Source organism: Haemaphysalis longicornis, unplaced genomic scaffold (genome assembly GCF_048455015.1).
Source record: "Haemaphysalis longicornis isolate Haplotype H1 unplaced genomic scaffold, Haemaphysalis longicornis Haplotype H1 scaffold_6, whole genome shotgun sequence".
In the NCBI taxonomy this organism is placed as follows: domain Eukaryota; kingdom Metazoa; phylum Arthropoda; class Arachnida; order Ixodida; family Ixodidae; genus Haemaphysalis; species Haemaphysalis longicornis.
Window position 1 is genome coordinate 196,051,420 of NW_027526407.1, and position 144,179 is coordinate 196,195,598.

Below are 144,179 nucleotides of genomic sequence, written 5' to 3' on the forward strand. Positions count from 1 at the left end.
GCACTCGAAGAAAGTACTTCCATCTGTGGCGCGTCGCGCCCCTTGGCCCCTCTAGGCCGGCTAGTTGACACTCAGTCCGAGCCTTTACGAAAATGAAAGAAAAAAAAAACCAGTGCAAGCAACCCGGCCAATCAGCGGCCCGGTGTGTGTTAGTTGGCCTTCGTATACTGTTGTGACACGCATTTGGAGGCGTGGTTTCTGTGCCATAAAACTGAAGTGTTTGGTGTTTTGGGACCAAGGAAACTAAAAATTGGCAGTTGGAGACGAGGGCCGGTCGACCGAACAACGTAGCGGGCCGGACAGAAGCAGTCGCTACACGTGATTGGCAAGAGTATAGAACCATCCGTCCACCCGTTTTGTTTGGCGGGAAGCGTGCCGTGTGAAAGTGGCTGTGCTGGGCTGCGCGATCGAGTGGACTGGACACCCATGCAAAGAAACAAGGCAAAGGTATGTGTGGCATCAGTTCTATATATTCAGCTGTTCGTTCAGACCGTAGTTTAGAATTTCTCGCTACCGGCAGTCGGTGGAGAATTGTTTGTCAAGTCGGGACACTTAACAAATTTATTTAGTGTAGTCGTTTGTGTTCTAAGCAGAGGCTTGTTTAAATTCATTCATTTTACCTTTTCTAAGCGTTCTCCGTTCCGGTGGCAATGCAACCCCGTGGGTAAGCAGGGATCCCGACATTTCGGTGTAGGACATTTCGGTGTAGTTCATTTCGGTGTCGGAGGTTTCGGTGCACGGCATCTCCCAGGCATTGTTTCAACATTTTAGCTTTAATATTTTAATTTCGTCAGTTGATATGATTTTACGTCCGAGAGTTGTATTTGCGTCTCCGTTCGCGGAAACGAACGCTAAAACGAGGAGGAGCATCGGCGCGTAAAACACGATTTCGGTAGATGTTAAAAATTAAAGTTGTTACTTTATTTCCGTTCAAACTTTTTTGTTTTAACATTCATGTGAACAACCCTAATACTTTAGTGTTACCGAAGCGCTTGATTTCACTTCACCCAACGCTACAGGGCGCTGCCGCTTGTAGTTCCACGGCCGCTGGATGCGCTTTGATCCAGCGGCCGTGGTAGTTCATTCCTATCTCTCCTTCCCCCCTTCCCCCCTCCCCGCCAAACCGCCGCGAAAAATAGAGAAACGAAACCAGCTAGCTTCAGCGCGTGTGCTCCCTTTCAATTATTTTCTCTGTCAATCTGGTCTTCGTTGCATTCGGTGTCTGGGGAACTGAGCACCGCCGGCTACCACGAGCCCCCTTGGTAGAGAGAGGGGGGGTGTCACTTGTGCATCTCCGCTGTGTAAACTGGACGTGGGAAAATTGAAGTCGACTCTCCAAACCAGCCAATTTTTTCCTTGCCGATGGGGTGGTGACCGAAGGCGAAGCCTGGAGAGGGGGCGCCGTGGGTGTGACCGCGACGCGCGGAAGGGTGTAGCCAGCGATGCTTGTTCCTCGATGGTGGCGACAGACGCCAACGATACTGGTCATTATGTTCTCAGCGCCTTTTCGGCTGGCCTTTTGTTGCGCATTAGAGTTAGAGAGGTTTTATGAGCTCATGGTGAATGCGTAGCTTTTGCATCGATGCGGTGACCGGGTGACACTTCGGAGGCCTGTGAGGTTTCCAGGGGAAACCGAAAATATGACTGCAAACAAAATCTGTGGGAGACTGAAACCTCAAGACAGGGGCGGGGAGGGCGTCGGTGGAGTCCGGGACAAAGAATTAAAATCAAATGAAAGTGCGCGTGCAAACATAAAATGAAGGTTGGTTTGCCCGAATACGGGAATGAGTGATATTTGTACACACAGCCCGTATGAGCGTTATCTGCATTGAGAAAATAAGAAGCTGCAGCTATTTTCAAAAAGGCGCGTTCTTCCTCCGCGACAATATCCTATAGACTTGCCTGTAAAAAAGATAGCTACAACAGTGTTTGCAAACTCCTTTTAGCGTGACAGAGCAGCTTACATAAAGCTTGAAATAATCATTATATTTTCTGGGTTTTTTGGGGCAAATGAATGTTTGTAAAGCTGCTTTCTTTGAATAGGGAGAGTTTCCCTTTCATTTAAAGAAATTACATAAAAAATGCATTACACCACCGTACACACCGGCTAATTGGCTAATCTGATTTGCGTGCCGCAAAAACGAGCAAATATAGATTAACGGCTTGTAGTAAATTCAAAAAGAAAACGTGTGCAAAAGAGTTCAGTCACTTGGCTGCATAACAGGTGTTCTCTTAACAAGGTAGTAAATGAAAAAAATATACTAATGTTCAATTTCTAGAACAACTGGCAAGAAACAAACACAGCATTAATCTAAAGATGCAATCACTGCGTTAGATTATGGTCAATCACTCACGTTATGCGGAAATAAAAATATAACGGCTGTTTCAAACAAGCAAGCACCGATATTTCGGTCACCGATATGTCCGTGCACAGAATGTCCGCCCCAAAATGTCCGCACCGAAACTTCTCAGACCCGGGTGAGCAGCCGGTGCTTTTCTCTGGCCGACTGCCACTCGCCAAGGCACCGGGGTGCTGCCGCGTAGTTGTAATTATCCCTGGCGGAACCTACCCGCCATTGAATTAACGGCCTTTTTTATACACTGACTTCTATAGAACTTTGCCGGACGAAATCATGCTGTTCCAATATTTAAAGTTGTTTTTCTGGGAGGTTACCTGCTCGATTCGACTCAGAAGTTTCCCTATTTCAAGCTCATGTTGTCTTCGCTATGCGGTTCCATAGAATCATTAGAAAATTTGCGTCTGTGTCTTCACATTCTGTCTATATCCCTAAAGAAGGCCCTTTTCTCATGTGCAGGGAGACGTACTAAATGGATAAGTACGTTATTAAAACGCGCAGAGTTGAGGTTGGAGATGACCACCCTGCTGTATCGAGCTCTGTGGCCGCATCGCCTCGAGTCAGCCAAAGCTCTACATCAGAGTCGTCAAGTGCCGTGAGTGAAGCGCTGGCGCGGAAACGACCCTTCAGTGAGACAATGGTGGCTGGCCGTCAAGACAAGCATGGACGTCACTATAAGCCTGCATGGAAGCTGGCTCTCGTACGATGAGGTTACAGATAAGGTGTTTTGTGAAACTTGTCGGACTGCTTCAGGAATGACTTTGCCACTTCCAAGAACCTCCAGAGAAAAGGACTCCCACTTGACTTTTGTAAAAAAACGGGTATAACAACTGGAAGAAAGGTCTGGAGAGGTTTCAGATTCATGAAAGTTCGCAGTACCATCGCGCAGCTGTCGCTGCACTGGCAGCTGCGAAAGGAGGTGTGAGTGTGCTTTGCATGTGCGCAAAGGGTAAAGAGAAGGAAATGAAGGATGCCCGGAAGGCGCTTCTCGCCACGTTATCTTCTTTGCAGTACCTTGCATGCCAGGGGCTAGCAGTCCGTGGCCATGATGAGAATGAAAGTAATTTAAGACAACTTCTTGAACTTCGCGCCAATGATATCCCAGAGGTGCAGTCTTGGCTACGCAGATCAAAGTACAAATGGCTTTCCCTGGAAATCGTAAATGAAATGTTGGACATGATGGCCAGTAGCCTTCTTAGGTCTATCACTCAAGAGGTCCGTGACGCCGGTCACTACGCAGTGATAATGGACGAGACGACAGATTTATCCGTCAAGGAGCAGGTGTCCATTTGCTTTCGTATTGTAAACCAAAGTTTCGAGGTGCAGGAACTGTTCTGCGGTTTCTTCCACACAACGGACACGAAAGCAGCAACACTGCTGAAAATACTCAAGGACATTCTCCATAGGTTTAACATACCCATTGAAAAGTGTCGCGGACAGTGCTATGACGGCGCGGCAAACATGAGAGGGCAGCACAGTGGGCTGCAAGCTCTCATACGAGAGGAGGAGCCTAGAGCTATATATGTGCATTGTCTCGCCCATGTTTTAAACCTTGTTTTGAACGACGTGATGCAAACAGTTGACAGATGCCGTGACATTCTGAGTGTGATAACGGAGCTGATAAGTTTTGTCACAGGCTCCCCAAAGTGCCTTCATTGGTTCAAAACATTTCAGGAAGAGGAAGAAAGCGTCAGTTTGGTAAAGTTTTGCCCCACCAGGTGGACTCTTAAAGCTTCTTCCCTAAGTTCTGTTTTGAAGAACTACAGACCGCTGATCTTATTTTTGCAAGAAGTGGCCTCGGAACGCAGTGAGAGCAGCGCAAAGGCTTCTGGGCTCACGATGGCGCTTTCAAAGTTTCAGACTTACTTCATGCTCAAGTTAATGGAACTAGTATTCTCACGCTTAGAAACGGTGAGCTCCGGTCTACAGAAACGGTCTTTAATGCTTGACGAAGCTAAAAGGATGATTAAGGCTGCTAGGGAGAGCATTAGTGAGCTCCTTCACAGCTTTCCCCGCTTTTGGGCTGAGAGCCTGGCCGAAGCTAGTGAACTCGAGATTGAAGAGCCATCGATCCCAGCTTCAAAAAAAAAACTCCATGCCGCTACGACGATGGATCTGGGGGTCATGTGTTCCACTCTACTGAAGACCTGTACCGCCAGTTGTACTACAACGTAGTGGGTACGGTGCTTTCTTCCTTAGATGACCGTTATCCCGCCGATACGTGGCAGCACATCATCAATATTGAGCAGTTCCTCGCTGGAAGGGCCGACGCCACATACTTTTCCCAGTTTTATGGCTCAGATTTTCAAACTGAGCTCCTAAAGCTGCACCGAGACATGCTGCTTGACATTGCAAGGCAGCGCAATGAACCGCCGGTCAGAACAATTGAAGACGTTGTTCAGATGTTCAGGGGGGGGGAGAAAGGAGAGCAGCTGAGAGGGTTGCTTCCTGAAATAGCCACGCTAGTCAAAATTGCACTGACTGTGCCAGTCACGTCGTGCACGTCAGAGCGATCATTCTCATGCCTCCGCCGAGTCAAAACATATTTGAGGTCGACGATGGGACAGACAAGGCTGAATCATGTTGCTCTTCTCCATGGGCACAAAGAGCTTAGCCGAAAGATAAACTTAGACCTCATTGCTGACGAATTTATCGGCAGATCGGCTGTACGCAGAAATACATTTCTGACTTTGAATGAGTGACCTGCGTACTGGACACCATTCCATGGAAGTATTTGTAAAATGTCATGTATGTGCATGTCCTTTAGTTTTTTTGTGTGTTGATGTATACATGTATAAAAACTCTGATTCGTGATTTTATTTGTTGTGCTTGCACTTATACATGTCTCCATATACTTTGTGTGTGTGGGAGGGGGGGGGGAAGGGTATGGATGCTTTAGGTGTAATTTTTGTAGATATTTCATTTTTCATGCTTTTGTAGATATCCCATTTTTTGTTTATTGCACTATAGCCCCTAATGTCTTGTTTACAAAAAAATAAATGATGACACCATGTACCAGTTTTCTCAATTTTTTGTACTACCGTTTCAGCGAACATGTAAAACTTTCTGAGCTCACGCGGGGCACCGATGCCTTCCACCCCCGTCACACTCTGACAGATTTGAAAATTGTACGCCTATGCAGTGTGTGCCACGCCAATTCAGCAGTAGCCGCGATCAGAAAAGCCCGCCGGAAAAGGGGATGTAGACAGCTAGAAGGTTAAAAATAAAACAACTAAAATAACTAAAATAAAAAAATTATGCATATATATATATATATATATATATATATATATATATATATATATATATATATATATATATATATATATATATATATATATATATATATATATATATATATATATATATACAGGGTGTCCCAGCTATCATGCACCAAGATTTAAAAAACGAGTAAAGGGGTAACTCGAAAGAAACCAGGTGCATAATGTTTGCAGTACTGTGAAGAAGCGGACAGTATTTTTTTCTTTAATGACACTTAATTAACTAATTGTAATTAATTATCTAACTCGAGAAATACTCTCCTAATCACTAAAGTGTCAATGAGGCACTTGAAGGTAACCACGAGGGGCATCTAACTGCGGTATTTTCAGCGATGAACTAATCGCGTACACATTTATTATGACTGATAAAGGAAACCCGCGAAATATGAAAAATACCACGTGACGGCGCCACCGCGCGCACCGTAAAGCAACGCCCTCAAACAGGCTGCCTCTGAGTTAGCCAGAATGAAATAAACAAAAGAAAGAAAGAAGAAATCGGGACCGAGTTTGTTCCTTATCTGCACACGCGTCCCGGGAATCTTGCTGTTGCTGCTCCTTCCATGCATGCTATTATCAAGGTGATGCGCTGTCTTTTCGGGCGGATAACACGCGAAGCAGTTGCTTTCAATCAGCTTTGTTTGGGGACGCTGCTTTACAATGCGCGCGTAAGCGTCGTCACGTGGTATTTTTCATATTTCGCGGGTTTCCTTTATCAGTCAAAATAAATGAGTACGCAATTAGTTCGTCGCTGAAAATAGCGCAGTTAGATGCCCCACGTGGTTACCTACAAGCGCCTCATTGACACTTTAGTGATTAGGGCAGTATTTCTAGAGTTAGATAATTAATTACAATTAATTAATTAAGTCTCCTTAACGAAAAAATTACTCTCCGCAACTTCACAGTACTGCAAACACTATGCACTAGGTTTTCTTCGAGTTACGCAATTTCTCTTTTTTTAAATCTTGGTGCATGATAGCTGGGACACCCTGTATATATATATATATATATATATATATATATATATATATATATATATATATATATATATATATATATATATATATATACTTGTGTATTTGCCCCCACCGGGAAATTGAAAACTCTACGCCTATGCATAAAATGCTGCAAAACGGCAGTTGTGGGCACCGTGTTTTTCTTAAATTGCGTTAACGACAAATCACACAATACAGGACGAAGATGCCATGGGGCTATAGAATCAATGAGAGATGTTGTAAAAGTGTCTAAAAACGAGACAGAAATTTCAAAGGCTTTCTCCCTCGCCCTGAGCGAGAAAGACGCAGAAATAGATGGACGATTTAAAAACAGTTGGGATGTAGATGTATCGTTCATTATAGACTTAATGGGATGGTGAGACATTGATGAAACTTTAAAAGCATATCGCAAATCGACATACTCACGCTGGTACCCCAGACACCATCTGTCACACTCGACGTACAGACGTTTCACGGGCCTATTCCGGAAAGCACAAGACGCAAGTCGAAGGCCCAAGTGCTGCACTGGGTCGAGCATTTTCAAAGCAGTTTCCCTTCCTGAACCATACAAAACAAACTTACTTATAAAACAGCGCTAGAAACAGGACTACAGAAAGGGCACACAGACAGGGCGCTGACTAACAACTGAGTTTATTGTCACTGAACGGGCAATAAATACGGAAAGAAAGTGACACGTGAGGAAAGAAATAACAACTGAAGGTACAGTGATCTTCAATTCTAACACAATCGTAGCAACTAGCACGCCTTATCTACAGTATCACCAAGAAAGTGAAATTCTTTCACCGAAAGAGCAACAGACGGAGCGCTGACGCAATCATGTTTCCGGGTATGGATTTCCCAGGCCTCTCTAATCTCCCGTCGCATCCGGTCGCGGTATCGCGCCAGCACGTGGCTTTTCTCAAACAGAGGCGAACAGCCTGGGCATTTGGCAACGTGAGTAGCGAGTGTGCTACCAGTGGCGTTTCTTACGTCGCACGCGTGCTCCCGAAGACGATCGTTGAGGCATCGCCCCGTTTGTCCCACGTACGACCGCTTGCAAAACAGTGGTATCTCGTAGATAACCTCCCCCTGGCACTGGACGTAGGGCTTCGTATGATTCTTCGCGCATTTTTTCTTCGCTGGTCTCTCACTGTTTACCTTGCGGCAAAGGCTACTTAACTTGTCAGGAGCAGAAAACACGAGATCAACACCGGACCGCCCTACTATTTTCTTAAGCCTGTGGCTCACCCCGTGGATGTAAGGGATCACGGCTACCTTCCTTCGCTCTCTGGATGGAGGTTCCTGTTCCTGGGGTGGTTTTCTCAGTCCTTGCCCTTTCTGTAGTCCTGTTTCTAGCGCTGTTTTATAAGTTAGTTATGTACCAACTGGCCCGCCTTCAATCTGTGTTGCATACAAAACACTTTCATAGTCTAACCTCGAGCCTACCAGGCTGGTAAACACTCGCAGCAGAAGTTGTTGGTCAGCACCGTACGAGTGATGCGACAAGACCTTTATAATATTCAGTGTTTTAATGCATTTTTGTTTTAGTTGTTTGATATGAGGGATAAAGGAAAGTTTTTCATCAAGGAGTATACCTAGGAACTTGTGTTCTGTTTTGACCGGTATCGAGACACCATTCAGTTTAATGTTTGGATCTGGCCTGATCCCACGCCTTTTGGAGAACACAACACAAGTGCTCTTAACTGGGTTTAGCTTAAAACCGTTTTGATCAGCCCAGCCAGCTAGCTTATTAACACCAAGCTGGACTTGGCGTTCGCAAATTGACATATTACACGACATAAAAGATATTTGGACATCATCTACATATATTGTACAGGAAATGGTTCGCGGCAACGCCTTTCGAAGTGAGTTCATCTTGACTATGAACAACGTACAACTCAAAACGCCACCTTGAGGCACACCATTTTCCTGCACAAAAACATTTGAAAGCGCAGTACCAACTCTTACACGAAAGGTTCGTTCTGCCAGGTAGCTATAAAGAGTGTTAAACATATTGCCCGAAACACCGAATCATTTCAGGTCGCTAAGTATCCCGTATAGCCAAGCGGTGTCGTAGGCTTTCTCAAGATCAAAAAAGACCGTAGCACAAAACTGTTTGTGGACAAAGGCATCCTTTACATACGACTCAAGGGCGACGAGTTGGTCGTTTGTGGATCGCCCCACCCTGAAGCCGGCCTGGCAGCTCTCGAGAAGACCATTGTATTCTAAGAAGTACACGAGTCTCCTCTTAATCATCTTCTCGAGAAGCTTGCACAGGCAGCTGGTGAGAGCGATTGGTCGGTAACTGGCGGGAGAAGACGGGTCATTACCCTCCTTCAGGAACGCCACTGCAATAGCCTCCCTCCAAGATTTCGGAATGTGCCCCGAAAGCCATATGTTGTTGTATAAGTGTAGGAGTGTTTCAAGAGTATCTGGGTGTAGGTGTTGTATCATTCTGTATGTAATCTGGTCTGCGCCTGGAGTGGAAGGTTTACATGTGCTCAGGGCAGCCTTCAGCTCATAGAGAGTAAATTCAGAGTTGTAACCAGAATTTGACCTGTTATTATCACTTAAGGACTTCTTTTCACAAGCGGTTTTATGTCTCAGGAAAGTGTTTGTGTAGTGTGCAGAGCTGGAAACGTGTTGAAAGTGTTGTGCAAGTGTGTTAGCCTGGTCTTCCAGTGTGTCCCCTTTTGTAACTAACCAGGGGCAGGCTGTGTGTCTGTTTTCCTTTTAGTTTTCGTATTCGTGTCCATACCTTGCGTGCGTCTGTGTATGAGTTTATAGATGTAAGGAAGGTGCGCCAACTCTCTCGTTTTGCCTCACGGCGCGCACGTTTTCCTAACGCCTTGGCCCGTTTGAACAAAATGAGGTTACCCGACGTGGGATACCGACGGAGGATACCCCACGCCTTGTTCTGGGCCTCCCGCGCCCGCCTACAGTCCTCATTCCACCACGGCCTCCGCTGGTTGCGTGGGGCACCAGAGGCGTGGGGAATAGACTTTTCGGAGGCGTCGAGGATGTGCGCCGTGAAGAGTTGGGTAGCTTCTTCAACGTGTAGGTGTCCTATGGATGTGTGGTGTAGTTTTGTTGTCTCTGTAAATGTATTCCAGTTAGCTCGTGCTTCATTGAACCTATTATGGGAAGATGGACTGCTCGGGCCTGTACCCATATACGTTAATGAAGTGGGGAAATGGTCACTGCCATATGGTTCAGGTCCGACACCCCACTCGAGAACAGGAAAGAGAACTGCGGAGCCAATAGCCAAGTCAAGACATGAGTATGTGTTGTGTCCTATGTTATGGTATGTAGGCTGTTTATTGTTGTAAAGGCATGCTCCAGAGGATTTAAGAAAGCTCTCTATCAGGCGACCTCGGGCATCCGTACGAGAAGAGCCCCAAAGAGAATTGTGAGCATTAAGGTCGCCTGTCAGAATGTAAGGTTCGGGCAGCTGGTCAACCAGCGCCTCGAAGTCAGAGCTCAAAAGTGTAACATCAGGAGGAATGAATATGGAGCATACCGTTATCAACCTATTAAATATTATTAAGCGGATTGCTACAGCCTCAAGGATAGTGTTTAAAGTGACAGGGTGGCATGCTAAGGATTTCCGGACGATTATGGCCACACCGCCAGAAGACTTTGTGCAGCCATCCCTGTCTTTCCTGTATACCAGGTAACTATTCAAGAAATTTGTGTGCTTAGAATTCAAATGTGTTTCCTGAACACACATTACACTTGGCTCATTGGTATGCAGGATCTCATACACGTCGTTAAGATTATTCAGAAGGCCTCTGCAGTTTCATTGTACTATGTTCTCTCTTCTCATTATGAAGTGTTCGGAGCTACTGGACTGTGTTGTTTATGTGTCGTCTTTCGGGGCTGTGACTCTCGTCTTTTTTGGCTTGTCAGGAGGCTTTGGCGTCGCGACGCGTTCCTTGCGGTGCACCGCAGACAAGAACGGACCGACGTCCATTTCATCCTTGGATGTCCTCAGAGCGCCTGACGGATCAGGCTTCTTGGACCGCGAACCCTTTGGGGCGCGCTTTTCCTTGCCCGCAACCACCGAGGGATTCAGGAACTCCTCGGATGGCGCAGGCGGTGCGGCGGGGGTGGGAGCTGCCGCTAGTTCCTCCGTCTCCATCTCGTCTGCGCCCTCGCTTGTGGTTTGGGACGCTGGAGTGGAAGTGGAAGATGCAGCATCGCTTCCACCAGACGTGGTTGCCCCCACAGCCGCTGCTGGCTCAGCGAGCGGTGCGGAGGCGGGTTGGGCTGCCCGAGGCAACCCAGGGGGGGCGGAGCGGGACAAAGTCCGACTCGTGGTACTGGGTCCCCGCAGAAACCAGACGCCGCTCCGCCCCCCGGCGAGCTGCGGCGGCGTACCTCCCCAGAGGGAAAGAGGCGAACCTCTTCCGCGCCTGTGGGAAGGTGATGTTTGCAGTGACCTTGATGTTAATGATTTTCTTTTCTAATTGAAACTTTTCACAGCTGCGGGACCATGCTGCGTGCGGCCCCTGACAGTTTGCACAGGTGAAGGTAGTAGAGTCACAGTTTTCAGTAGGGTGGTCATGTGCGGCGCATTTCGCGCAGGTCGTTTTGCCGCGACAAGAAGTTGTAGCGTGACCGAATCGCTGGCACTTGTAGCAGCGGTGCGGGTTAGGTATGTACGGACGTATACCACACCTAATGAAGCTAGCATTGGTGTGCTCAGGAAGTTTTGATTTGTTTAATGTCAAGATTATATGCTTTGTGGGGATTTCCTTATTGTCTCGTCTGATGGTGATACGCCTCACTGCAGTTACACCCTGATCTTTCAGGCCTTCCAACAGATCAGCTTCGGTCTCATTCAACAAATCGATCTCCGAGATCACACCCTGAGAGCTGTTGAGGCTACGATAGGGAGTGACTCTGATGGCCAGATCTTCCATGCAGGTTTGCGACAGGAGGTTAGTGGCTTGTTGCTGCGTCTTGACATTGACTAGGACTTCACCGGTACGGAGTTTCTTAGCATCAAACGATTTTCCGAGGATGCCTTCCAGGAACTTAGTGATCAAGAGTACGGACATACAAGAAACAGGGTTTGTTTTGTCAACTGCCTCGATAACCAAGAATCGAGGATAGATGTCAGGTTTCGGAATGTGGATTGTTGGAAGGGATGGAAAGGAAACTTCGGTGCGGCCCCTTTTCGGGGGCCGATCACGTCTGGGGGGGGGGGGTTTGATTTATACATATGGCATAGAAAAAAGCAGGGAGACGGGGGTACTTTCTTCTTTGGCCTTACCCTGGTAGCCAAAGAGGTTCCGGAGCTCCCTGCCTGGTGAACAGACAGGGAGCCCATCCGCCGGAACTTGACCTGGGCTCCGACGGCCACCGTTCGTGGTTTCTAACCCTCCACCTATAAACACATCGCCACGTTTGGATCCAGCTTATGTGTGGGGGCTCGGGGTCCGCGGTATCACCAGTACCGTCACCAAGATTGCTCAAGGTGCCCCGTGCGGGGTACTTTCTAAAGTTACGGGTCCATCAATAGAATCGGGTCCAGGGTTCACTTCAACGTCACCCGACATAATTAAAAGTAGGTTGATGAGGTGGCTGGTGACACAGTATTCGAAGAGTGACTTAAACAATGATCTGCGACAGCAATCAAGCAGTTCGGTGGGGCGCGACACCGCTATTAAAAAGGGATCGTTGGATCGTATACAAAACGCGTAGGGTACGCCACCAACCTGCACGAGGAGCTTAACTTTTGAGGCCATGCTCGCTGTGGTAGCGTGCCCCAACTGGCTCTGGAGAGGGGAGGGCTTTTGTAGTCGGTCCGCTAAATCGCCGGCGCTAATTGTGGCATGTGGTTGCCAGACCAGGAAGCGGGGAATGTCCGGAACTGGTGGGCAGGGAAGGTAGCTGCGGATTTCCGCGTTGACGGGAAGGGGTGGCAGGGGAGTGAGCCTTGTCGTTTGAACGACGCGGCGGACCGGGCATCCGTCAGGGTTGAGGATGCCAAGGGCCGGAGTTGCAGACCATGACAGGAAGGCCTGCACGAGGAGCGAAAATTTTGAGGCCATGCTCGCTGCGGTAGCGTTCTTTGAAAATTTGAAAGTAGGTAGGTACTTGTACTAGTAGGTACTAGTAGGTACTAGTAGGTACTTTGAAAATTTGAAAACTTTTATCCAACTACGACCGCATGGTACGTTCTACGATTACCAAAAAAATCCCAACGTGCGTGCTCTGGACAACCCTAGCTCGAGGCGCAATCAGCAGACGCCGAGCAGCCATCGGGCCACCTGGGTGACTGTGTGGGCTTTCCCGCAGTGCTGGGCTAACTGAATTCACTTGGTAACTTGGAAGCCTAAGGCTAACCTCGCATGTGTACGACGTACCAACTTTCGAAGCGCTAAACTTGGAAAACATCCTGGCGGAATCACGCCGTGTGGCATTGCCGGCGTTGGACTAAGGCTCCGAGAAAAATGGAGGCGTCTCCGGCCGCGACATGTACTCAGGCCGTAGTTGGCTTAAAGCAGTGCAGTGTAACCTTCGCGCCAAAGACAATTGCACTGTGGATAAAAGTTTGAAATGTTTAAAAAAGAGCGCCGGAATGTGCCAGGAGCCTTTGACAGACAAATAGGAAAAAAGGTCGATAAATAGACATGTTCGTCTCTGGATTGCTTTTTCACGGCCTGCGATCTATCAACGACGTTCTGCTGTATATAAAGCATTCGTTCGCTCAAAACTCGAATACGCATTTTGTATAACCGAACCATGAGACAAATTACTTTGAAATGCTGCTGAAGCAATTTAGTACCGAGCAGTACATTTCATCATTCACGATTGCGGCCGTTCATGAAAATACTACATTGTCACTCGCCCCACTTTCACTAATAGCCGAAGATATAGCACATGCGTCCTTTGTTTCATATGTGCGAAGTGTACCCCTCTTGAAAAAACTTCTGGTCCCTCACAGTAGTGCCGCAAAAATTGTAAACAGAGATAACCTGGCGGCCCTCCTAGCCTATTCTTGTTCTATGTATGGAGTCTTGCTAAACTTTTCTGCATCATTAGGCTTAAAGACACGGTCAAGTTTCCTGTGTTCGGTTTCTGAGGTCTCTCGTGTGGGACGCTAATTAGGAAGTTGATTACCGTTATCGCTCCTTGGCCTTTGTGCTTTTTCATTTTGAGTATATTTCTTTCTTTGCACCATCAAAACTGCACCGATGTTAAGACGGAGCCATAACGCCCATACGAAAACGCCCGTACCAATAACACCCATACAAAAAGGAACTGAAAATCGCTCAATGATAACGTCATACCGACCCATTTCTTTACTCAGCGCATGCGTAAAAGCACTTGAGCACGTGATATTCAAACATATTTCCCAATTCGTCGACCAGAACAATATTATAGAGAATCGGCACCACGGGTTGCGTCAGGGGCTGTCAACTATCACGCAGTTAGTAGAGACGGTTCACGATTTCGGTACAATACTAGATGAACAAGTTCAAGTCGATGTAATCTTTTTAGACTTCGAAAAGGCATTCGATCGTGCGTCAAACCCAAAGTTACTTATCAAGCTCAGAGCAATACTCAAAAACGAAACTTTGCTAGCCTGGATTAAATCTTATCTTTCCTTGCGGCGTCAGACTGTAACCGTGGATGACGTAGCGTCACGCACTGCCACAGTAGAGTCAGGCATTCCACAAGGTTCCGCTCTCAGGCCCCTTTTCTTTTTACTTATTATTATTATTATAGCTCGCGATATCCCTGTTAAGATAAAACTGTTTGCAGACGACTGCATTATATATCACGCAATCCGTAGCCATAGCGATCAGGCCCTCCTCAATAAAACTCTAGGTAAAATACAAAATTGGAGCACCACCTGGCAGATGATTCTTGACCCAAAGAAAACGGTAGCCTTGACAGTCACGCGCAAGAAAACGCCGCTGTCATTCACATATAGCATAAACAACCATCTGGTCTCAGTAGTTACAAGCTCTAAATACTTAGGTATCATGATAACTTCGGATCTCAAATGGAATCAACACATTACTCACATTCAGAAAAAAGGCAATGCAGAAGCTAGGTTATTTAGAAGAACTATAGAAAAATCCACTTATGATATAAAACTTCTAGCTTTTAAAACTTACATCAGGCCTCTACTTGAGTACGCCTCGGTCTTATGGGACCCGCACAGTGTAACCAACATTTCGAAACTAGAGAAAGTTCAAAGAAAGGCTGCAAGATTTATTTTTATTCCTAGAGTAGACTTGCGTCCCCTACAGTGCTTTTGCATACCGCGAATTTAGAATTTTATTCGCCGGCAGACACGCTCGCACCACCCGAAAAAAGTCAGCGATTACGCATGCAAAACTAAATCTTAGCAAAATTCATTTTTCCCCCGAACAGCACATGAATGGAACCTGTTGCCTGCAGATGTTGTACAAGGCCCGGATGTTTTATCATTTATGCTTAGAGCTCCCAAACCCACCGAAATGTTGATTTGCGCTTGAATGATCTGCCTTTTTTTCTTTCTTTGTTGTGCTGTTTCTTTTTGTTGTCCCGCCCACTCCTGCCTAAAGCCTTGCCCCAAGGCTAGCAGTACCCAAATAAATAAATACTATATAAATAAATAGAGCGAGTCGCCCCGCAACCAGTTTGCTAAGTCGTGCTTGTACCTATTGTATCGCCTTCCAAAATGTTTCGGCACGAGTCCCGCCTTAGCACGGCATGGCAAAGCTACAGTGGTGCCCATGTGCGCAAGAAAGCCATCTCTCGGTGATGATTTTTATTCAGCGCACGTGCGGATGCCCGACCTCTACCTAAAACAGCTTCGCTGTTAAAATTCCATTATCTCACCCCACACTCATCTTTAGTACGCGTAGCTTTCTCATGCAAAGTTGTTCTCCCAAATGATGCACTGTAACCTAAATATTTGTTAAATGAATTCAGCAACATCCCCGATAAAGGCTTTCATTAACGTCATTGCTATAGCCAGCACGGAGCGGTAATGCGTGCATTGATCGTCGCAACACGTCCTCCGTAAAATTCTACTTCGTTTTTTTTGGTTTTATAAGTGATGTAGAATATGCGGGGCTCATGGGGGAAACCTATCCAGCTCGCCGGCGTAGGCCACCACGCTAGCAGCAGGCGCATTACCCACGTTGGTCGACGCATCCACGGCAACCCCACGAGGTACCTCGATACGACAACTAAGTAGACAATTGTGCCGCAGCCCAGCCGTTTTTTCATCATCATCAGCCTGTGTACACCCAATGCAGGGGGGCAAGTGCCAATCCCATAGATCCCCAATTATCCCGGTCGTGTGCTATCTGTGACGAATTAATCCCCGAAAACTGCGTGATCTAATCTTCTGATCTACACTCTGCCACGACCTGCCTCACTTGCCTTCTATAGGGATCTACACTCTTACTATTGATTACCGACGGTTATTTTGTTTCCTTGTTACGTGCCATACCCACAGCCATTCATTCTTTTAATTTCTACTAATGTGTCAACACGCGTTTGCTGTCTTAGCCGCAACGCTTTCTTTTTGTCCCTTGATGTTGCACATATAATCTTCCGTTCCATTACACACAGAGTCGTCCTCAATTTAAGCTAAACCCTGTTAGTGAGCCAAAAACTTTCTTCCGTCTAGGTGGTTACCGGTAAGATGCAGCTGCCGTACACTTTTTTCTTCAAGGCAATCTACGTGTCCGTTCATTAAAAATACCTGCCGGTTGCACGCAATCCCATTCTTCTGAGTTTAATTATCTCTGCTTCATGGTTGGTATCAGGGATCACTACTCGGCTCAAGTAGATGTATTCGCTTACCGCTTCCACTGCCTCGCCACCTATATCAAACCGCTTTGCTTTCCCGACATTGATAAGCATTACTTTAGTTTTCTTCAAAGTAATTTTCAGGCCCACGATTATGCTCTGCTTGTCTAATGCTTTAACATGCTTAGCAATTCGTCGCCCTACTTACTAAACAGGGCAACGTATCAGCAAATCTGAGGTTATCGGGGTTTTCTCTATTAACACTTACGCCAACCTATTCCCAATCCCATGTTCTGAATACTTCTTGAAAACATGCTGTGAATAACATTAGGAGAAATTGGTTCTCCTTGTCTGACGTGTTGTCGTATTGGTATTTTACTGCTTCCCTTATGTAGGATGATCGTAGCTGTGAACCCATCGAAGATATCGTCCAGGAGATGTCCTCAAGGCGTGTATTTTTGGGATCTCCCAAAGCATACGAGCACGACGCTCGACGGCGTTCACTAATCACGCCATCCGGTCCTGATCGTGAAAGGAAGGCAGTCAAGGCGCGCGACCAGTCCCCACATGAGACACATGTCCACCGCGGCCACCCTGTTCCGACGAGATCACACATACGGGATCTTCCATCGCACTGTCTTCTGCGCGCACATGTTCGTGAAGTATCAAGGCAGAGGGTTGGTGCAATACCTTGGGCCACCGCTGAAATAACGGCGAGTCGGACAGTTTTCAGCGGGTCCCGCCTCTCCGCGAAGCGCGCCCCGGCTCGTGATCTTTGGGCGGGGGTCTCCACTATTTCCACACCCATCCCACCTAAAGCTTGGACGGCCCTTGAACTCAACGGACGCCACATTACACAACACACGTGATAACGCCTGAAGCCATGAAAACCTGCACCAGACACCACTTATATACCAGTCCACGCCTAGTTTCGCCACAGGACACCGCGTCGCGATCCACACCTCACAAGCGCGCTAAACATTGCGCAAGTTCCGAGTCGCTTTCATTTGGGTAGCTGAGCAGGCTGGCGCACACGAGGGTAGCCTGCAGCCGCAGCCGACGAACGCCGGGGTCGAGTCATGATGTGACGCCACCTCTAATTTCGAGGTGGTATCTTGGTACGGCCGCTCCCACAGCTGATGCCCAAGTTCTCGCGCCGCTCGCGTATGCGGCAGATCCCGCCGCCTCCTCAATTCCGTGCCGCTCGACCGCAGGTTCTCCACAATGGTTGGCTGCCTGAGAGTCGTTGGCTTAGAGCGCCGGAGCAGCAACTAGTGTTGGCTCCGCGGGCCGCGATCGACCCCGCCGGTGGTTCAGCAGCGTATCGTTGCTGTCCGTGGTGGTTGTGACTGATGTGGTCGCTGTTGGTGTACTTGTGTGCACGAAAATGCCACGCTGACCACTTCCGGCGTTGCAGTGACAAGTGGTTCGCCACAGTCGGCGCTGTTCGCTGAAGAGACGGTGGTGCCATACGACGGCCGCCCAGTGCCTTTCTTTTGCCGATTTCAGCCCATCGCACAGCTCCGAATATGATATCATAGGTTTTGTTACGCGAAATGAGGAAGTTAGTCGCTTGGCTATTTCCCTTTTTCCTAATTATACATATTGTTTGAACTAACTCTGCCTTAAAAGTGGGGTCAGTATGATTTTAGGAATGCAGTCTTTCGAATGAATGTAACTTGTGTTTTCTCTGCGTCGCAACTTTAGGCTTTTTTTTTTGAAGAGCCTATAAAAAGTTTTCAATGACCGCAATGTACTACTAATCCCCAAGCCAGATTTAAGATAGCATTATCAACTGTTTCGCACCTAACAGGAAAACTGCAAAGATTTCCCGGTGTGCATGGTTTCTGAGGAAAAATGTTTCATTTTGTATATGTTTGGAATGTATAGATGAACTTCTCGGTTGGAAGTTTTTATGCGAACAACAATGTTTGGAGTCATTCGGGTGGCTTCTAATAATGAACTGCACTATATGACCGGTATAATGATAGTACTTATGACCTCCCATTATACCCCGATGATCACATGACACGAATAAATTGGTATGCTATTCCTAATCCCACACACAAGTAGTTTCTAATCAGTATAAGAACTTTTTTAGTGTATAGAATGATTGGTAGACTGTTTGTTTCTCCGGATATGCAAGCAGATCTTTACGGCGATGGAGGATGGGGTTCACACAAAATCCGTCGCCGAAGGAATATGAGCAATTGACCCTAGAACCTATTGCTATCGATGAATGGTGTTTGATGTAAAGCCGTACACAGCAACATTAAAACCAGGTTGTAGAGTGTATTACTTGAACGGAACAATTGTAATAATTTTATCCTGTTTGCTAAAATGCTGTTAGAAAAATGTGAAAAACATAACTTCGTATCACCAGAAAAATACATACAAGTCAATTTCATTGGTCCAAAAGAAATATTTTGGGGAAGAACTAAAACAAACCTACGAATTTTCTCTTTTCATATGTAAAGCAATTAGTCCGGGATGTAGTGCTACATGCAGTCTTCACAGTCGTACCGGTGGAATGCCGTTACAAGTGCAAAACAAGTTGAAATTTACTTCTTTGGAAGCTACAATTTGTGTTCTAAAGCACAGATATGCTGACCTTATTTGCCGTCCTAATGCGAATAAACGACATTTGTACGTTAGAAGCCCTAAGGGAATTCAGTCTTCGTACGCGTCGCTGGAATTTTTTTGTGCAAAGGCACTCTACAAATATTTTCCTGGGTTCATAGATTTTTACTAAACTCAGCTTTTCTCGGTGAAACATTTTCGATATTGTCATTTTTAGCAGAAAAGCCATATATCACAGCTCAACCACGTATGACTTTTCCGGCAGTACTACTAATATTGACAGTTTTTTAAGACACCACGTTCGTTATGAAATGTTGGGCTTGAGGATTGCAGCGGTCTGTTGCTTATTGATATAGTACATTTGATGCACCCAAGCACGATTGGCTATGGCCCTGGCCAGAGGAAGCTAAAGCAAAAAAGCATGCCGAAAAGGGAAAACGGTGGAAAAGTTAGTCTTGTAGGTTATATGAGGCAGTGTATGCTGCACAATAGAAAGGCGGTTGCAGCAAGGAATATGCTTATATCTCCTGGACGACAGGTAGTCTAAGTAATCCTCATCCTCACTACATTTCGGGCCGAATTAGGAAGCTGGAACGAAACCATGGAGCCCTACAGGTCTTGCCAGCGCGAAGAAAGCTGGCAGCAGTAACGCAAGCATCAATGGAGAAAAAACAGTTCATAGAAAAAATTACACCAGCTTCCCGTGGGGAACCATGAGGATAATGCGAAACATCATAGAGGTTCCGTGATGGTTCCATTGTGTTGCCGTTATGTGGTTTTCTTTAACGGAGCACGAGTGGGAACGTAGTGTGAACCCCGTATAGAGACAGAGAAATGTAGAGAAATGTAGAGACAGCGAAGAGACCGACACCGGCGTTACCTGATCGAACACCTCCTGGTTCTTGTCTTTCTTTATTGCGTGCTCACGCTCCTACCCGCTGCCCGCCCTCTTCGTCCTCTTCTCTGGTTGAGCTGCAAGGGGCGTGGCGGTTCCAGCCACAGCTTTCCCACGGGAAATTCAACATCTTCCTCTAAAGTTTTCAGCTCGTCGTTTCCGTTGACGTTCAGCTTCGTGTGCCTTCGTTGTATCAGTAGCTTCTTGACGCAGTTTGAATGAGTCAAGGGCATAAGGCGCGTTTGTGGCACTTGCTCCTGTCTCGGTTTTGTAGCGCAGTGGGAAGAGCGCCACGTACCTCCTGTTGCGGCCAGAGACTCGGGGGATCGAAACCGGGCGCCGCTAACTATTTGTTTTTTTAGAGGTGCGGACTTATGTACGATGGACGACGGATGACGGAGCCTAAAGCAAGAGATGCTTCGCATCTAAAAATCGCGCCAAACTCTACTAAAACACTGTTTTAGTTGGCGCGGATTGCGGTGGTCTTTAGGGGGACCGGCAGTGGTCCTTTGGGAAGTGTGACAATTGATCACAAGGAGTTTCAATTCCGTTGCTACACACAACAAAGTTTGCAACCACCTTTACAAATAGTGGTGCACTGGTGTGTTGCAAATTCACCTTAACAACTCGATGCTGAAAAAGTGTGCCACTTCTGCGAAAAATTCCAAAAGCGTGTCTGAAGAAACCACTTTCTGCAAGGACTCTTCGCCAATACTGTTTGTCGCATAGCTGTGCTTGAAACATGAAGCGCCAAATTGGTGGAGCTAGAATCGGCGTGTTTAACAAAAAACATCGATGCAGACATGAAAAGTGGGAAAATGGAGACAATTTCTGCTACATACCATTAACACATGGTGCACCATCACCAAGCCATTGTTTTTGTTTTGATTTAATTAAAATATGCAAGCGTACTATAGCATTGAAAAGATGCATACACGCGTTAAAGCCCCAGAGCACGGCATACCTACTGTGTAATCGACCAGATAATTCAAACAGCGAATCGCTAAAGAATTCAAGCTGTGTTGTTCAAGTTGGGAGTAATGGTCTTTGTAGTCAAAGCGCTCAAAAAACAGAGACGAACAAAGACGGCGCCGCGCTAACTTAAACCTACTAGTTTGCAGAAACAAGATAAAAAAATACTAGACCTCACAACACTGAGTTCGCATCGTCCAAGGAAACACAGCCAAAAAAAACTTTTCAGAGCTGATATCCACCATTACAGTTCTATGGGGCAAACAAAACATGCCAAATGCGGTAACAAAAAAAACTGCATGATAATACATATCGCTATTGTAGTTCCGGAAAGAGTTGCACCAGTAGCAGCATTGCTTGTCAGGTATAAAATTGAGGGGTGCGCCAACACTACGATCGACGCAACTCCATTGTGAAAGGCATGAATTGACTTTCTAAGGGTTTTTACCCGAAGGCTTGAACAACTGACTCATCACAAAAAAGGATGAATACCCACACGTGTTACAGCGTTTTGATAAGTTCGAGCCCTGTTTCGACCTCACGGAGTTTGGTATTCCTGCAAAGGTATTTTTAGGCGTTGCCCAGTTTGGCCTACTCATGAGCAGCCCTCGCTCTAGTTTTGCAAGAGCCTTGACCACCGAATTGAGCAAATGACAGAATCAAATACCGTGAGTGCTATCGGCTTCAAACAAGACAGCTCAAAACTTTCCTGGATAATTGCGCGTATATTTCGACATGAGCTCCAAAGCGGCAAAATTTCTCGGATGTCCTCACCGGGATAAAACACGCCTGGGAAATTTAGGACCAGCGACGCCCACGAGTGGTCACCCCAAACCGTCTTCAAAAAATTCCTGAATTAGCGGCTTTCAATTGTTAGTACAACAGTTAGGACAACAGTGGACTTGAGAAGACCGGAAGGATAGAGTAAAGTTAATCCCGTCCGGCTGCCGTTCGGGCGGTTTTTGCGACGTTCATAACGTGCATGGACGACTATTAGGCAAACAAAAAGGTGTGCGGCCAGCTTTATTGACTTTTTTCGTGGTAGGAATCTCTGCCCATTCTACAGCAATTGAGAGAGCTACGAAGTGGTTCAACTTTTAGTGGAAATAAAATGTTACCAACTGTTTAGACTCTTTTCAGGCTACACCACAGGCATGTTTTTCTACAGATGGGCAGTACACATCAGACCAACCTTGAGTTTTTTTAGGCGTTCGTTCTTGAGCCAACCAAGTGTGTCTGGGTTATAGCGCGTCGTCAATAATTGCGTGCACAACTCAAGTTTCCTGCATCACAAAGCCTGTCTGATGTGACAGCGACAGAAGCATCGTCAACACCTATGTGTATTTATTTATCGCATACTATACGGCCTTCACCAGATGGTTTTGCTGTTCAAAACTACTAGTTTAGAAATGCTGCGCTATAATATATATGAAGCCTGAGCTACAGAAAAAAACGGCCAGTAGAAAGAGAGCTATGGTTACAATTTCACCTTGGTGTGTCAGGGACTAGAGAATTGTGGGGTAGCGCATTTCAATCGGAAAAAGTTAAAAAAAAGCAATGCTTGTATACCGGGTGTTTCTAGGAAGAATGAGTAATTAAAAAAATAGGCTCTCGTGATAAAATTGTTTTTCTGGCGCAAAGTTGTCAGGTACAGTGCCGGACGCAATAAAACGAGTTGCAATTTCTATTTAGGAAAGAAATTAACCCTTTTCCACTAATTACACATTAATTATACCATTGGACATTTGATTGTAATGCGGAAATTGTTGAGGATTATCATCCAACCACACATGCAGCGTTAGTATTGCGAAAATGTAATTGCCCGGAGACGCAAGGGCTGAGTAGTTTCAGTCCTACGGACGCGCGAATTGGCAGCGCGACCGCTGTAACATGCAGCGAAGCCACGCCCACTGTTGGCGTCACTCACAGGTGCACTTACCACGCACACCGCGCTTATCACGACGGGCTAGAGCAAGCGAGCGCATCCGCTCTAGTCTGGCAGCGCCTTCATTTTGCCTTAAGCGGAAAGCATGTAGGTGTTCCCTAAGTGACGTGAACACGCGGACGTGGCTGTGTGGCGCTTTTCTACCACCAAGCTCCAGGTGATCGCGTCCGGAGGGCTGAAGTACTCGGCTGTCAGTTACATTTTCGCAAATAGAACACTGGATATCGGGAGGACTGGCAATCCTCTAAAATTTTCGCGTTAAAATAAACAGCCTAACTACAGTACTTAAAAGGCGAATGATGAAATTATAGGTAAATATTTCCCTCTTTAACAAAAAGAACTTTTCGTGCAAGAAAAGCAATTTCACCCCTGCAAGGGAATTTTATAAATTTACTTGAAATCTTTTTGCAAACAACCTGTATAATATTACGTGCAAATATAGTTGTAAGGCTGCCCTTATACGAACGTAAGGTCGTACTAGAATTCAGCGCAAAAGTGTTGTTAATATACAAGCAGATATCCCCTAAAGCTGCTTCACTGCTCAAACATTGTCGGTTAGCCATTAGCACAGTACTTTTCGGTCTGCAATTGTAGGTGGTCCAATGCAAAAACTGTAATAAAGCAGCAATCTGGATACCATTTAACGTTAATCTTCGCGCTTTAGCCCTACCGAGCCGTACCTGCAGAAGAGTGTACAACCAGGTAGACCTTCCTCTGCACGCAGTGAGACTATACATATGCGCCACGTAACCTGAAACCAGAATTTAGGCGGGCATATGCCCTTAGTTTTGAAAACGCAAATACGATGAAGGAGACTCGCAAAAACCGTATAATTGGGGTGAGTTGGTGCTCCTAGCCACTACATGCACTGCTTTTACGAATGAACATAGGTATAAACGCACAAAAGACTACGGGTTACAAAGGCTTCAACCGCTTATTTGCCCCTAAATATGTACAATGGGGCGTAACAATCATGAGCGGGGTGGTTTTAATTCACATAAGTAACTTAGAAATTAGAAAAACATCTGCAAATAACTAAAACAACATTCATCTCAGCCCAACTGCACTAGCGCGGTCATCTGGGATTTGGTGGTGTAAGGGCAACCACAAAATGTCTATTCTGAATTGCATTACAGTAAGGGACCCCAAAAACCTCTTTTTATTTTCTAAGTTGGACTGTTAATCCTTATCTTGTCGAAGTCACAGGCTGTCTACATTAAATTGAAAAGCTTCATTTTACGTGCTTGTTCCCAGAAAAGCTGCCCAATTAGTTTTGATAAATTAATTAGGATACTTGAAGGTCTACCCACACGTGCAACATGCTCCAATTTTGTTAACACAGTCTTGGCGTGTGGCTCAAATGTTGGTGCATTACACAATAAAATGAACACAAAGTACAGGAAATCCCCTGGAACCATTCACATGCTAATATGAATAACGCTGCAGGAGCTTCGCCAGCGGCAGTTCCTGAAAAAAAATTGTGGAAAAGATGAACGAAGTTCTATATGGGGAGCCGAAGTAATAGAGGACGGTCGTTGTGCAAGTAAGTTTCGAATTAAGGACGTTGCGTCAAAATAATCGGTCGCAGACCAAATCCACCAGTGATATTAAAAATCCAAAGGCAGTGATCGGTGTATTCAAAATGAGGAATGACGCCTCATTATATATTCGACTGCTCGAAAACATACAAAATAAGTTAGTTAGTGAAAAAACAATCTGCATTGTACCAGTATCATACGCATTGCTTACTTCGGGAACACGAGCACATGCTTGAAAAGGAGTCTCCAAGAGTACAGATATAACTACTGATTGAATACAAAGTCAAGAAAGTAAGTTTAATATTGTAATTTCTGCGCCTCCATCATAACAGGAAAAATAGGCATTTCCTATGGGAAGGAAAAGATCACAGACGTTGGCATTTATAAAAGGTGCAGATTATATCACCATCCAGAAATATCCTTTTTTAGAAAGGGACGGTGGTAGTCGCAAGCAACCTTGACGTGATGATGATGATCGTTGGATGTTTATGGCGCAAGGCCAACTGGGGCAAAGAGCGCCAAAACAATAGTCGATGATAGGGGTTGAAGCTTAAACACTAAGTAAAATCAGCAAAAACAAAAGTAAAATCACAACACGACAATGAGCATGGCTGGTGTATAGGGTCAGATTTCATGATGCGTGATAGGAAATGAGGTTTAAAAACTTGACGTCGGACAAATACTCAAACACACGTTTCACGGAAACAATGGCATCATCACCTAGGAAAAACGATGGATGTAGGGGAATATGTTGTCTGTAGAGTTCTCTGAAGTGTTTGTGTCGTGTTGTGTGAAGTGCCTTGCATGTGATTAGTATGTGCACTACGGATAGGGCCTCTCCGCACCTGCTGCACTGGAGTCTAGAAGATCCCGTCAGCAGATACGAGTGCGTCGCATGGGTGTGCCCTATCCCCAGCCTACCGAAGGCGACTTCAGTGTGTCTGTTGTGTGAGTCAGATGTGTACCGTCCCAAGTGTGGCTTTATTACATGTAGTTTGTTGTCTGTCTGTTCGTCCCAGTGTGTTTGCCATGTTCTACGCAGGTGTTGTCTTATGTGTGGCTTGGGGTCTGTGTAGGGTACCGTTGTAATGTCCACAGTGTTCCTGAGTGCAGCAGCACCGGCATTCTCGTCTGCCAACTCGTTCCCAGCGATCCGTGCATGTCCTGGGACCCAGCAGAGGACCAGCTCATGCTTTTGTGCATACACGGACATGATAGTGCTGAATACAAGATTAACTATGTGGTTTTTAGGGGGCTTGTGCGATGCCAGTGCGCGAACAACACTCAAAGAATCTGTATAGATGATGGAATTGGGAATTTGAGTTTCAAGAATGTGTCGTACAATCAGAAATATCTCATACGCTTCTGCTGAAAAAATTGATGTGTGCACGCTCATGGTTCTCGCTGCATTGAAATTAGGACCATGAGCAGCGCATGACACCATACTGGAGGATTTAGAAGCGTCACTATAAAATTCTGCACATGTGTATTTAAACTGCAAAGACAGAAAGTGCTGCAGTACTGCAGCTCGTGGTACACGATTTTTGTCAAGTCTCATAAAAGAAAGGTCGCACGACACCGGGCGAACTTGCCAAGGCGGTAAACTGTTAGAAAAGGAGGACCTGTACACATCTAAAAACGAAGCACTTAGATCCGAGGCTCGTTCTCTCACTCTAAGTGAAAAGGGCAGAGGAACGGATGGGCGATTTTCAAAGAGCAGAGATGTTGATGTATCGTTAAAGACAGGATAAAAAGGATGATTATTCAGTGATGAAATTTTAAAAGCATATAGCAAGCCCATGTACGTTCGTTGGTTCTCAAGGCTCCACTTATCACACTCGACATACAGACTCTCGACAGGGCTAGTGCGAAAAGCACCCGAGGCGAGACGAAGCCCCAAGTGTAGCACTGGGTCAAGCATTCGCAACGCTGTTTTAGTCGCCGACCCATATACCACACTGCCATAGTCTAAACGAGACCCAATCAATGCAGTATACAAGCGAAGCAGGAGTTCTTTGTCGGAACCGTAGGATTGGTGGGAGAGAACCTTAAGTATATTCATTGTTTTGAGACATTTATTTTTAAGTTCTTTGATGTAGGGAAGGAATGTGAGTTTGTGATCAAACACAACACCTAAGAACTTGTGCTCCTTGTTCACAGGCAGCGACACGCCATTAAGATGAATGTCTGGGTCCGGATGGACACCGCGCTTCCTGGAGAACACAACGCAGGAGCTTTTTACCGGATTCAATTTAAAACCATTCTTGTCTGCCCAGCCGGCAAGTTTCTTTACACCAAGCTGGACTTGACGTTCGCAGATTGACATATTGCATGATTTATAGGATATCTGGACGTCATCTACATACATGGAATAAGAGATTGTAGGTTGCAGTGCCTTACCAAGAGAGTTCATTTTTACTATGAAGAGAGTGCAGCTCAACACGCCACCCTGTGCCACGCCATTTTCTTGCACGTGAACCTTTGAGAGTGCACCACCGACTCTTACTCGGAACGTCCTGTCCGAGAAGTAACTGACAAGAGCGTTCAACGTGTTACCCGAAACACCGAATGACTTGAGGTCCCTAAGGATCCCATAACGCCAAGCGGTGTCGTATGCCTTCTCAAGGTCGAAAAACACAGTTAAACAATACTGCTTGTGCGCGAAGACATCCTTGATGTACGAGTCAAGAGCTAACAGTTGATCGTTCGTCGATCGCCCCACCCTGAAGCCTGCCTGGCAGCTCTCGAGAAGACCGTTGTACTCAAGGAAGTACACGAGCCTGCGATTTATCATCTTCTCGAAGAGCTTGCACAGGCAGCTCGTCAGGGCAATAGGACGGTAACTTGAGGGGGATGACGGGTCCTTTCCCTCCTTCAGGAAAGCTACAACTATAGCCTCCTTCCAAGAGTTTGGAATGTGCCCCGAAAGCCATATCTTGTTATATAGGTGTAAGAGTGTTAGAAGAGTGTCTGCGTGCAGGTGTTGTATCATTGTGTATGTGATGTTGTCTGGGCCTGGAGCTGAGGGTTTACACGTGCTCAAAGCAGCCCTCAGCTAATGCAATGAAAACTCTGAGTTATAAGAAGATGTTGACCTATTGTTATCTAGTATAGGCTTCTTTTCAGCCGTTTGTTTGTGTTTCATGAAAGTGTTTGTGTAGTGTGCGGAACTGGACACGTGTTGGAAGTGTTGTGCGAGGGTGTCAGCCTGGTCTTCGAGTGTGTCCCCTGTTGTGCTGACCAGAGGCAGGCTGTGTGTTTGTTGTCCTTTGAGTTTGCGTATTCTTGTCCATACTTTCCGTGTGTCTGTGTATGAGTTTATTGAGGTTATGAAGGAACGCCAACTCTCTCGTTTTGCCTCACGGCGCACACGTTTTCCTAACGCCTTGGCCCGTTTGAACAAAATGAGGTTACCCGACGTGGGGTACCGACGAAGGACACCCCACGCCTTGTTCTGGGCCTCTCGCGCCCGCCTACAGTCCTCATTCCACCACGGCCTCCGCTGGTTGCGCGGGGCACCAGAGGCGTGGGGAATGGACTTTTCGGCGGCGTCGAGGATGTGCGCCGTGAGGAGTTGGGTAGCTTCTTCGACGTGTAAGTGTGTTATGGATGTGTGGTGTAGTTTGGATGTCTCTGTAAATGTATTCCAGTTAGCTCGTGCTTCATTGAACCTATTATGGGAAGATGGACTGCTTGGGCCTTTACCTATGTATGTGAGCGAGGTGGGGAAGTGGTCACTCACATATGGGTCAGTTCCGACTCCCCACTCGACAAGAGGAAAGAGAACTGCGGAGCCAATAGCCAAGTCAAGACATGAGTATGTGTTGTGACCTATGTTATGGTATGTAGGCTGTTTATTGTTGAAAAGGCATGCTCCAGAAGATGTAAGGAATTTTTCTATCAGGCGACCTCGGGCATCCGTTCTTGAAGAGCCCCAAAGAGAGTTGTGAGCATTAAGGTAGCCTGTAAGGATGTATGGTTCGGGCAGCTGGTGAACCAGCGCTTCGAAGTCGGAGCTCGTAAGTGAAACATCAAGAGGAATGTATATAGAGCATACCGTTATCAACTTATTAAATATTATTAAGCGTATTGCTACAGCCTCAAGGATAGTGTTCAAGGTGACAGGTTGGCATGCTAAGGATTTCCGGACGATTATGGCCACACCGCCAGAAGAGTGTGTGCAGCCATCTCTGTCTTTCCTGTATACCAGGTAACTATTAAAGAAATTTTAAGTGTTTAGAATTCACATGTGTTTCCTGAACACACATTACACTTGGCTGGTTGGTATGCAGAATCTCATTCACGTCTTCAAGATTATTCAGAAGGCCTCTGCAGTTCCATTGAACAATATTTTCTCTTCCCATTATTTATTTTGAGAGCTACTGGAGTGCGTATGTTTAATTGTCGTCTTTCAGGGCTGTGACTCTTGGATTGGGCTTTTAAGTGCGAATGCACTTTATAAGCGACCCCAAACCATCCACCGCCGGCGGCGGCGGCGTCGGCGTCCGCAGTGCTCCTCTATATTTAAAAAAGAAACAGCATCCGGCGCCAGGTTTCTATCCGAGGATTTTGCGGCCGCAGCGCGACGCTCTACCGACCAAGCCACGGACACGACGCTGATATCAGTGTTAGTGACGCGCCTCATATCTTTAACGCATTCAAACTACGTCGTCAGCGGCGTGCGTTGGCGACTCAGCGGCGTTATAGCGGCTTGATAACTGCGTGGTGTACACGTGATACTACAAACCCGATGGAAGAGATGGAAGAGAAGGCGGCGAGGCGGTGGGCTGCGGGGGCCGAGCGCAAGCGCCGCAAGCGGGCCGACAACCGTGCATTCGCACTTTCACATTCTCCCCCTCGGGGAAATGCGGGGGAATTTTTTTTGGGCGGCCTATCTGAAGGCTTGGACGTCGGAGGCCGCTCCTTGCGCTGCGTTGCAGGCAAGAACGGCACGACGTCCATCTCGTCGTCTGATGTCCTGGGTGTGCCCGTTGAACCGGGCCCGCCGGACTTGGCCCCCCTTCGGGGGCCCTTCGTTTGAGCCGCCACCGCCGGTGGTGTCGGAGGCACCAGAAGTGGCGCGGGCGGTGTGGTGGCGGTGGGAGCCGGTGCGGGGCTCGTGGTGTCCATGGCACCCTCCAACGCACTGGACGATGGGGAGGCACGGACGGGAGCGGCACCGGTCCCGACGGAAGAGGTTGCCACCACAACCGCTGCTGGCTCAGCGAGCGGTGCGGAGGCGGGTTGAGCTGCCAGAGGCAACCCAGGGGTTGGGGGTTGGGGGCGGGACCAAGTCCGACTCGCGGTACTGGGTCCCCGCCGAAACCAGACGCCGCTCCGCCCCCCGGCGAGCTGCGTCGGCGTACCTGCCCAGAGGGAAGGAGGCGAACCTCTTCCGCGCCTCTGAGAAGGTGATGTTTTCGGTTACCTTGATGTTTATGATTTTCTTTTCGAGTTGAAATTTTTCACATGTCCTGGAGTATTCCGCGTGTGGACCCTGGCAGTTTATGCAAAGAGACTGTTGCGCGTTACAATTTTCGGACGCGTGGTCGTGCTGGGCGCATTTCGCGCAGGTAAGTCGGCCGCGACAGGAGTTCGTGCCGTGCCCGAACCGTTGGCACTTGAAACAGCGCCGCGGGTTCGGGATGTAAGGGCGGACTGGACATCGCATGAAACCTGCATTGATATATTCCGGAAGGCTCGACCTGTCAAACGTTAGGATGAGGTGCTTTGTTGGTATGTGTTTATCATCTCTTCGTATAGTTATTCGGCTGACCGCTGTTACGCCCTGGCCACGAAGGCCCTCCAGCAAGTCGGCTTCAGTTTCATTCAGTAGGTCATAGTCGGAAATCACGCCCTGGGAGCTGTTTAGGCTGCGGTGGGGCGTGACTCTGATTGGCAGATCGGCAATGCTGGTTTGAGCAAGACGTTTTTTGGCCTGATCCTGGCTACTAACCTCGACAAGAATTTCACCGGTTCGATGTTTTTTGGCCTTATACGACCCTCCTACAATACCGTCAAGAAACTTTGAAATGAGAAATACCGACTGTGAAGCAAGAGGTTTTGATTGGTCTACAGATTCCATCACGATGAAGCGAGGATAGTGATTCGGTTTCGGAGGACTCAAGTCAGGAGGTGGTGGAAAGGAAACTTCAGTGCGGCCCCTTTTCGGGGGCCGATCACGTCTGTGGGGGGGGGGGGGGTTTTGGAAAATGCCATATGATACATTGGAAAGCGGGGAGACGGGGGTACTTTCTCCTTTGACCTTACCCTGGTAGTCAAAGAGGTCCCGGAGCTCCCTGCCTGGTAGACAGGCAGGGAGCCCATCGGCCGGAGCTTGACCAAGGCTCCGACGGCCACCGTTTACGGCTTCTACCCTTCACCTTTAAACACATCGCCACGGTTGGACACGGCTTATGTTGGGAGCTCGGGGTCCGCGGTGTCACTGCTCACCGTCACCATAAATACTCAAGGTGCCCCGTGCGGGGGCAACCTTGACGTGATGAGCAGAGATTTTTTCTTGGTATAGGATCCGTGTTTATATTTCTTGTAATTCGAGTTCTTGATATTTATAATCCCAGAGCAAATAACTTTCCTCAGGCGTAAAAATAGCATTTTTCAGAAACAAAGAAATCTTTTGATGGAGTATTTTGAAGTATCTGTTCGCTTTTGTCTATCTCTGTAATCGTTGTATCAAGTTATAAACAAAGACGCAAAGGAAACTGGTGATGGTAGTTTATAACAGGGCATATCCCGACCGCGGACCGCTCCAAGGCTAACGTGCCAGTCCACGCAAAGCATAAAATTTTGGAATTCGTTACACACACGGGTAACCTCAGTAACCTTAGATTTGCTGCCACGAGAAGAACGATGAATGTCCGGACAGCCCAAAACGCGGCTTACAAGGTACAGGGCCCTAGTGCAAAACGAGAACCGATGAGTCGCAGTCGAGCTGATCCAGCGAAACGCCAACGACATGAACAAATTCCGGAGTTACGAACGCCGGTAAATTGAATATATTAATATTTATCTCATTTATTTTTGGGCTAATGACGACATCACGCAGAAAACTTGACCGTGCCTCCAAGCACAACGGCGAAGGAAATGTGCCCGGGTCTCCAAGCATAACCACCCATAAACTTAGAAGAACCAAAAATAGGCTTGTGTGTCCACCATCTTCGTTGTTTTCCCAATCTTCCCCCAACTAGTCAGAAGCAACACAAACCGCCTTTTCAGACGCATTAACACTTTTTGTTAAGAGCAGAAGCGTGTGCGTGTATGGTGAACGCAAGGCGCTTGGTAAGGCTTCTGCCATGGCTGTTACTGTTCTCACATGTAGTACGCCCACAACAATACCCGTGCAGGTCTGTAACCGCTCACTTGTCGATAGAACGTTAGGTGGCAATGCTCTGAGTAACAGTAGCTCCTGGCGTGCTGCTTAGTCTGGCTATTTTGTGCAATTTGGTTACCGTGTGTCACGTGTACTTAGCGCTACTGCAGATATGGGGAGCTTCCATAAATTGGGAAGATGACTTACCAGAAATGCTCGAACGTAAAGGTTGGCTACACTGCACATATATCGTGAGCAAACGCCGCTTATGTTTTTATCTGGAAACGAACCTGGCGATCTGGTATTGTCAGGTTCATGGAGTTTTCGCTACGCAACAAATTGTTGTCGTTTAGCCCCGGAGTGCATAAGGTAACAGTAACTATTTTGGCGTGCTGGAAACCTAACATGAGTTTTTTGTTCTTGCCGTGAACTTCCCTCAAAGAGGCAGCTTGCTAAGAAATGCTAACGTGGCCGCGCAGTTTCTAGTGCAAATATTTTTGTAACCCTGTTTGAATTCGCCGTTTTTCACGGCGCTTTCGAATAATATTACGGGCACTTTCGGTATTCCCAGAAATGATTTTCTCCAAGTATTCTGGAGATCACTTGCAGCCGAGACCAAATGAATGAGCAGCGCTTCGCATTCAGCGGCAAGAATAGCGTCAACGTGTAAGGCGCTATTTACAAACATTTGTTGAGGTGGCTGAACGGCGTCCAGGGCGCCCTGACAGCGGCAACGGTCTGCCGCATCCTGAACACGGTCGTCGTTCCATACACCGTTGTCCTCTTCCCCGACGAAGGCTTTATGTTTCAACAGCATCTGGCCCCCATCCATACGGCCTGCACGGTGCAGGCCCACCTGCAGCAGAGCTACACCGAAAAGCTGGTGTGGGTGCAGAGGTGAGCCAATCTGAGCATCCTTGAGAATGATTTGGGTAACATGAAACTGTCACTGAATCGAAGTGTCAGGGCTTCCTCCCCTAAGGACGAGCAGTGGGTAGCACTTCTCGCTGATTGGTGGCGTCTGGCAATCGGCACCACACTCGGGGCCACCGTCTACTAATTTCTGGAGTCGATAAAATCTGTTGTCAGACACGTTAAAGGCGACATGACGTGCTACTGAGGACATTTATTCTGCCTTCTTCTTATATGTTATTTTTTATTTTAGATGCCCCGGCCACCGTGTTGAATCACGCAAGCTGAAAATGTGTATTTCTATCAGCCCATGATTGCAAAGAGGTCACAACCGTTAACAACAATGAACGAACGTGTGTCCTTCGATACGTGCAGCGCAGCCTGCTGAGAGCCACTGGAGTGACCTGCGAAATTTACGCAACGCCACTGCGGCGGGTTAGAATGTGAAAGCTACTGCCGATGCATCCATGTTTTGTGGGGCAAGGTTCGACGCCCAAAGTCCCTCACCACGATCGCCGCCAAAGCCTATAATAAACATTACCGCGAAAGTTGCCCGTACATTGGCTCTTATAAATTGGTCCCAGTACATTCCTAAGGTGTTCCCAAGGTGAACACTGTGAAAAAGCTTGAAGTATTGTGGGAATCTTCCGGTCGTCGAATCAACAAGCCACTTGTTGCTGAAGCGGCGCGCTTTCCCAGGTCATTGCATGAACCCAGGCTACAAGTAAGAGGAATATTTCATAGATGATATTCTTATTTATTTATTTCAGGCCCTTCAGGGCGCATGCAGGAGTTGTTACAATGAATTCAAGTTTTCACCGTAAGGATAACATAGGTATTCAAAAGGCAAGAAACACGAACAATATAGAATACACATGGACAGAAGCATGCTATACAGTGTAAACGTTTAGTTCACAAAAGGAAGTTATATAAACACTAAATATGCAATTTTTCCTTTTATCAAGCGTTAAAATTCTAGATCATTTATGGCTCTTAGAAAACACTCTACAGATGTGCTGTTGACGGCGTCCGCCGGTAATCTGTTCCACAGTCCGATGGCTGATGGAAATAGCGAGTACTCATGTGTGTTTATGTTGCTATGAGGTTGCCTGATAGTGCTATCATGATTTGTGCGCGGAGAATGCCTGAAGGGAGCTTGGAGGTAGTTAGTTCGGGGTATTTTGTAATGATCGTGGAACAAAAGATAAAGGAACTTTATTCTAGATATCATTCTGCAGTCTGAGAGAGTTCGGAGGTCTGCCCGTTTTCGTCGATCGGAAACGCTACATCGGAAACGTAGATCGGATTCTTGTTTTGGCTACGGAAAACCGAAAATCATCTATGTGTCTTTGTGTCTGAATGAATATCTGCCGGTTTGTCCGAGTGTCCGTCTCTCCCCCGATACAGCCGCCACATGAACAATTATAATTATTTCTTGAATAAAAGGTTTATATAACCCTAAGAATTACAACCGAATATATATTTTAATATTCTTCATACAAGCCAAAATTGTTCAACACAAAGATAAATTTAGCGCAAGATGATATCAATAACGAGACTTCATGGCTGGCATTTCCAGAGACATTATAAATAAAATTATTTCTTTGCTTGTTTTTGCAGACAAAACCTAAAAAATGGGTTGAAAATAAACCTTTTGCATACAATCATAACATACAAATATGGCTGCCCCCCACCACCCCCCCGCCCCTTGACCCGCGGCTCGAGGCTCGAGCGCCCATTACAAACCATCACAATCGGTGGCGCAGAAGTTCTTAGACTTACTGTCATGACAGTATATATCTCCATGGCGACTGGCCGTACGGGCGGATTACGTATTTCAGGAAGGCTCAACAAAGCAATAAATTGAACAATAAAAATTGAACGAAACGTTACATGAGTCGTATCTGCTTACAAGATTCAATATTTGTATGTTTTTAGCGCTGGAAATGGCCCAACGCTAAGATATACTGTGAATGTTTCCAGCTCTGTCATAGCTTAAAGTTTTAAAGAGTCTTACGAGAGACTTTTTTTATAAAAATTTTTTCCAGTGCAGCATTGTCCATGAAATTGCCAAAGTGAATGTTGCTGTAGCTCGGTGATCTTCGCAGGACTGATATTCGGACTCATACAAGGGACCACCGCTTTGCGGGGCTTATGCAGCTCAGAATATTTCCACAATGCATGGGGATTCCCTCAATGCCATGTACACTTGCAGGTGCACACTCAACAGGTTCGGCATGTCGGCGATGTATGGCCAGGAATTCATATTAACGAAGGTTTGTGAGACTCCTGGTCTCGTTTTCCAAAATAAAAGCGCTCGTCCCCTCTATCAGGCTTCCCTCGGATGCAGTTGGTGCAGCTCAAACTTCTTGCTTGCACCCAGCGAGCCAATCACGGGAAAACACGGAATGCTCATTTCAGTCTTTAATAATTTTGTGAGCAAAATACGTACTCAGAGGCGAAAACTTTCTATTTCCGCCGTCGAAGCTATTCCCATGATAGAAAAGCGGAGCGCCCGCTCTTCCGTGCCTAATAGGGTAAATAATGTTTCGTCGGGGGGACGCGGTGACGATGAAGCAGCTTGGAGCCGCTGCTCGGCAACGATTGCAACCGATGGACACATACAAATCTCCACCGGTTAAAGGAAATGACGCATGGAGAGAAAACTAAATCTTAAACAAGATGGCGGAAACTTTTTGCCAGGCACACATGGAATTGCAGTTTGATAACCAGCGTCATTTTTTTTCTGCCAGTGAAGAAACAGGCATTCAAAAGAAAGCGAACGTTCCGCTCATTCGCAGCAAGATTTCTTCGTGAATCAAATGTGAAAACTGAATCAAATAGAAGTCCGAAATCAATGCTCCCTCATTTCAAAATCTAAAATACGAAGTCCAAATACAAAGTGCACTTTACGTTATCGAAAGATCAAAGCCACTGCCCGCGCTACAAACCAAAGGAAACTACGCAACGCCGCCGATGCTATGATAGCGCAATCCGATTGCCGATGGTTTTATAAATCGATGAAGCCAGTTATGATTCTGAGCACAGAAAGGGCATCATGAGCTTGGTTGTTTCGAACACGATTGCCGGAATGATAGGTGCCTTTGTGAAAATCTATTGCGTAAAGGCGGCTTTTTTGCAGTGCGTTTTGGCAGAACTACACGCCATCAGAGATGCATCGAAAGATTCGCATTAAAACAGTCACCCAGCCATATCCAAGTCTTGCCTGCATAGAGTTTCATACAATAGCAACTACCAAGTAATCTGGAGCTACTTTCACGCAAACTCAGAGACAGCCCATGCGGTTTGACGGGAACACTGCGTAGTAGAGAGCCTGAGTGCGTAGAATCGAAACGCGCTTACCGCTTGGCATAATGAGTCTTTCTATCCCCAGATATTTACTTTTGCTTTACCACTTGTAAATTACTTCGTGCACAGAACATTTATTTCTAAAAGAATTGTCTTCGGTGAAATAACACGGTGCGCATTGATAAAAAAGAATACGCGGAGTTGAGGAGGATAGATTTCCGGAGTACGTTGGCCGTTTGGCGCCAGCTACAGCGGAACAGCGACTTCTGTAACGACGTGTACAACCTTCGGCACTTGCAGTCGTAGTTATTAAGGAAGGATTTTCGACTCCTAAAAATAGAGGCATCGTTCATCTTTGTAGGAGTTATTATAGCCTGAATAGTTGACATCCTTCAAGCTGCGTTGCCATATGCCGCTGATCTGGCCGGTGTACAGCGCAGGAACCGGAGTTCGCATTAAAAATTGCGGCTGTTCCATGCAATTCCATACCTTTGTCAGGTTCGAAAATACATTGCTCTGCCGAATGAGCGTCACCGCGGCACCTAATTCGGAGGTCAATTCCCGGCATACAGCGCCGCCTCTGCGTTTTCGTGCCCGCTGTTCCCGCAATAAATTTATAATCCACCCGATTCGAAACTCTTATTATACATTGGTGCCAACCACAGAGAAACATTTTTCTGAACATGGCGAAACGTATTTCTGAACTCTTCTTCCAACATCCTGCAAAGGCAAAGGCGCTCATGCAAGATCACGACGGACACAAACCTGGCTGCACGATCTAATCCATAGTATCCATAGCCAATCCGAATCTACAACTACCCATCGCGGTGGACGATCACACCGCTATATTCTTTTACTGTTACTATGTTATAAAACTCCATGATTCCTGGTAAGGAAGCACGCATTTAGGGATGAAAATCGGAGTCTTCAGCAGAGCATTCAGCTGAGGTTCTTCGTCCCCCATATTTAAACTTTGCGGAAGAGGCTAACAAGGAACTTAAAATTACTTGTCTGTAGAGCATTTCTGCAGAATAGTGAGACGTCTTTTTATAGCTGTAAAATTTCCAAATATAACGCTAGTCATTTTCAGCGCCGTAAGGGACATTCTAAATGAGTGTGATGCCCAGGCAAAAAAATTCCAGGAGATAGGCGAGCACAGAGACAGGCCAGACTAATAATGGTAGCGGTCTTTGAATTCTAAGCCTTTCGCAATCCTATTTTATAGGGTTGTAGAGAACCTCTGTACCAAATTGAACCTCGTAGATCCAATAGGTTTGCAGCTATAAACGTCTTATTTTTTTAACGTGGGGTGGCCGCGGGCTTTCAGAAACACTTCAGCAAAACAAACATAGCTAAAATCTGTAACAGGATGACCCTTTAAAGGCCATACTCGGATTATCCCGTTGCGTTTCCGATAATTTGGCAAGTTAAACGAGCTTTTGGTAAAGTTGCAGACACAAGCTGAAATCTAAACAAACCGTCACCATACGTTCGAGAAGTTTCCATTCACGGCAGACAGGCTTAGACAGTCCTGCGATAGCTGAGCATAAAACTAGTCATTTTTGTAGGTATGCACTTGCGGATTCCAGTGCCTTCCATTTACGACGTCTAGGCGTCAGTAAATCTCGTCAGTAAGCCAGCGTGTCAGCTTACTCCTTCAGACCCGCGTGTATAAAACGCAAAACCGGTGAACACTCGCTAAGTATCACTAAAGGCTTGCGCGAAAAAGCGTTGGCAGGAAACTGGCCATTCCTAGCCTGGGTAACTATGCCAATCCCATGAAGTTATGGAGTGTTGCCTGCTACGGAAGTAGCCATAATCCCGGATTCATTAGGGCTACAGAAGTAATGTTGCAGCATGCTAGGAAGGCTGTCAGGGATATAAACAGCAATCCCTACTAGGGAAGGATCTGGTCAGCCGGGTTTAGTAGTTGGCCGCAACCTCCCATGACGAACCAACTCAACTGTCGGCGTTCATTCCCCAGCAGCTGTAGAGCGCCTGTATACGGCGGCGGTCTGAACAGCGATACAGCCAGCAGAGTGTATTAGGAGTCTCGGGGTCTCGGCGGGCCGCCAGTGGAATTTGACCCTGGAAGCATTCAACGCACTCCCTCTGTCTAGTGAGGGAAGCTTTGCGGTACTAGTACGGAAGCTCTCTTATGTTACATAGAAGGTTAATAAATTGAGCCAGGATAGAACAACAGGAGAAGGGTTTATGAAATTCACCAGCGGGCATATTCTATTCTAGAGTGGACTCCCCGAAAAGCAAAAAAACGGGGAGGAATTATCAGTACACAGAGCAAACGTTGAGAAGTTTGTCAGCATAAGAGAGAGAGTTCGGATGTTGTGATTTAGCTAAACATGCCATACAGGATTCAAGATAGTGCAGGGCTATGTGCCAACAACAAGCTGTGATGATGAAGCCGAATATAAATTCTATAAGTTTGTTGGATCAGCATTGAAGAAGGCAAGAACGCCGTTCACAATTGTGATGGGACGACTATTTAAAAATCTTTACTGCAAAAACTAGGATTAATGATAAACGGAGAATAGTTGAGCCATTTGAGGTTTGCGGATAACATAGTCTTACTGAAACTGCAGCAAACATACAAAAGATGCTTGGGAAGCTACACTCAGAAAGCACGGCCGTCGGGCTAAAAAGAAATGTAAATAAATGCACAGTAATTAAGAATAAGCATGCCAAGGTCCTTTGTTGGCTTAGAACACGAAAAGCTGGAAGAAGTAACAGAATGTAACTACCTCGAACAGAGTGTTAGTGCTAACCCCAACGACGAGAGAGAAATTACGAGCAGAACAGGTATGGGGCGGAGAAGAACTCAGCATGAACTCTCGGATAATGAAATTAAGGTAGCGCTATCAAGAAAATGAAAAATCTACAATCAGTGCATGCTGTCGGGTATGACTTATGGAGCTGAAATATTGCTCCTTGCTGAATAACTAGAAACAAAAGTGGGTGCGCTCAACAGGCCATGGAACGAAGCTTCACCACGACAACAAATAAGCAAACAACCAAGAAAACAGACGAAACCACCAAATGTCTGTAAAATTGGTGGTGTCTCCTAAAAATCTGGCCTGGTATCCAAGCCTACAATGGCAACTACTCTCTTAAAATTTTGAACTGGAACAGTCTTGTCACCATCGAAGGGCAAACTCCCGGGAAGGCATAGGCAAAACCTCAACATTTGGCGAAGGAGAATTGTCCGTCGTTTTATAGGTTTGCCTAATGACCAAGAAAACAAAGAAAAACCGTTTCTGGTTATCAGTACAACATAAAATTTTATCCCCCTGATCACAGAAATAAAGATACTGAAAAACAACAACGCCCGTATATGAAGGTACCATTTTACCCGCCTAATAAATAAAAAAAATTACTGAAATACGTAACTTGAAAGGTTTCCCCTGATATTTTTAGATAGCTTCGCATAGTAAGCTTTTTTAGAAGGGAATAAATCCTTCTGATTAATATCTGGGAAATAAATGGAACCCAGCAAACCACTAACATCTCTGTGGCGTCCCAAAATGTCAGAGCAGTATCTCTATTAGACATCAGTACAACGTGCAATATTTTTATAAAAATTTCTGGATGTTAAGATAACGTTGCTGATACGTAAAGTCAGACGTTCTTTAAACTATGCTAAAGACGTACTCTCGATGTTGCTGCAGCTTCATTTGTGGACAATATTTAGAAATATTTTGCTGACGTTGTTCAGATGTTGCTGGTATGTCATTTTTTTCCTTCGTACATATCTATAGCAGGTTCATTTATTTTAGCTATATCTGCTATACCCTATTTTCAAACTCTCCGCAGGCGTACTGGTTTGACGTTACCGAGGGATATTGTATGTGGTTCGTATGAGTTTTGTACCGGGGGGGTTTGTGCAAGTTGTTTAATCCACCAATATTGCTTTTACAGAAAGATAAAGGCAGAGAACATAATAAATAAATTAGACTCAACATATGCCTGAACAAACTTTAAAGCTCATAAGAGTTTTTATTCAGTGAAACCACCATTCTACTTTCGTTCTACCTCCGTAATGAACATAAAAATTATGACCTGACAAATCGCTCGCGACACTGTTCACCCACATATGTTAACACATTTCCCCATCTTGTACCAATGTTGAAAGGCTGGAGGAACCGGAGAGCTGGCGGGATTTCCCCCGTTCACTTTCCTCACTGTACGGACATCTTACCCCGCAACGGCGGAGGAGGCGGCAATGGCTCTGGTCCGGATCACCTGGATGCCACCCACATTAAAATCACTTATTCGAAGAGGGTCTTTCAAAACTTTGTTCTTGGTAGCGTTTCGGCTACAGCACTCACGGTATCCCCAAATCCCCATACTCAACCACTCGACATCTTCTGGACCCCGGCCCCTCTGGGGTGGGAGGCAACACGGCGGCCCACAAATAAGCACGAGAACTAAACAGCCGTGCTGGGCTCACTCCTTCTCTCTAACAGAGTGCCCGGTCGGCACGCGATTGTCTGCTCTGGTATCAAGAAGCCACGGAGCATTATCGTCTCTCCCGCAGCCGTTTTCACACTGCCCACACATTCCTCACCAACGCTCAGAAGCACCTATGGCGAATCCTTTAGACCAATTGCCTCGCCCGTCAATGCCTCCTCCACCAGACCTACTCCTTTGAGTTCCCTGAGCCCAACTGTCCCCTCTGTGAATTCCTGAACGCACTAAGCCACGGCATGTAGGCCTCTCCTCTTAGCACATTCCACCCCATCTCCAGCGTCGAGCAGTGGGAGGACGCGCTCGGGTGCTCGCAACCGGGGGCGCAGCTACCTCTGATTGACCGAGCCGCCAATGCCGCCGCCAGCCTTTGGCCGGCAGCCAAAACACGTTCCTGCTCAACTTGATTGGAAAATAAAGTGATTTCTTTCTATTTCTCTCTCCCTTCGTCGGAGACCCGGCTGTGAGTGCGTGTATAAGTGCGTGTATGCGTTACAGGCCCATCGTGTACTTTTAGCGTGATATTAAGCACTCTTGGTTTTTGTTTCGTTTGTGCAGATGCCAGTTTTTTCGTTATAATAGTTGTCGGGTAAAATCGTGCACAATAAAATGAATGATTGCCATGCGTGTAGCATTACAATCAAAAATTAATTCGAGTAATTTCATAGCGCACAACATTAGATAAAATGCCATCTGGATGTTTTTTTCATGTTTCGATTGAGTGTTCAATCTTTTCGAACGCTCAGTTGGTTGTGAAATGCTGGAATGAACAACGTGTATGCCACCCGTATTCATTTGTAACGTCAGAACTACACGCATGTCGTAACTGGTACAATAGTATGAGCAGCGCTGATTGCGCTTTGTAATCTTACTGCAGCATCGCAAACGTAAATTAACCATTCAGTACCTAGTGAAAAATTCAAAAATGGCTGGTAAATTTCCGTCACTTATGGAATTTTCCGCCTAATATTTTTAGTGTGTAACACGCCTTGGTCATCAGAGTAACACAGCATTTCGGATTTGGCAGGTTTAAGGCAGAGTATGATTCTGGTGTCTGGCCTTTCGTTTGCTAAGAACTTACATGTTGCAGGCGGCTGACTGGTGCAACTTAGACTATGTTTGAATGTGATTGTGCAGTAAACCGTTCTTGCACTAGGTTGATGCTTCTTGCTGTACAACATATATTGCAGCTAAAAATTTAGGCCTAACAGGACAAGCGAACAGGACAACAGGAAGTGTTTTTCTGGGACGTGTTTTTAAGGTTTAGTTGTTTATATATACCCACTAGCACACCTCACCATTCTGCTGCAGGAAGTACACGTCCATTGCCGTGACGCTGTCCGGGTTTGTGCATGTTTTCTTTAGCAACATTTTGTGGACATGGCTTCATCCTTGTATATTTTGTCACTTCAATCAACCAAGCCGTTAGGATAGACACAGCAAAATATTTCGCAAGTTCAGATGGGACCTGCAGCTGGACTAAAATGTCCTCAGAGTCCCCATGATGATGATGATCGTTGGATGTTTATGGCGCAAGGCCAACTGGGGCAAAGAGCGCCAAAACATTAGTCGATGATAGCGGTGAAACCTTAAACACTAAGTAAAATCAGCAAAAACAAAAGTACAATCACAACACGACAATGAGCATGGCTGGTGTATAGGGCCAGATTTCATGATGCGTGATAGGAAATGAGGTTTAAAAACCTGACGTCGGACAAATACTCAAACACACGTTTCACGGAAACAATGGCATCATCACCTAGGAAAAACGATGGATGTAGGGGAATATGTTGTCTGTAGAGTTCTCTGAAGTGTTTGTGTCGTGTTGTGTGAAGTGCCTTGCATGTGATTAGTATGTGCACTACGGATAGGGCCTCTCCGCACCTGCTGCACTGGGGTCTAGAAGATCCCGTCAGCAGACACGAGTGCGTTGCATGGGTGTGCCCTATCCGCAGCCTACCCAAGGCGACTTCTGTGTGTCTGTTGCGTGTGTCAGTGGTGTGTGGTCCCAAGTGTGGTTTTATAGCGTGTAACCTGTCTGTCTGTTCACTCCAGTGTGTTTGCCATGTTCTACGCAAGTGTTGTCTTATGTGTGGCTTGATGTCTGTATATGGTACGGTTGTTATGTCTACAGTGTTCCCGAGTGCAGCAGCAGCTGCCCTCTCGTCTGCCAACTCGTTTCCAGCGATCCCAGCGTGTCCTGGGACCCAGCAGAGGAGCAGCTGATGCTTCTGCGCTACACAAACATGATAGTGTTAAATACAAGATTAACTGTGTGGTTTTTGGGGGGTGTATGCGATGACAGTGCGCGAACAACACTCAAGGAATATGTGTAGATGATAGACTTTGGAATATGATTTTCAAGTATGTGTCGCACAATCAGTAAAATTCCATATGCTTCTGCTGAAAAAATTGTTGTGTGGACGCTCATGGTTCTGGCTGCACTGAAATCCGGACCATGAGCAGCGCAGGAGACCATGGTGGAGGTTTTAGACGCGTCACTGTAAAATTCTGCAAGTGGGTATTTAAACTGCAGAGAAAGAAAGTGCTGCAGTATTGCAGCTGGCGGTACCCGATTTTTGTCAAGTTTCATAAAAGAAAGGTCGCACGACACAGGACGAACTTGCCAAGGCGGTAAACTGTTTGAAAAGGATTACCTGTACACATCTAAAAACGAAGCACTGATATCCGAGGCTCGCTCTTTTACTCTAAGTGAAAAGGGCAGAGAAACGGATGGGCGATTTACAAAGAGCAGAGATGTGGATGTGTCGTTAAAGACAGGATAAAAAGGATGATTATTCAGCGATGAAATTTTAAAAGCATAAAGCAAGTCCATATATGTTCGTTGGTTCTCAAGGCTCCACTTATTACACTCAACATAAAGACTCTCAGCAGGGCTAGTGCGGAAAGCACCCGACGAAAGACGAAGGCCCAGGTGTAGAACTGGGTCAAGAATTCGCAAGGCTGTCTTAGTCACCGACCCATACACCACACTGCCATAGTCCAAACGAGACCCAACCAAAGCAGTATACAAGCGAAGCAAGAGTTCTTTGTCGGAACCATAGGATTGGTGGGAGAGAACCTTAAGTATATTCATTGTTTTGAGACATTTATTTTTAAGTTCCTTGATGTGGGGAATGAATGTGAGTTTTTGATCAAACACCACACCTAAGAACTTGTGCTCCTTATTCACAGGAAGCGACACCCCATTAAGAGTAATGTCTGGGTCCGGATGGACCCCGCGCTTCCTGGAGAACACAACGCAGGAGCTTTTTGCAGGATTCAATTTAAACCCATTCTTGTCTGCCCACCCGGCAAGCTTCTTGACACCAAGCTGGACTTTTCGTTCGCATATTGACATATTACTTGATTTGAAAGATATTTGCACGTCGTCTACATACATAGAATAAGAGATTGTTGGTGGCAGTGCCTTTCGAAGAGAGTTCATCTTTACTATGAAGAGAGTACAACTCAACACGCCACCTTGCGGCACACCATTTTCTTGGACGTGAACCTTTGAAAGTGCACAACCAACTCTTACTCTGAACGTTCTCTCTGACAAATAACTAACAAGGGTGTTCAACATATTACCCGAAACTCCGAATGACCTGAGGTCACTAAGGCTCCCATAACGCCAAGCGGTGTCGTAGGCCTTCTCGAGGTCGAAAAAGACAGTTAAACAGTACTGCTTATGTACGAAGGCATCCTTGATGTATGAGTCAAGTGCAACCAGTTGATCATTCGTGGATCGCCCCACCCTGAAGCCTGCCTGGCAGCTCTCGAGACGACCGTTGTACTCAAGGAAGTACACGAGCCTGCGATTTATCAACTTCTCGAACAGCTTGCACAGGCAGCTGGTCAGGGCAATAGGACGGTAACTTGAGGGGGACGACGGGTCCTTTCCCTCCTTCAAGAAAGCCACTACAATGGCCTCCCTCCAAGATTGTGGAACGTGCCCCGAAAGCCATACCTTGTTATATAGGTGTAAGAGTGTTAGAAGAGTGTCTGCGTGCAGGTGTTGTATCATTGTGTATGTAATGTTGTCTGGGCCTGGAGCTGAGGGTTTACACGTGCTCAAGGCAGCCCTCAGCTCATACAGTGAAAACTCTGAGTTATAAGAAGATGATGACCTGTTGTTATCTAGGATAGGCTTCTTTTAGGCCGTTTGTTTGTGTTTCATGAAGGTGTTTGTGTAGTGTGCTGAACTAGAAACATATTGAAAGTGTTGTGCGAGTGTGTCAGCCTGGTCTTCGAGTGTGTCCCCTTTTGTTCTGACCAGAGGCAGGCTGTGTGCTTGTTGTCCTTTGAGTTTCCGTATTCTCGTCCATACTTTCCGTGTGTCTGTGTATGAGTTTATTGATGTTATGAAGGAACGCCAACTCTCTCGTTTTGCCCCACGGCGCACACGTTTTCCTAACGCCTTGGCCCGTTTGAACAAGAGGAGGTTTCCCGACGTGGGGTACCGACGAAGGATACCCCACGCCTTGTTCTGGGCCTCTCGCGCCCGCCTACAGTCCTCATTCCACCACGGCCTCCGCTGGTTGCGCGGGGCACCAGAGGCGTGGGGAATGGACTTTTCGGCGGCGTCGAGGATGTGCGCCGTGAGGTGTTGGGTAGCTTCTTCGACGTGTAGGTGTCCTATTGATGTGTGGTGTAGTTTGGATGTCTCTGTAAATATATTCCAGTTAGCTCGTGCTTCATTGAACCTATTATGGAAAGATGGACTGCATGGGCCTTTACCTATGTATGTGAGTGAGGTGGGGAAGTGGTCACTACCGTATGGGTCAGTGCCCACACCCCACTCGAGGAGAGGAAAGAGAACTGCTGAACCAATCGCCAAGTGAAGACATGAGTATGTGTTGTGTCCTATGTTATGGTATGTAGGCTGTTTATTGTTGAAAAGGCATGCTCCAGAGGATGTACGAAACCTCTCTATCAGGCGACCCCGAGCATCCGTACGAGAAGAGCCCCATAAAGAATTTTGAGCATTAAGGTCGCCTGTTAAGATGTATGGTGCGGGCAGCTGGTCAACCAGCGCCTCGAAGTCAGAGCTTCAAAGTGAAACATCAGGAGGAATGTATATGGAGCATACCGTTATCAACCTATTAAATATTATTGTTCGAATTGCCACAGCCTCAAGGACAATGTTCAGAGTGACAGGGTGGCATGCTAAAGATTTCCGGGCAATTATGGCCACACCCCCAGAAGAGTGCATGCAGCCATCCCTGTCCTTTCTAAATATCAAGTAACTGTTCAAGAAATTTGTGTGTTTAGAATTCAAATGTGTTTCTTGAACACACGTTACACTTGGCTGATAAGCATGCAGTATTTGGTATACATCGTCAAGATTATTCAGAAGGCCTCTGCAGTTTCATTGTATTATGTTTTCTCTTCCCATTATTATGTGTTCAGAGCTACTGGAGTGTGACTATTTGTGTAGGGTCTTTCGGGGCTTGGACTCTTGGAAGGGGTTTTTTGGCCTTCTCTACTGACCTGGACGTCGCAGCCCGTTCCTTCCGCTGCGATGAAAGCCGGAAGGGCTCGACGTCCATGTCGTCATCTGAAGGGAAAGGGGTGCCCAGCGGACTGGGCCCTCTTGACTTTGAACCCTTTCGTTTGTTCTTCACCTGCGCTGCCAGTGCCGAAGGCGTGGGGAGCACCACAGATGGCGCAGGCAGTGAGGCGGGGGAGGGGGTCGCTGCGACTGCCTCCGTCTCCATCTCCGTGCCCTTGCGTGTGCTTTGGGCCGGTGGAGAGGAAGCAGTGGATGCAGCGGCATCCCTAACAGACGTTGCCACCACAGCCGCTGCTGGGTGAGCGAGCGGTGCGGACGTGGATTGGGCTGCCATAGGCAACCCAGGGGGGGGGGGGCGGTGGCGGGACCAAGTCCGACTCGCGGTACTGGGTCCCCGCCGAAACCAGACGCCGCTCCGCCCCCCGGCGACCTGCGTCGGCGTACCTGCCCAGAGGGAAGGAGGCGAACCTCTTCCGTGCCTCTGGGAAAGTGATGTTTTCGTTGACTTTCAAGGCAATGATCTGTTTTTCTTCTTTGAACTTTTCACAGCTCCTAGAATAGGCAGCGTGTGGTTCCTGGCAGTTGGCAAAGGTGAAGTTCTTGGATTTACAATTGTCAGTTTGATGATAATGTGCTGCACATTTTGCGCACGTCAATTTTCCACGACAAGACGTTGTGCCGTGCCCAAACCGCTGACACTTGAAACAGCGGCGTGGGTTCGGCACGTAAGGTCGGATTGGACATCTCAAGAAGCCTGCGTTGACCGACTCAGGAAGGTTAGAGTGGTCAAGTGTCAAGATTATGTGCTTGGTTGGAATTATTTCATCATTTCGGCGTATGGTGATTCGCCTCACTGCTGTCACGCCCTGATCTCGGAGGCCCTCGAGCAGATCTGCTTCAGTCTCATTCATTAGATCCCGATCAGAGATCACGCCCTGGCAGCTATTGAGGCTGCGATGGGGCGTTATCTTGATGTCAACATCTACCATGCGCGTTTGCTTGAGGAGATTAGAGGATTGTTGCTTGTTTTCTACTTCTATCAAAACTTCTCCCGTTGTGAGTTTCTTAGCCTTGTACAACTTTCCGATAAGGCTTTCAAGAAACTTGGAGATTAGAAACACAGACTGGGACGTGATGGGCTTTGTCTTGTCAACGGATTCCACGATCAGAAACCGCGAGAAATTATCAGGCTTTGGGGGAGAGATCGATTGCAAAGGAGGAAAAGAAACTTCTGTGCGGCCCCTTTTCGGGGGCCGATCACGTCTGGGGGGGTTTAGAAAATGCCATATGATACATTGAAAAGCAGGGAGACGGGGGTACTTTCTCCTTTGACCTTACCCTGGTAGTCAAAGAGGTCCCGGAGCTCCCTGCCTGGTAGACAGACAGGGAGCCCATCGGCCGGAGCTTGACCAAGGCTCGGACGGCCACCGTTCGTGGTTTCTAACCCTCCACCTATAAACACATCGCCACGGTTGGATCCAGCTTATGTTTGGGGGCTCGGGGTCCGTGGTATCGCCAGTACCGTCACCAAGATTGCTCAAGGTGCCCCGTGCGGGGTCCTCAGAGTCCCCATTCACGGTATATAGTTCTTATGAATAGCGGTACCTCAGATTAGCAGTCATAGTTAGTTTTAAGCTTGCCTTTGTAGTGATAATGCTGATATTAAATTATATCCACTCCGCTCTATTCTTGTCTCCTAATGTTACAACCATCATCTGCGTTCTTTTGCCTGCTAAGTGGTTCTTAATTTAAGTTAGACCCTTTTAGTGAGCCTGGAATTTTCTGCCCTGTAGGTAAGCACCGGTAAGATGCAGTTGTCATACATCTTTTTCAGGGACAATGGTAGGCGGCCATTCTATATTACACCAGTCTTAACAATCTGTATTAACAACACATATCTTCCTGTACCCCTGCCTAGTTTGAAGAACTGGCTTGCAAGGGAGGTGCTAGTGCGACAGTCTGCACAAGGCGCCTGCTCAAGCTACTCTTCACGGTCAACTTGACGCAGGAGTTCCCCTGGTTTAGGAAAAAGAGAAGCACGTTTTTTTTTCGCCTGCTAGTGGCATCCTGGATTGAGGGTAACTTGATAACTTCGTGTAGTTACAGACAAAAAATTATTTCTCCAGACAATGTATAGGGCCCAGATTTTGATTGCCAGTCACATCCTGCGCAAATATCAGCTTTGTCGACAACTTGCAGCTTCTTAGTTTTTATTGCTAGAAGAGGTAATAAATTTCAGCATTTCGACAAATGTTTAATCACTTTCCAACCAATGCGGTCAGCAGTATTTTGCCAGTTTCTGGCACCACAACGAAGGAGGCGGACTGTTCAAGAATGCTTCCCATAACTGATGATGAAGGCATGCACCATTGAACCACGATTGAATCATTTCCGTGCTTCTATGCGTTTTTTATTTTGTGGTATTTTTCTTTGAGCGTATTTTTCTTCGAGCGTACCATATAAATCTGTCTTGTAACTAATATTTGATCATTTCCATGTTCCCCGTTTTTTTTTCGTTTGTTCCCACATCATAACAGTTTGTGTGAAATATTGAGATAGTGTAACTTTGTACTGTTTTCCTAAACAGCATTCATTAGGTTGTTTTTTAAGTTGTTTTGTTGTTTTATTGTCCTGCCATTTCACTAAGTGTGAATCGTTTCATCACGTTAATTTCTACTTCTTTTGTAACCGCCGTACAGCCATTTCTGTATACACACCTTTTGTAGGGTTCAGAACCATTTTCCCAGATGTTGGTTTGTTTAAAGAAGCCTAAATTTGTATGGCCCTCAGAACCACCACTCAACACCATTTCTGTGTTTCCAAGGTGGTTTTGTTTTACTGGTCCCCAAACTTTTTACTACATGTGAACTATTTAGTTTCGTAAATTTGCTTTGTTTTTGAAACTACCGTTCCATCATTTCTTTGTTTTCTCACTTTTCTTGCGTTGTTTTTCACCAATTAACTTTATGTGGGATATTTCAAGTTGCATAACTATCTTGTGCTCGTACCATGGGTGTACATGTTTGCTTTTGTTCCTATTTTTGTCAACCTTTCTGCTGTGTGTGACTTATTTATAGTAATGAATATTTGTACTATTCTTGTAATTATACAATGCGTACCATGCGGGCCAAGGCCTATAGGCATCAAAAATTAAAGTGGTTGTGTTGCGACAGCTTATTACATAATTTGGAAGTCAATATAAACTGTTTTACCTGAACAGTTTTGTGTTTTATGTGTACTTTGAAAGTTTTCCTACTACCCAGCTAATCTTACAGCTAGGTTAGAAAGACTGTCATTTTAATTAGTGTATTTTTGAATTGTTTCTTTGATAGTTTATTTGCTGAAGGTCTCTACAGCCGTAATGTGTGGTACAATTCGATGACGGAACTGTCGTTGCCTTGGTGTCAAGGGTGCTTGTGCTTATCAGGACTAGTTTGCTGTTACTTACTACCACTTATTTTCGCTGCGACATTTCTTCTTTAGCGCTATGCTTCCTGTGCTTCTACAAGAGTGTGTTGTCAGCTTGGCACTTACAAATGAGACTTCATGCAGTATGCAGGAATTCAATAATGGAAACACATTATTCAAGAAACAAGGTGCCAAGTAATAGCAAACAGTGCAGAATAGCTAGCAAACATGTATTTGAAGCATAAATGCCCACAACACGTACGCTACCTTGGAAAGTGGGCTGGCCAAAATCTAAAATGTATAAAGAATGTATATTTCAAGCATACAGGCTCATCTCAACAATATCATACTAACGTACACCAGTCATGAATATAACAAACTAGTGCTTGTGCCAAAGACAGAAAAACAATGTAGAGCAGACATCCTTATACGTCTTTCATGCGTACGACTACCATATCCATAAGATACGCCACTAAGGTAACGTCTCGTAAACACCATATTAAAGTACCATGAGACGTCTATTCTACGTTATCTTTCGTGTGATTTGAACGGGTTTGTTGCAGTTGTAGCAACGTTGAATATATGTAATTTTGACCCAAACGGTACGTCTCCTGGACATCTACATCTAATGTCGATTGCGTACGTCTCCAGGATATCTGCATGACATAACGTCGTTTGCTGGGAACTTCGTCCGCCAAAGTTCAGATTCCTGCTGGTGCAAGAAGGTTTCACCCATTCCCCCAACAAGTAAAATACATTCTTTGAAACAATACGTGAGTGTTTTTCACTTATCGGAGACTATTTATGAGATTTTAAAATAAAGCGCACAGCAATACTTATAATTATGACGAAAATATTTTCCTTCCCGCATAAATAATTTTATGGCAAGAATACCAATAAAATATTTAGCAATGACACACCAATTCGATTGAGGTTTCTCAAAGGCACGAGCAGATAGTTTTGCGAGCCTTTCATATATGTTGACCATACATAAGCGACGCGTCTTTAGAGCTTCCAGTAATAAGGGAGCTCCGTTAAAGCGCTTGAAGGACGCCAGTATTCACAATGTGAGCTCGCACAGCATTAAGTGTCCTTATGGTGCCCTGTTTTAACGGGTAAGCAAAGTTTCTCGAATATTTATTCAAGCAAAACTTTTTAAGCTGTAACAGCGAAGGGATCTTTCATGGCGTGCGATACCAAAAATTATTAACGCGATGGAGCAGGCGGTGGGGTAGGGGCGGCGGCCCACGGGTTCAGTCACGGAGCACACTCTAGATTCGCCCAAACTGCTCTCTCCTTCTTTTGGCGTTTTAGTTGTGGAGCACCTTACGACCGAACATTGTCCGTTTGTGTCCGTGCGCATAGCATTTACAATCGCAAAAATCACAAAGGCTTCAGCAGGATTCGAGCCTTTGTGTGGTAGACCAGACAGAGTTAGCGTCAGTCGTCTTACCCTAAGGACTACGACCGTGAAATCGTACCCGAGAGTCAAACGGCTTACTCCCTCGCCGGTAACGGTGCGGAGTAGCTTAGGACCTCCTAATGTCAGTCCGCGTCCATCCGTGCGCACCGGACCATAAACGAAAATCAAGTGAAATTCGATTTGAGTCGTGAGTTGCAGTTTCATTTAGCAAATAATCAAGGTGCAACTCATCTGAAAATGAATGACGGTCGGAGGGCAAATCTGATGTCACTGGGGCCGCAACTTGGATGTTGTTCAGGTCCCCGTACTCCGCACCTTCGCCATCATTTACTGAGTGGAGATGCTGCCGTTTTTTTGTCAGATTGAATACACTTTACAATAAATTAGAAGCTAACAAAAATATCGCAGTCTGTTGGATGAATCTATGTTTTGTAATCTGGTGCGGAATTCGCCGGTTTTAAGCGGTTCAAGGACGCCCATTTCGCCCACGTTTCACTCTTGCAGTTTCGACAGAACGCTCTTGCAGTCGAGCGGCGGATTTTGCACTGATGAGGGGAAGTCAGTTACTGACGACTAGTTTTTAGAGCTTGCACCAGCGCGTGTTTGTCCATCCTGATATGATCAGCTTATCTTTGTTTGCCTATTTGCCCGCCTGTAAAATGTAGGCTGCCAGTGCAACGCACGCCGACCAGGTGTCGGTGGGCTCACGCCACTGTTGCGTCATGGCTTTGGCCATGTAGACGTTCTTCAACTGCTACGACTTCATGGTGCATACCATGTTTAGGATTTCATATCCGGATTAGTGCACCCATTAAATTGCGGCAAGGGTGGGTTTTTTAATCCAAGAAGTAGCCGTGCATTCATGTCGCCGTATACATCACTTCACAACCTTAACTTCGCCGTACATGATCTCACCATCGTTTCACAAAAGGTGAGCTCTGGTTTAGGCGCTATTAAGGTTGATGATATTTTCCCGTACCGGCAAAGAGATACTACAAAACACTGTGCATATTTTATTTTATAATCCCGCCGCGCTGGCTCAGTGGCTATGGCGTTGCGCTGCTGAGCACAAGGTCGCGGGTTCGATTCCTGGCCGTGGCGGCCGCCTTTCTGATGGAGGCGAAAAGCAGAAACGCCCGTGTGTACGAGATTTCGGCGCACGTTAAATATCAGCTGGTTGTCAAAATTAATACGGAGGCCTCCACAACGGCGTGCCTTATCGCCTGCGTTGCGTCGGCGCGTTAAACCCTACAATCAATAAACTATTTTATTTTATAGATTTGAGCACTGGATATTATGAACGTAGTGGCAAGAAGAAGTGCAAAAAAGGCTCCAATCAGTGCAGTGAAGGTGGTTGGAAAGAAAAGATTTGAACCACACCCGCAACAATTGCCCATGCGACGTCACTTCAATTCACACGCGTGGTTCTCCAAAAAGTTAAACTTGAGATTTTGAAGCAAAATGGATCGACGAGCTTGTCAGTGAACATCTATAATTGAAACGTAAGCGCAAACTGACACAGGGATGAGAAAGGGAAACGACAATTGCGCTTTGTATCAACTGAAAGATTTATTGAAATCGAAAGCATTTATATACCACGCCAGGACGCAACAATCAGACACCTGTCACCGTAGTACAAGCGTACGGCCCTACATATGGCCAAGCGCCCACTTTCCTTTCCCTTGTTTTTTTGTTCTTTCTTGTTCTAACCCCTCTCGTAGGAATTAACACTTTTTTATCTACAATGGACAGTGGCGGGTGACGTATTCAATCTGAGCCCCTAATCCGCATATGGAAGGCTTCAGCAATTTTCCTGGTAGCACGGTATAGGTGTTTAAAAAGCAGTTGTGTGTCTGTAAAGCCAGGCTTACAGCCACAGTCCGAACACTGCAGCGCCGGGTGGGTGCAGGGCATTCCTTTCAGAGAGGAATGATGTTCCCTTAAGCGTACATTGAGACAGCGGCCGGTCTGTCCGATGTACACCCGGCCATAGGACATACGAATGTAGTACACAACATTGGTCATACACCGAACAAACTGCAGTCTATGTTGAGTCCAACAACCACGTGTGTAGAACACTTCTTCTGGAATCAAACCTTTTGCTCACCTTTCTGGATAATCAACCTAGCTTATTCCTGGCACAGATAACCACTTTAATCACAAATCAGTCACTCGTCTTAAGCCGATGCGACAGCCCATGTACAGTGCTCACGCATTGAAACGCTACACTGCGAGCGCGTGGCCGCCGGTACATGCATCACCGACCGTGGACGTCCGTAGAAGCTAGGTGTTGCATTGTGGTATACCGCGAGGATGAGAGCGTGTTGATCGTAAACTTTCTGTTTTCTCCTGCCAATGAGCGGGACTGTGGTTCTTCGCAGCGATGGCGGGGTGCTGCGAGCATGGAGCGCTGGAACGCGTTTGTGCACCGACGGTAGTAGGCCGGCTGTGCGCGCACCCGATTTCGCGACATCGTGAGTGCGTGCTCTTGTTACGCGTGCCCTTCCAATGCGGCCCAGTTCTTTCACGTAATGCACAGTCACGCTCGTCTGAATAAAAGAAACGTCTGTACGAAAGAACAACTAACTTTGTTCCAGGGTGTAAACTAAAAAAAGGAAAGACGCCTTTGCAGGCACGTTCCCGTGTGGTGCGGTTAATTATAACTTCGTCGGCTCTCTTCTTTTAAATGCTGAGCATTTCTTATGCTTGCGTGGTTCTCCGTCGTTGATGGCGGCGCCATTCACACGCTCACTGCACATGCGGAACTCTCCTTTTTACACCCACAGCTACGCGATACTACACTGTAAAAAAAAAGAAATAGTTAGCGGCGCGCGGTTTTGATCCCACGACTCTGGCCGCAACGGGAAGTACGCGGTGCTCTTCCCACTACGCTACAAATCCGGGACAGGAGCAAGTGCTACGAACGCGCCTTATGTCCTACTACGTCAAGAAGCTACTGATACAACGAAGGAACGCGAAGCTGAACGTGAACGGAAACGACGAACTGAAAACTTTAGAGGTGGATGCTGAATTTCCCGTGGGAAAGCTGTGGCGGGAAGCGCCACGCGCCTTCCAGCTCAACCAGCCCCGTCCGCAGCGCCTCTGATACTGATTGTGGCAGGATTCCCTTAGGGATTGGCCAACCAAAGAATCCATCACGAGATAGGTTCGCGTTCAACCACCGTCGTCACCTTCCCGTAGGGGAACCGCCGAAGAAGAAGAAGAACGAGAAGGCAAAGCTGCGAAGAGGAGGGCGTGTACATTGCTTTCAGCCGGTGCACCAATGTCAACAACCTTTACCTCACCAACGCTGACGGAGACTACCGATTCTACCACAGAGACAACATCGACAAGAACATGACGGACGAGTTTCGGCGCCTCGAGAACCACCACCTAATCACCGTAACACAACAGCACTTGCGTGCCTTTGCCACCGGTGTGGACCCGGACGCGGAATTCCCTCTGGCACTAGTAAAAACCAGATCACTCGACATAACGGCAACACAAAGGAACCACACGGAACCACCACGATGCTTCGCATCCTCATCAGGGTTCCCCACGGAAAGATGGTCTAATTTTTTTTAGTTTATATCCTGGAATAACGTTGGCTGTTCCTTCGTGCAGATAGTCGTTTTATTTAGATTACCATGACCATGCCTTACATGCACATTATCTGTGTCGCATCCGAACGGCAAGCGCAGCAAAAGCGCACGATCAGACAATCTCGCGATATTAGAGAGTTTTAGCTGACCGTCTTTCAGGGTCCGATCCGCTCCGATAGCAAGCGGGAACGCCAGTGCGCATGCGTGGCACGCTTGTCTGCGAACGACATTAGCTCCGGTTGCGCTGAGCTTGCCGCCGATACCGGAGCGGACCGTCGAACACGGTTAGCTAAACTCTCTATTGCCTGCGCGGACCGGAGTGCGGCTACCGCCGGCACACAAACGCGCTCCGGAGCTCCAGGCTTTCAGCGCACCGCTGTCGCAGCGGGGAACCACAGAATCGTTTATTAGAAACCGGAAGCAGCAAACATATGGCCATAACGCTCTCAACCGCGTGTTATTCCACAATGCAACTCCTGGCTTCCACGGGCGACCACTGGCGGCGGTGCATGTACCGGTGGCCACGCGCTCGCAGTGTCGCGTTTAAATCCGTGAGAACTTTACGCACGGTATCACTGCCACTTTTTACTGCAAAGCAGTATATGTTTAACCCATCCCCTAGCAGTTTTCATTCCGGTGTCATCGATTTACTTGGCGCCACACCGTAGCTCCTCTTCACCAACGCGTACACCTTTTTCACAGCTATTTTCATCCTCACCTCCACCAATACCTATTTCGCAAGTTGTGCACTTGGCATCTAAACATGGTAGTGCGGTTAACAGACGATTTCAAATAGTAAACAGAAGCACCGACAGACGTAAAAAAAAGGTACTGACGGATACTACGTTCCCTAATATAAAATTTGTGCTTCGCGCAAGCTGCAGGCTTCTCGGTCACGGCGCATTTCTGCCGCGTCTCATAAAGTGTTCGCCTGATCAGCGAACGTACGGCAGCGTGAGCTACTCTGCAGCTGCCTCGCAGTTCCCCGCCCCCGCCGATGAGCATGTTGCAAATCGTGTTTTAAACTGCAGACCAAATGTCACGTGATTCGAATTAGACCCGCACAAGGGAGCAGAGAGCATGTTGTTGCATATCATGTTTGAACCAGCCGCTCAAACGTAACGTGGTTTGGAATAGCGCAGAATGGAACATCGTCTGGGGAAAGTGTAAGGGGAAGGGCTATCCTTGGTGGCGACGAATAAGACATGTGTTATGGAAAGGCAGTGAGAGAGATCACGTCGTAGCCGCCAGTTTCGTACTCCGCTTCACCCTTCGCTAGACGCACCTCTTCGTTTTCTTTCTTTCGTCGCGGCTGCGTTCGCTCAATCGGTTACGACGACATAAACAGATGCCGCTACCACGAACCCCAGGTAACGGTTGCCAAAAATGTGCCTCTAAAATGACCGAAACCCGCCGTCGCCGTTTCCGCTCAAATTAATTTTGCCAAGTAGTTCCGCATCTATCCAGCTTGAGAAGAACCTTGCCCAGTTGGAACGCCGGATTGAGCCCATATTTCTTTTTCAGTTTGAAGGCCCTTCCTAGCAACATTTTCGCCGCAGCCTTTGACTGCTAACTTTGCGACCTCACTGGTGGCCGATTTATGCGTGCACAGTTTTCGGGTAGAAAAAGGGGGGCGTGCACGCGCAGCTAAGCTTCATGCTGCTATCGATGAAACGCTGTTTGTGCTGCTGGGATGTTTAGGTGTCAAAAAACATGGCTCAATGCGGTTAGTGAGCTGCCCTCAATGGAGTGGTTCGCGTGTGGGTTAATGTCTTACACAGACATCTTACACACACTGTAAGATGCATACGAGGGGGAGGGAAAACGGACAGCCACACGTTTGCACGCGAGAATAAAGTTCGAAGGTTTCCAAGGTTTAAATCGTTATTGGACGGATGCACGTCGTTCGTTTTGAGGAAGAAGAGCTAAAAATGAAACCTTGGGCCGAACACAAGCGCGCACGGCGCAAAAAAATGCAACGCTGCTGGCGCCACCGTTACCGCCTCACTTGGGCCCCGCGAGTAGCGACGAATTCCTCCCGCATGAACAGCCACTTGCCCGCTTGGAACGCTGGCCTGAGCCAGTATCACTTCTTCACAGGGCTTTCAAGGGATATTTTCGACGGCGACTGTCACTTCTAATCACCCGCACATGACCGGTTGCCGATTTCTGAGTTGAAGGTTTATAGTGAAGAATAGTCGGAGGGAGGCGGTTGGGCGTGCATGCGCAGCTATAAGTTTCAGCTTTAGGTTTTATGCCCGTACTGACGGATGACATCCCCGTTGTGCTGTTGCGAGGTTTAAACGTGGACGTTTAAACGCGGATGGGCCAATGGACACCTGTTCGGAGATTAGTGGTCGCGCGTCTTAGGTTTGTGTGTTAGGCTATCTTCAGACTACGGAAGCGGAAGCCGTATCGCGATCTATCGAAGTAAAAAATGACATGTCGCACAGTGGTTTTTGCTGAGACGTGAAATGACGTCAATCTTTAAAGTTGTTACGACAGTGTCGGCAACAGTCTGAACCCGGCCTTACACAAACAGTAAGATGGTTACGACCAGGGAGGCACACAGGCAGTTACATGTGTACATGCAAAACAAAGATTAGATCCTTCAGTGGATCATTTGCTACATTACAGGGAAGTATGCTCCATCGCAAATTACGACAAACGTGATTTACTTCATGCACTCCCTGGACTGCAACCAGCTTTGCAGGTCACTCTTCTTCACAGATTGAAAGGGCACAAAATTGTTTACTCTGGTCGGCATCTCTGCTGTCTTGCGGGAACCTTTTAAATTACTAAGACGCTGTAGATTGCCTGTAGCACAGAGAGAGGGAGGCCAGCGTTCTCCAGCCAAACTATTTGCGCATCGAAGCTTTGTTGCGAAAATGATAACAGGACTTGTTGACAGCGGATTTGAGGCACGTGTTCACTATCCGATTCCTAACTAGCTTCAAAAGAAAACAAGCGAAGTTTAAGAGCGGTTTGCAAGAAAGGGACGCGTTCATCCATCCTGTATATTTCTTCGAGAAACGCACCTCGAAGTCAGGAAATTTCAAGGTTCCGTCAACGGGAACCCCACCCGTGAACTTGAAACCTTCAGTTTTCTCCTTGCAGGAGTCACGAACAGCACGTTTGCAGAACTTGATTTGTGTGTGCCAGCCCAGAACCACAAAATCGTCCAATGTACGACCGTTTAAATGTGCAATGGTCACACGTGGGTTCATGTGTTACACAGGCATCTTACACACACAGTTTTATGCATACGAGGGCAAAGAAAAACGGACAGCCACACGTTGCCACGCGAGAATAAAGCTGGAAAGTGTCCGGGATTTAAATCGTTATTAGATGTGTGCACGTCGTTCCTTTGGAGGAAGAAGAGCAAAAATTAAAGCGTTGGCTTGAACATAAGCGCGCATGACGCGAAAGCAATGGAAAGCTGCTGGCGCACCGTTACAGTCTCAAGTTCAGCTCGGCGAGTAGCGGCGAATTTCTTCCCATTGAACAGCCACTTGCCCGCACGAAACGCCGACATGAGCCAATATCACTTCTTCGGGGGCTTTCGGGGGATATTTTCGACTGCGTCTGTCACTTCTAGGCACCCGCACATGAACGGTTGCCTGTTTATGCGGGCGAAGGTTTATAGTGAAGAATAGTGGGAGGGAGGAGGGTGGGCGTGTATGCGAACCTATGCGTTTCAGCTATAAGTTCATGCCTGTGCTGATGGATGAAATTCCCTTTTTGGGTGTTTCGCTATCTTCAGACTACCCAAGGAAAATCCGTATCGTGATCTATGGAAGTAAAAAATGACATGACACGCAGTTGGGCTTGCTGAGACGTGTCAATCTTTACAGTTATTAAGACAGTGTCAGCAAGAAAGAAAAAAACAGAGAAAGAAAGAAAGAAGGAAAGAACGAAAGAAAGAAAAAATCATGAGAAAAAATAACGAAAGAAAGAAAGAAAAAAGAAGCATTCGCCCAGATATGGGGCCGAACCCACGCTTCAAATTTAATTACGAATATCTTTCAAATCGGCTACCTCACCGAATATCCATTTGTTCACTTTCTGGTGTATTTATATTTACTTGAATTGTATTTAATGCATGAGGGTGGTTGTCAGCGCCATTCTGACTACGTGGTTGAATGTGAACCTTCCGCTTAAACCCCGCGAGCGTGACTCGAACGTCTGCAGCCGGTCATGAACAGGGAACTGGCGGCAAAGCCTTTTATGCTACCTTGGAATCAAGGGTGCTAAAACCGAGACTTTTGAATGGCGTTCGCAGAATTTTATGATAAGGAAATGATGTGCTCGTAGAGGAAATAGGGAAAGAGAGGTCGGCAGTCTATAACGCCAACGGAGGCATTGGGGTATGGTTGGCTCTTTTTTTACTGTGGTTAGTGAAGCTAACATTTTCAAATTTTCGTAAGAAAGGAATAAGGGAAGAAAAACACGCTCCCAGAGAGAGACCCAATCCACGCCTTTCGATTTGATGTCGAATGCATTAGCAATTAAGGTATCTGGGTTACTGTCCTTGCTTCAGTTTCTGGGGTACTTAAATTTACTAGAACTGTAGCTCACGCTTGAGTGTGGTAGCCAGTGCCACTCTGACTACACGGTGAGAAGGGGATCTTCTTTTTAAACCCCCGGGAGTGCGACTCGAATGTCTACAGCATGTCAAGAACAGGGAACGGTCGGGAAACCCTCTTATGCTGGCAGCCTTGGCATCAGGGCTGCCAGAACCTGGACACTCGCTAGGCTTTCGCAGAAAAATATAGTTAGGAAATGAGGGGCTGGTTGAGGAAATACAGGAAGATAGGTCGGCAGTCTACAACGTCAAAGGAGGCATAGGGGTGTTGTTAGTCTCTTTTACTATGGTTAGTGAAGTTATTATTTTTTACACATACGTAAGAAAGAAGGAAAGAAAGAAAGAAAGAAAGAAAGAAAGAAGGAAAGAACTAAAGAAAGAAAGAAAGAAAGAAAGAAAGGAAGAAGGAAAGAAAGAACGAAAACCACGCGTCCAGAGTGGGCACCGAACTCACGCCTTTCGATTTGATCTGGAATGCTTTCCAATTCGGCTATCTGGGCGGATATCCGTCCTTTATTTTCTGGGGTATCTATATTTACTACAATTGCATCTGACACTGGAGGGTGGTTGCCTGCGCGACTCTGACTACACGGACCCTCTTTTAATCCCCCGTGGTGTGGCTTGAACACCTGCAGCCTGTCATTAGTAGGCAAGTGGCGGGAACTCCTGTGATGCTACCTTGAAAGCTCGGAAATATAGCCCATACCAGCCGCGGTGGCTCAGTGCCTAAGGCGCTGTACGGCTGTGATCAAGGACGCGGGTTCAGTTCCCGGCCGTTGCGGCCGCTTTTTGATGTAGGGGAAAAGCAAAAATGCGCTAGTGTACGAGATTTCGGCTCACGTAAAGATACCGAGGTGGTCAAAATGAATCCGGCGCCCTCCACTACGGCCCCACTCATTGCATGCGTTGTATCGGCGCGTTAGAACTGTAATCAAACAAATACAGCCTCGAAAGAAACACACACATTTCACTCGCTCCAAGGTATAAATATGTCAAGGAAAACGATATATTATGAAAACTGCAGAGGCCTTCGTAAAAACCCTGGTGACGTGTACAGCACACTGCAATTCAATTACCACCTCTGAATTCTAAACTTGCAAAACTTTCAATAGTTAAATATGTTATTTGGAAATGCCCGGGTTCACTGAACTCCTCTATCGGATGGTGTAGCTGGCATCTCTCCGAAATCATCAGAAGGCGATCCAATAAATTTTTACACATTCCTTGAGAGTCTAATAAATCGTAGAAATAATATTTTTAGGTTATTACGGAATGCACCCTTCATTATTCCGCGTAATGCCGCGAACCATGTATGCGTTTGTTTGTTTATTTATTGTTGGTTTTTACTGTCGGGCAACGCCGACTGTGTTATTTGCGTTATCAGCCGAGGGCGTCTTCCATTCTTTATTTTTATGCCACGCGGGCTATCTCATTGATATAAGCAGACTGTTTCGCCCTAACGTCACTAGCCCAGAATATTCTTGTGTGATCTACAATGTTCTTGATGTAAATCGATGGTTCCAGAAACACTCGTGTCGAAAGATAAGAGCCTGGAGAGCAGACGCCACGGCATTCCGATCTTCGACGCTCGCTCGCACACGTCACTTGGTTGACTGCTGCTTCGCTGCCTGTGGCCTTTATATTCTTTCAGTTGTTATGGGAGCACAAGTTCGCTCCAACAAACGTGTTTTCCTTCAAAAGAACTGCGTCGTCTCTGACTTTCTGACAATATTACGTCTGATTTCCAGCGTTCCACATCCCATTTTGAGGCGCTGGTAGGTAAGCTACCCGAACCCAATATTAATATGGGAGACCTATAAGCACATAATTTTAATTTGGACTTTTCTTGTCGGTACGGCCGACGTTGCCTTATTTGAAAATTCCTACTATTCTCGGGAATATACCCATTCAAAAAAAAAGAAGGGTTCATACTACAACCGAGAACAAAACGACTATCCCATCGACTTCGCCTCTAAATCTTGCATCCTAATTCCACCTATGGGTTGGGACGTGGGCACCACCACGGACACTAGTAACCACTTCCCTGCCTCACAGACAGAGGTGGGTCCAAGCAGTTCTACATCCCATAAGAGGTTCAATGAAGAAGGGCCAATCCCGTGTACTCTTACAGAAACGTCTAAACTACACAGCATATCCGTAACACACCTACACGTGGACTATACACCCAACTCATCACGGCGCAACCCTCGACGCCACCGAAAAGTTGCAAATTCCTGAAGGAGGGGAATACTCGGACAATGATTTACCATTCGGACAATGATTTACCCGAAAATGCAAACAACCATATATCGGCAAAACTGCCACCAGGGCCTGTTTAGGGGGAACAAGAACACAGCATTCAGGTTAGAGGATATGAACATTTATTGTTCTCCTTTGAAGCCATTTCAATGGTTCATTTCAATAATGACTTCAAAAGATCAACACTACAAGGAAGGATACGTGTGAAGAATATCGAGGCCCAAGTTGTTTTCTATTCATCATTGTTGCGATCGTCCGGACGGGGCTCTTATGGGAACACATTCTCCTTGGCCAGCTTCAGCCCTGCAGCGACAATTTGCACCACATTCTTTGGTATTCCAACACTGAAAGTAGTGTAATAAAAGTCCAGATTTAATGTGAGCAACTCGCGACCCGTTTGAGCTAAAATAAATGCAGATTCACATCCACGACATAGACGCTACATCAAGAAAACGTACTACTTCGAAGGACAAACCGGCAGAGTTTTTAAAGCAAAGCTTTATACCTTTACGGCGCAGCCCAAACAAACATGTGGGTCAAGGAAATTGTTTACTAAGTGGCACCTCTTTCGGTTTCACAGCCTTGGGTAGTCGCTGCGAACGCTTCTGATACTTTGTTGTTTTGGGTACTTCAGTAATTTCGCAATCAGGGGGACAAAAATCGCACATTAAAAAGCGCCCCAGGGGGCGCGACCACGCTAGCCGACTTCAAGATGAGAATACAGATTTCTTCCTGCTATTCTCGTATTTTCTGAATAACAAGGGTAATACGCGTTTGTAGGACTTTGTAAAACATGATTGGGTAAAAAATACACCCGTTCCCTTTGGCGTGCGTTCCGTCATCACGCTTGAGAAATGCACCCACACATATGTGTGTGCTGGACTTTCGTCGTCACGAAACCTTTGCTGGTCGGCACGGAGTGGCAGGCGCGTGCAGTGCAGCTCTATTAATAAACAATTTTTTCTTGCTTTCTTGGTGTCTCATTTATTCGCGCTTTTGTACTGCCTCGTTAGTAATGTTTTCCTACGCCTTAGCCTTGAAGACGTTCTGCAAAACTTGTGATAATAACAATATTATAAGCAATATTGGTGCTAATTAAAACTTTATTATCAAATATTTTCACAAAGTTTTATTTATAATATACGTACTCTTAAAAACAATACAAACCTTATAAATGATACCTAAAAATGTAGTTTTTCAGTACCTGATACCGTTTTTAACGTATTCTTACTACGCGCAGATCATACGTATTGAAGCCCAGCCTACACAACCCTATGAGTTTGTTTTCTGGGTGAAATACTTTGAGCTTTCCATTTTCACTTGTCGAAGCATTATTAGTAAGGGGTAAATAAACAAAATTCAATTATATTGGGCCATTTTCTCTAAAATGTTTTTGTTGGGCAAGAAAGGGTTATACCTCTACACTCCAAGGGTTCTTTCGCGACCGTTGGGATCAACACGAAACTCTGGCGAACCAATTAAGAGAATTTACTGGCACCACCTGGAATCGAACCTAGAAATAACAGCGTAACAAAGCGAGATCGCGTTGTGTTACCGATTTAGCTACGAACCCACGCGGAGTCGGGGAGACAGGTGGTGGACTCACCAAGCAAATCTAAGGGTTTCCCTCCTGCATTCTCGCTGAATGCCACGTGATAGCTTCACGCGACCTCACGCACCGCTGTGGAATCCGTCCACGGCACGTCTAGCGGACCTGTGCGCCACTTGCGCGTGTGCTAGGAGTAACAAAAATTGAAGGACACTCACACCAACGCATTGCATCTCACTTGTGGTATGCCAATGTGCTAAAGCCTGTGGTCTCTAGAGTTCACATAAAAAGTCACGTTCCTTGTCGCCAGACCTCACGCCAAGGAGCACATTCAAATACTCCTTGATGGCCAGGCCATCACTTCAAGCCCCAGCATCAAGATCCCGAGCCTACATCCCCACGCCAACAGCAAGAGTGACCTATCGTTGCAGCGCGTCAAACACAGCGTCAATAAAATCATACACATGATCAGGCGGGTTGCCTCAAAAAGCGAGGCCTCAAGGAATCTGATAGCTTCCGATTAATTTAAGCTTTTGTCTTCTCGAGAATCACTTATGTCCACCCCCTGTCTTCTTCTCGGCAAGGAGGACATAAAGATGCTTTATATATAGAGTAAAAGGCAATTGAGCAGGTCATTCGTCTATTCCAAAGTGCGTCCACAGAGGGGCTGCTTAGCACGGGGTTCAAAAACACGGTTGAAGAGCTGATAGGGGGACATCTTTCTAACAAGAAGCTCCGAATGAGCAGACCTGCGGTGGGTCACCGTATCCTTCAGCAGATTGGCTGGGCAGACGGAATTTCACTCCGCGTGATGCACTCCGCTTGATGCACTCCGCTTGATGCTTGATTCATTGATGCTTGACGCTCGATGCTTGATGCATTGATGCTTGACGCTTGATGCACTCCGCTTGATGCTTGATGCACTTCGCTTGATGCACTCCGCGTGATGCGACAAGAACTAAAGGTTCTCCCTTTGCTTAGAAATATGCATCTCTTATACGACGAGGGTCGCCGACAAGCACGGGCTCAAGCTCTCAAAAGCACTCTGTGTGGGGATCGTGAAGGTATTTACACTGACGCTTCCTAACGTCGAGGGCAGGAGTACTCCCTCATCGCCTAAGTGCATGTGTGTAAGGTGTGAGGCGAGCGTTTGTTTCTTATTTACCATGAAAGGATTCCGCTGCGCCGTCACCCCTACGTAAGCCTGTGCGCAATGAAGTGGGCAATTTTAGAGAATGGAAATCTGTGCCAGCCGAGCAGATATTCTTTTCCGCCATACCGACGGTTGTGACGGAACCTAACATTACACCTACAAACCTTTAGTTAGGAGAGGTGCCACTACCACTCGAAGAGTTGTCAAATGTCTTTACCGCGCTCCGCAAAGTATAGCACCAAGGTGCGGGCACTTTCCACCATTAAAGCCACGAACCAAATTCATCGACTCCCCTTGATGAGCGGCGCGCGTAGCCACCCCACGTCCGCCGGTACGGCACGCTTTTTGGCTTCTCTGGCTCTGGTTTTCAAGGTCTGGATCTCTGTAACCCAAGGGGAGTGGCCAGCAGACAGACTAACGGTACCAGAACGACTACGCCCCTTCTAGAGAGCCACCGACCTACTACTACGCTGCCCCCAGTGAAGTGTCCCAATTCGCGCTGGGCATCGCATGTGCGCTAACCTTAGACGTCATCGCGCGGTGACCAATGACCCATGCGGTGACCTACGCTATGGTATTCTATATTGTTCGTGTTTCTTGCCTTTTGAATACTTATGTTATCCTTACGATGAAAACTTGAATTCATTGTAACCACTCCTGCATGGGCCCTGAAGGGCCTGCAGTATGTTGAAATAAATAAAAAATTATGAATTCCCCACGCGCTCATGCCAACAGAATATGTCTAGAGCACTTGCCCACGATTGTACGCAGAACCTTGTCCACATGAAAACTGAGAACAAAGACACTGGTCCTGTAAATTTATCTGATAATCCGAGGGGTATCGAATAATTGCCGGCGCCTACAGGCTTTATGTGGACCCACGTCATCACCCGTAACAGACAGAGGTGCCTCCGACAACAGCAGTCCAAACCTTTTTGTCAACCTTCCCCGAGCCCTCCAGATCCTCACCGAATAGCAACACCTCGCAGCATTATTCTTAATCGAGCAAGCTACTACCCTGCCAAACGTGATTGCCACCTGTTATTCTTGATGAATACAAAGGGGTCATTCCAACTCGTACCGGCCTCATGATTGCCCAGTGGGTGATTCATTGTAGCACCAACGCAATCAGACGAACACCTGGTCGTATTGAGTACCCCGTATCTGAACATCGACTAGAAGATCCAGAAAATCACCATCTTAGCACAGCCGGAAAGCCTGACACCTTACGAAACAGCTCGAAAAACTCGGAGTGAGAGCAGGCAAACAAACACGAACGCTGAGAAGCGAATGGGGAAATTTTATTAGAGTTGGCTACAAATACAATATGAAAAACGTGATCACACTCAAATGCGAGGAGAAAAGCGAGATAATCGAAGACCTTCAAAAGAGTCGTCGGTTCTAGAAGGCGATAAAGCACAAAACATTCTTTTTTTCTTTCTGGGGGCGCAGTTGCCTGCTCAAGGAGGGCCAGGGAAGGCGAGCTTACACATCTCCGCCATATTGGTTACAACTAAAGCCTCAGAAATTTCTCGGGATAGGCCGTCACGATACCGTTTTAAGATGCAAGTTTTGTTGAGCTTGGGGTAGAATGATTCGCATTTCTTGCTGTGTAAGACAAGATTGCTTTCTGTTCCTGTGAGCATGTTTATTGCGTGCTCACGAAGACGGTAAATGACGAACCTGGAACTTTGGCCCAAATAGAACCGCCCGTACAAAACAGGTATCTCGCATGCTCTACAATGCACGCATTCAATACTCTGTTTTTATGCTTAGTTCTACATGTAGCAATGTGATACTTTCTATTATTCAGCCTTGCCCACAAGGTGGCTAATTTGTGAAGTGCTGAAAAAGCCGTCCACACTCCTGCCTTCTCTCCTATCTTCTTCGGTTGGTGTGAGACGACGTGCACGTAGTGTATGATGATAAGTTGGGCCCTTGCAATCTCGTGCGACAAGTTGGAAGCCGTGTTTGAATTCACCGATTCCAGAACGGCTTCCAGTGAGCGGCGCAGGAATGGCGTGGGACGCCCTGCCAAAGTGAGTCTGTTGACCTGGCTGTCAAAGCTTTTTTTTATGATGTGTGGGCAGGACCTAGTCACTGCGTTTTGAATGGCTGACACGGCGGTGCATGCTTCACCACCTTCTAGCGTGCCGAACAGAACCCTAGGAACCCTTTTTTTGTGAACGTGAGAAATACTGCTAATACACATGACTGCTGAATGTAATTACAGATTGTAATTACAGAGTGGGCTTGGGAGAGCAGCTGCCATGCGGTTGCCTCAAGTTTTGCTCTGCTTTGCTCAGGTCCTGACAATCAACGGCACGTGCCTACCGCTATCGAGATGCCCCGATGCGCCACTGGATTTTTCCTGCTCACTTCCTGCGCAAGTGACCGCGCAGCGATGCCCGGCGCCACCTGACTGCCTCCGCGACGATCCTCTGCCCTCTGCGACTGCTCGTGTACAACCCCCATCGTCATCGACATCGGATCTTCGACACCCATATAAGGACGGCCCAGCGACACACTTCTTCAGTGGGCTTGGGAGAGCAGCTGCCATGCGGTTGCCTCAAGTTTTGCTCTGCTTTGCTCAGGTCCTGACAATCAACGGCACATGCCTACCGCTATCGAGATGCCCCGATGCGCCACTAGATTTTTCCTGCTCACTTCCTGCGCAAGTGACCGCGCAGCGATGCCCGGCGCCACCTGACTGCCTCCGCGACGATCCTCTGCCCTCTGCGACTGCTCGTGTACAACCCCCATCGTCATCGACATCGGATCTTCGACACCCATATAAGGACGGCCCAGCGACACACTTCTTCAGTGGGCTTGGGAGAGCAGCTGCCATGCGGTTGCCTCAAGTTTTGCTCTGCTTTGCTCAGGTTGGTCCTCGACCTTCTTTGTTTGCTAAGCGCTCTAGCAATGTCAACTTGCTGCTTCTCCCAAGCCCGGGAACTGTATCTGACATTCTTGGTGAATGCATTTATGTTGTGAAGCTGTTACTCTAAGGCGGGGACATCGAGGCAAATCCTGGCCCTCTAAATGATGGTACTGAAACTGTCCCCCCTCAGGATCCGAGTGAGAATAGCGACGTTCTAACTCTGCTTAAGTCGCTAAACGGCAAAATCGATAAAAATCACGCTGAAGTGCTCTTGCAACTGAATGAGGTGAAGAAAATTCAGTTAAACCTTCAAAAAGATATTACGGACATTAACGAAAGACTTCTGGCTGTAGAAGAAAAAATGGCGGCGTCTGAAGGATGCTTAACACCCGACATTTCTGGCTCCGTCGCTGAAGCAGTACGCTGTGAGACGGATTCTATTACCCGTCGCCTTGACGACTTCGAAGATAGGTCACGTCGTGAAAATCTAATCTTTTATGGGCTTCCCGATAGTCAGACTGAGTCATGGGTTGAATCAGAAAATAAAATTCGCGAAGTGCTTTCTATCCTAGAAACGCCCCTTTCCGAAGGGGCAATTGAACGCGCCCACAGGCTTGGCAAGTTTGACCATAAGAAGACTAGACCAATCATAGTTAAATTTTCAAGTTTCAAGATAAAAGACTTGGTATTTTCATCCCGCTCCACACTGAAGCCTTCTAAAGTAAACATAACAGAAGATTTCTGCGTTGCAACTAGAAAGTTGCGAAAGAAGCTGACCGAATTCGGTTTGGCCAGCGGACTGCCATTTTCAATTCGGTACAACAAAGTCTACATCAACAAGAAATGTTACATGTATGAACAATCTTCTGACAGTGTGTGTGAAATTGATGTTCATAAAGATGATGCCCATGTACACGATGCTACTACCGCAGAACGCACAGCTACGCACCGAACCCCGCAGTCATAGCTAGGCGGTGAAATCCGTTGTTTGCTTTTAAATATTCGTAGTGTCCTAAATAAGCGTGATGATCTATCCTCTTTCATTGATACATGTAACGCAGATGTCGTGGCACTAACTGAGACTTGGTTATCTGCCAAGGTGTCAAGTAGCGAAATTTTGCAGTGTCAAAAGTCTTTTCGTTTTTATCGTTGTGATCGAGGCACGCGAGCGGGTGGAGGGGTGCTCATTGCAATCGCAGACGCTTTTCAGTCTTTTTCTGTTCCTATTTCATCTCATCTGGAAATAGTCTGCGCAGGTATTCGCCTAAAACACCGTGACGCAATATTTTGTGTTTGTTACAGACCACCAAGCGCCCCCGCATCATTTTGTAATGACCTCCATGACGTGCTTAACAACATTACAATAAGGTTTCCCAAATCATCGTTTTTTCTTTTGGGGGATTTCAATTACCCCAAAATAGTCTGTACACAAAGCTGTCCAGGAGTTTCAGGCTCGTCACGAGAAACTGCAGAGTTCCTTGATTTGTGTTCAACCTTTCATTTTTCTCAACTTGTGACCGAACCGACCCGGATGTCAATAACGAGTGCTAATGTGCTTGACCTAGTCCTTACCACTTCCCCAGATCTTGTTTGCTCACTCGCTTGCACGCCAGGGCTCAGTGACCACTGTTTCATCCATTTTTCTATTAAAGCGAGCACAAACAAAACACGCGGTAAGCCAAAGTACGTCCGCGATTACCGAAAAGCTGACTTCTTGTCGTTAGGTAAAGACCTGGAGGTATTTTTTAATGATTATATGCCCACGTTTTACGAACGAACTGTCACAACAAATTGGGCTCTGTTTAAAGACAAAGTGCATTCCCTAATTAATAAGTATATACCTTTACGAGTGATTTCTTGCAATCACCGGTCCCCGTGGTTCAACATTACTCTTAAACGTCTCTTGAATAAGAAGAAAAGGATGTTCCGCAAAGCAAGACAGAGCACTAACAGCACCACGTGGTCCGCGTATCGTAGTTGCAAATTAGAATTTCGAAACGCTATACGAAGCGCAAAACGTGTCTTTTTCAATGATACTCTTCCCTCTTTGCTTGTACAAAACACCAAAAAGTTCTGGAACGTCATTCGTGGCACGAAAACAAATTTAATATCTCTAGTTGACGAAAAAGGCGCAGTTGTACCCCAATCTGAAAGCTGCGTTCTGCTTAATGACGCATTCAAAAAAGTTTTTCTACCATGTCAGCCACATCCCCATTCATATCCCTGCGGTACCACAATACTTACTCCAATGGAACCACTAGTAGTAGACTGGGTTGGAATAATACCTTTAATTGCCAAGTTAAAGCTTTCCTCATCGTCAGGGATTGATGGAATAAACTCAAAATTTCTGAAAAATACCGACATTTATTGTTCCATAATTCTGGCGGAAATTTTTACTCAATCACTTAATTCTTGTGTATTACCTGACGATTGGAAAATTGGCAAAGTAGTACCATTCTTCAAGTCTGGTGATGCACATAACCCCCTTAATTATCGTCCCATATCGTTGACCAGTATCCCTTGCAAGCTGTTTGAACATATCATTTACTCAAGCCTGGTTACATTTCTTGAAAGTAACTTTTTTTTTCACCATGCCAGCACGGATTTCGAAAAACTTTTTCTTGTGAAACTCAGCTAATCTCTTTTACAAACGACCTTTTTTGCGCTCTTGATGATGGTCATTACATTGATTGCATTTTTTTGGACTTTTCCAAAGCATTTGACCTCGTCTCCCATCACTTGTTATGTAAAAAACTACGCGATTTAAACATCGATCCCCGTATTCTAGCCTGGATTAAAAACTTCTTAACCGATAGATTACAGTTTGTTACAGCCAATGATTACGATTCATCTTTCTGTCCAGTCACCTCCGGCGTACCCCAAGGTTCCGTGCTCGGTCCACTCCTGTTTCTCATTTACATCAATGACCTGCCTAACACCATTAGATCTCACATTAGATTATTTGCAGACGACTGCGTTATATACAGAGTGATTTCTTCTACGGCTGACTCATCAACACTGCAATCTGACCTTGATGCAGTAGGTAATTGGTGTGACAACTGGCAAATGCGCTTAAATACTAACAAATGTAAAATGATGAGACTTTCGCGACGAACTAATCTTGCTGAAACATTACCGACACTATACACGATTCAGGGACAACAACTTGAAATAGTTACTACTTATAAGTATCTAGGAGTACACATATCTAACAACTTATCCTGGGAAACACATGTTAATTATACTATAAGCAATGCTAACCGAACACTGGGATATCTGCGACGTAATTTTTTATGGCTCCATCTAACTTAAAACTAGTTCTTTACCAGACACTAATCCGCCCTAAACTCGAGTATGCCTGTTCAGTGTGGGACCCTGCGCATGACTACCTTATTAACACCCTAGAATCTGTACAAAACCGCAGCGCACGCTTTATCCTATCTAATTACGCTCGCAAGGTCAGTATATCTTCAATGAAACGAACGCTAAACCTGCCTTCTCTTTCCCTTCGTAGAAAGCTTTCACGGCTTAACCTGTTTCATAAAATCCACCACTTCAATCCACAGCTAAAAAATGAACTTCTTTCCAGTCCAGCATACATATCGTCGCGTATAGATCACCCTTTCAAAGTGAACATCCCTCATTGTCGTACTAATCTGCGTTTCCATTCCTTCATACCTAAAACATCAGACGATTGGAACCGCCTGCCAAGTCCGATAGCTACAATCACCGATGCGCGCGCATTTCGCTCAGCAATTGAACGACACTTATCTGTACTATAGTAGTGTCCCATCATGTGTTTATTCCCTTGTGTATTTGTATAGCTCATCTTCTTTTGGCATTGAAAAGTTGTTTTGCCATTTTGCACTAGTGTAAATTGTGTGTGCACCTACCTTATGGCACTCTGGCGCTTACTTTACAGTATTATTTTTTTATGTGCCCTGTATTATATGCATATATTTACTTACATTTTCAGTGAGTTGTTCTTGTTTTTGTATTTATGGCTTCGCATTTTCTTTGCTGTAAACTTCACTTTTATGTAGTTATTTTTCCCACTATTTGTACAAACCCCACTCCCTTCTGTAACGCCCCAGGGGCATTGAAGGTACCGAAATAAATAAATAAATAAATAAATACAGATCTAGGAATCGCAGCTTTTCGTCTTCTGGCTTCTCGCTCATCACTGTGAAGGTCGTCATTTCAGATTAAAATGCCTTCCAACGCTTGTCTCGCTTGCATAACGGGTTTTCTCAAACATTCAAGCGCACAAGGTAGCCATTAACATACCGAAATATTTGAATGACTGGAACATCCGGAAAGGCTGACGGCAGATGCCTGTAAAATAGGGAAAGAATAAGGTGACTGAGCTTGCAGAACCAACGAACTTATAGAACATCTTCACTCACAAAACCCTGAAGTCATCCATAGAAGAATGATGGGCAAATCCAAAACCGTCCTCCTCACATAAACCTGGTTGCGAGTCCTCCAATGCGTGAACTGTTACGAGAGAGCCCAACGTGGCCGCATATATCAACCTCACCACCATATATCTCGGTCCCTTAAACTCGGCAATCGCGCTGACATCATCCCGTATGCTTAATTTTAGACGAGAAAAGTGCAGCATTTGTGGGAGGATAAACCCAGGGGTAGATCACCTGGGCCTTCCCCGCTGTGGCATCACCTAAGAAGGTCACTCGGTCCCGGATCTCCGTTGCACGGAACGTGAAAGACGCCAATTACACAAAACACAGGTCCTTCGATCCTTAGGATTAAGAAATCGCCCGCCATCATTCCCCCCGCACGTGGCACCTTGAGTAATCTTGGTGACAGTGTTGCCAACACCGCGGAACCAGAGCCCCCTACTCTTGCTTTAATATACCGTGGCTACGAGTTGTAAGGTGAAGGGCAGAAACCATGAACATTGGCCGCCGGAGCACGGATCAAGCTCTGGCGGATGGACTCCTTGTCTGTTTACCAGGCAGGGGGCTCCGGGACCTCTTCGGTATCACGGTAACCCGAGCGAAGGAAGTAGACCAGTCCCCTGCCTTTATACGATAGCATATGGTATTTTCAACCCCCCCCCCAACCTGCGTGATCGGTTCCTGAAAAGGGGCCGCACCGAAGTACCTGTTCCCCCAGTGCCATTCTTAAGTTTTCCTGAACGGGATCATTACTCAATTTCTTGTCGTGAAATCCCTCTGTCCGGCCCACCATCTTGCATCGCAGTCAGTCTTCTTGATCGCAAAATATCTTGAAGCCATAATAGGAAAATCGTAAAAGGCCAAAAAACGAAGGACTGGTGAAATCATCATCGAGTTAAATGACAAGCAGCAGTACACAAAGCTTATAGGTCAGACTATACTGGCTGACCTCGACGTAAGGGTCACACCCCATCGGAGCCTGAACACCTCGCAGGGTGTGATATCAGAGCCAGGGCTTCTGAATGAAACGGAGGCGGATCTCCTTGTGGGCTTGGAGAATCAGGGCGTCACTGCCCCAAGACGAATGGCCATCCGCAGAGACGACAAGGAGATTACCACAGAACACAACATCTTGACCTTTGACCATTCAGCACTCCAACCACATACAAATGCAGGCTTTATCCGGTGCTCAATACATTCCTACATGTCGAACCCACGGTGCTGTTTTAACTACCAGCGGTTCGGACACGGTACAAACTTTTGCAGTGTGTGAACAACTTCTGCCTAATCCCCGGCGCAAGATCATTTCAGCGACCGTTGTACATATAGCACCCTCACTTGTGTGAACTGCGTGGTGCTTCATTCAGCGTAATCGCGTAATTGGGAAATATAGGAAACATCATAAACATTAGGGTCACTGAGAACATCACCTTCCCAGAGGCGACAAAAAGTTTGCCTCTTTCCCCCGGGAAGGTACGCCGACACAGCTCGACGGGGAGCGGAGCGGTGTCTTGTTTCCACAGGGACCCAGTTTATCGTACCCAGTTCAGCGCCCCCCTCTGGGTTCCCTCAGGCAGCCCCACCCGTCACCACGCCGCTTGCTGAGGCAGCAGCAGTTGTGGGGCAAAGCACTTCCGTCGGGACCGGTCACGCTCCTGCCCCTGCCTCGCCGTCCTCCAAAGCGTTGGAAGGGGCCGAGGGTATGAATACCGGGGGCCCCGCAACAGCTCCCACCATCACCGCGCCGCCCGTAGTACCTCCGGCGCGCCGTGCGCCCGCGGCGGTGGCGGCTCAACCGAAGGGCCCGAAGGGGGAAGGGCAAGTCCAGGAGGACCGGTCCACCGGGCACCCCTCGGACATCTGACGAGGAGAGGGATGTCGGGCCGTTCCTGACTGCACCGCAGCGCAAAGAGCGGAGCGTGACTTCCAAGCCAACAGAGAGGCACCAAAGGCTCCTTCCGAGAGTAGAAGACCCTAAAAGACGACACATGAACACACACACACACTCCAGTCATCCTAAAATGTAAATAATGTTGACAGAAAACATCATTTCTTGGAACTGCAGAGGCCTCCTTAAAACTCTTGACAATCTGTATGAGATGCTGCATACCAATCACCCTAGAATCATGTGTCTCCAAGAAACACACCTCAATTCCAAACAAACAAATTTTTAAACAGGTAGATGGTATTCAGAAACGACAGGGTTAGCTGCACACACACTTCAGGCGGTGTGGCCATTGTCGCCCGCAAATCATTAGCGTGCCACCCTCTCTCTTCAAACACTATCCTTGAGGCTGTAGCAGTCCATACGACAATATTTAGTAGGTTGGTAACCGTACGCTCCATTCACATCTCTCCTGATTTTGCGCGTCTGAGGTCCAATTTTGAGGCACTCGTTGACCAGCTACCCGAGCTATACATCCCGACAGGCGACCTTAATGCGCATATCTTTGGGGCCCCTCTCGAACAGATGCCTGAGGTCGCCTGATAGAGAAGTTTCTAACATCATCTGGAGCATGCCTTTTTAAAAAGAAACCGCCTACATAATATAACTTAGGACACAATACATACTGGCATCTTGACTTGGCTCTTGGTGCAGCAGTTTTCTTCCCATGTCTTGAGTGGGGCATGGGCACGGACTATTTAGGTAGTGACCATTTCCATTATACACTAACCTGTATAGGTACAGGTCCAAGCAGTCCATCTTCACATAAGGGGTTTAACGAAGCAAAAGCGAACTGGAGCAGATTCACAGAAAATCTAAACTACAGTACACATCCATAAAACACCTACAGCTGGAGGAATCCGGCACACTCATCATGGCGGACCTCCTCGACGCGTGCCAAAAGTTCATTTCCAAGGCCTGCAGTGTGCCTCGAAGCCCAAGGAGGCCCTGGTGGAACGATGACAGTAGGCGGGCGCGAGAGGCCCAGAAGCGGGCATGATGTGTCCTTCGCTGGTTCCCACGTCGGTTAACCTCATCTCGTTTGAACGGGCAAAGACCTTTGGATAGCGTGTGTGTCGTGAGGCGAAAAGGGTGAGTTGGCGCGCTTTTCTTACATCCATTAACTCATACACAGACACTCACAAGGTACGGGCAAAAATACGTAAACACAAAGGACAACATACTCATAGCCTGCCCCTGTTCAGTACAACAGGGGACAGACTCGAAGACAAGGCTAACACACTTCTACAAAACTTCTAACACGTTTCCAGCTCTGCACACTGCACGAACACTTTCCTGAAACATAAAAATGCCTGTGAAAAGAAGTCTCTACATGACGGCACAGGTGAAAATGTGGTTACAATTCTGAATTTACACTATGAGTTGAGGGCTGCCCTGAGCACATGTAAACCTTCTGCTCCAGGCGCAGATAAGATTACATACACCATGATACAACACCTACACCCAAATACTCTTTAAACATCCTTACCCCTATACAACAACTAATGGTTTTTGGGCACATTCCAAAATACCGGAGGGAGGCTATTGCAGTGGCTTTCTTGAAGGGGGGAGAACCCTTCTTCTTCCGCAAGTTATCTACCCATTGCCCTCACAACGTGCCTGTGCAAGCTTCTCGAGAAAATGATCAACCGGAGAATCGTGTACTTCTTAGAGTACAATGGTTTTCTCAAAAGTTCCCGGGCCGGGTTCAGGGTGGGGCTATCCACAAATGACTAACTCGTCTCCCTTTAGTCGTATATCAAGGATACGTTTGTCCACAAACAGTTTTGTGGTACGGCCTTTTTTGATCTTGATAAAGCCAATAACAATGCTCAGTGATACGAGATACTTACGACCTGAACACATTAGGTATTTGGGGCAATATGCTGAACAATCTTTATAGCTACCTGGCGGAACGAACCTTTTGTGTAAGAGTTCGCACTGCCGTTTCAAATGTTCTCGTGCAGGAAAATGGCGTGCCCCAAGGCGGCGTTTTGTGCTGCATGTTGTTCATAGTCAAGATGAACTCACTTCGACAGGAGTTGCCACGAACCATTTCCTGTACAGTTTGTATAGATGGTGATCAATTGGCTTTTACATGGTGCAATATGTCAATCTGTGAACGCCAAGTCCAGCCAGGTGTCAACAAACTAGCTGCCTGAGCTGATCAGAACGGTTTTAAGCTGAACCCCATAAATAGCACTTGTTTTAAATTTTCCGAAATGCGTGAGATCAGGTCAGATGCAGACATAAAACTGTATAATGTCTTGATTCCGATCAAAAAAGAACACAAGTTCCTAGGGTAAATTCTTTAAGAAAAACTTTCCTTTCTTCCTCATATGAAACAACTAAAACAAAAATGTCTAAAAACAATGAATATTCTCAAGGTTTTGTCGCATCACTCGTATGGGGCTGACAAACTTCTGCTGCGGGGGTGTACCAGCCTGGTAGGCTATCGGTTGGACTATGGGAGTGTTGGTTGTGGTTCAGGAAGAGAAACAGTGCAGCACCTTGGCCTTCAGCTTGCGTCTGGTGCTTTCCGTACAAGTCTCTTGCAAAGTCTGTACGTCGAGGGTGACAAATGGTGCTTAGGGTACCAGCGCAAGTATCTCGATTTAGTGTATGCTTTTAAAACTGCTTTAATGTCTCACCATCCTATTAAATGTTTAATAAACAATACATCTACATCCCAACTGTTTTTATATCGTCCATCTATTCCCTTGCCTTTCTGTCTCAGGGCGATAGAGGAGGCTTCTGAACTCTTTGTCTTGTTTTTAAACACCTTCAAAACATCTATTATTGATTATGTAACCACATGGCATCTTCATCCTGTATTATGTGATTTGTCTTTTACTCAATTTAAGAAAAGCACAGTTCCCACAACTGCTGATTTGCAGCACAGCATTTCATATATCTCCAGGAGAAATATGAGGTGGCAGAATGTTTTGCTGATGCGTCGAAAACGTCCACTGCAGTGTGTTGTGCTGCACGCTGTCCCAACTGTAGTGCTTGTAAAAGCATTAGTGTGAACTCCGGCATTTTTACGGCAGAAGCATATGGTATACTTTTGCTCTTAAATCACATTATCGAACATAATATCGCTACGTCCATCATTTTCGAATATTGCCTTAGCGTCGTGTGCACATTACCATCCCAAAGGTCTTGCAAAAATTATTTTCTCAATCTGGTTTTTAAATCTTTGATATAGGCGTATTCGTCAGGTCTGAATGTGACCATCTGTGAGATTCCAGGCCACGCTGGAATCGCTGGCAATGAGTTGGCTGGTGAAACAACCGCTTCTGCTGCACTTCGAAACATTCTAGACATAGCAACAGTACTCTACACTGACCTCAAGCCACTCATCAGACAACACCTACGTCAAACAAGGCAAACACAGTGGAGTGAAGTCAGACAACAAACTACATGTAATAAAGCCACACTTGGGATAATACACAACTGACTCACACAAGAGAAACACTGAAGTGACCTTACGAAGGTTACGTATAGGCCACACACGTAACACACACCCACCTGCTCACTCGATCGCCAAGATCCATGTGCAGCGGGTGTGGAGACGCCCTATCTGTAATCCATATGCTTATCAAATGCAAGGCACTAGACACAACACGACACAAGCACTTTCCACGACTATACAGACGACACATCAAACATTTGAGGAGAAGGGCCTATGTTTTCCATCAGGTGTGTTGTTAAATTTCTTAGTGATGTCAAGCTTTTAGATCTCATCTGTTGCCATGCATCATGACAACCTGGATCTTTGAACCAGTCATCTTCCTTGCCTTGTGTTTTACTTCGTTTATTTTTACTGCAATAGTTTACTCTTACATTCAAGTCACCTAAATTAGGTATCCATTCTTTGGCGCGCTTTACCCTCAGCTGGCCCTGCGCCATGAAAACCCAAACATCATCATCACCATCGCCATCATTCCTGCCTTCAGATACAACCCCAGATTCTAAGACCACCGATTATACCGATTAAACTGCTGCTTATCAAATCTAAGGACCTCTGTAGTCCTCTACAAACGAAATTCCGCTTGCTGATCCGGAGCAGCCATCGACGTAGTCCCGTTCACACATGTGCAGGAAAAGCAGCGCCGGAGATGCGGGGATGGACCGGTCACTGAGACCATCCCAATCAAAGGTACCAGAGTGCAGCCAGAATACACGGCAAGAGCCGCCGGATCCAAACTCAACCTAACTCCTGGCCGCAGAGTATCGGCCTCACCTTCCTGCTCTTCCTTCCAAAGAGTATTCCCCGTCCCGTCTGATTTTAAAACCATGCCCACAGCCACACAAACACTCACAATACCCAACGCCCTACAAGCGAAGCGAACCGAACTGCTGGCTCAACTCATGGCGACTATACAATTTAAGCGCAATTAGGGCGAGCTTCGTCAACCCCACTCACAAGCCTTACAGCTGAACGCTGCCATTATTGCCGTAATCTGCGCTCAGTTGAGAACGTGTCACGAGTCCTAAAGGCACAAATTTTGAACCATCGTTGTTGAACCCATCCCAAAGGCACTCTATGTAGCCCAAACCCAACTGATTCTCCCAGCTCCGATCTCTGCGGTCCCGCAGGGTGAGAGACATAGCCCACAAATACACCGCGTCGACTGATTTCCCAAACCCACAATGCATGGTCTCAATGCTACAAAGCCACCTTTAAATGCAATCCTACTTCCACGCAAGCTCTGTTCTTGAATGCCATCGACATCAACCGCGCATGGAGATTCAGAGTCATCTCAGACACCCCTTTAACGTGGCTAGAACATTGAGACCAGAAGAAATTACACAGCTGCTCTAAGTCGAAACCCGGCGTATTCGGCGATGGAATTCTAGAGGTTACCGCGCAAAGAAAGGTGCGCTCTTGCAACGCATAGGCGCGTACTCGAGTTTAAGAGACGTATTTGCTCGCAGAAAGTTAGATGCGATCCTACTTTCTTAGCTATCCTCAATACGCCAACTACAGAATGGACAACTAGGCGCATCGAGTGACGACACGTGTAGGCAAGACGATCGCTATCATTGATTACACTCCAAGCAGTCCCCGTCACCACCCACACGTATTAAATGAGATCTTCCCCAATGCCTCAAAGCAAACAGGCTTTACGTCCTCAAAACAAGCAGTACGACGCAAGCCAGAGGAGATATATTGAACTTCCTCGTCGATAGCAAACTCTCTTCAAACAACGGACACCCAGCCCTGTAGTTATAATCGGTGACTTCAACCCGGCACACCTGTCTTGGGTCTACACAACACAAGATTCCGGACACAGCAAGAGGCAATCTTACTCTTCTCATAGAGCTTGGTAGCCTGCTCACCTAAGTTAGAGCGTAACCAGAGATACATACCCGGACCTCACTCTAAATTATAACCCTACCCGCCGGATACCGACCGGTTTCTTTTAAAGGGTACAGGCGTCCCCGTACGGTAGCTTGTCTCGACGGTGAAAAAAAACTTTGGAGCTTGACCACAAGCAGCCATGTGAGGCCATGTTGTAGGTCCATGGAACCACTTCGGGCGGGGTCTGGAACCTCTGGACACCCACCAGTTCAGAAGTGTACAACCGCCCCCTGTCTTGGCGGGGGATGAAGGGCATGGACACGCACTACCACTGCAGCGAACGTGGTAGGTTCCTCTGGAGCTGCTGGTCACCCACCAGAATAAAAATGAGGACAGGCGCCCCCCTTACGGGGTATCCAGTGTACTGGAAACCGTTCCACAACGTCGGTTTGTACCATGGGCTACAAGAATGTGCGATGTACTTCGGTACAGCTGGGCACCAACCAGTGAAAAATTGGTGCAGGCACCACCTGCACAGGGTATCTTGGGCTTGGGAAGTTACCCGACTTTGTCGGGAAATGCCCCGGTTGCAAGGGTCGTAACGTTTTACCGCAGCGATGGCTCAGAGGTACAGCACTCGCCTCGTATACGGGAGGTACTGGGTTCGAATCGTGGTACCGCCGGACACCCACCGGTTTCTTAAATGGGTACAGGCCCCGCTGGTCGAGTGCGGACCCTTGAAACAGGATTTCATGTCTGGAAAGCTACCTTTACCCTATCGAGGTGCCCCTGACCCTTGTCCATCTGGCGGGGCATCCGGCGATCATTCCGCGTTGCGCCATTGCCGGGGGGTGAAAGAGTCTGGCGGCATGTCCTGCCACAGGCGGTTGCGAGTTGATGGTCCATCGTGTCGGTGGAAGGCACCATGTGAACTCGTGTTCCTTGGCGGTGCCGGGCACCTACCGGTAAAATAGGTACAAGCGACTCCCGGGCTCGGCGCTCGGCCCTAATGTGGGACTACAATGCTTGGGAAGTTCACCCGGCTTGCACAGGAAATCGCCCCTATAGAATGGGGCGGCTGCAAAAACGCAGGAACTTTTTTATCTTACTTCACAAGGTAAACGTTGACAAAATGCCCTTCTCGCTGCACTGAAAGAGCACCGGTGCCCGCGCCAACGCAGAACTTACCTTAATTTCTCTCCCGTGAATGTGGTTCTCAATGCTGACATTGCGGAGGTGGATGTGAGAGAAACACCTCACAAATGAACCGCAGAAAGAGCGGACGGCGTCTAATAAAAGTTACTTTGTTACCTGGAAGGTAGCGCCATGACCCAGCAGACAGACGGCTTACTCTAGCGATGTGTGCTGCCGTGACATTAAGTACAGCAATGGAAGGGTGGGGAAATCTTTCTGAAGCCAAAACCGGGCAGGTCACTTTTACGTAGCAACACCCACCCCATCTACCTTACTTCGTGTCTAGGCTGGTGCTTAGAACATGTAATTTTGCACGGCTGCAACCACACCGTGAAACCACCTAATTTATCATTGACACAGTGTTCGATTTCGGTTCCCATATTGCGACAGATGATGAGCTACTCCAACAACGTCATGAATAACATCGTTCAATACGCCAGCAGAACAAGAACCCGAGGCCCTGAAGCTTGCTTTAAAAATCGCCATTGATAACGTCATACGTGACTCATTCTTCACAAAGCGGTGTCAATAAATTGTGGACTACGCCCACACATACGTCTGAGCTTGTCTAGCTGGTCGTAGAGCAATGATATGATTAGGTGACCTCTGCTCACTATACTTTGAATTGCCTGGAAGAGGATCCCGCCAGGGTTCGGTCCCATCCCAATCCCCTTCAATGTGGTCATGGCTAATTGCCTTTTCTACTCGGCGCATTCCTTCACCTTACCACGCCCTGTAGGCGGACAATTCGTTTAAGTCGGCAACATGCGGATCGTGCGGCAAAACGCAGGTTGTCTTGAAAGAGGTGGCAATTGTAGTTCAGAGCCGTGCCTCACTCGACGCCCTTTGTTGTGTTCCTGAAATTTCCAGGCTCATTGTTTTACCTCAGCGCCTGTGACCTATATTCCAGCCAAAAATCTCTGTTCAACTTCCCAATACGTTCAACCCCTACTTCACCCGAGTCCGGCTCTACCGTCCTACGACCGCGCTAAACACACAGTTCACCCCGTTAAAACCCAAATCAAGTATATAATGCAAATAGTCTATGGCATCTCTAACCGACTGGCCGGAATCAAGAAAAGACACCCTCCCCATTGCTCAATTCGTGCTCGTCAGCCGCCTCGCCTCTCATGTCCCCTTCTACAGTCTGCAGCGCTACCAACTCCAGCACCTCAACTATATCTTCAGGGCGGTATTCAAGGCTGCCCTGGGCCATCCCTCAACACTTGTCCTTAATGTCTCCTTCGATTGTGTGTCCGTAGCAAGACAGAGATCACTAGACCGCTGCGAGCTGGTCATCTTAACCGCCGTAGTCGCAACCACACCAGTCGTCCCATCCTCACCTGCCTCGGAAACCCGGCAGGCTAGCACGCCGGATTAGAAAACATGAGGTCGCATACGGCGTTTTCAATGGAGCGTTTTAAAGCAAGCGTCAGCGCCTCTGGTGCTTGTTCTGCTGGGATGATAAATGATGTCAAGAAGATACTTGTTGAAGGACCACATCATTCTTCGCCAGCTGGTAGCAGAAGCCGAACATTGTGTCGTTGATAAAGTAAGTGGTTTCTAGGTGTGGTTCCCGCGCCATTCTATTACTTACCAGTTGAGCCGCTTCCAAGAACATGCACACCGACACCAACTAAGCCAGGCGCTGTGACGGAGCCGGAGCATTATCCCGCCAAGGGAGCCATTACCCACGTGCGTATTACACCGACACTGCGAGGTACCCAACCAAGCGCAACGCCAAAGTACCAGTTGTCTCTACTGTTGCTAGCAATCCTCACACAGCGTGCTCTGTACGCGCCGATTCCGGCACGCTGGCTGATAAATTGCCCATAGCCTTGGCTTCGTTCAACCTCACTACTGCCCAAACCACAGAAGCTGACGGTGACGATACCTACACAATTAATACAGACTCACAAGCCCCCTGCCATGCATACTCTTCTGTACTGCTATCTATCCAAGGAAACAAGTGTTTTGTCATTGCGATCCATCCAATTTTGTTATCATTCGTATTTTCTGGGCCCCTGCTCATGTCTCCCATCTGAAAATGAGCTTGCGCACGCGCTCAGCGTACCAGAAGGAAAGGAAAGACAGTACCAGAGTGACTTCCAGACAAAACCTTACAGCATCTTACCGCACGAGGCTCCAACTATACAAACACACTCGCCTACTACCGAGCACAAAGAAACACACTGCCTCCACCCCATTACTTCTTAAGCCGCATCAACGATGCGCGTGATGGTCTGTCCTCCAGACACATACTTTTTCGAAATTACGACACGAATACATCTTCGTTCCCACCCAATACCCTTGCAACTGGCCGCCATGGCACAGCCGAAATCCCACCCTCTGTAACTCTGTATGGGAGCGCCCTCGACAAAAAGACGGGCGTCCCCCTATGCGCATCCCCAATTTATCCTCTTGGCATGCTGCTCTCTGCAGCAGTGCCCCCAACACCATAAAAAGACGATTCAGCGGACGCGCCGGATGTCTTCCACCGCTCGGGCCCTCGACCCGAGGACCGCAATCTCCAATGCTGCTTTATTACCAATAAATGATTGAGATAAATATTTTCACCACTCCCATCACAACAGGCGTCGAATGGTAACTTGCCACCCTTAAGCCTTGAGCAAGAACCCCCGTGTTTATAAGGCCGGCTTCGGCAGCGGTATATGGCTTCGCGGGCTGCGCCGCGGGACCCGTCGTGCAAAATACTGACCTTCCGGCGCGCTTCCTGACGAGAGCACTAGTAATTGTACCTGAGAGCAGCCACCACCGGCCGTAAACGTGCAGCCACCAATAAATCGGTATAGACGTCTGGTCTTGAACGAATGTCCCTTGTGGCGTTCTTCCACCGTCTGGTCTCAGTTGTTGTTAGCAGCGCATAAACAAACGTGTTATTGACACCCTGCTTCAGCGTTCTTCTGTCCGGTAGAAGGAAGATCAAACTGCTTTAGCTGTATTTTGGATTACCTACCCCTTAAAATGCTTGAAGAAAACCAGGGCGGTAACCTATCGATGACGCCATTTCTTTTTGCTCGTTAGTAAGATACGCTAAGGGCTAGAGGTGTAGGTTTATAAGCCGAAAATGTAACCTAAGAAACAGCAACGAGTAAACACTCCTGTGTCGCAAAAATGGCGTTCTGGCTCACCGCGGATGGTTTGTGGAGATCCGAAATTTGAAGAAAGGCGGTGTGCACGTTCTTGTGGAGTATATAGGAGAAGACGAGTGGATTCAGCAGGAGCAGTTTCTGATGTTCTAGGACGGTTTTGATTGGGTTTGTCGAAATTCAAATATTCGCTGGTCGTCGAGGTTGAGATCGCAACTATATCATAGAAGGTATGGGTTTTGTCTTCAAGCGGCGAAGTCCCTTCGTGTGTTAGGGTCCGTACAGCGCCGTTGTAAGGATGATATGTTGGATAGGGTATACTTTTAAGCTCATTGCAACGGTAAGTTTTTAAACGGAAAAGTATGTTTTTTTCTGTTGTCATTATCAATATGGTGATTGGCTTTTTGGGCTGTATCTTGATGTTTTCCGGAATTGACTAGTGTAATAAAAATAACGGTGGGTTAATAACAGCGAGACGTTGCGACCCGTGCCATGATTTTAAAGCAGCCCATTTTGGTAAGCCTGTCCACAGGATCTCTCTGGTCTCGTGTTTTCAAGCGAAAGCTTTTTTGTGAAACTGATGGTGACCTGACAAGAAACTATTCCATTTCTCTTAGACCGCTTGGCCAACAAAAAAGCTGTGATAGGAACGCTGGAGTCAAGGCGCGCGACTGAAACGTGGTTCTATCAGTCGCATAGGTTTGTTTTTTGTTTACGATTTCGATCTTTCAAGTTTGACGATCGATTGTAAGTTCTTTAACGTAGGTTCGACCCACTTTTTTCGTAGTTTTGAGCTCAGAAATCTTTCAGGCTTCGTTCAAATATTTTATGAAGGATTGAAAAGGTTTTTGGTTATTTAAGGTAAAGCGTGTGGAAGTAATGGTCGACTGCTTTGAATTTGTTGGTTTTGGAATGCCCGTGCTAAGCAATGTGAGGCTGTAGAGCGTAGACATATCTTTGCTGATATGGTTGTTCAAGTTGCAAATGGAGCTTCATAATTGTAATTTTCAGTTGCAAACAAATCAAGAAATATGACAAAGGGCTTTAGCAGTGTTTCCACTTCTTATACGCGGTAAAAGATAGTTTATGTAAAATATTTATATATTTCACTCATTCATTTCATTTCCGAAATACAATACGACTGATGATACCCCGTGCGCCTTTCTACACCAAAAGCCACTGTTGCAACCGTTTTGCCACAGAAAATGTTCAATATTGTGCACAATGTGTGCTAAGAGCAAACAGAAAATAACCGTTACAGTTTACTCGACAGGAAGTACGAGTCGAGCTATGGCAAAATGTTCAGAATGAGTTCCACCCATTTTGTAAATAAATACTGACTGGATCGCGTGGCCAATCATGAAATAAATAAGGAATGGAACCACAATATCATTACACAAAATGCCGTGGCAAAGAAACCTCGCGAAAATTTGGTTGGAACTGCCTTAAACATTTGCTTGTGAAGAAGAGTGAAACCTCAATATATCGAACAGCGCGGTGCCCGCGAATTAGTTCGATATAACCAGAATTCGATATATAAAATCATGTAAAAATCGCGTCGTAAACTGGTACAAATCACCAAATGAGCGAACTGTGCAGTAACAATTCACTTAGTGCTTCAAAGTATTTATTATTTTCGCTTAAAGTACTGCAGCAGGGTAGCCTGGCGTGTCATACACGACTTCCTCAACTAGTCCAAACGTTCCACAAGCGACAAGCCGGTGCCTTTTATAGCGCTGCAGTACCGGTGCGGTAGGCCCAAAACCGCTGAAGCCTCGGTCGAAGTCGGGAGCGGGGCACTATCAGCGCTTGCGGGTGCAACCTCGGCAGCGTCTTCGTTTGTGCAGTCAGTAGTAACGTCCGCTAGCATTTTCACATCCGTCAGCTCCGCCGTCGTTCCGGTGCTGTCGTCACCGCCAACAAAGTCATCAATGCACATGCTTCGTGGCTCAGCACCAAAAAGTGCTCCAGCTGGCCCCAGGTTTCTTCAAGCTCACATTCTTCGTTTGCACCGCCCAATTCTGCTTCGGCGCAACCAATGTGCAGCAGTCGGGAACGCCCATCGCGCCACCGCTATCCTCGAGGGTACTGCGGGATAGCTCACCTCCTGTCAACAGAGTGGGAGCGGTCTGGGCAGTCTGGGGTGGCGGAGTTCGATATACCCATTTCATGTCCGTCCCAGTTCAAAATAAAAAATTAAAAATGCATGTGATTTTCCGCGTGATATAGAAAGTGTTCGATATAGACAATAATTCGATATACCCGTGTTCGATATATCGAGGTTTGACTGTAGTTAGTGAGTGCGTGGCTTAATAAGGGCTTCATCCCGTACCACCATAAGGAAAAAGACAGCAAACGGTAAGTCATCAAACTTTATTTACTTCTTGTAAGAGGTGAGGAGGAAATACTATTACTAGGGAATAATTCCAATTCACCGTCGAAATCTACGTTGCGCTGGACACTCGAACCGGTTTTCTTGGCAGCGGAAAACTTGTTAAAAAGCTCACAAAGAACGTGTTAGCAGTTTTAGCAAGGACCGTTTTCACGTTTTAGGCGAGAAGCCGACATTGCTGTCCGGAACCTTCGTTTTCTGTCCATAATACGTTTGCCACGTTGTGATCTTGCTCAAGTAGAATAAAATCGCCAGCCGCTGAGAACTTCCTTTGAAAAATAACCGTACCAGGCCCCTCTAAAAGCAGGGAATATATGCTAGTGCAGTGCATGTTTGTACTTGCGGATCGCCGTTATTTAGGTCGACACGGTCTTTGAACAATTTTAGAACATCTATAGGTATTTATATTTTATTCATTTATCATCGAGGAAGGCTCCCTCTAGGCTCCGCCATCTCTAGCGAACGCATGTCTTTAAATTACAAGCTGAAATATAGGTGAGCATCCAAGAACCTGTGTCAGCAATAAGTAAACTACTATTTTGTTTCGGTAGCCATTCCTGCGTCGTAACAAAATTTTGAGAGTTAAAAGACCCTTTTGGTGCATTCCCTGCGCCTACAGTTGCATTTACTACGCTTTCGGATAACAAAGATGAAATACAAACTCTATTCTACGTGGAAATCAAGTATTTTGTAAAGCTCAACACTTGTCTGGCGCAGCCGTTACTTTTGTGTGATTTGGGGTCACTCCTGAAAAGACAAAAATAAAATTAAAAGGTGAGCGGCCATATTAGGCACAATTTGGTACAAATCCAGGCTTTTGTCTTTTCCTTGTAAGATAAAAAGCAACAAATTTTGTGTCTAGTTGGTATTAAAGTTTAACATTTTTTTTTATTTCCCAGGTATCGCTTTCATCTTTTTCTTAAAAGAGCGGCGGAATTCTCGAAAAAGCATACAAGTGCCGCTAAAGAAGCTCATAATATGATCAGTGGATAGTGCTTTCCTTTTCAACCGTATCGTGGGTAATTCGCATACCACTAGATCATGAAATATAACTATACCGTTATAAACTTACATTGGTTCAAACCACATTCTAAAAAACAAGAGTCAAGATTGTTTAATAAACAAATTTCATACGATTATCCAGCAGGTTTCTTAACTGCCACATATCAGACACGTTTGGGAATTATTACGTTTGAAGAATGCGAAAAACACGTTACGCAGAGAATGATTATATTGCGTGCGTTTGAAAACTCGGAGACGTTGGTATTTATTTTATAATTTTTCGCCAAAGGTTCTAGTAGGTCGTTTCAGAGAGATATGCATAAAAAAGGCAAGCGATCTAATATCCAGTTAGTTGCAAACATTACCGGGAAGGCTTGCATTCTTACGATGATGCTGGCAGCCTGTTAACACGTATGCCCATGCTCCCACAAAAAAACAACTGCAATAGAAATGAATGAGCCTTGTGTATAATTATCTCGCGACAATAGACGTGCTCAGAAACGCGTTTTTGCTATTTACTTAACCGGGATATCATAAGGAAGTAACAACAACAAATAATTTGTGAGGTTAGTTATTTCTCTGGCTTAAATGTCAGAGAATGAATTTGTAACGCGGCTTTGCTTTGGATTTGTTAAATTCATAGCAAAGAAGTATTTTTTCGATATTTTATATACATAAATTTATCATTAAGAAAATTTGAGACCCAAATTATATTTTATAGTCTAGTATTTTTATACGTATCCAATTTAATTTGAAAGCAAATACGAATGACATTTTCGCCTTAAGCACTCGCCAATACCAGAAAAAAAACATGCGAAAACAAGTGAGAACAAAACCACACAAAGGGGAACGGATGATGAGGAAGAACCCAAAACACAATCGCAGCACTTTCAGGCCTGGGGAAGTCATTTGGGCGGATGAATTTTAAGCGCAGTATTTATATATATCTAGAGAGGGAGAATGGAAATTCTTTCAGTGATATTAGGAGAAAGGACACTCAAACGAGTTAATGTAAAAGGTCTAAATACCTGTAAGAAGAGAGCGCAATCGAACCACTTTATAAGCTTCAGTTGTTCGCTCTCTCTTTGGCGTTGATTTTAAGGGCAAATTTTTATTTACCTATACAACGTGGTCTCCAACTTTATCCCAAATGAAGAAGTAGGATAACGGAAAAAGCTGAGGTACGGTGCACAGAGAGGCACGCCTGAGGAGCAATATACCCACCAGAAGTTGATACTACCGAAAGCGTTACGACAAGAAGAACACATGCGGACTGAAATTGTTCTAAGTGCCCAAACATTGTGGGGTAAAAAGAAGTTGCAATAACGACCGTCCTACCCTCACCATAGTCAATTTATTATTTTGAAAATAATTTTTAGGTTTTGCCTTCGCCCAGAAATTGTTTTTCGGCTCTGTGAATTATTTTCAGCACTTTCTCCATTTTTTAAGTGTTGGAATTTGCGGCCGTAAATTGCAGTAGTGCTGTGGCAGCTTACATTAGGCGTGGGCACAAAGACTGCTTTTATTGAAAAGCGTAAAGGAATTGTCTTACTTCATAGAATTTGTGTTGTGTAAAAAGCGCTTTTTGTTAATTATTGCCAGCAGTTCGCCAGGTACTTTGTGTAATTGTATAGAAATTGCAGCCACTAACTAAACAATTTAGGGCTTTGTGCCTATTTAGGGTTGATCCGTTATCAACAGTAATGTACGACACCTATGATAATTATTTTGCTGCAGCTATTTCCACTTTTTCAGGAATGATTGCTATGTTGAAATCACCCAAAATAAAAAAATGCAAGCATAATTGTTATTGTAATTCATATTTAGGTGGTGAAATTTTTAAATCCAAAAATAAATTTTGCTCTTCTTGCTTCTGGGAATATATAAAATGTTACTATAATGATATTATCGAAGGGATACCCAAAATACATTACAATTGAAAATGTGTACGATGCGACTCTGGCTCACGTCTTTGGTGTGGCTCCATTTTGGTAGTTTTTTGCAAGGACAACTTATTGCGATTCTTCAGCTTAGCCGCACTGCTATTTAAAGATGTCTTCACCAGCTTTAATGAAAGCTTTGAGGCGTATAAACACACAAAGCTGCATAGCGAACTCCAACACACAGTTAGAAAGAACAAGTTGTATATGTAGTGCCGAAGTTTATATTTTTGTTCTTCAGAGGTTTGTAAATGGCGATGGCTGAAATGAAGTTTATTTAACATGTAACACCCAATGGGTGTATAGACCAAGCGTTTCCAGATAGTCCCGCGTGAGTCTCTCAATCATGAAAGTACCAGAAGCACCGAGAGTACTGTTACGAGACTCGTGACGCACTGCTATAACCCAAAGAAGGTCGTTTATTGACAAGTACCCGGGGCGTTTCCGGCGTAGTCCCTGCTTTGCCTCGCACTACTTCTCTCGGCCCGCGCAATCTACGTCACGTGAGTGACTGTTTTAAGTAGGCCCGACAAGGTGGCGGGACTTGTCGGCTTACGGCTTTACGGAGCGCAGTGCTTGAGTTGGGGCCTGCCTGAGCGCGGTACATGACACCTCTTCCCCCTCAGAGAGGGTAGCGGCGAGGCTTGCGTGTGGCTCGCTGAGACTTCCGGGGCTTCACCGTGTCAGACTCGCGTCCGTTCCTTGAAGCAGTCGCGATGGGTTCAGCTGGAGGTTGTTTCACGACTGTTCTTCGTAGGTTACCCCGGTGTTCGGGCCTGTCAACTTCGTTATTTATATCCAGGTCCCACGCCAACGTCCATGATGGGCCATCTGTGACTCTCTTCGTATCCCATTTTCTTATTTGATTCAGGTGTCATCGAACGACGCCTCTTCCCCCACATCGGACGTTCAAAGATCGGGGGCCGATCTGTTTCTCGAGGACTCCTGAAATCCACTTGGGCTCCTTCAGAAACTGCCGGTACCATGACTTGTTCGCCTGCCACTAACTGTCGATTTTTGGGCAGCTTCTCTTGTTTTTCAGTTGGTTCTGGTGCAGGCTTCATCTGGTCTAAGTGGGTTGGAAGCGCCCGTCCAAATATTGCCATGGCTGGGGTGATTCCTGTGGTCTAATGGATGGTGCTGTGCTGCCGATAGAAGAATCGCGCGAACCGGCAACTCATGGGCGCAGACTTGTCCTGTGCCAGTGCTGTTTTCAACTCGCCAACATAGCGCTCTGCCTGCCCGTTGGTAGAAGGGTGATATGGTGCCGAGGTTATGTGGCTCATTCCGTTGTCTGTGCAGAACCTCTGCATTTCAACAGGCACGAAAACTGCGCCATTGTCGGACAAAATTTTTTCGCGGTACGCCAAAAGTAGCGAAAAGGCTGCGCAGTACCGCAATCACTGCTACCGACGTAGGCTGCTTCACTTCTCGCACTTCCAGCCAATTGGTAAAAACATCTGCTACAACCAGAAATGTATGTCCGCCCACAGGTCCAGCGAAATCAACGTGCACTGTGTGCCACGGCGTTGACGTCGGTGTTCACGACGGCATTGGGGCCCTTGCTGGTTTGCGCTGCGTGCTCTGGCATGGCTCACACGAGCGAACTGTTGCCTGTATGTCGCCATCTAAGCCAAGCCACCACAAGTAGCTGCGAGCGCTGCCTTTCATAGCCACGACTTCACGATGTCCTGCATACAACAGTGACATCGCTTGTTTGCGCGCTACCACGGGAATGACTACCCTGGACCCTCCAAGTGATACAACCACGGGCGAGTGCAGCTCAGGGCTTCTTCTGCGGTAGGGTGTGAATTCGTCTCCCTTGAGCTGCTGTGTTGTACCTATTATACAGCTGTGAACAGCTTTGAGAGAGTCTCATCTTCCTGTGTTAAGGCAGCTATGACACCTGCTGTAAGTGGCGGCTTTGACAGGGCCTCAAACATAAGTACGTGACCTTGAACATGTGGCTCTTCAATGCACTGCGGCAGCGGCAACCCGCTCAGCGCGTCCACATTTTCGTTCATCTTCCCCGCCCAGTATTTTAGGTCATAGTCGCAGGCTGCCAGTTTCAAGCACCATCGTGTAATGAGGAACCAGAGCATCTGCGGCACTGCCTTTTTTGGACCAGGAGTTCCAAGCAGAGGCTGATGATCTGTTATAAACGCGACTTTTCGTCATATAGTGTACCTGTGAAAATGGTCAGCCTTCCCGGTCTAGCTGCCTTCCCGGTCTAGCTGCGCATAGTTACGCTCGGCTGCTCCCAGTGTGCGGGACACAAAAGCTATTTGGGCGTTACTTCCCAGACTGTCTTGCTGAGCCAATACTGCCCCAACGCCGTAAGGTGATGCATCACATGAGATTATGAGAGGCTTGGCCTCGTCATATTGTGCCAAGACGGTTCTTCTCACATTGAGCCGTTTAGGATCATCAAAAGCGTTCTGATGCTTCTGATTCCATTTCTACGGAACATATTTTTGCAGGAGATCGTACAGCAACGAAGCAATCGTTGCTCGGCCTTCTAGAAAACGGTCATAGAAGGCCAACATCCCTAGGAATGACTCCAAGGTTTCCTTGCTTTTCGGTGCAGGCACTCCGACGATAGCCCTGACCTTGTCATTCGTTATGTGAATCTATTTGGCATCGATTCTGTGGCCCAGAAAATGTACTTCAGGTACTGCGAACCGACACTTGACCTTGTTTAGTCCAAGGTTTACCTTGGCCAGTCTCTGTAGACCTGCTTCAAGTCATTCGTTATGCTCTGCCTCGGTGGGGCCACTGACGATAATGTCGTCGAGGTAAACATAAACACCATCAAGTCCAGACGATGTCGTCTCCATGAAGCTTTGGAAATTGGCTGGGGCTGCTGATACTCCAAATGGTAGCCGCTTAACCTTGTACAAGGCCACAAGGTACAAAATGTCTCGTGACGGACCATTGTGCAGGCGGCGCCCGAGTCTACCGCGAACGTTACCGGCTTGCCCTGCACGTTGACTGTCAGCGTTATCTTCGGTGGGGTGCCCTCACTTGAAACCGCGTGAAGGCCTTAGAGCACTGAAGCCTGCGGATCCGCCTGTCGGGCGACTGATTCTCAGGCGCCGCACCCAATTAGTTGTTGCGCTGACACCGCTTCCTTCCTTTTTTCGCGATGCAGGCTCGCTGTATATGCCCCCGCTTGCGGCAGAAGTTACACGTTGCCGTAGCGAACTTGCACGTTTCCGGGCAGTGCTTGCCATCGCAGCGCCAGCAGCGTTGTCCTTCCCTGACTTCGCATTTCTTGTGCGTCGTTCCGGACGAAACACTGCTCCTTGCCGTGTTTAATTCCGTCTTTTCTCCTTTGATGCGCTGCTGCTGACGAACCGCACCCTCTGCGCGGACCGCCAGGTCGTAGGGTCGGGAGAAGGTCAAGTCTTTTTTGGCGAAAAGCCGCTGTTGCAGCTGTTCGTCGCGAAGACCGCAAACGAATCTATCGCGTAACATGACTTCCAGCGGGAGCAGGGTCCAGTTCGTAACCGGAGCCTCCCCTCGAACCGGCGATGGCGCCCCTGTAAGGGTGGCGGCTATCTCCGGCTCCACTGCAGCCGGTGTCAAGGTCACCGAAGGAAAAGTTCCGAAGTTGCAGCTAGCGGAGAGCTTGCGTAAATATGCCGCGTAGTCACTCACTGATTCTCGGTGCAGTCGATCCCGCCGCTGGAACATCGCCCGGGAGTAAATTTCCGACGGCCGCGGATTGAAGTGCGCCTGAAGCGCGACCACAATGTTTGCGTAGGCGACTTGGACCGGCGTGAGAGGCTGCAGTAGCACACAGACAGTCTCGTCAGTGCTGCCACTGCTACTGATTTATCAGTAGATCTGCTGATGTTGTTCAATTTCGGCTGATTTAGTGATAAGAGTGCAAAATGTACTGATTTTTTTGCTTTCTGCACATCAGGTTGCCGAACGCTACCACAATTTTGACCTCTGCTCGAGTTAATCAGGGCGTGCCCATTTTTCCGAGAACCTATTCTGATTGGCTTTTCGTCAAGCACTGAAAGACAACCAAAAAAAGAATAGTTCCAATCCACGCTGGGAGGTGGTTGGAAAGCAAAGCTTTAAACGACACCCACAGCCATTGCCCGTGAGAAGTCACTTGAATTCACACACGTTGCTCTACAAAGAGTGAAACCAGAGATTTACGAGCCATTACTTTGAATTCGAGGGGGCGGCGGTGGCGTCCCGAACGCAACAGCATCGTCTGCACAGCAGGGCTAGAGCGGCGGACGCCGCCGCCTCGCCGCTGTAGCACGGCCGTGAGGCGGGAGAAACAAAACGGAGATGAGCGTCTTTCGGAGGGTGAGACAGCGGAACCCAGCCATCCCTATGTGCTAGCTTGTGGCTACACCACCGCGCGACACAAGCACAGACACCGAAACGATTCGGCCTGTGAGTATAGTGATTCCCATTGGTACTTATTTAAGCAAGTTATTTCAGTATGTTTTAGAATTGCGAGAGAGCTGAGGGAACTTTTATAATCGCTATTTATCAGAACCAGTTTCTCCTTTTGCCTTTTGTAATACCTCTTAAAACAATTGGTATTCACCAATTTAGAAAACGGGGTCCCATTCATAGCAAGCTGTGGGCAAAAGGTAGCCTTTCTATAGCGGCCAGATGTCCGTTAGTGGTTCCCGCCCTGCAAACCAATTCTTAAAGAATGTTTGCCGCACGGCCACTTAATCCAGTGGGGTGCGGGTTACCCTGGTGGTGCTGTCGAACACGTTAATGAAGCCGTGCAAAGGCAGCGCGCAATTGACACGAAGCTGCGCAAAAATAGGCCCAAAAAACAACCGTCGCTAAAGCAGACGACAAAGGCGTACCGCCGACGCCGCCGCCGGCGAGCAGGCACTTTCGCGCGGGGAACGCTGGGTAAATTCGCCGTGCCATCTACAGTGTGCTCCGTGGATGAACCCCCCTCCCCCCGCCGCCGCCTCCGCCGTGTTGGGAGTTTGTTGTCCCGCACGCTACGAAAGACCCGTTGGCTGGCAGAGCTAGAAAGCTTTGCTTTAAAAATGTAGTTTCCGATACGATTTCATTGCGAACCCCTCAAAATTCAGTAGGAACGAAGCAAATGCGTGTTTTATTGTAACAATGTAATTAACAAAAGTAATGTAATAAAGGGTATAAGGGGTATAAGAGGTACTCCGGTCAGTTTAATAAAACTCACCGGAAATAACCTAATAAAAACCGACGACAGTACCCGCATTACACAGTTCAGCTGTTTGCGACGCCGATGCGCACAAAGCATATAGAACCCGAAAAGAAATAAAAAGAAAAGAACCATAGTTGCATTAGCGTATCTTCCCCCTACGCGGCGCCACTATACAAGTGCGCATGCACGAATTGGCTAACGAGCGTTCAAAAAGAAGTTTGAAATGGGAAGTTGCTCTTTCTTACTTGTTTTGGTTAGAAAAATCTGCTGATTTCTGCTGAATTTTGAGCCAAATTTTAATGATTTCTGCTGGTTTTTTAAGGAAAATAGAACAGTAGATGCCCGTAGGTTAAAGTCCATGGCGCAACGTTGCCGCCTAATTCTCCAATGCGGCCGGCGTAGTCCGTCGTACGCCCTGCCATTCTCACTTCTTGAGTCGTTTCTGCCGCAGTGGGTGCTCCGCCTCGTCGCAAATGTTACAAGACTCGTGACGCAGTGCTGTAACACAAAGAAGTTCGTTAATTGAGAACTAGCCGGGACGCGTACACGGTTGTACCTGCTTTTGCGCGCACTACTGATCTCGGCCCGCGCAATCTACGTCACGTGAGTGACTGTTTTAAGTAGGCCCCACCAGTTGGCGTGACTTGTCCGTTTACGGTAGAGTTCCTGTATATCGCGTAGCGCAAGAGTTGCGCGTCTGATTGCCACATGCCGCGGTTTCCAGTTCGACAGAAAGCCCGCTTTCGGTACTGCGCACAAGACCCCGTATTAAGTTAGTTCTGCTCAACTGTGTGCATCGGCGGTTAGAGAAGCGGCGGCAGCGGCGGCCGCTCATCTGATAAGCGGCGGAATATCGTGCGCCAGTTTTCCACCGGCCGCTCCTCGCCACTCCTTCTCGCCCCTGCCCCTCACGCGGTGGTCCGGCGGCAGCTCTTACATGCAAAACGCGTGGCTTTCCCGCATGACCTGGACCTCAAGATGGCGGATGGACGCCCAAATCTGTTCCCCAAGGGGAGCTATATACAGGAACTCTAGTTTACGGCTTTATGGAGTGCAGTGTTTGAGTTGGGGCCGGCCGGAGCGCCGTACATGACAACTACACACTTACTTTTTGTTGTGCCCCAATTTTCAATCGTGGTTTTCTTTAGATTGACAAAAATAACGCAGAGATGGTATAAGTAAACCATGTATGATTAGGGAGCACCTAATGAAGAGCCAAAAATTTTGCTTAACGTTTTTTTTTTAGGAATTGTTTAATATTTCGGCGCCGGTGACTAAATATTCCGTTTATTTTCCCACAAAATTTTAGTTTTCCATCTCTATGTCTACTCTTAGGCGGAAACTTCTCAAACAAACGCAAAATTCAAACCACGCTAGTTTATCTAGTGTGATCATACCTACTGCTCCCTTTGGGTTAGAATATTGATCAAACGGTTCAAAGTTGTAAGAGTGTGGTGCACCACTGAATAATCGTGTATCTGCACTCGGTGGTATCCAAAAGGTAAACAGCTGTTTTTCATGTACTGTTAGTGAGCAGCGCAATTCACATTTAAACATTTGGTGATCCGTATATACCTGTAACCCTTCCGGAAAAAAACATACTTCAGCAATGTTCAGAACCTTAACCAAATGTTCTAACTCATTCACATTTAAAACGCCCGACGCGTAAACAAAAAAACATTTTTGCACCAGGCCATTTGCCAATGTATATCATCTAAGCGTACAACATTGTTCTAGTTTTAAGGTAAAGAAGAGGGAAATTTAAATCAAATTGATAAACTTTGACTTATGCAAAACCTGACTTAACAGCATCTTGGGGAACAGCGCGAACTAACAGGGACACACAAAGAAAGAAGTGGACAGGACTAGCGCTGACTTTCAACTCCCTGTCCTGTCCTGTCCACTTCTTTCTTTTTGTGTCCCTGTTAGTTTGCCCTGTTTCCCAAGATGCAAGTACACCAACTCGCCCAACTCGCCACCCTCACTTAACAGCATAGGTTCTTTAATGGTAATTATACAAAATCTCGCTGTGGCTGTTTCCCGCAGCTCACCGAAGTTTAAAAATTATGATAATAAGTGCAAAAGAAGCACATAACGCGAAAACTACCCAATATTTCGTGTTCACTGACGGAAGTCTAATAAAGCTATTGGAGAAAACGTCCAGCGCAACTCGCAAAATATCAACACGAAGACTTAACTTGATTTTGAATAAAGACACATACATCGAGTAGCAGCTGCCTAAATAGGTGGTGACGGATGAAAATACAAAATAACACGTCTATCTCCTCCTTTCGAGTTTTTGCCTAGAGAGTTCAACATTATATTACCAAGCGTGAACGTTTTTACCTCAACCAAAATGTAAAAATGTCCAAAACTTTTTCCCCTAACATAAAACAACCTATTATTACGTATAGCAATAAAGTAACTATATTCACAATAGAAATACTGCCTTGAAGTTCAAGTTTCTTTAGGTATAAAAAATTGGCGCAGCTTGAATGAGTGGTGGAAGGCTCGAGAAACAGCAGAGCTGGTGGCCGCTCTCTCTTCGTTGGAATGTCGGCTATTGCACCTCACATAGATTTTCCTAGTTGTCCCTTAAAGCTTTCGATGACTGCCAGGCCCTGATCGTTTTTATAGCTTTCCCATCGATCCCAAAATGGACTGCAGGAGCACGAGCTAGAACCCGCAGAAACAGGTTCGCAATCTCATCGTCTGTAGGGCGCCCTCAGCCTGTGTGCAACTCACTTTAGGCGCGAACGCATTGTGCATTTCGCTATTTCGCATTGGGGTTGTAGATATGACAAGACGTGATTACGTTTTCTTATGGTTGTATATCTTCTGTTTTTTGTGTGTTTTTATGTGTGACAAGCGTATTTATAAGCGAGCAGCAATAAATTACACTCAGTTGTTTGTCAGCGCTTTTCTGTGCTTCTTTCTCAGTCCTTTCCTTTTGCGCTGTTGTTTAAGATCAGAATGAACAAACTGGCCCCAGTCGAGACGCTAATTGTGTTCAACTAGTTTGAATAAATTATAGCACATTACAGTAGACATCATCTCAAAAAAGGAGATATTTGAAGCTGTCTCTAAATTCAGGAACGCAAATGCTATGGTTGCCTTCTTGAAACGCTACTGCTGCGTGCGTAGTACGTGGTGTGGTGTTTGTAGGACATGCCGCGGGCAGCAGCATCTCGGGTAGCTGAGGAGACCTGACGCCAACTCTTACCCCATGTACCTTTGGCGGTATATCTTAAAAAAAAACAGTATGCTTTTGTAACGCTTCTTCGCACCTGATATTCTCTGTGTCGTTTTGATTAACAATCCGTGTAAGGCTTGAAATTGGTCGCTCCATCTGGGCTATTCCAGCGCACGTGTTTGTATCTAACCTACGTCCTTAGGGAGCAGAACTAACACACAACCTCTATATGCCAACAGCCGAATCTCAAGCCCATACACTAAAAGCGCTAAGCCCGCCCGAGCCTGTCGAGAGACTCCTCTGTGAATAGTAACCACAAAAATCTTTGTTGTAGCATTATAATTTTCCCATAATCAACGGGCAAGGTAAGTGTACCGTTTTTTGCAAGAAAAACAAGTTCGACGAACAAGGACCTATTATGTATATATGAAGTCGTCGTCGAGTAAATATTTTTACATGAGTTTAAATATCAGGGGCTAGACCTAGTGAAATTTTGACGTTGTGATTCGCTTGCCTACATTGTTATTTTAACAGGGTTAAAACCTCAAGCAAACATTTTAAAGTTGAAGTACCCCTAGGAATTAAACGAGGGCAGTAGGTCTCGCGACGTCGAACCATTGTCGTATAGGGCGTTCATGCCTTTCATGTATTCTGGTATCCGTATTGAGAGACCGTAATAGCTAAACATACCCTTACGGCATTTTCAAAGTTACGATACTTTTTTAGGCAAAACGAAAATTAAACATTGGCGCCAAATTCACCATATTTAGCTGCTATTTTTCATTGCTTAGGCCGTTCTTTCGTCGGCTTTCTATTCGATATAAAGTTGCCGTGCCTTTTACTTTTACTGAAAATTGCATTCATGCAATCCTACACACACTGTCGCAAATCCACTTTCATTGTAGCGCACGATGCTTTCATGGAGGAATATTTTGAATAGCTTGCTACAGATTTATTTGTTCTATGTCTATGGTTATTAGATTGTTCAAAGCATAGGCGGTGAATACAAACACTCACGCTTGTTTTACTCGATGTCGTGGTGGAATATTTTTCTTCTATTTCCTTCTACCACTCCGCTGCATCTCGCGGATCATGTCGTGACAATTTTCGGAGGCGTTCCCCGTGCGCTCATTTTACGATAGTTTGGCTGATGTACAAGTAGCTCGAAGTAAAAATGATTAGTTGTATATTTGTGTTGAAATTATACGCTGAATTTGCGAACTACAGTAGATTAAGCAGTGAGAGATATTGCTTGTATCAATTCTAAAGTTACCTAAATAAGCAGCTTCAAAATTGCGCAACAAAAACAGATACAAATGCGGCAAAGCATACCCTGCATTCGTTCCTGAAGGGCCGAAGAGCATAAGCAAGCCAAACATGAAAACGATGACGAGCTGGTACTTCATTTCGTTGCTTTTTTTCGGTTTAGAGCTAGCTCAAGAAATATTTTGATACTGCGAAGTAGTCTGTGTCTACTATGCTTAACGACGCTTCTAAAAATTTTGAGACGATATATACGCACTCCTCCTATACTTACAACATATGTCATCCGTTTATCAAGCATTCTTTTAATATAATGGGTATTTTTCAACTTGAGTGCATACCACATGAACAGTGAAAGCAACGTTGTCAGTCATGGACTGCGACAAACGCCTTCGTAATCACAAAACACAAGATAGGTGGTGGTTGTTTTCTTTTTTGTTTCGTATGCCTTCTCACAAAAAATCGACTATTTTAGTACTTAACGAGTACAGAGATCGTTGCAGTAAAATGGATCGCCGTTTTTCAGAGAAAATAGGGAGTTGGATGGGTGGCTTCGAGCAGGATCGCGGTCTTCAGATGAACAGGAGGAGCAGGAGCAAAAGACGAGTGTGGCGAATCCGCTTGATTAATACCCGGTAATGTAGTACATTCGCAGCCAACAATGCGCAAGTCAAATTATATGGAATCAAGCGAGGCAGCGGCGCTCAGTCACTGCTGGCGCGCACTTCGTACGCACGGCTGCAGGGGAGTTGTTGGTGAAGGCGTAGTGTTGGAGCAGGAGCACACAGTTTGCGCGGGCCTGTTGCTTGTTGCCGTTTCGAACCGCTGCATTGTTGTTTGAAAGGGGCAGTGCCATTGCATGTCGGATGCCCCCATTAATGCGTCAGTTATACGGAAGGCGCGAGTCTGGTCATCAAGAGAGGGGTACTTCGGCACAAAAAATAGTTTTTAGCCAATATAATGCGCAACTAATATTGTCCCTTGGGCATTTCTGGGGGTCAAACACTAACATTTAGTGATATACGTCTAAAGTGATAATTACTTATTCAAAATTTAGAAATTACGGAATTATTTCTACAGAAAAAACCACCAGAATGGTGCTGATTACGGTAGCAAATACTTCATAGAAAAACCTACATCTATAAACAGAGCCATAAAATGTTCTCTTGTGAGAACGTAATTCTTTTCCTCTGCAAATGGAAGTATGACAAGTTTTTCTATTTGAACACATTGCAGCGGAATTTCAACCAGCACAATCTAAATTCACTGCCATCTAACGCTGCGCCTCTCTTGAATTGATATTTGTGTCTGGAAAAACACTTAACCTACACAGAATTTAGCAGAACGTACCTGCATTTCGGAGGGCTCGGCGACTGAATGCCTACTGTGATTTCGGAATACTTATCTTACAAACACACTGGCAGTTCTCTTTGCAAAACCAACAAGGTCATTTTTTCTGAGATGTTTCCCCTTAAAATCATCTCTGTCAGCTACTGGACTATGAGAAACCATGACGAACATTTTCGGCACTTCGGAAATAAGATGGACGTTCCTAGAGAGGATGGTTTCGAACACTGAAGCGCCTAATTGCTTTGTGCTAATTGTGTGACCTAGCCACACGAGTGGAAATTTTACGTTCAAGTGTGGCAATTGTAGAATATAACAGGCTTTGAAGAACTCTTTTGCTTTTGAATGTTCGTACTAGCGAATAGTTCGTCATAAAAGCCATCTACTCTTAGCCGAAGATATAAACCGCTGCACTATACAAGAGAAAACTGCATAAAGGGGACTTTCTGCGTGCTCATTTTACATTAGAAGTTAGCGCTTGAAGTTAGCGTTTGAGCCCCTCATTTCCCATTTTCTGATTCGCTAAATGCTTAGCGAGGGCCTCCGATCTGGCAGTCTTGGTGCCAAAGGGAGCTTAAGAGAGTTCAACGCTGGTCGACCACTCTTGACATGTCGTAGACGCTCGAGTCACAGCCCGGGGGTTAAAAAGAAGGTCCCCTTCACCCCGAGTAGTCCGAGTGGCACTGGCTACCACCCCCAAGTTCAGGAAACAAAAATACCTTAACATAAATACCCGAGAAAGTGCTGGGGAAACAGCCCGCCGGTAGCGTAGTGGTTATCGCACCAGACAGGTATTCTGTACGTCGTGCGTTCGGATCCCACCCGGCGGCCATTTCTTCAGCACTTTCTTTTTGACTAAAAAAATTCTTCATATGACCCACCACAACCTCCCCTTTGCTTTCAGAGGTCTTCTTGACGGCCAACCCTTATTTCCTGTCTTATTTTCACGGAGCCCCTCATTTCCCATTTTCTGATTCGCTAAATGCTTAGCGAGGCCTCTGTTCTGGCAGTCTTGGTGCCAAAGGGAGCTTAAGAGGGTTCAACGCTGGTCGACCATTCTCGACATGTCGTAGACACTCGAGTCACGGCCCGGGGGTTAAAAAGAAGGTCCCCTTCACCCCGAATAGTCCGAGTGGCGCTGGCTACCACCCCCAAGTTCAGAAAATAAAAATACCTTAACATAAATACCCGAGAAAGGGCTGGGGAAACAGCCCAGCCGGTAGCGTAGGGGTTATCGCACCAGACCGGTATTCTGGAGGTCGTGGGTGCGGATCCCACCCGGCGGGTATTTTTTCACCACTTTCTGTTTTACTAAAAAAATTCTTCATCTCTTTCTATGACTCACCACAACCTCCCCTTTGCTTTCCGAGGCTTTCTTGACTGCCAACCCTTATTTCCTGTTATATATATATATATATATATATATATATATATATATATATATATATATATATATATATATATATTTATATATATATATATATATATATATATATATATATATATATATATATATATATATATATATATATATATATATATATATATATATATATATGTGTGTGTGTGTGTGTGTGTGTGTGAGGAGGCGCTGCTCTCCGGACAAGGGTCGGCAGACAGAATTGATGAGGAAGAGGTGGGCGTGCGGTGGCGAAAAAAGATCGCGTTTGGGAAGAAAGCGAGGAAGACAAAGCCGGACGGTCGTGGCATGAGGGCGGAAGGAACGAGGCTTGAGGAGCTACCTGCTGGACGAGAACGTTCGGCGAACTTTTGTTACGAGCCCGAGAACGTTCGGGGAACCTACGGTACGATCGGCATCTTTCCCGTTGATATCGAGGCAGCTCAGCCGAGCCTGGCCACGGGCACCCGGTACGAATGTCTCATCAGTCCCATCACCGGCATCGACAACGGCACCGCTGTAGCGCCCCGAGCCTAGCGCACAGGAAAGAGGGACCCAAAATTTCGGCGGCCAGCGCCAACGTCAGGGAGACAGCGCCTGCAGCCATCACACCGAGCAAATATACCGCCGCAGCTCACTGACGCCCAGTACTGCCAGGCGTTAGTGGCAACTCTTTTGAGTTAAGAACATTGTCTTGTCGGACATCTAGTCGTTTCATTAGATTAGCTCATAGGTTATTTGTGTATCTTTCTAATTTTTTCCCTGGATAGAGTCGGTCCTTGTCTCAAGTCACGTGCCCCTCGCTTCTTCTCTGTCAGTTAATCTTGACCTCCTCATATCCACAAAACAACCCGCTTTACAGTATATATATATATATATATATATATATATATATATATATATATATATATATATATATATATATATATATTTATATATATATATATATATATATATATATATATATATATATATATATATATATATATATGTATATATAGCGAATCAGAATAGGAAAATGAGGGGCTCGTTGAAAATAACAAAGAAATAAGGGTTGGCAGCCAAGAAAACCTCGGAAAGCTAAGGGAAGGATGTGGTAGGTCATTTAAACAGATAAAAAATTTGGAAAGAAAGAAAGTGGAGAAAAAAATGCCCGCTAGGTGGGATCCGAACCCACGACCTCCAGAATACCGGTCTCGTGATATATTATGGCGTCGAGCAGGACCAGAGGAAAATTTGAACCGGCATTTTTGCCGGGACTGAACCTAAAAATAAATAATGGTTACCGGTTCACGACGAAACGGTTCGACCATACTCAGATGATAGTGCGTGCACCATCAACTTCGCGCAATTGATGAAATGGTGATCATGCGCGGTATTGACCATCAAATGCACTCAGTTGATCTTGCACGAACCATCAACTTCACAACTTCTCATCCACTTTCTCTTTTAGATCAGTCAAAACAGCAGCCGCGCTCTGTTCGTCTTTATAGCGTGAGGAAAGGTATGCGCACCAATTTTGAAAAAAATATGCTACGGTTATTAGTGCAAGCACAGTGCAAGCCTGAACCAAAAAAATGTCGCACTCTCAGCAGCCTGCAGGCGATATGAAACATAGACTTTGCCATTCCGCACGAGAACGCCAGTTTTATTCCCGGCTACTACGGCCGCTTTCCTGATTGAGGCGAAGAGCACAAATACCCGTGTGTACAAGACTTCTCTGCACGTCAAATATCCCCGTGTTGCCAAGACTAATACGAGCCCTTACTACGGCACGTCATCACCTGCGTTCGTCGGCGCAGTAAACCCTACGATCAATCAATCACGATTTCGCGCTTCCTCCTGGCGACCATGTAATTGACAGTCGAGCCGATGGACTGCTGCACCGCTCAACGGAGGGGTCCAATATTTGAGGTGTGTACACCAATTGTGTTGCTTAGTTTTCATTAAAAAGTTGGCACAGCTGAGGAGCGTACATACTTGAGAATTGGTGCCCTCAAAAGCTGTTCGGTGCCAATTTGAAACGCCCAATATTATTTGACAACTTTTTTCCTGGAGGGCCAGAAATAATTTTAATTATTTTGCGCCGAATTCTTATGAGAATAAGTTATGGTGTTTCTGTTGCATTGAGCCATGAAGTTAGCCATACACCCAAAGGTAGATTGTGCTCTGACGTCGTTTCCTTTCCAACATTTAACGAATCCAAACGTGTCATCACGGCGAATGCATCGAGAATTGTGGTGCCTGGTTTGAAAGTTTATCTGTACGCGTAGAGTAGAGAACGTCGCGTTTTAAATTAGGCGATCCAAAAAATGATAACTGATATAGCAGGAAACGCTGTGAGCGTAGGCGAGCACGTTCTCCTCTTGCAAAGCCTCTTCCCTGACTGTGCAGGCGCTACTTCTTGATTCTTAGACAGAAAACACAACAAGTAAAGCAAAAGACACGTGCAGAAACGCAGGCCGGCCCCGCAATATTGCATTTGCCCACGGGAATATTTCTCGCTTCTTCTGTGACGTCGGCTTTTCAAGGGTGGTTTGTTTTGGGTTATGCGCTTGACTGTATAGTCTGACTCACTCCTCTGCTGCTACTTGTTACGGAGGAAGGGTGCGGCTGATGATGCTGCGGACAATTTAAAAAAAAAACCTTCTCAAAAGAGTTCCATCTGGTGCGTTACCAGCCCCTGCCCTATTAACCCTCTCGCTATAGCCTCTACTTTCCGTCCCCTAACCTAGGTTTTAAGATGGGAGCTCCGTACTGAGCTCTATATTATCCCCAGTTCCCTTCTTTTACTCTTTCTTTCCCTCAAACCACAGCAGCGACTACAATATCATCACGCTTCAGTTGGTAATCGCACCATCTGTTATAAGATTCTGCAGCTTACTGGACGAAATGGTGGTGAGTGATCAGGAGTAATGGAGACATCTTCAAAGCGGCGCACACATCCGTGGCACCTATGTCAAAACACAGCACAATTATCAGAATATTAAAGAGTTAGTCAGCGTTACCTAAAGATCAGTTTTAAAAAAGATGTTGATTCACACCCTCGAGCAGGTCACTGTTAACAAATTATACTAGGTGACCACACCATCAAATTCATAGGTAGCACTTACGTAGCTGGTGTAAAAATATTTTCGTTCTTATAGAACTTTGTATACAAAAGCGCATTGCTGGGATTTAAACACGTTCATTACTAATGCGCAAAGCAGTCTGCATGGTACAAAACTTTAACTCTATGGTTTTTATGCTGAGGATGAAGGATTTGTGCAGATAGGAGATCAGTTTTTTCAACAAAAAAACGCAAGTGGGAGATAGTTTACCCCACAGACCGTTATGACACTTGTTGCTTTTCCGCAGTCACGAGGGCAACAAAAGGTATGGGCGCGAAATAATTTCGTAAACCGCTTCCACTAAATGCGTTTTTTTTTGGCCTAATGGTCTGGACTAATCATTTAACTGTCCTAATTTGTATAATACCTGTCATTTTTACATCTGTCATCGCGACCGTACTGAACGTCGCGGCGAAGGCATTCTGTTAGCTAAATCAATACGAATTCCATCAGGTGTGCACATATTCACAGTGATTAAAACATTTTTAGTCTCTTGGACACTTCACCTTCAATATATTTTTCTTGGTGTTTGTTATAAATCTCCTTCTTCCTCATTTACGTTTGGCACAATCAACTGAATTTCTACACGTTTCACTTCCTAGTGCCTTTTTTACAGGTTGACTTAACCTTTCTTAACGTTTATTGGGTGAGGCAACCGCCTCAATTATCACCATTTTCGACTGAAGCAAGGACGTGCTCTGTATATTCTTTAAGCCAATTGGTAACACAACAGACTACAAAAATAATTAACACTGCAAGTACTTAAGACCCTTTCTTAATCAGCCGACCTGGTTTCGCTACATCTGTCACTTATTCCCGAGGACGGAGTGATCATTTGTGGTCGGCGTTTTAAAATACCGCGATCTCTCCTAAAACCGCCCAACATATATATTCCTGACTACAAGTAGGCTCACTTCGATACTATTAATAACGAATTGTCAGCCTTTACCGACTACATCCTTTCTGCATTTTGATGACCCATCTGTTCAATGTGTTTGGGATTTTTTTCTCGAGTACAAGAAACGAGCTAATGGCTTAATACATTACGAATCGTGTAGTTACATCGTATCCCCATGCACCAAGGTACAACTCGTATAGCAAGCACCGGTTTAACCCAAAGAAGCGGTTTTACCGATTATCCAAACATTCTCCCATTAGAACCTGCTGGGATACTTATCGCATCGCTTCTGAACGTTACGTTGGTGCATCGAAAAAGCTAGAAAACGTTTCTCATCCACTTTACTGCTATCTATGCTAAATATTACCATTATGAAATTTGGGCGGATCACTAATCCACCCGCCCGTGGTGATATTGGTCTTCAGGACGAATGTAAGAATCCTGTGCTTATTACTATGTGCGCGTCTATCTTAAACGACATCCGTGTAAAAAACATTTCTAACACTACTGTCGATAAGCTACCGGCCGTCCAACATTTCAAATATATTGTCATGTCTCAAGTGATTGTCGATGTTTTTCTGCATTTCCACAATAATTGACAGTTTACAAAATCCTCCTTCCATAATGGTTGGCTTAATTACTGCAATGTTTTTGAAAAATAAAGATACGTATTGTTTTATTCTACTAACTAAAATTTTTCAAATATCACTGGATACATTTACGTTACCCGCTGCGTGGAAAACCGGGAAGGTGGTTACTTTGTACAGATGTGAAAATAAATATCATCCCGACAATTACTGCCCAATTTCACTCATGAGCACATGTAAAATGCTCAAACAAGGCATGTTTATTATTCAGGGTAACTTTATGGAAACTTCATTTTTCCCTTCGTCACAGCACGGCTTCCGGAAATGATACTCCTTGAAAGTCTACTGGTAAACTTTTTCCGCAGTCTTCACCGTATTCGTGATCGTTTGTATTATGCCGATTGTAATTTTTTGGGCTTCAGCAAGGTATTTGACAAGGTATCGCATCAACTGTTGCTTCATAAACTCATGTACTGCACGCAAACATCAACTAAATATTGATGATATTCTTCTAAAAGAGATGGAGCGTTTTCATACTGGCACGAAGCCGAAGCAGAGGCAGTTACCATCAAGAAAAACAAGTTTATTAGAGTGCACTTGTGCTCCCAAACAACTCTAAAAATACACAGTTGGCGAATCAGCACTCAACCGAGTGACGTGAGCGGGCGGCGTCGGCGAGTCGTATGCCGCGGCGTCTGCTCAACGGGCATTTATCTTCAGGAGCGCGCGTTTCTCGAACCGTCGAATTACATCGACCAGACTGTAGATAAAGGAAGACTATTCTAGGCCAGTGGCGACATGGCGAAACATTATCTTTACTATATGAGATAATCCGTGCAGCCTAAGAAAGGAAGAATGGAACATGCACTTCACTCGGGGCACAGAAAACATAGCCTCGGCGGAGCTAGGCGATAAAAGCAAAAATATACACAAAGAAATCCTGTGCATGGTTCACGGCATTACCCCCCTCTAACAGTGCATCTACCGGATGTTATAATAAAACGACAGTCTGAACAAACAACGATAAATTCTGGCATCTGGCGTTGAAAGATTTTATGGGAACTACGTGGACGACTTCTGGCCCCGTGCCCCGTTGTGATGTTCCGGAATCACCATCGGGGTTCACCTCGTAGGTAAATTGCCGAACTCATTAAAAAATCTGGTGGGGTGCGAAATACCGTCGAAGAAGCTTATCACTGCGTCCACGTTGTGGGATGGGAGTCCACACACACACACGATCCCCAGGGTGGTACTCCGTCCGGCCACCAGTAGCTGCGGTCCGTTGTACGAACTCGAGCGCGTTGGTGGGCCTCTTCCGAACGCTGAAGGTATCATTCGACGTCGCCGTTCAGGTCTTCGTCTTCTACGTGTGGAAGCATGTCGTCAAGCCTCGTACTCGTCCGTCTTCCATAGACAAGCGCGAATGGTGTCATGTGAGTAGTTTTCTGTGTAACCGTGTTGTACGCAAACATGACATACGGAAGGTCTTCGTCCCAATTGTTATGTTCAACGTCGACGTACATAGGCGGTATATCCGGGATCGTCTTGTTCAGACGTTACGTGAGTCCGTTCGTTTGAGAGTGGTACGCCGTCGTTTTTTGGTGATCTGGGTTGCTGGAGCGTGAAATTCTTTGCCCAAGCTGCGCAGTAAAGGCCATTCTGTGGTCCGTGATTAGGACTTCAAGGGCACCGCGTCGTAGCACAACTTGGTTTACGACGAATTTCGCGACTTCTTCTGCAGTCCCCCTCAGAAGAGCGGTGGTCTCTGCGTAGTGCGTCATGTAGTCTGATAGTACGACAATCCAAGTATTCCCTGATCGTGACGTACGAAACGGCCCCGGAAGGTCTGTTCTAATCTGCTGGAAGGTTCTCGATGGGACGGAGATCGGCTGCAGAAGTCCGGTGGGTCTCGTAGGCAGGGTTTTTCGTCGATGTCAGTCACAACAGAAGTCACAGATGTAAGGCCGGACCAGTATTACTTTGCCGTGATCTTTCCAATTTTTGCGAGATGTGCCTAGTTATTCGGAAGACAGGTCGTAAGAAGAATGTCGCAGCTATACAACAAACGTACAAACCAAAATATATTCGTAGTGGCGCTTTTTTAGACTTAACAAAATGATTTGGTACTATCAACCAAGGCATAATGCAACACAAAGTATCGAATATTTGTTTCCTCGCTCCTTACAGAAAATGTTTTAGCAGTTATTGCTCTCATCACATTAAAGTAGTGGGTGTTGATAATGGTGGAGAGCGCGCTTGTGCGTGTTAAATATGGCGCACCACAAGGATCCGCTGTCGAACACTAAAATCACATCTATGGTGATCCCATTGCAAACGTTGAATTTAATGCCCAACTATGCCGTACGCGGATGACATGGCAGTAATCTTGTCACTGGAACCTTTTATAAAGCTATACATTTACTTCAAAATGATATAGCCAAAGCAAAATTAAGGATGTAATAAAATCGAAGATTTTTAAACTAGATATAAACATCTGCTTGATTTCGAAGTTCGATGAGAAAATAAAAACTAAACGACCTATGTTGTTGAATTCCGACTATTTTAAAAGCTGCTCGAGCTGCAGTTTTAGCCCACAGTGTAATACCGGTGTCTTCATTTTGACGAGCACATGTACTGGGCGCTTCAAGTTGAATGCGTAATCAAACGGCTCAGAACAGCGTCCGCACAGCTATATAAACTACACTTTAAATCCGATCTGAACCTGCGTTAGCTGGTGTTGAACGCCGTAGGTCACTCTGTTCGGCGATACAAAATTTTAGCCTGTTTCTGGTCACAAACCAGAACCTAACAAATAGACAAGTTATTGGATCTAGTATATAATACCATTTTATACGGCACTGGCTTCAAAACATTAAACAAAATTGCCAGAACCACACTGCCGGTGTGGATTCTTTTATGCATTTCTCAATAAAAGTTCTACTTCTGGGGAACTTTTCTTACCCTACATAAAAAGTAGCAAGAAATACTAAAGTGCTCGCTAAACTAACCATTACGAGTTTCTTTATAATATATACTAACTGTGGTAAACAGTCCAAAGACTACTACGTTCGTTTTTATGGTAATTGTTTTCCCGAAGTCGTAGAAGCGTCGTGGTCAATTGATAATCCAAAATCCGAATTTATACATTGGTTAAATTATATAAAGTAACGAGCTTTCACTCAAAGTGTGTTATCTGGCAGATGAGTAGGATTTATTTTTAACAGATTGTTCTGTTCATTCATTATTTTATATGTAGAGCATTTCTTTAACTCACAATGTCACCCGTACGTTGGCGATCGGCGTCCGCAGCCAGCCAGCACGTGCGCCCCTCCCCCGCTCCTCCTCGCTCTCAACAACAGGTGCGGGCGCGCATGCGCGTGCTCCGGCGCTGAAAAGGTGTTGCAGCAGCAGGTGCTACCTCTTCTCCCTCTACTGCCCGCGCTACGAATATAAAGCGGGTATCGGCGCGGCTCACTCCATTCTACTCCTGGGCTCTGTTCTACTTGCTCTCGAGTTTGGTCGTCGTCGAAGTTCATAAGCGACGGAAGCAACACCTTCAACCAGTGCCGCGACGCGAGCTAACGTCAGCGTTGCAGTACCAGTTGAAGACATCGTGCCATCCTCTTTCTTCATCGACGGCGGCAGAAGACAAGGCGGTGAGACGACGCGCTGCCGACGCCGAACGCAAGCGTCTGGAGCGTGCTGCCGACGCCGAACTTCGTGCACGAGAAACCGCGGCCAAACGTCAACATAATAAAGATCCAACCGATTGCCCCGCAGAAAGGGTGGGGTGCAAACGATGGCAATAAATAACACGTTACGTACTTACGTCTCTCGTCTCTCTCTCTCTCTCTCTCTCTCTCTCTCTCTCTCTCTCTCTCTCTCTCTCTCTCTGTCTCTCGTCTCGCAACCCAACTACCCAACCCCTACGACAACCACTACAACTACCACCGCCAAGTACCACAACCTACGCTACGTGACCACCCCCAATGCTCTGCATTTACTCGTGTCCCTCGTGCGGGGGCATGTGAGGGAGGTTTTTTACGCATTTTAAGTGTTTTTGAAAAACCTGCCTCATTCAAATATAGTCCGCAACTGTTACCACATGAGTGTGAACAGCAAAAAGCTTCGATTTTTAACATTTTGTGAGAAGCGAATATGCATCATTTTTTAGTGATGGGTACATGGTGTTTTTATTTTCTTTTGCTTTTTACTGTTTTGTTTCGCTTTCTGTTTTGTATTGTTGCCCGTGGGTGAGCACGCAGATTCTGCCGTGGCCGGCAAACAACCGATTTGCCCTTCTTCGAGCACGAAATGTAAATGAAATTTATCGCAAAATAAAATATTATGTGTGTGTTTTTTACCTCCAATTGTCGCCGCAAAATAAAATGTACAGGTAAACAAACCTTTAAAAAAGCCGCAGGATTCGCTTACGTAGCGCAACTAAAACTGTGTTGATAGGATAACTGAAATTTTTTTAAAAGATTCAAAGATATTATTTTTTTGGAAGTACGAGGAGGCAGGCTGGGACTAAAGGCTACAAAGCCAGAAAGAGGCCCCAGCCCCCTTTGGTACAGTACAATGAAGAAGCAAAACCAACCAAGCTGGAAATTCTAATTTTTGAGTTATAAAAATTCAAGCTATATGTAGAGCACAAGAATTAAATATAAAATGTAGGAAAGGTGCAGTAAATTACATTAAAGCAGAAAATGCAAAGTAAAACAGTACAACTGTATAACCAGCGTACAACTATGATTGCGTTTTAAAGATATACACAACTACAAATACTCCGCGTTAAACAAGTGCTAACAACATCCCCAGTTCTAGCTATTCGAGCAGATATTCAGATTAAATAGGTATTGTTTCGCCTTTGCTTCAAATATGTTTCTGATGCATTTGAAACCATTGTGGTCTCCAACTTGGTTGAGTATGTCGGTGCGTTGAAACATGAAAGACTGCCTGCATGAATTTGTTTGCAATTTAATCTATGTATTTCGGCAGATCTGAAAGAGTATATACTACTAGCGTCGTCATATTTGCCATGGAGGTTTTCTTTGTGTATAACTTGCAAAAGCTTCATATAATAAATCTGGTCAGCCTTAAGCATACTGTACTGAAGATATAGTGGACCTGTTCTTAAGTCGGCATAGCGTCCAAGAAAATTGGCAAATACATAGAGAACTCTTTTACAGCGAAGCTGTTAGCCTCTCGTTCGTCGGGAAATTTCGTCTCGTAAAGAAAAAACTAATGCATAACCCAGCTGTTCTCGCCCAAGACGCCCAGCTCATGAGTCAGGCTAATATTATGCGTGCTGCTTATAGCTCAGTATTCGTGTAAGAAAAAACCACAAAACAAACGTTGAAACCACATGTAAGATGAAAACCCGCCGGTGAACAACGGGATCCTCCCTTCGCCATGTCTTTTTCTAAAGATTAGGTTTGCAGATACTCTAGAAAGGGGACGGGGGTTGACGTCATTCGAGGGCCTGCGCATGCGTCTGGCTAGGCAGGACCCAACATATCTCGCCTAAGACCCGTAGCGCATGCGTAAGGACCCAGCATTTGCCGCCACAGAAGCCATAACGAATAACATTTCATACCCTCTCCAGTCAGCGTGTGCAGTGCTTTACAGCAGCGACGCTGGACATCCACATTCGCAGGGCGGAATCGCATTCATTTTTTTGTAAGACGAACAGCCGTTTGTAATTTGTTTTGGGGCTTGTTACCCATGCCAGTAATACGTGAAAAAGCCTAGAATAAACAAGAGTTTTAAAAAGCTGTGTTTTCAGCGAAAGCGGTATTGAACCTCTTAATCTCTAGAGTACGCCAATATTTTTTTTTTAATTTCATTGCCTCAGTATTCTATAAAAGGGTGCCAGTATAATTTTTTTTGAAACCGCACTCTTAAAATCTTCTGTTGTTTCATTTGGTTGATGATATTGTTCCGATATTCAATATAAACGTCTTGGTCTTTCTTCTTATTAATCCGTTTATATTAAATATAGGAAGTCAATTAATGCTAATGATAAGTGATGCTAAGTTATGCTCAAATTAGTCAAGCAATGTGTAATTAAGCTATCTTTGTGCCACTACTTTGACAACATTTCTGAATATCTATTTCCTTCGTACTAGACTTCTCATACTGCTACAGGAGGAAGGCATGTTTGTGTCATCTGCAGACATGGCTATCTGTGGTGTACAAGGTATGTTTGGAATATCAATCATATATCTTAACAATAGCAATGGTCCCAGCTTTGATCCTTGCAGAACACCCTGTTCTATTACCAATAATGTCGATGAAACACAAATTATTTCAACAAATTGGCCCCAATTACTTAAATAGATCCTTACTAGGTCATCCGCTACTGCGCGTATTTCAATGTCTCTTAGTTTTCTTACCAATATTTCATGATTGATAGAGTCAAATGCTTTTTTTAGCTCCAAACAATATCCGAGTGTACATTTCTTTCCCTCTATGTTTTATATGACACTGTCCGTAATATGAAGTACAGCTTGTTGCGTTGACTTGGTTTTTTAAGCCGTACTGACAAGGTGAAATGACCTTGTGTGTTTTGAAGAAGTTTATCAGTTTATTTTGTATTTATTTTCAAATATTTTTGACAATACAATGACCACACCAATTGGCCTGTAATTGGACAACTGATCACCCCTCCACCTTTGTGATTTGGTCTAACTCACGCAACTTTTACTTTTTGAGAGAAACCTCCATTAGATAGTGTGAAATAATTAGCAAAAGCTAAACCTTCACTAATTTTAGGAGCAATGTGTTTAACAGGCTGTGGTGCAGTAGCATCGATGCGAGATGTAACGTTCTTCTTTAGTTGAAGAATAAATGTTTGCACATGGCTCGTGCTTGTCGGACTTAAAAGATAGAGTTTGGAAGTTGTGGTGGTGCCAGCACCGCGGTATTTCATTTTTGTTGATATCCGCAATGTAGATCTCTGGTCTAATAAAATGCCTATTCATTGCGATTGCCATGTTGGCTGATTCTCTCCGTCTACCGTTCAAGCGAGCAACATGTGACTGCCTGCCTTTCTTGTGGCCCGTTACAACAATCCCTCTTTCCACTAATTTTTAATCATTTCGTGTATCCTCGAACAGGCGGTTATAGCATCTCATCTTGGCATTTAGCAGGTCCTAGTCGCTAGTCGCCTAGGAAAATATAGGAAAATATCCTAGTCGCTAGTTCTACAATATTTATGTATGCACGGCATGTCAATACGATTTTTATTTCAAGAGACAACTTATCCGCTAAAGTCATGTCTATATTGATATTACGCTTAACAATTCAAGAGTAGTTATTGCTGCTACCAAACTGCAGGACTCGTTAAAAAATACCAAATATTTTCCTGTCACCATTTGGGGGTCTTTAAACATCGGACGCTGTGGTCTTTCTCAGAGGAAATCTTCACTCAACATCCTTATTACGCGTACAATGTCGTCAATGACCGCATACGCTATTTATTCTTTAGAAAAACTGCCCGCCCCTCTCCTGGCCTGTCTGAAAAAGTGTTTCGATCGGTGTGTGTTAAAGAATGGAATCAAGTCATTTTTAGTCAACCAGGTTTTCGAAACACCCACCAGTCAACTTCCGGTCCGAGTGTTTCAAAGAAGATAATAGTGTCATTTAGCTTGTTTCTGATTCTCTGTGCGTTTATATGCATCAATGTAAACGCTTGGGAAAAACTGTCAATGTAATAATCTTGAACGCTTTCCACAAGTGTTGTCACGAGAGGCATCATGGAAGTAAAGTTGATCAAAATGAACAGGATGACAGAAAAAGACACAAAACACTGTGCTGTGTGGTGTGTCTTCTTCTGTCATCCCGTCCTTTTTGCGCAATTTTATTTTCACTATGTGAGACCAACTAGCCCGTCACGGTGCTTTCATGTACGCGAGGCAATTTTTCAAGTTGCGTCTAATACTGCAGTGGGTACTTTAGCGACCAGAGCCCGAAACGCCACTTTCCCGACATCTTCCACATTTTTATTCATTCGCTCTATCCTTTACCTTCATTGGAACACCGTAGCTGAAGTCACAGCAGTAATAGCACGTACATATATGCACAGATGGAGGCTCTTGTATGGCATTTCGCAAATTCTCTACAATGAGCCAACTCACACAATGACAAGATGCGTTAAACCTGCTCCGCGACGCGCCGGAGGTAAGTGGGGAAGTAGCGGGAGGAGAAGGCATGGCACGTGTCAATGCCCTCGGTGCTGTCGTTGGCCTTCTAGCACACCCAACAGGAGGGAGGCCTGACACAGCCTTCGTAGTGGTGCTCGTCGGAGCACCTGGAACACTTTTAGTCTGGTGAACTGCAGTATTTCTCCAGGTTTCAGGAGGCTGAACAATTGCTTCAGCGTGGGAATAATGTGTTATCAAAAAAAAACACCATCGACAAAATGTTTCGATGAATTTTACCCAGCATGGCCTTGTATGCTTTTTTATTTTTAGGTCTTTTTCCACGATGCCTTGATCTTGAGATCCTCTTCCGCGCAGTTGAGATGGTTTTGCTTCATGAGGTGTTGTGGGATGGAGTCTGTCTTGATGTATTCTTGTATGCCGACTGTTTTGATTTCCGGTAGCTTTGCCTTCGAAAACTTTGTCGGGAACTGCGTTTTTCAAACTGCCATAGGTGTTTATAATTTCGTAAAATCTGTCAATTCCTGTTTTACTAGCTGATAAGATGACTACCCATGCTCTTTACTGCCTGATATTGACATCCTTGAGGCCTATGCCAGCGGGATCAATGATCTTTTTGATTTCCTTAATTACCTCCACGAAAGGAAGGTGTGACTGCACTACAAGGGCTGCTTTTTTGTTTTTTGCCTGGTTGCACGTTTGTGTGCGTCAGACCCTGAATAAGAGAGCTTGACCTCACTTTGTGCAAATTTCACTTCTTTGTTTGCTATAGCCCCAATCGTCTGTATTCTGGTGTACTCTGTTAGTGAAAAGACCAAGTCCTTGCGCACTTCTACTTCGGGGCACTTGTTTCAAATCAACATTAAGATCTTAAATAATCTGTGATCGCACATCGCCGGCTTGGCCAGAAGAGATTGATCCTTGCCTGCATAACCTTTTTGGGCTTGTTGGATCCTGGGCAAATCGTCCTCATAGTATTCAGCGTCTTTACGCATTGCCGTCTGTGTTCTGGGATGCCGTATTCCAATCCCGATTGCTGGGTTGCGTTTGCGTTTGCAAAGAAAATTGTAGTTTCTTCCTTGAATCCCTGCACTTTTCCCAATTTTTGTGCTGTGTCTGTCTCGGAAAGAAGCACATGTTTAGAAACCTCTGCAGTGTGCGAAGCACCCTCGGAGTGTTCTTCGCTCTTTGTACCTCCGCTTTTTTGTGATTTTTTTTCTCCGATATAGGTGTTCTTCTTGCGTTTTTCTTCGTTCCTGTCATCGTTCTTCGGGCTTACTGACGGAATAATGATCGTTAGTAGGTTCCAAGTGTACAGCCAAAATTGGCGGTTCTTTTTGTTGGGAACCTCGGTTTTACTTTGACTTGGGTTCTGTTTAAGGCCCGGTAATAAAATCTCGTTTTGAAACGTCATTGCACAATCCGCGTAATTAGTGCATTCGGTTTCTTTTTCTTTTAGTAATCTGCAAATGCGGGGGTGCAGTCTCATAAAATGACTCCGTACATACAAGGGCAAGGTTCTGACGTGGTAGGCACGGTATTGTGTTCGTTCGATGTGAATTACTACGAGCTGTGTCAGAACTGCAGTTGACTAGGTATTAAATTTATATTTTTGAGCTACATTATGACGTTTTGAGGCGGAGCCACCTACATTCCGTCCACTGTTTTGAATTTCCGTTGGATGACATTTGGGTTAGAGACTGTGATACTTCAGCAGGTTTTCGCTAGCTGCCAGAAAATGAGTACTTTTGAGCGGGAGATTTTTCTCAACGAAGCTGCATTGGGTGGCAGTGGTCCTCAGTGAACTGCAGCTTTTCACGTCCCGAGGGCACGAAGGCTGTAGTGACAGTTTTAGTGCCACTAACATAGGGGAATGGTTCCAGTGTTGCGTCTGATTTCGTTAGGTTGATGGGTTTGTCGGGGCTTGTAGTATTTTACTGTCGGGGATGGTATTTCACTCTAGTGGCGACCAGGTGTTGTCGAGACTGGTATGTGGTTGATTTTAGAGCGCACACGGGAGAATACTACTAAAAAGAACTTTTTGCGGCTGCGCGGATGAACACGGGCCAGTGGTTTCGGCCATGGTTACTCGATCTGCTTGACATAATATTCTGACCTTCTAAATCCAAAGAATCATTTACTTTAAACGTTATCTTTTGGTACCTAGTCTTGCTACGGACACATGCAGTACCCTCCGGTAATTCTCCCGTAGCTGTAGAGTAGTTATATTTATTTAAGGCTGCAACTACAAGGCAGCGCAGTCGCGTGACCTTTGTACCTCTCGATCAAGGCTACCGGCGGCCTTTTGGGTTCAAAGAGTGTTTTCTGCGTATGGTCCTCTATTAAAATGGTACATTAGAGCAAATCAGAGAACTGGCGGGGTAAATACAGGCATAAAAACAAAGGGCGCCCAAAACGTTTATGGTAAACCAAGGTAGTGTGCGAAATTTGCCTGCTTGAAAACAAACATCGTGCATCGCTCGGTCTAACAAGCGCAATTGTTGCACTCCAGGCATTCTCGTTAGAAATTTCTTAGTTGTAGTACAAGTCGAACTTTGGTTGCGTTTAAGTTTGGTGGCATTTTCACTCGCCAACACTTTGGAATTCTACTGGTGCAGCTTGAATGTCGACTCAAACGCAGTTTGGACCATCGATTACAGCGGATTTGAGCCTTCACGATTTCATTTCACACAAAGAAAGCTTCGAGTTTCACCACCGTCGCAGTTAGAAGGAGAGGTTCTTCATTTTCCCGTAATTTTGTACGTGCATGCACCCCTTTCCTCAACCAAACTTCTTAAACCGTGTCAGTTTGAAGGTGGGTTCTTCTTCCAGTAGAGCTAGTGAGCGGACGCATGATGGCAACATCCGCCAAAGGAGCTGCTTCGGCCGGCCTGTCGGACTAATATAAAACGATTTCTGCTTTAGACACGACGATAATCAAGTTATGACCCATATTCCAACAGCTCAGTCTGTTTTAATTACGGTTTTCTGTATGCCGACACGCATGCTCACTTTTTTTCTGTCGGCGATATCCGAAACACTTTTGCATTGTGGGATCCGCCGCGGTGGCTCAGTGGCTAAGGCGTTGCGCTGCTGAGCACGAGGTCGCGGGTTCGATTCCCGGCCGCGGCGGCCGCTTTTCTGATGGAAGCGAAAAGCAAAAACGCCCGTGTGCACGAGATTTTGGCGGACGTTAAAGATCCCCAGGTGGTCAAAATTATTCCGGAGCCCTCCACTACGGCGCGCCTCATCGCCTGCGTTGCGTCGGCGCGTTAAACCCTACAATAAATCAATCAATCAATCAATTTTGCATTGTGGAATAGCTCCCTATCATTGTTGGCATTGTGGCGTACTAGAAGAGTAACGTCTGCCGCGTGGCGCCCCAGTCGCCGAAGGAACTAGGAAGAATTTTGCCGCAAGTGACGGCAAGCTAAAAGTTAAGAACTGCATCGTTGATGACCCGGGGAAAGAATAGGATCCCCCCAAACTTCGCTGTTTGCATGTAAATTTGCCGGACGACGCCGTTCACGCTGCCCTAGCAGCCTAGAAGCGTGATGGCGAGGTGCGCTGAAAGCAGGGTGAATCGATGGAATTAGATAACATGAGACGTTGCGGACGGCGACCCTTTGGCTGAACGCGGTGAGAATGATCCTTACCTTCCGCACAAACTTCGCTGTGCGAGGGCTCGGCCCTCGTAGTTGTGAAGCCAAGCTTCCCGCAGTGTTTACGATGCAACCCCCCGTCAGGCGTGAGTTCAAAGTACCGTGGCGTTCGTCGTTCCGACTCTGTGATCACAACGAGAGAGTATTCGTAAAGTTGTAGGTGACTGTCACCGGATTGGTGAGTGACGACGACGAGCTCTGGGAAAGTCTCATGAACGAGGCTGCTTAGGAGGAGACGAGAGCCGGGACCTGCGGCCAAGTGCTTATGAATAGAGTTACGGTGGCACCGTTCATTGTTGAGCCTCGGCCTGAGCGGTAATGGAAAGGAAGAGCTTCCTCAGGGAATCGCTGAACGCCTTAAGTTTTGTCGATCCACAATAGAGGCTCTAACACGCACAGCCAGGAGCCCGAGACGACGACGACTACGCCGGCTACCGCAGAAGGTGTCATAGACGTGGATCTCCGTGGTAGTGATGGCTCCGTCAGCGCCACCACAAAGCCGCATCCCAAACGTGAAGACATGAGTCAACGCACCGAGATTCCCAGTACAGAAGAGCAGAGAGAGATGGCGGTATTGCGGCGACATTCGAGAATCAGGGTTAAGGGAAACGGCTCTACAAACCGAACTCTTCTGACACACCCACTTGAGTCAACACGTTTGTTTGAGAAGTACGCAGTTTTTTTACTGGGTGTGGCGTCGCACTATTTTTTTGAAGCACCAGAATCTGAACCAATAACGCAGTTGTTTTTGTGAATAGCATTAAAATTTTGGTACAGTTCTCATCATTTTTTGGTTAGGGATGGTGTCTTGGAGAATATATGGAGCATTTTTACTTCATGAAGCCTTTTTTTAGTCTCGGGATGTTTCTAGCGGTTCTGTGCCTTTAAATTGCCCCTTTTTGCAGAGGAAAACTTGTGTTGCACTGGGGGCTGAGCCTATCTTTAAGCAGGGTTTTTTATAGAAGCCAATACACATTAAAACGCCTAATGCGAGTGGCCCCTGTGATTGGAGGCTTTTAAATCAGATGTATTGTTTACTGACAGATGAGGATCTCGATATTGTGTCCTTCGAAGAAATAAAATTTGAGAGGTAGGACCTGACCGACCATCTAGTGATGTCCTTTCGACGTGGTACGACGTGCGTATCTTACACCCTGGAATTGTCTGTCGGCTTCGCGCTGTTAATACTGTGGTAAAAAAACTTGTCCTGCCTCTCTTGCGCACCAGTGTAACAATAATGAGTTTGCCCAATAAATAATATTATCCGGAATTGTCTCCACCGCTGGTTCGTTAATCCACATATTTTGGTGCAAAACTTGGAAGAAGGGAGCTTGAAAAGTGAGCCACACCGCGAGGATTTTGCTACTCTTCGACAGCCTTTCCCCTGTGAGGATCGTGAACGAATACGCTCATGGAAGAAGCCGAATCAGGAAACAAAGGGGCAGCCTAGGAAAGAGAACGTTTAATATTCACAGCCGTAAAAATATGCCGTACACAGCACATCTCCCGGAGTGGAGCGTTTAGACGCATAGACGACGCTGATTTCTGCCTTTGGAGCCCGATAGGCAGCCCTCACGACGTATTTTCCATGCTGGACCGGACAATAAAAGCTCTTCTCGTAAGTTGGCGCATCGTCCGACTAGATATCACATTCCTCATCGGCAGAGAAGAAGACTTGTACCGAATGTCACAACCGCAAATCAGTGACGTGACAGACCTTGGTAAAGAGTTGAAATTTTTTGTCAACTTTGTTAGCTTACAAACGCAATCTCTGCTAGTGAGCTGTGACGCTAGAAAAAATGTTTCTGGAAAACACAATACAAGAATGTAGTGTAATAAATAAATGTAAATTGCGGTTTATGAACAACACTGTGCTCAGTTTATTCGAAGCGAGACGGGTCCGCTTTTTGGTACAGATAATAGATGATCTAAAAATTGCACGCAAGACACGGCTGGGTGGGCGATACGCCTCTACTAACTCTACCCGAGCATGCCTACAAGATTCGTCCAGAGCCACTAGGTTCAGCATGGTTCTCTGATCGAGCGAAAAGCCATTGAGCGGCGATTCTTTTGGGAAGCCCTTCTTACTACGAACAGCCGAGAGACGAGAACTGGCCCTGAACTGAGCGGCTACTCTGCTGAAGCGTATAAGTTACAGAAGTTGATGTCCTTTATACTTTAAAGATGCAGACGCAGCTTATTCACAGATGCTGCTGCGGCCTCCCAGGCTGTAATTCACCGTTGCCGCCGCGGTCCCTCAGCCGCCGTTGTCAAAGAGCGCCTCAGAAGATCTGGCTTGGCGAAGAGCGGCACTTGAAAAGAGCGGCTCAGAAAAGGCGAAGAACAGCTCACAAGATACGGCTAGGATACTTGGGTAGTGGAAAAAGCGGGGGCCTTGGAGCATGGCCTCCGCGATCGGCTGCCGGCGGCGCGCCGTTGCTGTCGGCTGTCGGTGTCGGCAGCGGCGGGGCGCCGCAGGCAGCCGATCGCGGAGGCCGTGCTTGGAGTGAGGCACTTGGTGCCAACCGCACAAGGTGGCGCTCGTGTGCTCCGCCCGGGCGCTTTTTCGCCTGGGGAAGCGGCGGGCAGGCGTGCATCATGGGCACTTTTCGGTCGGCTGCTGTTACTTTTTCATGTAAATTCAACACCGGCGTGGGGAATATGCTCTGTAATCGTGTTGAGAATGGTATATAATATAGCAAGGTCCTTGAGTAAAAGGCACCTATGCTGTTTGCTCATTTTTCATCAGAGGCCATGGCCAACCGAGCAGACCGCACACGGTGTGCTTTAGACACCGGGCTAGGGCGTGATGCTTTTTTCTTCGTTGTTTGTTGATTTTTGTACCGTGTTGTGTCAACTGAGAAAACAGCGGCGTGCTTTAGCCTGGCCAGCGTACGTCAATGCTTCTATTTTTTTCTTCATTGCTGATTTCCTATGAAGTTCGGCATTCCGAGGAAACAGCGGCATGCTTTAGTCTGGCCAGCGTAAGTCAATGGTTGTATTTTTTCTTGATTGCTGATTTCCTATCAAGTTCGGCATTCTGAGGAATCAGCGGCATGCTGTAGTCTGGCCAGCGTACGTCAATGGTTCTATTTTTTTCTTCTATGCTGATTTCCTATCAAGTTCGGCATTCCGGGGAAACAGCGGCGTGCTTTAGCAGACCGACATACGCAAACGTTTCTGATCTTTCCCCTAATTTGATACACGCAGAACACATAAAAGCTGTCTTAAAAGTCCAGTCAAGTCTGGGAAAAGTATGGAAATACAGGATTCGCATTCACAATTCTCACCTAGTCACGCGGTATCATTTTATGGCGCGATCATTTTAAAACTGTACACTTGTACGCACAATCAATACCCCTAAACGTAAAATATTCGCAGTGCGTATAGTTACGTCCGACGTAACCCAAAGTCAAAAATCAAAGTTACGACCGACGTAATTTCACACAAAAAAGTGAGGTTACGCCCGGCCCGCGCGGCGGATTAGAGCAGTGCGGAGGGGAATTTGGGTCCGATGTATTCTACAGTCGAAAATTAGGTCACGCCTTAACAAACGAGAAATTACAGTTAACTAGTTTATTCGACTGGAAATTACAGTTACGTTTGACTTAAGCTGAAGTAAAAAAAAGTTACGTATGACGGAGCCGCAGTACACCACGTCCTAAGGAATCTACGCAGCCTTATCGCAATGGAATGACGAAGGACGGATGTAGGCGAGTTGGTGATCTAGCACCACCAACTCGCCGCACTTTTCCCAACAATATTAGGCAATTTTTCGCTTTACAATACATGACGTCAGTCAGAAACAACACCAGTGTTCGTGTGTTATGCAAAAACCGGAGCCGCATTGTAAAATTATTGCGGTACCCACACCATCGTCCCCTTTTGCGTAGGTCTATCTCGTTAGGGCTGCAGCAGCGGTGTGGGCCCTATCAAGAACGAAGTTGACATAGCTTAAAACCAGACATTTTTAACAAACATAAATAATTATTGATTAGGAGTAGTAAAATGAATGTTTTTTAGCGTGTAAATTCATCTTCGGTGTGGAAAATTGGCGCTGTAATAACGTTGAGAATGCTATTAATCTATCCAGGTCCTCGTGGAAGAAGTATAAGAAGTTATGTCGTGTGCATTTACTGTTTTCTCATCTTTTTATTACATTTGACCAACAAAGCAGAACGCGCGTGCTGTGCTTCAGGGATCGAGTGTAGCGTATGGGTACTTCTTTTTCTTCATTGTTTGCTGATTTTGCTATCGCGTTGCACATGCTAACCAAAAGCAAACAGCGTCGTGCCTTAGGCATGCCGACGTGCACAAATATTTCTGTTTTGTTTTTTCAAATTTGATCCATGCTAGAGCACTTCACAGGTAACAATTTCACCCGACAATATATTTGAATAAAAGCCCGAGGCCGGCCCCTGCCCAACAGAATTTAATAGAACAGCCTGAGCTTGCCAGATTCTTTTTAAATATATTCCCACGTCGGACAGACTGAATGTGAGCCCGAAAACGTTTGCTGTTTCTAACCTCAAAATGTGAGCAGAGAGTGAGTATATGAATTTTAATGTTTTTTTTTTTAAACCTGGTCTGCGCTTGGTACAAAATAAATATCCTGGCACAGAAAATGACTTTTAGAGAACATCGGCAAAATATTTTTAACGACGCCGTTGCGACTTTGTACCTCGCTTTATTTTACTTTCGTTTAGCGTAAACCATCAATGAGCAAACTTCTTGGTATCAGCAATTTAAAATTCGCCACATGATCTCCTCCGGCGGGGCACACCAGCGCCACGCACGGCGGTTAGCATGTTTGGATTCACGGGTGACGTGGGGAGCAGCCGCCGCTTTTTCCACTACTGAAGTATTCTAGTTAACTGTAAAACGGCTCTCCTGACTCGGACTGTCTGCTCACACGACAGGAGGCGCTGGAGGAGTAATAGTAATTAGCCCCACCTGGCCATGCAGTGCAGTTACTTTTTCGTGACGATAATAAATGGCGCAAAAGTCGCACCAAACAGCGTGCTTATTTAACCCGGCTTTTCAGCTCTTCGTCTGAGTTGGCTCTTCTCCGTCCACGGTTGACTCAGCAGCGGCTCGCGCCGTTCGAAACAGATTACTGAGTGAGCGAAAAGGGGCTGCCTCTCTCCAAAAAAAACCGCCGCTCAGTTTAATTGAGCCACGGTGCACCTGCTCCTCAAAAAGAGCGGCTCAAAAGATCCGGATTGCTCCTGAGCGAGGCATCTCTACTATATTGGCGAATATTTGAGTCGCCATTGAAGCTCTAGCAGGACAACCGTCTTGAAAATCATTTTATTGTAGGGTTTAACGCGCCGACAGAAGGCAGTGATGAGTTCCACCGTAGTGAAAAACTCTGAAATAATTTTGATCACCTGGGGATCTTTAACATGCGCAGAAATCTCGTACACACGGGCGTTTTCACTTTTCGCCTCCATCGGAAAAGCGGCCGCCGCAGCCTGGTATCGAACCCACGACCTCGTGCTCAGCAGAGCAACGCCTCATCTACTGAGCCACCCCGGCTGTCTGTCTTTAAAATGATACATCCCCGTATTTCCATAAAGGAACAGTGCAAATATCACTGATGTATTGATGCTGCGCTTTAAATATGTGTAATGTTTGGTTTTTGCTCGTCAATGTTCCCAATGTTCACAACGGTTACATAAGAACACTCTGTATTATTTCGCAGAGCTAAAGATTGGAACGAGCTTACGCAGGAACTGTCGCAGATTAGAGATTCAGTACCGTCTAAGCAATCGCAATAAAAATACAAGTCGATTGACGTAGCTTAGTTTACGTGCTTTGCTTTCTCCCGATAGCACATTTTTGATCATCTGCATGTCTTTAGAATTGCTTCGATCCTTCTTTTAGCTATAACACTTCTTTTTTCATTCCTTCCGCTTTTTATTTTCCCCCTTGTTACCCGCCACCCTACATTTTCAAAGCAATTGCTTGTCCAGTTCGTTCATAACTCGCGGGAATTTTCAGCTGTAAATTTTTTTTGCTTTTTTTTGTGTGTTCCTAGAACTCTGACATTCCTTCCACTTTTTATTTTTTTCCCTTGTGAGTTGCCCTACTCTGCAGTTTTCAAATCCATTGTTTGTCAAGTGGTTTGTAAATACCTGGCGTGGTTTTTACTAGTGATTTTTTGGAGCTCACCCCCCATGTAATGCAAGTTTTCCATGCCCTTGAGGTACTAAAATAAATAATTAAAAAAATAAATTATGAAAACAGCCGGCAGATACACATGTCTGCTTGGACAATATGAACGTCGTAATCAATAACTGCTTTAATTTTATCATTCTGGCTGAAATAAGGGACCTCCATCCATCCATCCATCCATCCATCCATCCATCCATACATACATACATACATACATACATACATACATACATACATACATACATACATACATACATACATACATACATACATACATACATACATACATACATACATACATACATCATTCATGCAGACAAACAGACAGACAGACACAAAAATTTCTTCGTTTCTTTAGCTTAAGCAATAGTGTCGTCTTAAAAACAAATTTTTGGTGACCCAAACGATGCAGGAAAAACTCAAAACTCCCATGTCTCCGAGATTTTTGCGCACGTCAGAGATCCCCTTGTTGTCATCATTAATCCCGAGTCCTCCACTACGGCGCGCCTCATGGCCGGTGTAGCGTAGGCGCGTTAAACCTAATACACAGTAAAAAATAATGTCGAATATTTTGAGATCCGGTGTTCGACTATTCTACACAGATTTACTTCGTATTGACTGCTTTATAGACTGTGCATAGATGTCCTCTTTGTTTAGGTTAATTTCTTTTAATATTACTCTCACATGGGACCACAATATGCGTCCCTTTGTGTTGGTTAATTTCTTTAATTATTTCTCGCACATGGGACTACGATGTGCATATGCAATAGGTGCGGGTAGGTAGTATATCTAGCAGTACAGTAATGTACATTGACGTCTCCCCATTTTGAAGAATCACGGCACACGTCCCTGAACCCGGTTAAAACAAAAATGATTCCATTAGTAAGGGAAATGCGAGTAATAAAGGGTCGTTGACATACGCCATTGTCCCATCTATCAAGTTTTGGGTTACCTTAGACCAAAACAAACACTTCGGCTGCGTGCTGTTTTTGTGGTCGTTATAGCTCAGACGTCATTTGCCTATTCCTCGGAAGGGAACCTATATTCAGGTGGGCCAATTTCAAAAGGTCCCTAAAAATGGCACGGATCATTTCTGATTCAATAATTGGAAAGCAAATACACGAAGCATTGCTGGAATATTTATGTCAAAAGTAGAAAGGCGGGCTTAACAATGTTGTTGTTTTTCGCATTGTTTATTGACCCGCCATGCACTATTTCTCCAGCTACGAACAATTCTTCATCAGTCCCTAACAATCGTTTCCTCGTCGTGATCACAGGGGTATATAAATTGCATCACAGTAGAATAGGTTTTGGATCGTTATGTTAAAAATCCACATCTATGACTCCCGGTGATTGTTAGTGTGGCGGGCAGGTTTCCATGAAAAATCCGCCATGGAATGTTCCGGCTAAGAGAAGTAATGTGTTTCCATTTCAATTCTGGTGATGCTGGTTTCTTAGAAGAATGGTGTCCCTTTTCTAAGCTCGGGGTCTAAACAACAGTAATAAGTGCATTCAGCAGCGCACCTTAGCCACTGAGCCACCACGGTGGGTGCTAATTAAGGCCATAGAGTTTCATACTAATATACACTACAGGAAATCTGGCGCCCCTGTTTACGAGAGCCGTGCTTCGGCGAGCGTTCCGTCATGTACCGGGCAGGCACGTTCCACTTGTCCGTGGCATGGCTCATGAACAGGCTGAAAAGTTGGCTCTGGCTGCAAAAAAGCAAGAATAGTACTGTAGAAGGTTCATCAAATTTATTTTGTTAGTGTAAAATGTAACCTCGAGAAAGATTAACTGGTCAGGCTTCATGCATGGTGAACAAGAAAGAAATATTATCTTTTTTTGGTTTTGGCTTCGACACAAAAAAGAAGCCATATCGCTAGCTAAGCCAAGTAGGCGAGGAACGTCGCGAGCGACGAGACAGATTTCCCTCTAGTATATACGCAATTCTGAAATGGCACATTGGGGCTTAGGGTGCGGCCTGATCCCGGTGACCACTGCCGGTAACGCACTCCCTCACCAGAGCAGGATTGGCCACCCCGGTTTAGTAACAGCCGCAACCTCTCATGAATACGCCAATTAATCCACGGCCCTCAATCCCCAGCGGCTGCGAAGAAACTGACCACGGCGGCGGTCAGACCTGTGACGCAGCGGATGGTGCTAAGAATACCTGTACCCGGACAGGCCGCCATTGGAATCTGAACCTGGCAACGTTTAACACGAGAACCCTATCTAGTGAAGCGAGTCTTGACGGGTTGTTCGAGGAATTAAAGGGCATTAAATGGGATGTTATAGGGCTTAGTGAGGTTAGCAGGACGGGTGAAGCATTTACGGTGCTGAAAAATAGACACGTGCTATGTTACCGTGGTCTAGTAGACAGAAGAGAACTGGGAGAAGGATTTCTTGTGAACAAAAGCGTAGCTGCCAACGTAGAAGAATACTATAGCAATAACTAAAGGGTAGCAGGTCTTGTAATTAGGCTCAATAAGAGGTACAAGCTCAAGGTGGTACAGGGCTATGCCCCAAAATCTAGCCACGACGACCAGGTAGTGGAACGCTGCTATGAAGATGTCGAATCGGCAATGGCTAAAGTAAAAACACAGTATACCGTAGTTATGGGGGACTTCAATGCTAAGGTAGGCAAGAATCAGGCTGGAGACAAGGCGGTTGGGAACTATGGTCTGGGCTGTAGAAATAGCAAGGGGGACCTACTAGTTGAGTTTGCAGAACGGAATAACATTCGCATAATGAATACCTTCTTCTGTAAATTGGAGAGCCGGAAGTGGACGTGAAGGAGCCCGAATGGCGACCAAAAAAATGAAATAGACTTCATATTATGCGATAACCCTGGCGCCGTGAAGGATGTGGAAGTGCTCGGAAGGGTAAGGTGTAGTGACCACCGTATGGTGATATCCCGAATTAAGCTAGATTTGAGGAGAGACCGTAGCAAGCTAGTACGAAAAAAGCCGATTAACGAACTAACAGTAATGCGTAAAGTAGAAGAAGGTTGTCACTGGCTTCCTGTGTCGTAAGCTCGGCTTCCTCGGTAAGAGCTGAATATCGGTTCTGTAGTGCGATCCTGAATTCTTCTACTTTATCAAAGAGTGTGCAGTAGAAGTCGGGGGCGCGATGGCTAGACAGGATGATGATGATGGTTGCATTTTAATGGCGCAAGGCCAGCTGGGGCAAAGAGCGCCAAAAACAGATGGTTAGCTACAACAGATTAAATGTGTATACTAAAATTGAATAGCAACAGAGTTAAAAACAAAGACAATGGAGATGGCTGGTGTAGAGGGCCAGGTTGTGATTATGCATGATATGATATGAGTTTCAGAAATTGAACTTCTGATAAATACTTAAAAACACGTTTGACTGTAAACATTGGTTCATCGCCTAAGAAGTACGATGGGTGGAGTGGGATTTGTTGTCTGTAGATTTCTGGAAAGTGTTTGCGTCGTGTGGTGTGGAGTGCCTTGCATGTGATTAGTATGTGAACTACGGATAGGCCTTCTCCACACCTGCTGCACACGGGTCTCTGAGACCCAGTGAGCAAGTGTGAATGTGTTACATAAGTGTGGCCTATCCGCAGCCTGGCTAAGGCTACTTCCGTGTGTCTGTCTTGTTTGTCTGTTATGTATCTACCTAGGTGTGGCTTTATAGTGTAGAGTTTGTTGTCTGTTTGTGTGTCCCATGTTTCCTGCCAAGATTTGCGCAAGGCTGTCCGTACCAGTGGCTTCAGGTCGAGGTAGGGAACACACGGTACATCTATGCTACTACGGAGAGCAGCCACAGCGGCACCCTGGTCAGCAATTTCGTTCCCCCGAATGCCACTGTGACCTGGAACCCAGCAAACAATTATTTTTAGTTTTGCGTGATCAGCAAATGTTAGAGCTTTAATTAGATGCTGGAGCACAATGTTTTTCGTAGGTCTGAAGCAATGCAAGGCTGTTACCACACTTAGAGAGTCTGTAAAGATAATGGAGTGTTCTGTTCTGGTTTGTGTAATGTGTTGTACTGCTAATAGGATACCATGCGCTTCTGCCGTAAAAATGCTGCTATTTCTGTGTAATGTCTTCGTACTGGTAAAGTTGGGGCCATATGCAGCACATGCGACGGCCGAAGAAGACTTTGAAGCATCGGTGTAGAAGGCGGTGTGCGGGTATTTGTGTTGTAACTGTAGGAAGTGCTGTAGTATAAGTTCTCTGGGCGCATTTCGTTTGTCGATGTGTTTGAAAGAAATATCACACGAAATTGCTGACCTCTCCCAAGGCGAAACGAGGTCAGCAATGGAAGACTTTATGCTCTCCTCAAATGAAATCCCTAGTTCCTCAGCGAGGGCTCTCACTCGTATAGAGAAAGGAACGGGTATCGACGGCCGTGCTGCAAACAACGGATCGGATGAAATGCTGTTTATGATAAAGCTACATGGGTGATTTTTTACAGAAGTCGCCTTAATAGCATACAGCAAGGAAGTGTAAGAACGCTGGTGTTCAAGGCTCCACCTATCACACTCTGCATACAGGCTTTCAATGGGACTCGTCCGGAACGCTCCAGATGCAAGACGGAGACCCAAGTGCAGGACTGGGTCCAACATTTTCAGAGCAGTTTTACAGGCGGACCCATAGACGACACTCCCGTAGTCCAACCGTGAGCCAATAAGGCTGGTAAAAACGCGGAGGAGTATTTGTTTGTCCGCTCCGTAGGAGCAATGCGAGAGGACCTTCAGGATATTCATGGTTTTCAGGCATTTCTGTTTCAGCTGTTTTATATGCGGAATGAATGTCAGTTTTTCATCAAGTACCACGCCTAAAAATTTGTGTTTCTTTTTGAGAGGGATTGAGACACCTTTAAGCTTAATATCAGGATCAGCATGAATCCCTCGCCTCCTTGAAAATAGAAGAGAAGTACACTTTTCTGGATTCAGCTTAAATCCATTCCTGTCTGCCCAGTCAGCGACTTTGTTGACCCCAAGCTGGACTTGCCTCTCACAAACCGACAGATTACAGGATTTGAAGGAGATTTGAACATCATCTACATAGAGAGAGTAAGAAATGGTTGGTGGCAAGCCTTTCCCAAGAGAGTTCATTTTTATAATAAACAGCGTGCAGCTCAAAACACCCCCTTGAGGCACACCGTTTTCCTGAACGTGAGCTCGAGAATATGTATTGCCCACTCTTACACGAAAAGTTCTTTCTGACATGTAACTTGCAAGCGTATTTAACATGTTGCCTGACACACCAAAAGACTTAAGGTCGCTAAGAATTCCATAGCGCCATGCAGTATCATACGCTTTTTCAATATCGAAAAATACTGTCATACAATACTGTTTATGAATAAATGCATCTTTGATGTAGGATTCTAAGGCAACGAGTTGATCATTTGTAGATCGACCTGCCCTGAAGCCTGCCTGGCAGCTCTCGAGAAGTCCGTTGTACTCCAAAAAGTACACAAGCCTTCTGTTAATCATCTTCTCGAGAAGCTTACACAGGCAGCTTGTCAGGGCGATAGGGCGATAACTGGCGGGGGAGGATGGGTCCTTCCCCTCCTTCAGAAAAGCAATAACTATAGCCTCCCTCCAAGACCTCGGGATGTGCCCCGAGAGCCATATTTTGTTGTATAGGTGAAGGAGTGTAACAAGAGTGTCTGTGTGCAGGTGTTGTATCATTGTATATGTTATGTTGTCTGGGCCCGGAGCTGAAGGCTTACAGCCGCTCAGAGCAGCCCTTAGTTCATGAAGCGAGAACTCGGAGTTATATGAAGTGGCTGATCTGTTGTTATCACATAATGGCTTCTTTTCAGCGGCCGTTTTATGCTTCAGGAAAGTGTTTGTGTAATGTGCGGAACTGGACACGTGTTGGAAATGTTGTGCTAGTGTGTTAGCCTGGTCTTCGAGCGTGTCTCCTGTTGGGCTAACCAGGGGCAGGCTGTGTGTCTGTTGCGCTTTAAGTTTCCGTATTCTTGTCCAGACTTTGTGGGTGTCAGTGTACGAGTTTATGGATGTGAGGAAGGCACGCCAACTCTCCCTCTTAGCCTCACGGCGCACGCGCTTCCCCCGGGCCTTCGCTCGTTTGAAAGATATCAGGTTATCTGAAGTAGGGTATCGACGAAGGATACCCCACGCCTTGTTCTGGGCCTCTCGTGCCTGCCTACAGTCCTGGTTCCACCAGGGCCTCCTTTGGTTGCGTGGGGCACTGGAGACCTGGGGAATGGACTTTTCAGCGGCGTCAAGAATGTGCGCCGTGACCAGTTGGGTTGCTTCCTCTATGTGTAGGTGTGTTATGGATGTGTGGTGTAGTTTAGATGTTTCTGTGAATGTGTTCCAATTAGCTCTCACTTCATTGAATTTCTTGTGGGAAGCGGAACTGTTTCGGCCTATATATGACAGGGAGGTAGGGAAGTGGTCACTACCGTACGGGTTGGTGTCCACCTCCCAATCTAGGGAAGGGAAGAGAACTGCTGAGCCGATAGCTAAGTCTAGGTGTGAATAAGTGTTGTGTGCTATGTTATGGTATGTAGGCTGTTTCTTGTTAAATAGGCATGCTCCTGATGATGTTAAGAACCTTTCAATGAGGCGCCCCCGCGCATCTGTTCGAGAAGAGCCCCAGAGTGAGTTGTGTGCATTCAGGTCACCTAATAGTAGATAAGGTTCAGGTAACTGATCTATCAGAGTTTCGAAATCAGAACTTGTTAGCCGATGATCAGGAGGGATGTATATGGAGCATATTGTTACTAGCCTGTGAAAGATTATCGTTCGGATAGCAACAGCCTCGAGGTTAGTGCTCAGAATGACCGGATGACATGCTAAGGATTTTTGTGCGATTATAGCCACACCACCAGAAGAGGTTGGGCACCCATCTCTGTCCTTTCTGAAAACCAGATAATTGTTGAGGAAGTTGGCATGTTTTCTGTTTAAATGTGTTTCTTGTATGCACATGACACTTGTTTGGTTAGCATGCAGTAACTCGTATACATCATCAAGATTTTTAAGAAGGCCTCTACAGTTCCATTGGATGATATTTTGTCTTCCCATTATAGTCATTTAAGAGCAACTGGAGTTGTGTATGAGTGTGTATTCATGTGTTATCTCTCGGGGCTTGTACTCTTGGGAGGGGCTTTTTGGGCCTGTCTGTTGGCTTGGACGTCGAAGGCCGTTCTTTGCGCTGCGATGCAGGCAGATACGGCCCGACGTCCATCTCATCTCCAGATGTCCTGGGTGTGCCCGACAGACTGGGCTCCCTGGACCTGGATGTAGCACCCTTTAGGGCGGTTTTCTCTTCAACCACCACTGCCAAGGGCGTAGTGGGCGCCACGCGCGGTACAGGTGGTGGGGCGAGATTTGGGGAGGGTGTGGTTTCCTCCGTGTCCATTTCCACAGGGCTCTCGGGTGTGCTCGAGACCTGTGAGGCAGGAACAGGAGCGACTACGCTCCCATCAGCATGAGTGGCCATCTCAACCACTGCTGGTCCAGCAAGTGGCGTGGTGACCGGGGCGGCTGCCACAGGCAGCCTCGTGGGGGGCGGAGGCGGGAGCAAGTCAGCTGAGCTGTATTGCGTCGCCGCCGAAACCAGGCGCCGCTCCGCCCCCCGGCGAGCAGCGTCGGCGTACCTTCCGGAGCTGAAGAGTGCAAACCTCTTCCGGGCCTCCGGAAAGCTGATGTTTTCATTGACCTTCAATGTGATGATTTGTTTTTCTTGTTTGAATGTTTCACACGATCTTGAATATGCTGCGTGAGGTCCATGGCAGTTAGGGCAGGTGAAGTTGCTTGCGTCGCAGTTGTCTGTGAGATGGTCAGGTTGACCACACTTTGCACATTTTGGTCTCCCCCGGCAAGAGTTCGTACCGTGCCCATACCGCTGGCATTTGTAGCAGCGGCGTGGGTTTGGCACATACGGGCGCGTGGGACATCGCAAGTAACCTGCCGTCACGAATTCTGGTAGTGGGGTTCTGTCAAAGGTCAAAATTACGTGCTTTGTTTTAATCTCTTTGCTATCTCGTCGTATTGTGATGCGCCGGACTGCTGTGACCCCTTGGTCACGCAGTCCTTCAAGGATGTCGGTTTCGGTTTCGTTGATTAGATCGAGTTCGGAGATGACGCCTTGAGAAGAGTTTAAGGTTCTGTGAGGTGTGATCGTAATTTCTAGACCATCGATGTTAGTTTGTTGAAGGAGCTTATTGGCCTGCTCTTTGTGGCTGACTTCAATGAGCACATCACCAGAAGTAAGTTTTTTCGCCTTGTAGTTTTTTCCAGCAACACTTTCAAGAAACTTTGCAACAAGGAAGACTGATTTTCCACTTACAGGGGTTTCTTTGTCACGAGATTGCATAATGAGGAAGCGAGGAAAGATGTCATTGCTTCGGAGGTCAATGTTCAGAAGAGGTTTGGAAGTTACTTCGGTGCGGGCCCTTTTGAGGACCCGATCATTTGGTTTGGGGGGTTTAGATAATACCATAAGCTATAGTATAAAAGCAGGGGACGGGGGTACTTTCTTCGCTCGGGTTACCCTGATACCGAGAGAGGTCCCGGAGCTCCCTGCCTGGTAAACAGACAGGGAGCCCATCCGCCGGAGCTTGACCTGGGCTCCGACGGCCACCGTTCGTGGTTTCTAACCCTCCACCTATAAACACATCGCCACGGTTGGATCCAGCTTATGTTTGGGGGGTCGGGGTCCGCGGTATCGCCAGTACCGTCACCAAGATTGCTCAAGGTGCCCCGTGCGGGGGGCTAGACAGGATACTGGTAAACGTTCCCAGGAGACAAAAGATTTATTTAGGAAACGGCAAGCCACGCCAACCTCCACCCCAGCTGACAGAATGAAACTAGCGGAGCTTTCGAAGTTAGTCAATAAGCGGAAGACAGCTGACATACGGAAGTATAATATGGAGAGGATTGAATTCGCTGTAAAGCACGGAGCTACACTGAAAGCGGTGAAGAGGCGTCTTGGCGTGGGGAAAAATCAGCTGTATGCACTTAAAGATAAGCAAGGCAATGTGATCACAAATAGGGATAAAATATTCACAGTGGCCGAGGAGTTCTATACAGATCTGTACAGTAGCCGGGACATCCAGGATAAGGGCGAACGAGAAAGTAGTTCAGAGGAGATAGGCATCCCACCAGTAACGACCGAAGAAGTAAGGAAGGCGTTGAAAGAAATGAAAAGGGGCAAAGCACCAGGTGAGGATCAGATAACAGCAGACCTTTACAGGATTGCGGAGAAATTGTACTTGAAAAACTGGCAAACCTGTATACGAAATGCCTAAATACCGGAAGTGTACCGGAATCTTGGAAGAACGCGAACATCATCCTAATCCATAAGAAAGGTGACATGAAGGACTTGAAAAATTATAGGCATATCAGCTTACTGTCAGGCGTCTACAAAGTACTTACTAAAGTAATCGCTCACAGAATTTCGGCAACCTTAGATTTTAGTCAACCTAAAGAACAAGCTGGGTTCCGTAAAGGTTTTTCAACAATGGACCATATTCACACGATCAATCAGGTGATAGAGAAGTGCGCTGAGTATACTGAACCCCTATATATAGCCTTCAAAGATTATGAGAAAGCATTTGACTCAGTCGAAACTTTGCAGTCATTCAGGCACAACGAAACCAGGGGGTCGATGAGCATTATGTAAAAATACTAGAAAATATCTACAATAGGTCCACAGCTACCATCATCTCCCACAAGAAGAGCAGTAAAATACCTATAAGGAAGGGCGTCAGACAAGGAGACACAATCTCTCCAATGTTATTCACAGCATGTTTACAAGAAGTATTCAAAACGTTGGATTGGGAACAGGTGGGAGTAAGGGTTACTGGAGAATACCTCTGTAACCACAGATTTGCTGATGACGTTGCCTTGCTAAGTAACTCGTTGGACGAATTGCAAAGCATGCTTTCCGCACTGGCCAATGTTTCTTGCGGCTAGCCAAAGCATTCTTTGGCTAGCCGCAAGAAACATTACGCGACGTTTTGACACTTTTCGCAAGTGTCATGTTTGTTATTGGAAAGACTTCCTCCAGGAAACAAAAAACAGTACTTACGCTAACTGATTTAAAAAAATCGGCAGAAGAAATCTTTGGAGATAGCTTGAGTAACTTGTGTCTCGAACCGTAAAGTTTTCGAATTTTGCGAAATTTGGCAAACGCGTCTGTGCCCAAGCCAGCTTTGGAATTTCTTAAGAAGGCAAAACATTCCCCTGTATATGTACTTCATACAGATTCTTCTCTGTGCACAAGGAGCTGTCGACATTTTTTTTCGTTCCACTTGGAACTTTCGACCACAAAAAATTGTCCTATATCTTCTGAAAGCGCCCCGAAACTATTCCCCTGGATTTCAGAACGGCTGGGCGAGAATGTGGCTGGTGAATTGACACTACTTCTTACTTTTATTCTAATGTCTACTCGAATATTTTAACCTCTGTCTGCACATTCCCGCGATTTTATTGTTAACAGGCAGTGGTTGAATTTTTGTTTCTTTTTGTTTTCGTAGTAGATTTAAAATTCTCGGTGTTTTTTTTTTCTGATAGTCCGATAATTCAACTTTGCCAACCGGTGCGCGAAGTGGTTGAAGCTTCAGAACCGTTTGGCGAACCAGTTCGGTTAAATCATTTAGTTTAACCTGTAGAGAACAGCGAAGAAACTGATTCACCCGAACTCGAGCCATAGCCGAAACCGTATTTTTCACTTCGGCTAAACGCTTAAAAGGATTTTGAATGCTGCTGAGGCTTCTTTCTGATTGCGTCTTTTGCAATAAAAAGGTTATCGAATACTTAGGCGCGAAGGGTCTTTAAGTGAAACATTTTTCAGCCAGTGAGAGTCTGTTTGTTTTTTGTCGGCTTTTTTCTGTGTAATTCTATGCAAACGTTTACTTCTCTTAATTTAATGAAACACCTGGCGCTGAAATCTACCCTAAAAGTTCTGGCCTTGGTCTTTATTAACCAAAAATGCTAGGTTTTGTAAGTTTGTTTTTTTCTAGCATGTGAACATAAGTCTTAACAGATAGGCAATAAACTAGTTTCTTCCACTGCTGAACACTCTCACGACCATAGAAGTGATACAGTGTTCAAATAAAACAGTAAGGAACTGTCACACAAAAACAATTAGTGGTTGTTTTTTGAGAGAAATATGCACCTTTGTAAGCTGTTCCTCTCAAGTGAACAATGCGATGTTATCTCAGGTAGCCATTGCAACGAAAATAGACTCAGCCAATGCTGTTATGACGTAGATATCGGACGGGGTGGTTTGGCGTGTCCTTTTTTTTCAAATTAGCCAAAGGCTGGCGCTTATGCTTGTACATATTGCGACATCAAGAGAGAAGCGCCATTCGGGAAATCATAAACATTGAGACTATGAGGAAGATAACAAAACACGGTGTTAGCTCGGCTCGTGCTTTCTGCGAAGCGTTTATAGCACTGCAGCTATGCATCCAGCCCTCGTTTTATTATGCGTCCTATCTAGGGCAGAAAACTACACGTGCATTCTTTAATAAAAGTTGTTACATTGTGCGGAGGGCGAGACTGGAGATTGTGTTTCTAGCGTCTTCCTTACTTGCTATGTTGCAGGGCTTCTCATATAACATTGTAAAGCTACTCAGTTTTCCAGAAAAGAAAATAATACAATGTCAGACACACTTCAATAAAAAACAAAGATTTGTTTTAAAAACGCAACATTCGGTATACGAGCGTTCCATCTAAACTTCATTGCCTACTCATGAACTCCAGCTGCTTGGACCATGACACTAAAAAAATGAAGTCAGGACATGTAAAGAATGTACAAAACACAAGGTTGGGTGCTGCAATTTCGCGGTCCTGTATAGCAAATTTACTCACCCCCTTATTTACTTATCCTGTGTAGCGCGCAGCTGAGGTGCAAACTCCCACAAAGTGTAGTCGTCGTACCAATAAATGGTGATGTTACGGATCAGTAGATATAAAACCGGCAGCCACCATAAGTACACTGTTTAGTTTAGTCCCGCTGCGTGGCGATACAAACTTCAAGGCAGAAAAGTATAAAACTTTGGTACTATATTTTCCATCTCGACAAGCGTTTTTTTCAGCTTTTGCGTTCATAGAGACATTAGAAACTTTATCCAATGTTGTTTTTCGTAAAGAAGCTTAACTTTTATATGAAGCTGTACGTGCAAACGTTATCTGGGTAGATTTTCTTTTGTATAAAGCTGTTCTGACAGCGCTAATATGTGCGTTGAAGCGCCGTAAGGCTTGCTTGAAACAGCATGTCATTTAGTGACAAGAACGGTAATCGACCGAAAACCGTTAAAAAACTTGGGTGTTTTCAATACAGCTGGAGGCACAATTTCAGGAGCTCACTATGGTTTTTTAGAAGCCACAAAAATACAAACATTATGCTGCCTGTATTTCTGCGCCTGTCCGCCCTAGAAGTGCAGACTCATACAGTTTGGCGCCCCCATTATGGGTCACCCGCGCACCGCCGCAGCAGAAACCTGGAGGAACAATCAGTGCGATAATTTTCGCTCAAAGCGAATTTCTTGCAAGTTTCAATCTTATGCTTCATTTCGGGTTGCTTGTTCTTGTGGAAAACCAAAACAAGCCTGCAGATTTGTTGGCAGGCCACTGCCCTGAGGAATGCGATAACCGCCCATCGTGTGGTCTAGTTGTTACTGTTATAGGGACCTGCTCGTTTGCCACGAAGCACCGCTACCCAAATCTAGTGAGGCATACATTTGAAAGCTTGTATGGCCCCTCGACCAGGGGTAGTTATTAAACAGAAAGATGTGAGATGCTGCACTGGAAAATAAAGATTGGGTCGCTGCATTAAATACTTCCTTCCCTCTTCCAAGTATAGTGCCAGAATTAACGCTTAAGTTAAAGTTGGATATATTTGAATGGCAAATTGTATTTTGAAAATGTCAGAATTGAGAAAGAAGTAAAACGACGATTCAACGCAGAGTAATGAAGTGCCATACTAGAAAGCTTGGTCATGGCACGATTTTCGCTTGCGATGAAAACTTCAAATGGGTTAAAATAAACTTGCCCGTGTAATTTTTTTACAGCGCCGCTTGGCTTGGTAGAGGTGTTAATTTTCCAGCATAAAGAAGAGTAGCCACCGCGTGCAAAATACGGCAGATAACACGAAAAGTTCAAGGTATCAACCTCACTGCCTATAATACTATCAGTTCAAAATGCACACAACCCAGTTCACGCATGCTCTGCAGCTTCCTGGAGCAGTGCAGAACCATATGCTTCCGAAGCGTTATAGGCACAGCACAAGGATGCCTAAGTTTTCTGGCTCAATTTCCCCCTGCTCTCCTCCATGAGCCACTACAGAGGCCCAAAGGGTTTGACGCGCGGCGGACAGCGTTAGTCGAGCGGCGCACAGGACATGAATGCAAAGGGAACATCGTTAACGAAAAACGAAATGAGATACAAAAAAGCGAATATTTATAAAAACTTTGGCGGGATTTTTTGTGTTTTCTTGTTTTTATCTCTATGTATCACACACCATGCTCCTTTTTTATTGCACAATGACTAGATGTGCCGGATTGCAGGGTTTACACGCCCTTTTTAATTTTTTTAAGCGAAGCGGACTCCGGATTAATTTTCACCACCTGAGGATCTGTAGCGTGCGCCAAAATCTCGCACACGCAGGCCTTTTTGCTTTTCGCCTCCATAATGAAAGCGGCCGCCGCTGCCGGCAATCGGACCCGCGGCCTCGTGCTCACCAGCACAGGGCCTTAGCCACTAAGCCAGCGCAGCGGGTGACCGGCTCTACTCACTCACAACTTTTTTTTTCGAATCCCCTCTAATTCCTACTCAACCTGTTACATTGCCGAGAAAGTTGTTTACGCTTACGTAAATTGAAACTCACTGTGAGCCAAAAACCTAACTCACTCGGGCACACAACTCAAAATGGACCTAACACTCAAAATTAGGTCGAAACTTAATTGAACTCAAAACTCAAAACGCACTCAGAACTGAAATGTGCTCTGAATTCTAAATGAACCAAAAACACAAAATGTACTCAGAACTCATACGTACAAAGAACTGAAAATAGATCCAAAGTAACCACGCACTCGGAACTCAGAATGATCTCAGAAGTCATATGCACTCCAAACAAAAAATGGAATCAAAACTCAAAGTGAACCCAGAACTCAAAATGGACTCAAAACTCACTATGTACTCACAACTCAAAGTGAACTTGGAACTTCAAGTGAGCTCAGAACTTAAGTATACTCCGAACCAAAACGAACTGAAAACTCCCAATTGACACTGAACGCAATCGCTTTCAGGCATACTCAAACCCAGTCGGGCTCACTCGGCTCCAACTCACTCAAGCTCAAACTGCCCATGCCACACTAGCCTAGCGCTCACTCAAACCCAAACTTACACGTTAGTTTGAGCCCAAATGGGTCTGAGTGAGTGGACTTATGAGTGAGTCCGCCGACTCCTGCTCCTAAATCCATTTGAATGACCGCCATGGCACTTGCTTAGACGTCACCATTGCACAGCAGATATGAGGTTTATAGGCATGGAGAACTGACGGAAAATCGGCGCGAACAAGAATGACGAATGAACCTTGTCTTTCTTCCCTGATCACAGCAAAATACAGAGATGGCCATGTTACACTAGCCATGGGCGCGCTGTGCGTCCGAAGCGTACAGCTGTTATTCACTGAGAGCCTCGTACGTGTAGCGCACCCTGAGTGCGCCGTGTGAACGGCCGCGGAGCGCAGGCCCCGCCTCCACCATTCCTCCGCATCGCAGACGACAAACTGCCCATATTCTACAACACTTTGGCTCTGAGCTCTTATGCTTCAGGTAAAGACTGCGCTCAGTAGGAGAATATCCGTGTATTTAGAATACGTTTTACAATCAATAATAACGGGCCACGTTTGGTTCCACTGGCTTGGGTAGTCCTCACAAATTTTACGTTCCGTTCTTGTTCAGCGAACTAGTCGGTTCAAGAGATGGTGCGGTAAGTGATAGCGTGTAGCAGCGCAAAAAAAAAACGATAAACGCTGCACTAAAACTCTCCGCGTGTTGGCGACTTATGTGCCATATATATTTAACGTATAGCCCACGCAAGGCCGAAAACGCTTAACAAGAACCGTCCGACACGTTTGAAAATTGGTATAATACATTTGCGTATTCTCTCCGCGTCTTGTCCGTGATCCGCGAGTACGTTTTACCACCTCAAAAGAAACATTGGAAATTTTCAAGCGCGGGTTTTTGTTTGCTGTGTTTAATTTATTTTTTATGCAAGAGCTAACATAAATGTTTTTGTGTTCGTGAAAACAAATTGCTATACACTGTTACTTAATCGTTTATATTCTCATGACGCCGAAGGCGACGCAGTTGTTTTCAAGGAAAACAAGTTTATTGGAGCGAACTTTTGCTCCCCTAACAACTCAAAGAATACACAGGCGGCAAAGCAGCAGTCAACAGTGACGTGCGCAAGCCTGCTTAGGCGAGTCTAATACCGCGGCGTCCATTCTGCAGGCCTTTATGGTTCGTCGCGAGGGCTCCTCAAACCGTCGATATACTTCCAGGACATTGTAGATCAAAGAAGATTATTCTAGGACAGTGACGCTAGGCCAAAATTCTCTCCGTATCACAATAACATATAACGTGTGGTATAAAAATAAAGGATGGAAGCTTTGGACGCATAACACAGCCAGGCGCGGCCGGGTAGTAAAAACAAAACATAAACAAACAAAAACAATGCGTGGTTCGCGGTAATATAGTGCCATATACTCCCGTTTGTAGAGTTTGTTTGGTCTAATGCAATTAAAATCAGTGTGCTAATTTTTTTTATTTATGGTACGGAAGTATGTCATGTAAAAGACCTTAAGCCATGTTTTATTTTCTTGGTCTGCTTTTACCAATTATTATGCACTATATATTTTTGAAGCCGTGCTGCCTTGTACGGGCTCCCAGGTACGCTGAAGCGATCACAGAACCGCTTTGACCACGGTCGCCCGGAACACGCTTCTTGCAAATAAATCAAATACGAAATTCAGGACTTTTCTTCTTCGAAATGTTATTTACATAATAATGGTGCTGCAAAAACAATGTTTTTTAGCCTTAATGTCGTCGCTTGTTCGTCTACCTCTGCACATTGGCGTGTTGAAAATATGTGAAATTTGCTCTTGTTAAATTACCTTTGCTGCAAAACAAGCTTGTTAAAGAAATGCATCCCCGACGGGAGTGCTGCATTGTTTTAGATCATGTAAGTCTTCTCTGTTTACCTCTTTTAATGGTGTCACTGCGAAAGAAACCTATAAATGAAAAGAATTAGAACAATAATGACAACCCTCTAGGAAACTGACGCCACTGCTACATCCACGATATGACATCTCAGCCACTATAATGCTCCAGCTTTCCTTCTTAGTGCCGAATTCTAAGTGTATCTCCGAATAAAATGAAGCCGGGATCGCTTATTTTGTGAAAAGCGCGTACTGTCTTTTGCGCTTGTGAAGCCGATCACTTTTCTCCTACGCTGTGCACTTTATTTTTATCACATTTTATGGAGGGTACCTTCAAAGCCCGAAGAAATTACAAAAATAATCGAAATGAATACCTAAAAGGTACACATGATAAGTTATTAACGAAAGAAAATCCAAAATAAATCTTGAATATAACAAAAGTAGTTTACAATTGTTTTAATAAAACCAGAGAAAATTGTGTCATTATCATTTGACCAATTAAGTTAGCAATTGTTAGCTTTAGCATACTAAACATTGCTGGCGGTTGCAATCGGAAACATACAAAAGAAATCGTGCATTCACAATACCACATATATCAAGTAACATTGAGATTGTAACAATGAGGATGCAAAATGGGTAATTTAATCACATCGAGGCGTCATTATGGGGTGCTGTAAAAAGAAATAGCATGTATTATTACTTCAGCAAAATTTTCCCATGTGGCTTAACAAGACCTCTATAGTTTTACACCCACTTTGCTGTTTTTGTTTTATACAACAGAGTAACTTTTGTAGACATCTTTTGTTTAAAATCTTTGGACGCTTCACTTTCTGTAAGACCTCTCACACGCTTGACTGTTTCACCCAGCTGACGTTTCGCTGCTTGCCTTAAAGGAAACATGTCGGCCCACGCAACGGGTTTACGCTAACTGCCTCTTTTTGCTTTGTAAATTAAATTTCTTCAGGTCCCTGCTGCAGGCACTTTGGTAGTTTGAAAGTGAGATCTTTTTTTGCCTATTTCAAGTTCTTATGTTTTTTTAATTAATAACTTGAGGGCGGTATGTTGAGTTAATATTTCTAAATTGTCTATTGGATTCATAACTTTTCATTAATTTATGCTTTTGGTAATCACTACCTTTATTCTCACATTGGTTATTTGATTCAGGCATAACTTTTGTTTTTTTTTTGTTTTTCGTACTTTTTACGAGAGTGCATATTGCCGCGAAAAATGCATTGTGTTTGTTTATTTATGTTTTGTTTTTGCCGACCGGCTGCGTAGGGCTGTGTATCTGTGTCATCCGTGGGCACCTAAAGCGCGTTTTATATTCTTTATGCCGCACGTGTCATCTGCTTTGATGGGGAGAGTGTTTCAAACTAACGTTCCAGCCTAGATTAATGTTCTTTTCTCTACAGTGTTCTGGATCCAATTCGACTTTTCGGGAACCACTCGCTCCGAGAGATAAATGCCCCCAGAGCATGCGCTGCTGTACTCAAATCCACGACACTCGCCTAAGCACATACTTTGTTGACTTCTGCTTCGCCGTTTCTGTATTCTTTGAGTTCTTAAAGGAGCACAAGTTCGCTCCAATCATTGTTGTACAGAACAGTACAAGGAACGGCGTTCCTGAAGCTAGTTCTTTTTTTGAGGAATGGAGGAATACCACCGTTACATTGGGAGTGAGTGAAACTGTAACGGTAACTCGTTACCTAAACGAAGGAACGGCAGAGGAAATGCGATTCCTTCTCTAAACGTTCTATCGCACAATTGGGCGGTTTTTGGTGCCAAGGCTTTACGGCGCTGAAGCTAGAACAAAAAGCCACAGGACGCTAATGTGTTTACCTGCCTATAAGCTGCCAAATTGGCCACCCGTCACCAGAGCGTGCTGCCTCAAAGGTGGAAGACAGAATAATACCCAGCAATGGGCCGCAGCCTGTTCAGCAGGCTGAACCGGATGCGCGCAGCCTTGTCGCTACGTCGCCTGCAGATGCGCGTGAGACCGATGATTCGGGGCTCCTTTTAAATGCAGAGCATTTCTTTAACTCACGATGTCACCTGGCGTTAGCGTGCCTCGGCGTCCGCAACAGCCGTTCCAGGTGCGCCCTCTCCCCCACTCCTCATCTCTGACATCACGCTACCTTCCTCGCTCTCAACAACAGTCCGCACCCCTCCCCCTACACTATATAAAAAATAATACTTACCGGCGCCTGGTTTCGATCCCACGACCCTGCGGGCGGAACGCAAGGTACATGGTGCTCTACCCACTGCGCCACAAAGCCGACACAGAATGGAAGGCTACGAACGTGCCTTATATCCTTGACTCATTGAAACTACGTCAAGAAGCTGCTGATACAACGCATTCACTACCTGTGGGCGGAACGCGAGGTACATGGTGCTCTTCCCACTGCGACACAAAAGCGACACAGAATGAAAGGCTATGAACGCGCCTTATATCCTTGACTCATTCAAACTACGTTAAGAAGCTGCTGATACAACGCATTCACTACCACCAACTCCCCAAACACTAAACGTTAACGCAATACACCCACCCCCTATGCGACGCATTTACTCGAGTCCCCCTCGCGGGGAGATGGGCCCTTTTTTTTGTTATTCGTCTTCAGATGCGACCTTTTCTTTTGTGCATAAGAGTGGAACGCCAAAGCCCAGCTAGAGAAGACAAGACTGTATCGTGTTCATTGCACACGTGTTATCTACGGTACATCAAGCCGGAGGGGCCGTACTAGACGTATCTTCTGTCCATCAATAGACACGTGGGTCGCGGCTTTGCGATCACGGCGTGTTAAAACAAGCCGTGAAGTTTTGAGCCTTATATTCTTTATATACTGCCGCTGCGGCCCAAAGCGAGTCGAGTTCTATCTGACCTCAATCGCAACAGCAAGCATTCCTGAGAGTTGCACGGCAAATCTTCCCTTTGACGTTCTATCAACCTTCCACACAGAAGCGCTCCAGCGCACCACCGTATACTTTCTCATGCACTGAGCGAAACATCGGGTTCGGGATCTGCCCACTGCCAGTCTTGGTTTCACGATTGGTTTTCATATTTGGCTGGGTGTTCTTGCGCCACCTTTCCTTCGCATCATCAGTGCGACAACGGTGGTGTATTTTTACGGACCGGTTTCGAACAGTCTTCACTCGAGCACCGATGGCCAGCCGAGTAGCCTATACTTACGAAGGGTTAGTAACTGTCCCGGATTTTGCGGGACTGTCCTGACTTATGTTCCTGTACGAGCCGTCCCTGTCAGGACAGCTATATTTCCAGAATTTGTTCCGGATCGCTCAGTTAGGAACTTTTTTTTGCGATCCAAAGCACGCTCGACAAGGCACGTCACGCTTCAGAAGACCAAGTTAGCGCCAACGTGTCAATGCATAGCTTCAGGTAAAGCTGCACTTCCACAGGAAATGCGACAATTTCCACGAGTACATTCTACAGCAAGAGCAATTATAATGAGCAACATGTAGCCTGCTAAAGTACCAATTCAAAAGGCCGCAACAATAATTAAACAATAGATTCGTGTGAAAAATACCGCCATAAGGAAAACCGGTTCCATTGCCTCCCTCTGTTAGAATATGCTCCCCCCTTGCCCCGTCCTGACTTCCTTTACAGAAGAGTTGGTAACCCTAAGCTTGTATCTGCTGCCGTTCGCAGAGTTCCTCTGTTCCGTGAAGAAGATGCCGGAGGCCAAACTATAGCAAAAAGTTACAGCAGAGAAGGCTGCGGCCAAAAGGGGGCCATGAAGTCTCAATCCGACAAAACAATACCCTGAAGCTCTTTTGTTGGCGCATTCCGATGTTCGCGCTTGCACGATTTTGAGGAGCATACCACAACCGTCAAAGGTATGTGCACAGCTCCGCAGAATGTTTCGCGGCCGTAAAAAATATATATATAATGAACAAATACATCCATAGAGAGTGCGGGTTGTATGCTAGCACACGCCTCTGGGCGCGTGCGGAGGCAGTGACCTGAGCCTGAGACTGAACCAACTCATCCTCAAGTACAACACGGTAGAACCCCCAGCATCTTTGGTGGAACGGCTCTTGAACATTAAAAAAGAAGTTTTAACAAAAAACGGGCGCGTCCGTAAGACACCAACGTCGTACAGACGAAACTCTAGCTGAGTCCAAACAATGGAGTCTACTAAGTTGCGAATATGTATTCTGGACTATATTTTTTCACTCATAGTGTAATATTGAATCAGCATTCATTAAACGCCCATGTATTGTTCTTTTCTATCCGGTTTCTGGTGCAAGACATTTATGTTTGTACATGTTAGTACCTTCTATTTGCACATCTGATTGCGGATTTTTATTGGTAAGGAAGGAGGAAAGACCTTTCCTTCATCTTTGAGAGGGACGTGTAGAACACTGGCTCAAATAAAGTTGTTTTCGTTCAGGACATCTGCGTCATCTTTGGCTTTGTGAAATGTGGTGGACATGCTGCGTACATGAACCCTAAACCATCTGTAGGTCACCAATCAAGCCCCACTTGTACCAGCCACCAACAACGAGGGCTCCCACCTGAGCTCGGTCTGTAACCGGATAAATTGAAGAAGGAAGACGTCGCGACCATCAAAATGGTCAACCAAGGCAATCCTGCCATCATTCTGCTGCAACCTAGGACACCTTTATTATTCCGAAGATCCTTTAGTGAAGACCATGAATAATGGCTAGGGAAGCGAGAGCGTGTCCGATGTTTCAACCCTTGAGATCACAAAAGAACCCTAAAACAAATGTTTCTCCACCTCGAAGACTCGGCTCGTGTCTGGTTCAAAATTTATGAGAGCTCGCTAACATCATGAAGCCTCCTCAAATCTGAATTTTTGAAAACGTTCCCGACGGTCGTGCGCAAAACACGAGCTGAGTTATTGTTGCAGACACGCATCGAACACCTCAGAGTAGGTGTTGTAGTGTTCGTAAAGGAGATGAAAATGCTGTTCTGACGAACTGAACCCGA

The 144,179-nt window shown here is 45.9% G+C and overlaps 1 protein-coding gene across 1 annotated transcript; it reads left to right on the top strand.

Annotated features, from left to right (window-relative positions):
• Positions 1 to 3,811: 3,811 nt before the first annotated feature.
• On the top strand, positions 3,812 to 73,018 carry LOC144143422 (zinc finger MYM-type protein 1-like). Its single transcript, XM_077675181.1, has 5 exons — positions 3,812 to 4,234; positions 4,435 to 5,023; positions 32,371 to 32,552; positions 34,783 to 34,843; positions 72,728 to 73,018. Exons 1-5 carry the CDS (start codon positions 3,819 to 3,821, stop codon positions 73,016 to 73,018), a joined length of 1,539 nt encoding a protein of 512 aa, XP_077531307.1. The 5' UTR covers positions 3,812 to 3,818.
• The last annotated feature ends 71,161 nt before the right edge of the window (positions 73,019 to 144,179 follow it).

Coding starts and splice junctions, on each gene's coding strand:
- LOC144143422 (XM_077675181.1), top strand. CDS start 3,819: ATGAGAGGGCAGCACAGTGGGCTGCAAGCTCTCATACGAGAGGAGGAG. Junction 5,024..32,370: donor AATTTATCGGCAGATCGGCT/GTACGCAGAAAT, acceptor AACGGCGTCCAG/GGCGCCCTGACAGCGGCAAC. Junction 34,844..72,727: donor AGGAATTCATATTAACGAAG/GTTTGTGAGACT, acceptor GGGTTCCCTCAG/GCAGCCCCACCCGTCACCAC.